This window comes from Rosa chinensis, chromosome 5 (genome assembly GCF_002994745.2).
Source record: "Rosa chinensis cultivar Old Blush chromosome 5, RchiOBHm-V2, whole genome shotgun sequence".
Taxonomy (NCBI): domain Eukaryota; kingdom Viridiplantae; phylum Streptophyta; class Magnoliopsida; order Rosales; family Rosaceae; genus Rosa; species Rosa chinensis.
In genome coordinates, this window is record NC_037092.1 from 18,062,853 (window position 1) to 18,201,004 (window position 138,152).

General features: G+C 37.4%; 12 protein-coding genes, 2 long non-coding RNA genes, 2 other non-coding genes and 2 pseudogenes across 17 annotated transcripts; 7 read left to right on the forward strand and 11 right to left on the reverse strand.

The window, feature by feature from the left end:
- Positions 1-26,512: 26,512 nt before the first annotated feature.
- On the reverse strand, positions 26,513-27,088 carry LOC112167542. The gene is made up of 2 exons (XR_002923830.2): positions 26,832-27,088; positions 26,513-26,745 (listed from the first exon to the last, which is right to left on the reverse strand). It is a non-coding gene; the product is annotated as an uncharacterized LOC112167542 (long non-coding RNA).
- Positions 27,089-28,803: 1,715 nt separating this feature from the next.
- On the forward strand, positions 28,804-31,421 carry LOC112167801 (luminal-binding protein 1). Its single transcript, XM_040507215.1, has 5 exons — positions 28,804-29,134; positions 29,796-30,120; positions 30,208-30,362; positions 30,469-30,551; positions 30,689-31,421. The coding sequence occupies exons 2-5, from the start codon at positions 29,919-29,921 to the stop codon at positions 31,134-31,136; spliced, it is 888 nt and encodes a 295-aa protein (XP_040363149.1). The 5' UTR covers positions 28,804-29,134; positions 29,796-29,918; the 3' UTR covers positions 31,137-31,421.
- Positions 31,422-36,783: 5,362 nt separating this feature from the next.
- On the reverse strand, positions 36,784-38,390 carry LOC112166602 (zinc transporter 1). Its single transcript, XM_024303480.2, has 3 exons — positions 37,706-38,390; positions 37,442-37,591; positions 36,784-37,221 (listed from the first exon to the last, which is right to left on the reverse strand). The coding sequence occupies exons 1-3, from the start codon at positions 38,336-38,338 to the stop codon at positions 36,916-36,918; spliced, it is 1,089 nt and encodes a 362-aa protein (XP_024159248.1). The 5' UTR covers positions 38,339-38,390; the 3' UTR covers positions 36,784-36,915.
- Positions 38,391-45,197: 6,807 nt separating this feature from the next.
- Positions 45,198-46,832, reverse strand: LOC112203319 (zinc transporter 1). The gene is made up of 3 exons (XM_024344306.2): positions 46,117-46,832; positions 45,856-46,005; positions 45,198-45,651 (listed from the first exon to the last, which is right to left on the reverse strand). Exons 1-3 carry the CDS (start codon positions 46,480-46,482, stop codon positions 45,346-45,348), a joined length of 822 nt encoding a protein of 273 aa, XP_024200074.2. The 5' UTR covers positions 46,483-46,832; the 3' UTR covers positions 45,198-45,345.
- A 3,055-nt stretch (positions 46,833-49,887) lies between these two features.
- Positions 49,888-55,089, forward strand: LOC112166603 (2-dehydro-3-deoxyphosphooctonate aldolase 1). The gene is made up of 15 exons (XM_024303481.2): positions 49,888-49,998; positions 50,286-50,334; positions 50,460-50,557; positions 50,949-51,045; positions 51,438-51,503; positions 51,612-51,671; positions 51,780-51,854; positions 51,990-52,074; positions 52,343-52,401; positions 53,010-53,054; positions 53,452-53,550; positions 53,849-53,896; positions 54,057-54,104; positions 54,204-54,281; positions 54,680-55,089. Exons 2-14 carry the CDS (start codon positions 50,299-50,301, stop codon positions 54,258-54,260), a joined length of 873 nt encoding a protein of 290 aa, XP_024159249.1. The 5' UTR covers positions 49,888-49,998; positions 50,286-50,298; the 3' UTR covers positions 54,261-54,281; positions 54,680-55,089.
- Positions 55,090-55,410: 321 nt separating this feature from the next.
- On the forward strand, positions 55,411-57,174 carry LOC112203320 (annotated as a pseudogene).
- A 1,595-nt stretch (positions 57,175-58,769) lies between these two features.
- Positions 58,770-59,880, reverse strand: LOC112203321. The gene is made up of 2 exons (XM_024344307.1): positions 59,454-59,880; positions 58,770-59,311 (listed from the first exon to the last, which is right to left on the reverse strand). Exons 1-2 carry the CDS (start codon positions 59,878-59,880, stop codon positions 58,770-58,772), a joined length of 969 nt encoding a protein of 322 aa, XP_024200075.1.
- A 2,732-nt stretch (positions 59,881-62,612) lies between these two features.
- Positions 62,613-63,239, forward strand: LOC112203322 (agamous-like MADS-box protein AGL62). The gene has a single exon (XM_024344308.1). The coding sequence runs from the start codon at positions 62,613-62,615 to the stop codon at positions 63,237-63,239; it is 627 nt and encodes a 208-aa protein (XP_024200076.1).
- Positions 63,240-65,651: 2,412 nt separating this feature from the next.
- LOC112166598 (putative cyclin-B3-1) lies at positions 65,652-72,295 on the forward strand. Of its 2 annotated transcripts, none has more exons than XM_024303477.2 (24): positions 65,652-65,758; positions 65,982-66,029; positions 66,155-66,209; positions 66,295-66,358; positions 66,463-66,517; positions 66,640-66,688; positions 66,793-66,886; positions 66,972-67,007; positions 67,195-67,252; positions 68,013-68,067; positions 68,146-68,236; positions 68,337-68,369; positions 68,471-68,522; positions 68,635-68,653; positions 68,730-68,826; positions 69,298-69,346; positions 69,677-69,937; positions 70,034-70,153; positions 70,450-70,539; positions 70,679-70,840; positions 70,955-71,014; positions 71,137-71,235; positions 71,603-71,781; positions 71,868-72,295. In XM_024303477.2, the coding sequence occupies exons 1-24, from the start codon at positions 65,744-65,746 to the stop codon at positions 72,001-72,003; spliced, it is 1,977 nt and encodes a 658-aa protein (XP_024159245.1). In that variant the 5' UTR covers positions 65,652-65,743; the 3' UTR covers positions 72,004-72,295. The 2 variants fall into 2 exon arrangements, with proteins under 2 accessions (XP_024159245.1, XP_024159246.1); XM_024303478.2 differs by having other exon boundaries at positions 65,653-65,758; positions 68,152-68,236.
- Positions 72,296-72,859: 564 nt separating this feature from the next.
- Positions 72,860-74,554, reverse strand: LOC112166604. The gene is made up of 2 exons (XM_024303482.2): positions 74,054-74,554; positions 72,860-73,614 (listed from the first exon to the last, which is right to left on the reverse strand). The coding sequence occupies exons 1-2, from the start codon at positions 74,350-74,352 to the stop codon at positions 73,134-73,136; spliced, it is 780 nt and encodes a 259-aa protein (XP_024159250.1). The 5' UTR covers positions 74,353-74,554; the 3' UTR covers positions 72,860-73,133.
- A 2,884-nt stretch (positions 74,555-77,438) lies between these two features.
- LOC112168564 lies at positions 77,439-77,523 on the reverse strand. The gene has a single exon (XR_002924325.1). It is a non-coding gene; the product is annotated as a small nucleolar RNA snoR116 (small nucleolar RNA).
- Positions 77,524-77,605: 82 nt separating this feature from the next.
- Positions 77,606-77,683, reverse strand: LOC112168565. Its single transcript, XR_002924326.1, has one exon. It is a non-coding gene; the product is annotated as a small nucleolar RNA snoR117 (small nucleolar RNA).
- An 864-nt stretch (positions 77,684-78,547) lies between these two features.
- Positions 78,548-82,066, reverse strand: LOC112166601 (metal tolerance protein 10). Its single transcript, XM_024303479.2, has 6 exons — positions 81,662-82,066; positions 80,761-80,873; positions 80,136-80,381; positions 79,744-79,824; positions 79,177-79,407; positions 78,548-79,053 (listed from the first exon to the last, which is right to left on the reverse strand). Exons 1-6 carry the CDS (start codon positions 81,852-81,854, stop codon positions 78,709-78,711), a joined length of 1,209 nt encoding a protein of 402 aa, XP_024159247.1. The 5' UTR covers positions 81,855-82,066; the 3' UTR covers positions 78,548-78,708.
- A 2,594-nt stretch (positions 82,067-84,660) lies between these two features.
- Positions 84,661-86,613, reverse strand: LOC112201643. Its single transcript, XR_002936836.2, has 3 exons — positions 86,478-86,613; positions 85,644-85,709; positions 84,661-84,968 (listed from the first exon to the last, which is right to left on the reverse strand). It is a non-coding gene; the product is annotated as an uncharacterized LOC112201643 (long non-coding RNA).
- Positions 86,614-93,594: 6,981 nt separating this feature from the next.
- LOC112201642 lies at positions 93,595-94,058 on the reverse strand (annotated as a pseudogene).
- Positions 94,059-97,219: 3,161 nt separating this feature from the next.
- On the forward strand, positions 97,220-101,610 carry LOC121049504. The gene is made up of 12 exons (XM_040507062.1): positions 97,220-97,726; positions 97,834-98,046; positions 98,150-98,242; positions 98,325-98,438; positions 98,562-99,176; positions 99,323-99,622; positions 99,767-100,038; positions 100,160-100,333; positions 100,446-100,553; positions 100,665-100,734; positions 100,812-100,910; positions 101,225-101,610. The coding sequence occupies exons 1-12, from the start codon at positions 97,232-97,234 to the stop codon at positions 101,309-101,311; spliced, it is 2,640 nt and encodes an 879-aa protein (XP_040362996.1). The 5' UTR covers positions 97,220-97,231; the 3' UTR covers positions 101,312-101,610.
- A 9,051-nt stretch (positions 101,611-110,661) lies between these two features.
- On the forward strand, positions 110,662-113,541 carry LOC121049157 (zinc finger BED domain-containing protein RICESLEEPER 2-like). Its single transcript, XM_040505745.1, has 4 exons — positions 110,662-110,730; positions 111,205-111,399; positions 111,894-113,322; positions 113,450-113,541. Exons 1-4 carry the CDS (start codon positions 110,662-110,664, stop codon positions 113,539-113,541), a joined length of 1,785 nt encoding a protein of 594 aa, XP_040361679.1.
- A 6,389-nt stretch (positions 113,542-119,930) lies between these two features.
- Positions 119,931-123,240, reverse strand: LOC112202567 (MDIS1-interacting receptor like kinase 2). The gene is made up of 2 exons (XM_024343571.2): positions 120,372-123,240; positions 119,931-120,285 (listed from the first exon to the last, which is right to left on the reverse strand). Exons 1-2 carry the CDS (start codon positions 123,238-123,240, stop codon positions 119,939-119,941), a joined length of 3,216 nt encoding a protein of 1,071 aa, XP_024199339.1. The 3' UTR covers positions 119,931-119,938.
- Between the last annotated feature and the right edge of the window lie 14,912 nt (positions 123,241-138,152).

The following is a 138,152-nucleotide window of genomic DNA, read 5'->3' on the forward strand; positions in this document are numbered from 1 at the left end:
CAAGGCATATGTAATACCCTGAAAATTCAAATTACTATCTGAGGACATTTTGGAATGATTTCGTGGTCATGGGAGGAAGTACGAAGCTTTGAGGAGTTGTGGAATTAGTTCGAACAATTTTTATTCGGAAACTGAACGTTGTAGAGGAGGTCAAAGAAGTTGACTTTTTATGCGTACCGAATTTGGGAAAATTTCCTTCATGAAAGTTGTAGTGCTCGTCGATACGATCGCGTGCATATGTGGAACTCAAAAATCGGAGTTCGTATGAAGAAGTTATGGGTGATTGAAAATTGAGAAAATTCTATAAATATGAGAAAAATTCCGGAAATTGCAAAGAAGGACAGAATTTTCAGAAAACCGAAACCGAGCCCTTTTCTCTCCCGAGCCCAGATTTCGGCCTCTCTCTTCCACCGGCCATATCTCCCTCCACAGACCTCCTATCGACTTGATTCCAAAAGAATTTTCATTCGCCTTGAAGTCAGTTAAAACTTCCTAGAAGATATCAAAGTGAGAAAAGAACCGTGGAAGGCTCTAGGAGGCCGAGAAGCTGCACAGCTCGAGCTGGAATTCCCCCGATGCTGCTGTTCCTTCACCGGCCGATATCTCTCTCATCCGACCTCGAATCGAGTTGATTCCAAAAGGGATTTTTCTGGGCTTGAGCTATATTACAACTTTACAGAAAACATTGAGGGGAAATAACCAACGTGGTAGCCGCTACAAGTCGAAGAACACGGTGCAGTCGAGCTTGAAATCACCTCCTTTCCCCACCATCGTTCTCCCTCCTCCGGCCACCTTTTACCTTGATTCTTGAGGGGATTCTGCACCTCAGACTTTTGTGTAGTTATGAAGGTTTCAATTCGAGTTAAGATGAAGAACTTTCATGTTGGGAGTTTTTTCTAATTTTGACTTTGGATGGACGGTGGTGCCGCCACTGTGATGGTGGTTTCCGGCGACCTCCGGCCACCCCAAGCACAGTTTCTGTCCATTTTTATGTTCTATGTGTCAATACAATCGTCTGCATATATAATTCATAATTTTTGGATATCGTATGATTTAGTTATGAATTTTACGGTTTCGATTAATTTCGATTGTTCGATTAATGATCTGTGAAGATCGGACCGTCCGATAGACTTGTAGTTTTGATATGTTGATCGTATGACTGTCCCGATGACTTTGCGTGGTCACGGGCGAAGATCCGACCTGTTGATCTTCGTATAATTGTGGATTAGTATTTTGGAAGGCGATTCGTGAGGATCCGACCGTTGGATCATCATATAATTTCGATCTGACCGTTGGATCGTTGTTTAATTTTTGTTTATGAGTTGTTGGCTAAGTTAAGATCATGTTTGATTAGGTGATTGACGGTCTTCCTTGGTGAGCGGTTTTGGTGTGTATTGTGAAATTGAAGACGCAACGGGATTAGAGGTGAGTAAACCTCTCGTGGTTCATATTACGAACCGAGTACTTTTAATTACTTTATTTTGTCGTAATTGTGTGAAAATATTTATGAAATAAATATTTTTTTTTAATCATATGGACTTGATCAACTACGGTCCATAGGTAAGTAAAATGATTTTAATTATACAAAATGAATTTAACTATTTTTATGCTTGAATTATAGTTGGTATTAGTGATTATCCCTGAGCGGATGATTACGTATATATATATATATATATATATTTACGTTGATATATATGGAATGGTGTGACATTGAGGTGTGTGTGGAATTACGATAATTTAGTTGAGATATGATATTGTCTTGGAAATTGCCATGATTATTTATAATAATGTTAACCGATAAATGTGTGTGATAATCATGTTGACCTTCTGAGTTGATTAGAGGGTAGAAATGTAGTGCTCTGAGGACAGGGAGTCCAAAGACCGCCGGTTAAATGATAACCGAGATGTAGTGCTCTGGGGACAGGGGAAAGTCTGAAGACCGCCGGTTAAATAATAACCGAGATGTAGTGCTCTGAGGACAGGGGGAAAGTCCGAAGACCGCCGGTTAAATAATAACCGAGATGTAGTGCTCTGAGGACAGGGGGAAAGTCCAAAGACCACCGGTTAAATAATAACCGAGATGTCGTGCTCTGAGGACAGGGAATCCGAAGACCGCCGGTTAAATAATAACCGAGATGTAGTGCTCTGAGGACAGGGGAAAAGTCCGAAGACCGCCGGTTAAATAATAACCGAGATATAGTTGGATCCAAACAGTTGGGATGGACCAAAGTAGTGATATTGTGGATTAGAGGATTGTGGAAATGTATTCGTTGTGGATTTTCCGTGTTTTGGTTTAATGTTTCTTTACAGATGTTGAGATTGTTGGTTGTTTACTTGAGTTAAAAGAAATATGATTTAAAATCAACATTTTCTTCTTGTTTACTCATACGGGCTGTCATGGCTTACCGGGTTTGGTGTTGTTGCAATCCCGGTACACTATTCAAATTGTGTAGCGGGTAGTCCTGCAGGTCAGGTGGATCATGGAGGAGATCGTGCTGATTAGAGTATTTGTTTTTAGTTTTACAGCCTTGTAAATTGTGAGGTGAGTGATGCTCAATTTGAGCTTTACAAATTTACTTTGTACAAGTGAGTTGTATTAATTAAACTGAGGTTTTCGAGATTTGAAATTTGAGTGGCTTGTGTTGTAGTTGTTTATTCATGTTTCGGATTTGAATTTATTATTCTAAATTCGGGGCGTGACAGTTTGGTATCAGAGCGTAAGGTGCATATTCGGTGATGTGTCAATACCTTCTAACTGATGGCCCGTCTACAGCGGATCCCCATCGTGTGCTCTTCGGTATTGGCTAAGTTATTGGGTATGCGTGAGTGTTGAGAGTTGTTTAGGCCGCTAAGTCGTTTTAGGAACGTGAATACCTTCCCTGTAGTATTGACTTGGTTAATATGGACTTGTATTTGACTTATACTTTGTTTTAAGTGTTCTACGTGTATTAGCCAAGCATACTATACTTCTTAGGTGATGGATATTCGAAGGAGTAGTACTTAGAACCGTAGAGTTGTCTTGTAGGTTCGTTTTAGAATAAGTTCACTTGCCGCGAGTTATAATCTTTAAGGAATGGAAACCTTCGGATTTAACTCTGATGAGTCAGTGAGAATTGTTTTATGGATGTGAGGTTCTTTTGGTTGTTGAAGTGTTTGGTTGAAGGCATGGTGTGGACCTATGCGCGTATCTAATGTGGAGTTGTGTGTAGTGTTGCTGTTAGGGAAAAGGTTATTGTGGTTAATTATTCCACGTGCTTGTAAGTTGTTGAGCAGGGTTTAAGGTGCGAGAACGGAGTTTGATCTCGTGTTTGAGTGATTGAGACGAACGACTATATATTTGAGGTTGTTTTGTATTTTAAGTTTAAGTAGGCGGGACACTTAAAGTTTTGAATTAGAGTTTGATTTTGGTTGATAGATAATGGGGAGAATTTGAATCAACTCTTTGTTAATGATCTTAGACGAAAGTGTGTTTCTGTGGTTATGGATTTTAGGTGAAATGGTTAAATACAATTTTGGGTATTGATGATAGTGACATGATTGGGTATCCATAGTGGTTCAAGTGAATTACTATGAGGTATGGAGTTGATTCGATGTAGGAATCGTGAAATCTTAGGGTTTGAATTGTAGTAAGTTTGATGGAGCATGTATTAGAGGGAGTGGTTGAGATTTTATAAGATTAGTATGTGTAACTCTAAGGATGTGGGTTTTCCTAGTTAACTCAGGAAGCGTTTAGTTTTATTAACTCCTTATTCTAGCGACTGAATTGTTGTGTTTGGTTTGACTCAAATGATGCTAGCTAGACCACTGTGTGACTAAATTGATTGTTGGGTTTTGAATGATTGTTTGTGATACATTATTATGAATGAGGCGTGCAGCATAGTTGACGAAGGTTTTGAAAGAGTAAGGAGTGACCAAGGTTCGACCCTTGGTGTCGTTGTTGGTTGTTTAAAGAAAAGACGACATGCATTCAATCTTATTGTTGTAGTTTACAAAAAAAAAAAAAAAAAAAGGGAAACTACATTATTCTAATACAAATCAGCAGCTCCGGATGGGTTGAGGCTAAGCTCAAGAGAAACAGGAGAGCCACTGTTGTAACCTCCTGAGCCACCGGAATAGTAACCAAATGCGCTACCTTCCTCGGGTGTAGTCTTCGGGTTACCAAGGACGTCCTCACCGTGCACGGGGAACAGAGGAAGAGTCTCGACCTCCTGGTGATCTCCTCCTTGTTGTTCCATGAATGATTGTCCTCCTGTTGTGCCAAATGAGGTAGTACTGGTATTAGCATTGAAGGGTGAGAAGGAGTTTGGGTCAACGCCATAGCCGACACGTGACCCAAGGGTTAGATCGATTGATCCATCATCACCAGTTGAACCAGTGGAACCAAAGTGTAGATCAATAGACCTACCATCATCAGTGGAACTTGTGGATCCAAAATTGAGATCGAGAGATCCACCAACCCGAACGTTCCGAAATTCCTTCAACTTCTGCCTTTCACGAGCCTTGAGGTTCTGGAACCAAAAGAAGACGTTCTTATCCTCGATCTGCCCATACGGTTTCAGATGAAGACAGATCTCTTGAATCTGCTCTGGAGTTGCGTACTTGTAACCCTTGTCATAGTAGAGCCCCTGAAGGATTCTTAGTTGAGCTGGTGTGGGAGCCCACCGGTTATTGGTCGGCCTAATAGGCATGTTGGCACTACTCCCGGCTGCTTGGTTGTTTCCTCCATCCTCGACTTGTTGCTGGGCTTGCAGTTCCATTTGTTGCTGGGTTTGAAGCTCCATTAGTTGCAGAGTTCGTGGTTCCATGGTGTTGGGTTGAGAGGAAGTGAAAAGTGAAGATCAACAGCGTGATTGAGTGTTTGTGGCAGATTGACCTTAGAAGGATTGAGGTTGATGAAGGGGTGTTGGAGATCTGAAGGTTCAGAGGAAAGAAGAGATTGAATCAACTAGATGGGAGAGAAGATCGGGAGGAAGAGGATTGAAATCGATGAAGAAAGGATTTGAGATTGAGAAGAGGAAAGCTGAAGAGTTGAGAGAGAAGGGCTGGAACTCGAGTGGAATTTTTCTTTTCATTTGGAGTGAACAGTTGCTCCCTCAGAATGTACCTATTTATAGAGCAAGGTGAGCAGATCTCCACAGTTGGATGAACGATCTCAGAGATTCAATCTACGCGTTGGATTAAAAGTTGCCCGAAAACACGAAAAAGCTGTTGGCGCGTGGAGAGCGTGTAGGGGGACAGGACGAATCTCGAGGCGCTGTGGCAGACAGTTTTAGCCGAAAGTAAATTTGACTGCCGTAAATCACGGAAGGGATAAGCCGTAGCAAGTGGGCCGTACCTGGGCTTGTCTCGGATCAATGCACTCACTGTAGTTGTGGGTGGAGGCCCGATGGGCTGAGTTTCTGAAATAGTTGGTGTAATTCATTGGGCCGGATTTCTGCAACAGTTTTGAGTGTTTTGCGCCGGATTGTTGAAACAGTTTGAAACAACTTGGTTTAAATAAAAGGAATGGTATGGATAATAACGTGAGCAGCTCGTGTTTGAGTGGTTGAGTGTGGAGTTCGTGTACAAGAGGTCTGAGGTTCGAACCTCGCCTCTCGTTTATTTTTATTATGTTCGTTTTTGACATAATAAGTATAAAATTTGTACACATTATATTAAGCACAGCTTGTGCTCCAGTGGTATATTAAGCACAGCTTGTGCTCCAGTGGTTGGGGGCAAGGCTTTTGCACAGCAGGTTAAGAGTTCGAACCTTCCATTTCCTTTTATTTATTTATGTCGCTTATGACATAATAAATATAACACATGAGCATATATTAACGAAAGCAGCTCTTGCTTCAGTGGTTGGGAGCAAAACCTTCGTGTTAGAGGTCGGGAGTTCGAGCCTTACCTCTTACATTATTTTTTTGAATCGTGTATACGCTCAGTATACGGACGTATTTTTATACGTCAAGTCGTATCCTTATAGTTTTCTACAGTTTATTCGGTATAAACTACAGAAAACTTTAATCGGGAGAAATGGACTCGCGATTAAATTTCGGGACGAAATTTCTTTAAGGAGGGTAGATTGTAATACCCCGAAAATTCAAATTATTTTCTGAGGACATTTTGGAATGATTTTGTGGTCATGGGAGGAAGTACGAAGCTTTGAGGAGTTGTGGAATTAGTTCGAACAATTTTTATTCGGAAACTGAACGTTGTAGGGGAGGTCAAAGAAGTTGACTTTTTATGCGTACAGAATTTGGGAAAATTTCTTTCATGAAAATTGTAGTGCTCGTCGATACAATCGCGTGCATATGTGGAACGCAAAAATCGGAGTTCGTATGAAGAAGTTATGGGTGATTGAAAATTGAGAAAATTCTATAAATATGAGAAAAATTCCGGAAATTGCAAAGAATGACAGAATTTTCAGAAAACCGAAACCGAGCCCTTTTCTCTCCCGAGCCCAGATTTCGGCCTCTCTCTTCCACCGGCCATATCTCCCTCCACAGACCTCCGATCGACTTGATTCCAAAATCATTTTCATTCGCCTTGAAGTCAGTTAAAACTTCCTAGAAGACATCAAAGTGAGAAAAGAACCGTGGAAGGCTCTAGGAGGCCGAGAAGCTGCACAGCTCGAGCTGGAATTCCCCCGATGCTGCTCTTCCTTCACCGGCCGATATCTCTCTCATCCGACCTCGAATCGAGTTGATTCCAAAAGGGATTTTGCTGGGCTTGAGCTATATTACAACTTTACAGAAGACATCGAGGGGAAATAACCAATGTGGTAGCCGCTACAAGTCGAAGAACACGGTGCAGTCGAGCTGGAAATCACCTCCTTTCCCCACCATCGTTCTCCCTCCTCCGGCTACCTTTTACCTTGATTCTTGAGGGGATTCTGCACTTCTGAGGATGTAGATCATTTCCCCTAAGGTGGATTGCATCGATTTCATCTGTGGAGATTGAATTGGAACGAATTCAAAACTAGGGTTCATCGGATCCGTCGGCTTCTAACGTAAAATTCGATCGATTGGTTCATAATCAGAGTTTTTTGTAGTTATGAAGGTTTCAATTCGAGTTAAGATGAAGAACTTTCTTGTTGGGAGTTTTGTCTAATTTTGACTTTGGATGGGCGGCGGTGCCGCCACTGTGACAGGTTTAACCCTGAAATATTAAAAAACTTTAAGAATAAATTAAATTACAAGGGTAAATAGGACAATTATAAAATAGATTTTTATTCAGAAAATTAAAAAGAAATGATTCCCCAACCTCCACTTTTCTCTCCCACTGTTTTCTCTCTGCAATAACTACCCACTGAATCTATTACTTCTGCAGATAACTTTTTTTTTTACAATTAAATTTTTCATACACATGCAGAACATGTGATTACATACTAGTATAAACTATTAGACTAATAAACTGAATAATCATTCTGATTATATACAATAAGTTATCCAATTAAAATAAAAGAAAAAAAGAATCAGACTTGCAATTCTGATACTCATTTAAGCTAGACAATGCATATTAGGTAGCGCCATGGCAATAACAGCTCACATATCTGATTTGAAACAAGGCATATGTAATACCCTGAAAATTCAAATTACTATCTGAGGACATTTTGGAATGATTTCGTGGTCATGGGAGGAAGTACGAAGCTTTGAGGAGTTGTGGAATTAGTTCGAACAATTTTTATTCGGAAACTGAACGTTGTAGAGGAGGTCAAAGAAGTTGACTTTTTATGCGTACCGAATTTGGGAAAATTTCCTTCATGAAAGTTGTAGTGCTCGTCGATACGATCGCGTGCATATGTGGAACTCAAAAATCGGAGTTCGTATGAAGAAGTTATGGGTGATTGAAAATTGAGAAAATTCTATAAATATGAGAAAAATTCCGGAAATTGCAAAGAAGGACAGAATTTTCAGAAAACCGAAACCGAGCCCTTTTCTCTCCCGAGCCCAGATTTCGGCCTCTCTCTTCCACCGGCCATATCTCCCTCCACAGACCTCCTATCGACTTGATTCCAAAAGAATTTTCATTCGCCTTGAAGTCAGTTAAAACTTCCTAGAAGATATCAAAGTGAGAAAAGAACCGTGGAAGGCTCTAGGAGGCCGAGAAGCTGCACAGCTCGAGCTGGAATTCCCCCGATGCTGCTGTTCCTTCACCGGCCGATATCTCTCTCATCCGACCTCGAATCGAGTTGATTCCAAAAGGGATTTTTCTGGGCTTGAGCTATATTACAACTTTACAGAAAACATTGAGGGGAAATAACCAACGTGGTAGCCGCTACAAGTCGAAGAACACGGTGCAGTCGAGCTTGAAATCACCTCCTTTCCCCACCATCGTTCTCCCTCCTCCGGCCACCTTTTACCTTGATTCTTGAGGGGATTCTGCACCTCAGACTTTTGTGTAGTTATGAAGGTTTCAATTCGAGTTAAGATGAAGAACTTTCATGTTGGGAGTTTTTTCTAATTTTGACTTTGGATGGACGGTGGTGCCGCCACTGTGATGGTGGTTTCCGGCGACCTCCGGCCACCCCAAGCACAGTTTCTGTCCATTTTTATGTTCTATGTGTCAATACAATCGTCTGCATATATAATTCATAATTTTTGGATATCGTATGATTTAGTTATGAATTTTACGGTTTCGATTAATTTCGATTGTTCGATTAATGATCTGTGAAGATCGGACCGTCCGATAGACTTGTAGTTTTGATATGTTGATCGTATGACTGTCCCGATGACTTTGCGTGGTCACGGGCGAAGATCCGACCTGTTGATCTTCGTATAATTGTGGATTAGTATTTTGGAAGGCGATTCGTGAGGATCCGACCGTTGGATCATCATATAATTTCGATCTGACCGTTGGATCGTTGTTTAATTTTTGTTTATGAGTTGTTGGCTAAGTTAAGATCATGTTTGATTAGGTGATTGACGGTCTTCCTTGGTGAGCGGTTTTGGTGTGTATTGTGAAATTGAAGACGCAACGGGATTAGAGGTGAGTAAACCTCTCGTGGTTCATATTACGAACCGAGTACTTTTAATTACTTTATTTTGTCGTAATTGTGTGAAAATATTTATGAAATAAATATTTTTTTTAATCATATGGACTTGATCAACTACGGTCCATAGGTAAGTAAAATGATTTTAATTATACAAAATGAATTTAACTATTTTTATGCTTGAATTATAGTTGGTATTAGTGATTATCCCTGAGCGGATGATTACGTATATATATATATATATATATTTACGTTGATATATATGGAATGGTGTGACATTGAGGTGTGTGTGGAATTACGATAATTTAGTTGAGATATGATATTGTCTTGGAAATTGCCATGATTATTTATAATAATGTTAACCGATAAATGTGTGTGATAATCATGTTGACCTTCTGAGTTGATTAGAGGGTAGAAATGTAGTGCTCTGAGGACAGGGAGTCCAAAGACCGCCGGTTAAATGATAACCGAGATGTAGTGCTCTGGGGACAGGGGAAAGTCTGAAGACCGCCGGTTAAATAATAACCGAGATGTAGTGCTCTGAGGACAGGGGGAAAGTCCGAAGACCGCCGGTTAAATAATAACCGAGATGTAGTGCTCTGAGGACAGGGGGAAAGTCCAAAGACCACCGGTTAAATAATAACCGAGATGTCGTGCTCTGAGGACAGGGAATCCGAAGACCGCCGGTTAAATAATAACCGAGATGTAGTGCTCTGAGGACAGGGGAAAAGTCCGAAGACCGCCGGTTAAATAATAACCGAGATATAGTTGGATCCAAACAGTTGGGATGGACCAAAGTAGTGATATTGTGGATTAGAGGATTGTGGAAATGTATTCGTTGTGGATTTTCCGTGTTTTGGTTTAATGTTTCTTTACAGATGTTGAGATTGTTGGTTGTTTACTTGAGTTAAAAGAAATATGATTTAAAATCAACATTTTCTTCTTGTTTACTCATACGGGCTGTCATGGCTTACCGGGTTTGGTGTTGTTGCAATCCCGGTACACTATTCAAATTGTGTAGCGGGTAGTCCTGCAGGTCAGGTGGATCATGGAGGAGATCGTGCTGATTAGAGTATTTGTTTTTAGTTTTACAGCCTTGTAAATTGTGAGGTGAGTGATGCTCAATTTGAGCTTTACAAATTTACTTTGTACAAGTGAGTTGTATTAATTAAACTGAGGTTTTCGAGATTTGAAATTTGAGTGGCTTGTGTTGTAGTTGTTTATTCATGTTTCGGATTTGAATTTATTATTCTAAATTCGGGGCGTGACAGTTTGGTATCAGAGCGTAAGGTGCATATTCGGTGATGTGTCAATACCTTCTAACTGATGGCCCGTCTACAGCGGATCCCCATCGTGTGCTCTTCGGTATTGGCTAAGTTATTGGGTATGCGTGAGTGTTGAGAGTTGTTTAGGCCGCTAAGTCGTTTTAGGAACGTGAATACCTTCCCTGTAGTATTGACTTGGTTAATATGGACTTGTATTTGACTTATACTTTGTTTTAAGTGTTCTACGTGTATTAGCCAAGCATACTATACTTCTTAGGTGATGGATATTCGAAGGAGTAGTACTTAGAACCGTAGAGTTGTCTTGTAGGTTCGTTTTAGAATAAGTTCACTTGCCGCGAGTTATAATCTTTAAGGAATGGAAACCTTCGGATTTAACTCTGATGAGTCAGTGAGAATTGTTTTATGGATGTGAGGTTCTTTTGGTTGTTGAAGTGTTTGGTTGAAGGCATGGTGTGGACCTATGCGCGTATCTAATGTGGAGTTGTGTGTAGTGTTGCTGTTAGGGAAAAGGTTATTGTGGTTAATTATTCCACGTGCTTGTAAGTTGTTGAGCAGGGTTTAAGGTGCGAGAACGGAGTTTGATCTCGTGTTTGAGTGATTGAGACGAACGACTATATATTTGAGGTTGTTTTGTATTTTAAGTTTAAGTAGGCGGGACACTTAAAGTTTTGAATTAGAGTTTGATTTTGGTTGATAGATAATGGGGAGAATTTGAATCAACTCTTTGTTAATGATCTTAGACGAAAGTGTGTTTCTGTGGTTATGGATTTTAGGTGAAATGGTTAAATACAATTTTGGGTATTGATGATAGTGACATGATTGGGTATCCATAGTGGTTCAAGTGAATTACTATGAGGTATGGAGTTGATTCGATGTAGGAATCGTGAAATCTTAGGGTTTGAATTGTAGTAAGTTTGATGGAGCATGTATTAGAGGGAGTGGTTGAGATTTTATAAGATTAGTATGTGTAACTCTAAGGATGTGGGTTTTCCTAGTTAACTCAGGAAGCGTTTAGTTTTATTAACTCCTTATTCTAGCGACTGAATTGTTGTGTTTGGTTTGACTCAAATGATGCTAGCTAGACCACTGTGTGACTAAATTGATTGTTGGGTTTTGAATGATTGTTTGTGATACATTATTATGAATGAGGCGTGCAGCATAGTTGACGAAGGTTTTGAAAGAGTAAGGAGTGACCAAGGTTCGACCCTTGGTGTCGTTGTTGGTTGTTTAAAGAAAAGACGACATGCATTCAATCTTATTGTTGTAGTTTACAAAAAAAAAAAAAAAAAAGGGAAACTACATTATTCTAATACAAATCAGCAGCTCCGGATGGGTTGAGGCTAAGCTCAAGAGAAACAGGAGAGCCACTGTTGTAACCTCCTGAGCCACCGGAATAGTAACCAAATGCGCTACCTTCCTCGGGTGTAGTCTTCGGGTTACCAAGGACGTCCTCACCGTGCACGGGGAACAGAGGAAGAGTCTCGACCTCCTGGTGATCTCCTCCTTGTTGTTCCATGAATGATTGTCCTCCTGTTGTGCCAAATGAGGTAGTACTGGTATTAGCATTGAAGGGTGAGAAGGAGTTTGGGTCAACGCCATAGCCGACACGTGACCCAAGGGTTAGATCGATTGATCCATCATCACCAGTTGAACCAGTGGAACCAAAGTGTAGATCAATAGACCTACCATCATCAGTGGAACTTGTGGATCCAAAATTGAGATCGAGAGATCCACCAACCCGAACGTTCCGAAATTCCTTCAACTTCTGCCTTTCACGAGCCTTGAGGTTCTGGAACCAAAAGAAGACGTTCTTATCCTCGATCTGCCCATACGGTTTCAGATGAAGACAGATCTCTTGAATCTGCTCTGGAGTTGCGTACTTGTAACCCTTGTCATAGTAGAGCCCCTGAAGGATTCTTAGTTGAGCTGGTGTGGGAGCCCACCGGTTATTGGTCGGCCTAATAGGCATGTTGGCACTACTCCCGGCTGCTTGGTTGTTTCCTCCATCCTCGACTTGTTGCTGGGCTTGCAGTTCCATTTGTTGCTGGGTTTGAAGCTCCATTAGTTGCAGAGTTCGTGGTTCCATGGTGTTGGGTTGAGAGGAAGTGAAAAGTGAAGATCAACAGCGTGATTGAGTGTTTGTGGCAGATTGACCTTAGAAGGATTGAGGTTGATGAAGGGGTGTTGGAGATCTGAAGGTTCAGAGGAAAGAAGAGATTGAATCAACTAGATGGGAGAGAAGATCGGGAGGAAGAGGATTGAAATCGATGAAGAAAGGATTTGAGATTGAGAAGAGGAAAGCTGAAGAGTTGAGAGAGAAGGGCTGGAACTCGAGTGGAATTTTTCTTTTCATTTGGAGTGAACAGTTGCTCCCTCAGAATGTACCTATTTATAGAGCAAGGTGAGCAGATCTCCACAGTTGGATGAACGATCTCAGAGATTCAATCTACGCGTTGGATTAAAAGTTGCCCGAAAACACGAAAAAGCTGTTGGCGCGTGGAGAGCGTGTAGGGGGACAGGACGAATCTCGAGGCGCTGTGGCAGACAGTTTTAGCCGAAAGTAAATTTGACTGCCGTAAATCACGGAAGGGATAAGCCGTAGCAAGTGGGCCGTACCTGGGCTTGTCTCGGATCAATGCACTCACTGTAGTTGTGGGTGGAGGCCCGATGGGCTGAGTTTCTGAAATAGTTGGTGTAATTCATTGGGCCGGATTTCTGCAACAGTTTTGAGTGTTTTGCGCCGGATTGTTGAAACAGTTTGAAACAACTTGGTTTAAATAAAAGGAATGGTATGGATAATAACGTGAGCAGCTCGTGTTTGAGTGGTTGAGTGTGGAGTTCGTGTACAAGAGGTCTGAGGTTCGAACCTCGCCTCTCGTTTATTTTTATTATGTTCGTTTTTGACATAATAAGTATAAAATTTGTACACATTATATTAAGCACAGCTTGTGCTCCAGTGGTATATTAAGCACAGCTTGTGCTCCAGTGGTTGGGGGCAAGGCTTTTGCACAGCAGGTTAAGAGTTCGAACCTTCCATTTCCTTTTATTTATTTATGTCGCTTATGACATAATAAATATAACACATGAGCATATATTAACGAAAGCAGCTCTTGCTTCAGTGGTTGGGAGCAAAACCTTCGTGTTAGAGGTCGGGAGTTCGAGCCTTACCTCTTACATTATTTTTTTGAATCGTGTATACGCTCAGTATACGGACGTATTTTTATACGTCAAGTCGTATCCTTATAGTTTTCTACAGTTTATTCGGTATAAACTACAGAAAACTTTAATCGGGAGAAATGGACTCGCGATTAAATTTCGGGACGAAATTTCTTTAAGGAGGGTAGATTGTAATACCCCGAAAATTCAAATTATTTTCTGAGGACATTTTGGAATGATTTTGTGGTCATGGGAGGAAGTACGAAGCTTTGAGGAGTTGTGGAATTAGTTCGAACAATTTTTATTCGGAAACTGAACGTTGTAGGGGAGGTCAAAGAAGTTGACTTTTTATGCGTACAGAATTTGGGAAAATTTCTTTCATGAAAATTGTAGTGCTCGTCGATACAATCGCGTGCATATGTGGAACGCAAAAATCGGAGTTCGTATGAAGAAGTTATGGGTGATTGAAAATTGAGAAAATTCTATAAATATGAGAAAAATTCCGGAAATTGCAAAGAATGACAGAATTTTCAGAAAACCGAAACCGAGCCCTTTTCTCTCCCGAGCCCAGATTTCGGCCTCTCTCTTCCACCGGCCATATCTCCCTCCACAGACCTCCGATCGACTTGATTCCAAAATCATTTTCATTCGCCTTGAAGTCAGTTAAAACTTCCTAGAAGACATCAAAGTGAGAAAAGAACCGTGGAAGGCTCTAGGAGGCCGAGAAGCTGCACAGCTCGAGCTGGAATTCCCCCGATGCTGCTCTTCCTTCACCGGCCGATATCTCTCTCATCCGACCTCGAATCGAGTTGATTCCAAAAGGGATTTTGCTGGGCTTGAGCTATATTACAACTTTACAGAAGACATCGAGGGGAAATAACCAATGTGGTAGCCGCTACAAGTCGAAGAACACGGTGCAGTCGAGCTGGAAATCACCTCCTTTCCCCACCATCGTTCTCCCTCCTCCGGCTACCTTTTACCTTGATTCTTGAGGGGATTCTGCACTTCTGAGGATGTAGATCATTTCCCCTAAGGTGGATTGCATCGATTTCATCTGTGGAGATTGAATTGGAACGAATTCAAAACTAGGGTTCATCGGATCCGTCGGCTTCTAACGTAAAATTCGATCGATTGGTTCATAATCAGAGTTTTTTGTAGTTATGAAGGTTTCAATTCGAGTTAAGATGAAGAACTTTCATGTTGGGAGTTTTGTCTAATTTTGACTTTGGATGGGCGGCGGTGCCGCCACTGTGATGGTGGTTTCCGGAGACCTCCGGCCACCCCAAGGACAGTTTCTGTCCATTTTTATGTTCTACGTGTCAATACGATTGTCTGCATATATAATTCATAATTTTTGGATATCGTATGATTTAGTTATGAATTTTACGGTTTCGATTAATTTCGATTGTTCGATTAATGATATGTGAAGATCGGACCGTCCGATAGACATGTAGTTTTGATATGTTGATCGTATGACTGTCCCGATGATTTTGTGTGGTCAGAGGCGAAGATCCGACCGGTGGATCTTCGTATAATTGTAGATTAGTATTTTGGAAGGCGATTCGTGAGGATCCGACCGTTGGATCATCATATAATTTCGATCTGACCGTTGGATCGTCGTTTAATTTTTGTTTATGAGTTGTTGGCTAAGTTAAGATCATGTTTGATTAGGTGATTGACGGTCTACCTTGGTGAGCGGTTTTGGTGTGTATTGTGAAATTGAAGACGCAGCGGGATTAGAGGTGAGTAAACCTCACGTGGTTCATATTACGAACCGAGTACTTTTAATTACTTTATTTTATCGTAATTGTGTGAAAATATTTATGAAATAAATATTTGTTTTTAATCATATGGATTTGATCAACTACGGTCCATTGGTAAGTAAAATGATTTTAATTATACAAAATGAATTTAACTATTTTTATGCTTGAATTATAGTTGGTATTAGTGATTATCCCTGAGCGGATGATTACGTATATATATATTTACGTGGATATATGGAATGGTGTGACATTGAGGTGTGTGTGGAATTACGATAATTTAGTTGAGATATGATATTGTCTTGGAAATTGCCATGATTATTTATAATAATGTTAACCGATAAATGTGTGTGATAATCATGTTGACCTTCTGAGTTGATTAGAGGGTAGAAATGTAGTGCTCTGAGGACAGGGAGTCCAAAGACCGCCGGTTAAATGATAACCGAGATGTAGTGCTCTGGGGACAGGGGAAAGTCTGAAGACCGCCGGTTAAATAATAACCGAGATGTAGTGCTCTGAGGACAGGGGGAAAGTCCGAAGACCGCCGGTTAAATAATAACCGAGATGTAGTGCTCTGAGGACAGGGGGAAAGTCCAAAGACCACCGGTTAAATAATAACCGAGATGTCGTGCTCTGAGGACAGGGAATCCGAAGACCGCCGGTTAAATAATAACCGAGATGTAGTGCTCTGAGGACAGGGGAAAAGTCCGAAGACCGCCGGTTAAATAATAACCGAGATATAGTTGGATCCAAACAGTTGGGATGGACCAAAGCAGTGATATTGTGGATTAGAGGATTGTGGAAATGTATTCGTTGTGGATTTTCCGTGTTTTGGTTTGATGTTTCCTTACAGATGTTGAGATTGTTGGTTGTTTACTTGAGTTAAAAGAAATATGATTTAAAATCAACATTTTCTTCTTGTTTACTCATACGGGCTGTCATGGCTTACCGGGTTTGGTGTTGTTGTAATCCCGGTACACTATTCAAATTGTGTAGCGGGTAGTCCTGCAGGTCAGGAGGATCATGGAGGAGATCGTGCTGATTAGAGTATTTGTTTTTAGTTTTACAGCCTTGTAAATTGTGAGGTGAGTGATGCTCAATTTGAGCTTTACAAATTTACTTTGTACAAGTGAGTTGTATTAATTAAACTGAGGTTTTCGAGATTTGAAATTTGAGTGGCGTGTGTTGTAGTTGTTTATTCATGTTTCGGATTTGAATTTATTATTCTAAATTCGGGGCGTGACAGCATACCTGCTCAATTCAAAAGAATAATTCCTAACATTTACAATCATTGCAATCTTTGATACCCATCAAATAATTGTTTATCAAACTTTGATATATCAAAGGCTTCGAGTAAATGTTAAGATTGGAATCTTTGCAATCTTAACACATGTTAACATTTACAATACCCACCTACAAATCTTAAAACTTTGATAAACAATTATTCGATTTCTACACTAAAAAGCACCATATAATCACTTAACCTTGACAAAGAGTTAAAGCTTACATCGATGGTTTGCTATTTGAGATGGGCGGCAAGGAGCTATTCCTGGGTCTGAGCAGTCATGGCCATATATGCACAATTGTAGAGTTAAAAAGAGAGAGCTAGTGAGAGATTGCGTCATCTTGCTGAAAACCCCAAAATCCCAAAAGTCTACTTTGCAGGGCCTAGATCAAAATGGAATGAACATAAATCTAAGCTCAACAATAACAATATCACATCGAAAACATCATATCAAAACACAAAAATCACAAATAAAATAGAATCGATCGATTCTGGTAATAGATCCATTGCCAAATTGAAATAAGGATTGATAATCGCATAGGGTTGGATTAAAGCCATTATAAAGTGGAATCTAAAGAACAAGTTGTGAGATAGATTCTGCTGAACACTACTAGAAAAACTAGCCATTCCACACAGATTTGTTTCACACAAATATTCACACACAGAGGATTTTGTATGTGAAACACTGCAAACACACAGATTTTTGTGTGCAAATCTATATTCACACAGTGTTCCGTGTGAAATAAAAAGTAAAAGTGGGACCACGAAAATTCACACAGATTTCCGTGTGAAATTCACACAGACATCCGTGGGAATTATAGTGATACACATATATCTGTGTGAACATTTATTTCATTTTAAAAAATATTATATTTGTGTCAGATATTCACACGGATTTCCGTATGAATTATAATTGATACACAAAAACATCCGTGTGAATCTTATTTCAAAATAAAATAAAAACAACTTAACTATTTAAAATATAATAAACGTATTTATATAAAACATGTTAATTCTAAAAATATTTTATTTCACACAGACATCCATGTGTAATTTTATTTCACACAGACATCCGTGTGTAATTTTTTTTAAATAGGTTAAATTCCAATATTCTCTTAATTATCCCATAAATACTTATCTCTCTCTCTCTCCTCTCTCTCTTGGAGAGTTCTCTCACAGATCAAGCTCTTCCTCAGGTAAGACATGGTTTGAATTTTCTTTCTTTTCCAATTCTTATAGATCCTAATCATGCTGATTCTAATAGGATGTTTCGACCTACTTTTATTCCAGTTTTTTTTTCAATTTGGATTCGAATCACAGCATGTCTTCCACCTTAAGCCATAACCCTTTGGATCCAACACTTCGAACTCGCAGTATCAGAGAAGAATTTCTGCGAACAAGTGTACTGGGAGGCATAATGGAGGACTTGTTGTCCATATCTTTAGTTCAGTCGATATGTATTGTTTTGCTATTTCCTTTAGTTTTCTGTAAATCACTTTTGCTTCTTCTTCTTTTTTTCTTTTTTTTTTCTGGGCTTTTTCTTTACAATTGATTCTTAGGAAAAGTACCTGTTCTTCCCCACGAAGTCGAATCATAAATTGGGTTTCTTGGAGCTGGGCTAATGGATCCAACAAGGAAACTATGGTACTAGAAGAATGGTATCCCTATTCTTTCCTTTATTGAAGCATGTTCTGGTTTTTGGTGAAGTTTTGAATTGACTTTCAATCAAGTTTGGGCTTCAGTTGAGGAAACTCAGATGGGGTAACTCCCCCACAAGATTGGTCGGTCCTGAAGATTGTAAGAGTTATAGATGAAGTACTTGGCACTCCAATTCCATGGTGAGAGTCCACAAATAGCAGATCTGGAATTCAAACGGGGATTTGATGGTATTGGGAATTCAGGGAACAAATAAATTGACTAATTGAGGAACCAATAACTAAATTAAATATGTAAATATTTAAATAATTAATAAAATTCAATAAAATGTGCACACGGATTTTTTTGGTGATGGGACGTCAATGGAGGATTTGTGATTTCAGTGGGATCCACCAAATATATTCACACGGACAAATAATTCCGTGTGTAATAGTATTAGCAACGCCAGTAATACGTACAGATATATAAATCCGTCGTTGTACCATGTGAACTGACGTATTCACACGGATTTCCGTGTGCAATACTATGATTTCACACGGATTCTCATCCGTGTGTGATGGGTACTTTTTCTAGTAGTGGAAGCTACCATTTATGCATTTCAGGTGAAAAATTAAGAGCTCTAATTTGAAAATTTGAGAAATTCAAAAAATCGAAACCCTAGGTTTTGGGAGCGGTGGAAATTGGAATGGTTTTAGGCGGGGGCTAGGCGTTGTGTTCTTTCACCGCTCTCTCTCACTTACCCACATCAACAAGGATCTGCATCTCTGGTAACAGCTTGCGGGGATTTGACATTGCAACGAGGAATGGGGTGAGTGCAAATGCGCGCTGGTTAGCAAGGAAGTTGGGGTACGCGGACCTAGGAGTGGAGGAGGCGGTGAGAGAAGGCTTGGCTAGTGACGACATCTTCCTGGAAAGGAAGGTGGCGAAGGTGTTAGGGAAAGGATAGAGTGAGAGATAATGGAGTATTGAGAGAGAGAGTTGGGGAAGACAGAGAAGTTTATTGAAACGTGGTCGTGGGTAAGCTAGTGATTTTTTTTTTTTTTTAAGTCTGTCAGACAACGTATGGTTAAGAATCTGTTGTGTGAATGTATATAGGTACAAATTTAGACAAACAAGGGGAGGGAAAATTGCCGCCTATGCCTACATATGTTTGATTTGAGTGAAACTTTGCCGCGCTCTGCAACCAAGTTCCATGATCAGACAATAGATCTTTAACAATCTGTTGTACAAATTTGTGCATCTTGCACAAGGTACACCTAGTAGGATTTTCGAACTTCATACAACATTCAATCACACAACGAATAAGAAAAAACTGTTGTGTGTAGAGTTCAAATTCCATATTGGTGAGCTTGTTCTGAAAGGGAATTATGAGCTCAGAATGGAGGGAAATCAGCTTCCCATTTACACAACAGAAACGTCTTAACTCAGTTGTGTGATATCTTCCTAATTTTTTTTTTTTTCAATTTGCTTACATTCACACAACAGAAACAGAATTGCACCGTTGTCTGACAGAGTTTGTGTTAACACACAACAGCGGATTTCTGTTCCGTTGTGTGATGAGTGTTGTGTGTTTCGATTTTTGTAGTAGTGAGTTGCTCCTACCTGATAAACCCATCTAATGCACACCTGCAACCAGAACAAGTACCACATCAAAGTCACAAACACTATGTTTTTAAAACTAATGGGTACCAATAAGTTTCTACAACAAAACTACAAATTCCACATGAAAATACCAAATGTCTAAACTGTAAAAATACCAAAGGTCTAAACAACCTTTTTCTAAACATTTGGTATTTTTACAGTTTTTTAAAGGGGCATAATGAGAAATAAATTTATGCAAAAATGTGGAGAAGTCTACATACAAAATATAGAGATATGAATAGAAGCACTCCACTTGAAAATAGAAAATTTTAGTTACTAACTTGGCTAGTCGTACGTAGACTGCTGGGTTATTGTTTTATGATCAAAGACTACTAGCAACAATTCCAAGCCCAGCAAGATAGCAAAAACAAGTCTAAAAGGTAACGCCAACGAAAGCATTACTAACAATTGACAATCTCACCTCACCAAATTAAGCATGTTCTCTAGCCGATTCCATGCAAACCAAAACAGCAAACCCGACAAGAGCTATAAACCTTAGCACGATCGCCATGAAACGAGCAACGCCGCGACAGAACTTACTAAGCATCGTCAAGATAGAACTCACTGTGCTCAACCAAAAAGATATTGCATAATAAGAGTCGGATCAAAAGTGACCTTGTCTACAACAATCCAATTGTGCATCATCACAGCACATCACTTGTTCAATAAACTTCACGTTAAACCCTAGAGAATCCGTATTTGACCAAGATGGCCAAGGCAGTTTGGGATATATAGAACAACAAACTTCTTCAACTAACCAAGATTATATAAGTTTAGTGAAACTAAATAAGAAATTCATAGAATATGCTTTAGGGAAAATGTTAGACTGAGGGAGAAGTAGGAAACAAGTTGTGCTACAAGGTTATATGTTTTGAATTACTTGCTTTTGTTGGTTGTAATTATACTTGCTATGCTTCAGTGATAAACTCATTCATTTTAGATATTTCTTACGAAATCATAAACATGCATATCTTACCTATTCCATAAGACACTTATGTAGCATCACATTTATAGATTTGTATACTTTATTTTTAATAATAGAAATATGGCATACAATGAATTGACAGAATGATCATGAAATGTTGACTATGTTACCTATAGAACTGTGATAAGAGACCTGATTTTAATTCTAAATTAAAATGTTGATCAACTACTAGCAAAACGGACACTCACACACATTTATTTCACACGGATTTTCAACACCCACGGATATCCGTGTGAAAGACAATTTCATACTGATACCCGTGTAAACTAAGTAGAATTGGGCCCACATGAGTTTGTGCAGTACCAATAACAATAAAAATCCGTGTGAAACAGCAATACACACAGATTTCAGTGTGCAACCTAAAATACTTTCTCATTTATTCACACGGTTGTCCATGTGTAAATAGGTTCACACAGACTTCAGTGTGAATAAAATATTTCATTATTCATAAATCAAATTTTTTTTTTGTTATACGTATTATATTACGACGATCTTCTGTAACTAATACATTTTGATACAAATATCAGTGTGAAATGAGTATCACACTATATATCGGTGTTCAATGGAACATACAAACATCCGTGTGAGAAGATAATTTCATACGAAAATCTGTGTAAAAGTTTAACTAACAATTGACATAAGATAAATACACACAGACATCAGTAAGAGCTGTAAATGCATTTCACACATATTTCAGTAGATATACTGCTGAAAACCAGTAGCCGTAAATGACTAGCAAAAATTTAAGAATTCCCGCTCAGTCGTTTTAGCTAAATTCTAATTTCCCACGAAACCTTTTACTTTGAAGACTTTCTTTTTCGAAAAGATGCCAAACCCAGATCTCTCAGTCTCCTTCACCTCTCATCCCATTTCCTCTTCTTCTCTTCATCCTCGCTCGATGCCATCCCATCGATGTAATGGCTGTAGCCAATAATCTAGTCATTAGGTGAGTAAATATGTCTCTCCCAAATTCAATTGAGGATTGTTTCTGATTTTTTTTTTTTAAATTCCTTTAAGATCTGAGGAAGAACCACTAGAGCGAAGAAGAAGAGAGCCAGACCTACACAAACCCCTTCTCTCTCTCTCTCTCTCTCTCGTTTGTATTTACCTGATCTACTTTTTCAATCAAAAGCTTCAACTTGGTGGTTTTGAGGGATTTCGGGGTTTTATCTCATCGCCCATTCATTATCTCTGTGTTTCAGTTTTTGGTTTATTTTTGTGGTATTTGTTTGGGTTTTAGGGGTAGAAGTAGTTTTTGCAGTAGAGAAAGCTGCGGTGGAGATATGACTACTGTAAGATCAGGCGTCTCTTTTTCGAGGACGCTCTTCTCTCCTCGTCCACCAGATCACTCACTCGATATGGTTCTCGATTCCATTTGCTTATTTGATCAACTTTAAAGGAAGGGTATTTGATTCTGTCACTGATTTTTGTGTTCTGGGTTAGTGGATATTTGATTGAATTGAGCTTGGGATGATGAGAATTTTGGGTTTTGAGGTGTTGGGTATTGGCGGGTGGTGTTAGAGTGGCTTGCGTTTTGTAATTAGTGAAATGTGTGTTCAGTTCATGATATAGTAATGGGTTTTGGTGATTTTGTGATGTGATTTCTATTGTTGCTTGAGGGTGTAGAAGTTCCAGTGTGCAGAATTTGACTGTGGGAGGTGATACATTTGTATTAAGGTATGTAGCTGTCGACTTTTCACTTCTGAAATTGAGTTCTTGTTACTTTGTTACCATGATAATTGTTCTTAGTTCTTACTGCATTTAGTTTTTATTTGAGGAATAGTGGTTTATCCTTTTCCAACCAGAGGAGGTTTATTTTTATTATCGTTGTCTCTACTACCATATAAGGAGTGTCGGGTTCGCACGTTAGCATCATTGATTAAAACTTCAAATCCTGGAATCAACAATGGCATCCTATATCCTTCCTTATTCGTCTAAACATACGCTATTTTTCTGTGTTTCTCGTGCACCCAAGTAATGCTTATTCAAGCTAGGTCTAGTTGGGTTGGATTATAGCTTGCTTCCATAGTACTTTTATCCTTTATGTTTGTGTGTGCTGGCATTTTACTGACAATGAAATGGATCAGGCCTGCATCTTTGTCCATGCTCACTAGAGTCCAGTATAAATTTTCATACCTCAAGGTTAGTGTTTGAAATGTATATTAGTATATATACATTAGCTTCTTAGGATCCTATTGCTTGAACATCCGTATACATATATTGTAGAGGTATTCAAGTTATAGTTTCTAGGTTCCACCATTTGCATATTCATGGTCATAAGAGAAAGAAACAAAGGGTATGGTGGCTCTCCTAGAGTTCAGAGTAGATGTCAAAAATGTTATATATATATATATATATATATATATATATATATATCTGTTAGGAAAATAACTAACTATATATCGCAAGTATGCAGGAGTACTTGCATTTTGTAGTTACTGTTGACACCTTTTGACTCTTCTTGGTAACAAGAGAAAATGTAAACAATTTCTGGTGTGGATATAGCCTTGACATGTAAGATTGTAAAAAAAAGTTAAAATGATTCAGTTGCTCACAAAATCTCTATTGCAGGTGCCGATACCACATAGCCTTGACATGTATGTACATCATAAACCCCATTTTTCATTTTCATTATCTTCTGGTTCTTTGAATGAGTTTCCTGAAAAGATGCCTCTGTGTACTTAGGAATAGCAATTGTACATCATGTGCCAAACAGTTGAAAAGCAATCGTAGAGATACAAATTTCAGTACTGCCTTATAGATATTGAGCCATTGACTAAAGGTAGTAGACCCGTGATCCCAACCCCAGCCATCAATGATGTATATCGCCCGGAAATGCCTGAAACTGTTCCAGAATAGCAGTTGAAGTGAGCTGGTAAGTTTCACCTTATGTAGATGTCATTTGCTGACTTTGATGGTTTTGTTTTTGTCCACTTTCAGTTAATCCTCAAAGCTCCATCAAACTATGTTCTTGGCCAAGGATTTTGTTGTTAAAAGGGGGAAATCTTAGTCATATTCCACCTTGAACAACACTGTATTCTAGAAAACATCCTTGTTTTTTGTATGCCAAGAATTTATTTAAGGTATGAAGTAGATGTCATTTTTGTATGCCAAGAAATGTAAAAAAAGATCTTGCTGGCGTGGCCAGTTTGTATATATTGGGCACTTTCTCATCGATATATAGCTGGATTAAAACAATAAAGAGAGATTGGGAATGTAAAGTTTACTTTATTATTAGTAATTGTGGATGAGTTTGAATTAATCTACTTTTGTTGGGAAAAATAAAATGCAATTGTATATATTTTTGTATTTGTTAATTAACAGCTTTTTTTTTTTAATGCTATTCACATTTTCACACAGATTTCAGTATGAGTCAATTTCATAACAAGTTTTGTTGAAATTTAATTGACCCAAAAATCTGTGAGCAAATTAATCAATTTACACAGACATTTGTGGGGGTTAAGAACATACTTCACACAAATATCTGTGTGTAAGAAGCTATTTCGCACAGATATCTGTGTGTGTTAAGAATGTATTTCACACTAATTAAGGTATTAAAATATTATTTTCATCTCACACGGATAACATAAAATTCAAGTATGCATATTGGAAGACAAGTGGGACCCACATGAAATTTCACATGGACTCCCAAAACTGTGTGAATATAGCATTAGCGCCCTCTCCAAGGCAACTGAAAAACATTCCGTGCTTGCATCATAGGTACAGCCTTTTACATACTACCATCCGTGTGAAAAAAGTAGTACTTCACACAGATTTAAATATGTGTGAGTTGCCCATTTTGCTATTAGTATGAAAGATCATCATCCACAATTTAAAAGTACTACCAGAAATTCACCAGAGGCGATATAACTTGTTACGACAATGAACATTCTTTTCAATTGCATAAGCCAACATAAACTTCTGACGAGTTTCAGCTATTTTATAGCAAAAGCTGCAAAACTGGTTTCAATCCGATTAACTTAAGAATCTGCATGGATATAGAAAACTAATGCATATAATAAACCTATCTTATCTGCATCTACTCCGCAAATCCAAAAGCTTTAAGGAAACTAATTAAACAACTAAATACATCCTCTAACCCTAAACATTAAAATCTGATTTTAACAGCCATTTTAAGTCCAAGATGATCTGGATTTATTCTCAAAAAAAAAGATAATGATTTATCTTCTTTAACTTCGCTATCATGAGGATTTTAGACAGACTGTCACCACCATCTATCGACTTACTAGCAAGCCACATGATCCAATGATATGGAGCATAAGGTTTCGGTGGCTCGTCCACTATTGGGTGCTGGCACGAGGGACACAAGTGACTTTTAGTTCGCCACCAGACAATGCAACTTAAATGGTAAAGGTGCGAGCAGTGCAACCGAGCTATCCTATTTGGATGATCTTCTCCTTCATCAAGTTCCTCATTACATATGAAACAGGGTGTCTGTCTAACAGCAGCTTCCAAACTATCCAACCTCACTAGCTTGAAATCCTGCTTGACTGCATCAATGTGTCTCCTAAAATCGTCGACCCTAAATGTTTCCATGAACTCCCATAGATGCCCATGAACATCAAGCATCTCTTGACGATTGGCCTCTACACAAGCTGTTAAACGGCGTAACGAGGGCTCATCCGGAGTAGTCACAGTCACGTCCACTATGCTCACAGTAATAGGCAACCCAGGGACAGCCACTTCAACCACCTTAAATATTTTTCCAATAATAGCAGGCTGCTCGGCTTCTGGGATACCCATCTTGGTAAGGTGCCTAGCCATGACCTTTGCGTATCCACGCTTAATTAGGTATGATAGTTTGACACGAGAGAGAGAAACCACCATTTGTGGTTCGGTTATGAGGTTTGGTGCATCATAAAGAATTATTCTTGGAGGAGTAGAAGAACCGATCAGCGTGAAGAGCCTTAATTTGATGGGAAGCATGTCGCTGCCAATTGGGATTACTGTGGGAGGAAAGGGTTCGCTTGTGTCTCTTTGAGATGCTCTGCTACGGAAAAACTGCTTCTTGAACATCATTCTTGAAGACGTGAAATCCATGGCAAATAGAGAGTATGAGTGAATGACTGATAACTTGGTGAGGGTGGGTTTATAATTTTATATAGATAATGCTAGAGACCAAAGCCTTCATCTACAAGAATTTGAAAAAAAATAGTGTTCTAATTTGGTTAGGAGCCTTTATTCATCCTACAACAATTTGGAAAAGGATTAGGAAAAGGCATATATCTGGGAATTATTTTCAATTAATAAAAAATTAATCAAATGTAACGTCTCAAGCATATTAGAACAGCATTAGTGAATCGAATCCTTTTTTATTTTTAAGGTGAATGATATATAAGACGGTAAGACCACTATTACTAACTTTATTATTCTCTATGCTAAGAAGGCCAGAGTGCACTACTAGTAAATTTGACTATACACACTGATTAGAATCAGTGGGTATAAGGTCTAACAGTTACTGATATCAGTATGGGAAGCCCAATAGCCACCCTACACTCACGGATTGAATTACGGTTGCATTTGAGCGGGTGGTCTTTGGTCTTTCCCCACTGATATAAAAGTCAGTGTGGATTTTTCTGTGGTACCCATACATACTCACACGAGATAAATAAAAATACGGTATAAAATCTATCTTTAAAAATCAGTGGGAACATTAATCACTAAACTAAAATCTGTATGAACTAGTGAACTACACAATAAAAATAAATTGATTTAAATAATGTTAAATGTTAACCAATAATAGTAATATTTGAAGAACAACCAATAACAGTAATTAATCAGTAAAATTCTCAACATATTCCAGAAATGATACAAGGAGGAAGAGGGGGATGAATGCCAATACCTCTCCCAATAAATATACAAACAAAAATGACATGATTGAACAAAGAAACACACTCCAGATTTATTATTTATTTCTGCATCTTCCCGTTCTCTTCATCTTCCCCTTTGTCTGCTGCATCTCCAGAAGACCAGAACCCCTTCTGTTTTTGTCAATTGAATAAATTGATGATCAATAACATCAACTAGAAAGGCATGAGTATAGGAAAAATCAACCAATAAATATTACCTTATGCCAAATGACACCTGAGATCAAGACCCAAGTATTTGCTATCTGGGTTCTTTTACTTCTTTATTTCTGTCTTCAAACACCTACAGAGTTTCTGTTGAGCTGCTATTGAAATAGAGATGACTATGGAGGAGTCGTGCTCTCTGATGAATCCTATACAGAGTACGCCGCGATTATGTGGTTGTAGGATTTTCCAACTTATTTCTAGATTTAACTAGTGTTAGAGAAAAGAAAGGAAAAACAATATTATTCAGATGACTATATCTGTGTGTGTAACACTTTTGTTATAGATGTATATGAGTATAAAATTAGTTAATAAATTATATTTTTGTTACTTCTCACAGATATCTGTGTGTACAAAACCTTGTTACAGATGTCTATGAGTATAAAATTATCTAATAAATTATATTTTTGTTATTACTCACAGATATCCATGTGAGTCAAACCTTGTTACAGATGTCTATGAGTATAAAATTAGTTAATAAATTATATTTTTGTTACTTCTCACAGATATCCGTGTGTACGAAACCTTGTTACAGATGTCAATGAGTATAAAATTATCTAATAAATTATATTTTTGTTATTACTCACAGATATCCGTGTGGGTCAAATCTTGTTACAGATGTCTATGAGTATAAAATTATTTAATAAATTATATTTTGTTATTACTCACAGATATCCGTATGTAAAAGTTTTCTCACACATGTCAGTATGAACTAAATATTTGGGATACACGGATATCTGTGAGAAACTTTATCTCACACTGATTTCAGTGAGTAATAGTGTAAACATGTGCTTATGTAGGGTCCAGTTCATTAGTTCACACAGATGTCTGTATTTATAAATCAAATCCCACAGATGTTTTATCCGTGTGAAAGTCAGTAAGTGTAAAATCAGTGTGGGTTGCTCATTTTGCTAGTAGTGGTGGGTCGTCCATTGGGCAACAAGAACAAACTTAGCGGAGAAAGTCTCCCAGAAATTCTCTTTGGAACCGAATAAGCCTAAGAAGAAGTTTTAATTTGAAACTTCATGCTGGAGTGCAGGACGCAGGTGGTCACCAAGCCTAACACACTGATGGAGCAAGAGTTAGTAGAGATGGTGGGGGAGACTCCCTCCTGTGTATGGCGTTTCTTTCTAGGTTATAGGTCGGCAAAATTTATAATGGATTCACACAACCCACTTTCAAAATAAAATAAAAAATAAAAAAAGCTTTGTTTTATAGGTATTTGGGGTGGTCTCTTATTGAGCTTCTCTATAACCTAATCTGGATACATTCACAAGGCCTTTGGGGACAATTTTATGTTTTAACTTATCTTTTATGGCTTGGTGAAATTTTTCAGAGGTCTTGAGTTTATGGGTTCTCTAATATTTATTTGAAGGGGACTCCAAATTATTAATTGATAGTATCAATTATGTAGTTCAGCCTCCATGGCGTATTCGACAGATACTGAAAGACATTAGGCTTCTTGCCCAGCAGGTCTCTGTAATTGATTTCCGACATGTTAAAAGAGAAGTAAACTTCCTAGCTGATGCTATTGCTAAAATTGGGCACCTTGGCCATGCTCAAAGATGGACTCGATCCATCCCTCCCTCGGCTTCTTCAGTGTTTTTGCTGGATAATTTAGGCTTAGGTTGTGTTCGTGATCCATACATATCAGAGTCTCTATTTTTTGAACTAATTGCGTTAGAGAATAATTAAAGCTATTTTTCTTTTATCTGGGTGAGGTAGCAAAGTTACTTTGATTATGTTAGCGAGTTAGTAATATACCTATCAAATCAGTATTCGGATCAAGATTCACAATATGATAAAACTAGACTAATCTATAGAATAACTAAAGCTATTTTGATATATATATATATATATATATATATATATATTTGTCTCCCGACCTAAAAAGAAAAAAGATCCAATATTTCTATAAGAAAAAAATAAAAAAAAATAAAAAAAAAATAAAAGAGAGAATGTCGATAGGTGTGGTAAGCTGCTACAAGCCTCCAAGCCTGTTCATTCTGAGTCGATACTCGATAGCCTATTCCCTGTCCCATTTCAATGGAAAACTTTTCCCGACCCTCCACAACCGTTCTCCTTCTTCTCCGATTCCGATGCGGAGGAGGAGTAACGCCTCCATTCGTTACCTACCGTTTCAATTTCTCTCCTCCTCCTCAGTCCGATAATTTGTTGCCCAAATCAACTTCGATTTCTCCGATGGCCGTCCACCCTGGGTGTCGTTTTCCCTCGTGCAAGAGCAGAGGAGAGAGATGGGTTGATTTGTACGACACGTCGTTGTTCGGCTAACAAAAAGGTAGAATTCTTTTTTCTTGTATAATAAAAAGTTTATATTTTTACTTAATGAAATTGTTTTCGGTTAGAGTTCTGTTAGTCACATTTCCCGCCAATTCTTTCTTTCTTTCTTTCTTGTTCTCTGTTCTCCCTCATTGCGTTTCCGCTCTGCACTCATCTCTCTCTCTCTCTCTCTCTCTCTCTCTCTCTCTCTGTTCTTGCCTCATCGAAATGGACGATGATCAAGATTGTCTTTGCCATGTGTTACTCAAAGCTGAAATTGCCATTTCTATAGGGGTAAGTAAGTCTCGCACTTCACATCTGCACATTGAAATATCAAGAATCTTAATTTTAGTTCTAGGGTTTTGCAATTGGGAAATTTGGTTTTTGAGTTATCATAATTGCTCTGTTTCTTTGAATAATTGTGATTCTTGAATGAGATTTTCGCTTGACATTTATATATTCCCTATTTAGAGTTCAGTTCTTCTGTTTTCTTGGATATATTCCATGCTTTGGGAATTGGGATTGTTAAATTCCATTCAAGGGTTCTCAATCCTGGCATTTTTATTGTTATTTTTCTGTTTCTTTAAGGAATTGCATTATTTTTTTCATTAATTGTTGAATCATGGCTGTGAGTGGTCTGCGATTAACAGTACTGATACCATGTATTATTTAAAATGTAGCTTCTAGATGAGATTGCAATACGGTTGAGAGACTCTGATGAGCAAGTGGCAGCTGTTTTAACAGATGATGGTTTTGATGAACAATATGAACATCATTTGGAACTTTTTAAGGATGAACTAGAGATGTTGGAAGATGAAATAGAGTTAGAAGAACTCGAAAAAATGGTGGAACTTGAACAAGAATTGAAAGAACTTGAACTGTTGGAGGTTGCAGGAGAAATGGAACAACTTGAAATGTTGGCTATTGAAGGTTCATATCCGTACTTAAACAATGGTGTGAACCCTGAGGCATTTGCTTATGATAAGGCTGGTGATGGAAACAAAGGTATATATGCATTTTTTATCTGCTCGATGAGGGTTAATTATATATGATTAGAATAACAGAGCACATATTATATTTTGTTAAATACAGATATCATTCTCTGGGATGTTGCACCTCTCACCCTTGGTATCGAAACTGCTGGTGGTATTATGACTAAATTGATTCCCAGAAACACTGTGATCCCAACCAAGAAATCCCAGGTTTTCACCACTTATCAGGATCAGCAGAGTACAGTCTACATTCAGGTATCACTCTTTGACTAATCCACTGTAATGAAATGCTCGTGCACTGTTGAAATGACCACGGCATGATGAATTTTTCCTAGACTTAATCGTGTTTTGCTTTTTCCAGGTCTATGAGGGTGAAGGGAGTCTAACAAGATATTGCAGGATCCTTGGAAAATTTGAACTTACTGGCATTCCCCCAGCCCCAAGGTTTGTTTCTGCTCCAAAGTGTATGAGGGTGAAATGAGTTTCACAAAGAATTGTGGAAATTTTAATCTTATCTTCTCTTTTAATTGGCTTTACCAGTTTATAGAGATTTAACTGTAACTCATTACTCCATTGGACAGGGGTATTCCTCGGATTGAAGTCACGTTTGAAGTGGATACCAATGGTTTCCTGAATGTCAAGGCAGAAGACAAGGGCACTGGCAAATCTGAGAAGATCACCATCACCAATGACAAGGGTTGCACAAGCCAAGAAGAAATTGAGTGCATAGTCAAAGAGGCAGAGGAGTTAGCTGATGAGGACCAGAAGGTGAAGGAGAGGATTGATGCCCATAATAGCCTGAAAACTTTTATCTACAACTTGAAGAACCAGATCAACGAAATGGACAAGCTTGAGTATGATGAGAAGGATAAGCTTGAGACCGCTGTGAAGAAGGCCCTGGAATGGATGAAGGACAACCAGACCGCTGAGAAGGAGGACTATGAGGAGAAGCTCAAGGAGGTTGAAGCAATCTGCAACGCTATCATCACAACTGTTTACCAGAGGTCAGGTGATACTCCTGTGGATTAATTCAACAGCTGAATGAAATTCATTTGATCCACTTCATGAGCTTTAGGCAAGCTTTTTGCAGGATATTGAGGCTATATAGGTCAAGGGTGAGAGTTTCTAATTGTATAAAAGTTAGGGGAGAGAATATCTACTCTTTTGAGTAATGGAGATAGAATATTGTCCCGTTTGTTGGTACTGAATATCATGTCTGATCTGTTTGTAGTTCTGCCTGTTAAGACAGACATGCATAATCTGTTTAGGAATACTTTAAAATACTGTTACCATCAGAGAACTCTTATTAGTATATTCAGGTTACATATTTGGAAGTTAGTAATCTCTGTCCATGAAAGTAGTAATTCAAAAACTTTCCTTCCTCATTCCTGTGGTCTTATATCAATGGGTGAGAACAGTTCAGCAGATCTCCATGATTTCTAACTCTTAAATCTGTGAGTTAATTAGAAATCTCGTATTTGTAAGACTTTAAAGTATGCTGTCTATTATCAAATTAAGCAGAGAATTCTTGCCAGTTCCTCATTTCCTCACATGTACAACAATCATTTCAAATTTTTGATAGGCCGAGCAGGCAAGTACTACAACATTCAGAGAAGTAACCTTGAATTTCATTCCAAGAAAAACTAAAAGATGAAAAGGGCTAGTTGCTTGACAGTAAGTGAAGCCCGGGGTTTATTATTTGTTTCTGCTGCCAACAGGCCTAATGTCATATCCAAAGTCGATACACAACCTCAGACCCAAAAATCAAGCATAAAATTCAAGCATACAGTATTAAAAAATTTTCCCACTGCTGCACTGAGATGGTGCATTTCTTTGCTGCTCACTGCATCTTATAAGTTGTATCAAATATCCTTCTTCAAAAGTTCCATATTAAACATATGCTCATAACAGATTTCAGCTATAGGAAAACTAATCTCATTCAGGTTAATTTTGCTTCATTTGAACATCTACAGAAAACTAATACAAATAATATTCTACTTTCCCACATTCAAAACTCAAAAGCTACAACCAAATGCAAATTTATAGCATAAACATAAACTAGTCATGGAGCTGTATCTTGAAGATCTGAACTCAAACAGCCATTTTAAGTGAAGGATGATCTGGTTTAATCTTCCTTCATTAATTAACTTCACTTTCCTGATCACATTCTCCAAACTTCCAAAGTGTCGCTGTGATCTCTGAACAACATTGTATAGCATAGGCCAATTCTGCAGCCCTTTTGGTGGCCGGCACACTATTGGGTATTGGCAAGTACAAGGAGGACACAAGTGACAGTCTTTCCACCATCAGAGAGTGAAATATCCATGGAGAAGGTGTGGGCAGCTTCTTTCAATGATCATTCCCTTCTACTTTATCACAGTTTCTTACAAATGAAACACCGCGACTGACTAGAATCCTGTCTCAACTGATCTAGCTTAATTTGGTGTTAATCTAGTGCAATATTCAAGCAATCTATCTTATTTTGCTGATTCATTATTTGTATTAATTCTCATGCCATTCTGAATCTAATGCATTATTCAAGACTTTCTTTTAAGCACACAGTGTGATAATGGAAACAATTTATGCCAAAAGGGAGTGATAATCCAAGCAGAAGAAAAGCTGTAAGGCAGTAGAATCCATTGATCTTAGAAAGTGAAAACAAGAAATCGGATACGCAAGAGCAACAAAACAATAACAATTGTGAGGAGAAGATGCACGGAGAGTTGCATAATAAACAAAACATGAACTATTAGAAGATCTGATTCATTCAACATCCCAGATATTTAAGGCTTTCTTCAATATTTAAGGCTTTCTTCGAAACTGAGACTATTACAATTTGCAACATGAAGAATCAGCATTTAAATTTCATTGATGTCTGTTCTAAGACTACAGGCACAACAATACAGATCCAGACAGTAAACAGTAGTGGGGTTGGATGCCAATTATGCACTTGGCATTAGAGAGTATCTACTGCTCACGAATATTGTACAAGGAAAACAACATCACAGTACTAGAGGACATAACCATGGATATATACCTGTTTTCAGATCCCATGAAAACAGTGTCAAATATGCATTCTGTGATTTCTCTGCTGTCAGTATGATACTCCCCATGAGTGTAGTTTCCAATCCTTATGGCATAATTGGACTTGTTTATCCCCATTTGCAATATCTGCATGCATGAGTGCAACACTAATAAATTATTGTATGTGACATTCACACTAAGGTAAGATAAGTTGTTGCACTCTAAGCCAATTGCTTATACAGATCCAAAGAAGAAATATGTAACAAAGGAAAAATATTTTTAGGAAATCTCCTGGGGAACCAAGATTATAAAATCAAGGCTTTTTCTTCAACCTTATAATTGAATCAGCGAATACTGACCCCAACTACTTAAATTGGTCCTTGCTAGAACTTCAAGTAACCTCAGTTGGACTTGCAATGGCCATTGTGCGTTAATAAAGTCAAGTAAGAAATTAGAATCATAAGAAATACACAAGAAACCTAATCAGTATACAATGTTTAAGTTTTACAAAATGAGTAACCAAGCATGTATATTTTTTGACAGAATTGTTTTTCTGATACAAATACGTTGAAATTCAAATTAGCGTCTAACAAACATGTAGAAAGTAATTCACTCCTGCACCGAAGAGTCAGTTGAAAAAAATAAGTGCACACCGCTTCCAAATCAATTTGGGCTATCACAACCTCCACATCCATCAAAGAAAACTGAGCCTTCAGTAACAAGATCTCCATTTACAACAGAAGCACATCCATCTGGAACAAATGACCATGGTTCAATGAAAAAAAAACACACATGAATCAGTACATAGAATTATGTTAAATACGGAAGGTATATATCCTTTCGAAAGTTTCTTCCAGAAGAGACGAAAATATCATCATGCAAGGAAATGGTATGGCGTTTTCATATTAGCATATGCAGCGCTGAAAGGTACACTGAGCAAAAATGCATAGCAACGCTAAACTCTAATCAATTGAGTGATCGTCACATACCATATTAAAGGTGACTACCATCACATCCTTTGTGATCTCTGTACATGTAAACCTCCACAAGTGAGCGTAGCACCTATAAAAGCAAGAAGACTAATATCTAGCTTTCTTAGTTGGCGTTGACTTGCATTCATAATTCAATGCAAGATCAAAGTGAGGAGGGATAGGAGAAAAGAGCTCTCAAACTTCAGCAGCTAAAGAGTCAGTAACTTAACATAGATAATTTTCTACCCTGCTACAAATTAAAGGCTCATATCTCCTGTAACACTTACGCAGGTGTTGCACCCATTTTCTTACTGTACGAAGACAGATTCTAGATTATCTGGGATAGTAGATCTCCTCCTGTTCAAAAAACCAGTGAAGAAGTGTTATTTTTTTTATGTGAACAACTGCAAAGCCCCAACATAAATGATTTTAAAACCATATATTTATGTCAGTGTCAATCCCCATATGATGAAATATCTGAAACGCAATTTTCAAAGAATCTGCGGCACTAATTTTCTCTAACAATTCAATCCAATCTCACCTAACCAACCAATCAACCATACCTTTCATTATATAGAACTAAGAATTAAGAAAGAAGGATTTGATACAAAATTTCTTAATCTGAATAATAGCACCAGGAATGGAGCTAACATTAGCACTTACCTGTCCAAATTGTATCCATAACATTAGGCACTGATTCCTGTCACAAAGCATTGCAAATTCTCCCCCGGCAGCTGAAGGTCTACAAGTTGGTCTTTCTGTTTCGATGCTGTGACCATCGAAGTTCCCAGCAATTTCCATCATTTGCAAGTCATATCTACTGGCGAATCATTATAATCATTCTGTTCATACAGAGAATTTGACAATTGTGACGCTCCGAGTCTCTGATGACCCTTTGATCACAGACATAAAAAGCTGTATAAATGCCATCAGTCCAATCCCCGAGTTATAGCACTTTCAAGCACTCCCATCTGCAAAAAGCTCATTTCTTAAGCACCACCATACTATTTACTACTAGGAAATAACTCAACATCTTCATATCAACAATCATAAAAATAACCTTCAGCACATGACAACGAAATGGTGTATCTACAATTTCAATAACACCAAGCAATGAAGTACCTGAAAATCTAAACATAGCACTAACTGACAAACTAATTAAGAAGCAATTTTATTATTCTCATTACTTTAGTTTAGCACCATAGCTCTAGCTAGCAAATAAACTTACGCGTGAGTAATTGAAATAGTCTTCACACTTCACAGCCATAACAAATAATCTCAAGCTTCCTTGGCCTCAGCTATTGACACCTTGATGTCTTCTCTTCACAATGCAATCTATATCCCTAGCCCTTTGACTCAAATTTCACGTTGCCTTATCTGCAACACTTGTTCTGCACCCAAAAAATGCTTCGTGACAAAAATCCAAATTTTACTATGAAGTTAGAAACTTGATCAAACTAGAAACAAATGCAAGCCAACTCTAAGTTTTATTACTCACCTGAGAAAATTATAGAGTTCTTAGAGAGTACGCTTCATCGATTTGAACAGGGATAGAGCACAGAGGTTTTTGGATAGGAATCTTGAAAAAATCAAAATTCCGTTTTGTGTAAGAGTTGAGCTCCTACACCGTCTACAGTCTACACGGATGAAGCTCTTGCAGGTGTACTAGGTTTGTATGACCCCCCAATCGTAATGTGCCACATGTAAATTAAATAAGTACAAATTAGGAAAGAATGATATTTTTGGGTTCTTGCGTCAGGACACTGTCCCTAACACAATCTTATTGGATCATGGTCTAACCTTAATGGTGTTAGGTGTCCACTAACACGTGTTAATGATGGTATTGATGCTCCGTATCTTAGTCGTAGTGCAAGCAATTAACTCATCCTCCTTGCCTTCATCTGCATATATATTCTACCTCTGAAGTCCTCTCATGAACGCAAACCGGAGTTTACATATGATCTCATTTATGGTGTACCCGTGAACTGTAATTTGTTGGTTATTTGAAATATCATGAAGGTCATAGAAATTTTTTATTGATAGAATTCAATATTCCATTGCCATATAGAATTACATAAATGATTACATGAAATGTAGTCCATGATCTTCAAGTTGAGAACGTCAAACAAGATTTGTTCAAAAAAAAAAAAGGAAAAAAAGATGTCAAGCCAAATAGTTGAAAACTAGATTTGGGAAGGTTTTGATTTGGCCCCCTTCCTTTCTTCTACATTTCTAATTTTGTTAATAAAATTTTAATAAAAGGACAAGTGGTGAGTTTCTGGTTGTGGCGGCGTCCTTTCGTTTGAGATTGTGAGTGAGTGCTTGATGCCCCAAATTGGTAGTCATAAAGAAGCTAATTAATATCGTCGAATTCTCTATATGTATTCTTATAAAGTACAAAAAGGTAGTTGAAAACTGGAAATTTTGAGATCTTTTGATGAAATGACTCAGGGCAAATAATGTTGGTGTTTGTGACAGAGTGCAACTTTAATATCTAAAAATAATTAACCAGATAGGCTCATGTTCTTCTTAATATAATTATATGATCGACCTAATCTACCAACTTGTTTCGTCAAATCTTTTTACAAAATAAAAGAAAATGTTGATACGTCAAGTTTTGAGCTAGAAAAATGATGTGTAGGTAAAATTTTGGGGTGACCGTGCTTGTAAGGGAAATCATTAATTCAATACACACACCAAAAATCAATTCATTAACAAAAAGAAAAAAGGAAATCAATACACAAACATTCAAATAAATGAAGGCTTGGAGAAGAAAAATTTCACAGCAACCTAATATGCTAGCTGCTAAAAATTCAAGCCCATTTCGCCAAGAGAGACATACAGCCAGTCCCTAGAAGAAGTGAGATATATGACCCCAATTGAATCCTCATATTTCCTTGCATTCTAGGGCTCATGAAATCTGCTGCAAGTAGGTCAACAAGAGCCATGTAAATTAAAATCCCAGCTGCAGCTGAATCCAAAGTCCCTTGAACAATTAGAGCAGTTGGGCTAGTCTCACTGTAAACGCTTGAAATTCCGGTACCAACTGCAATCCCAATGGGGGTTGTAAGGGAGAAAAATGCCGCCATTATGGCTGCAGACCGAACCTTAAACTTTGCCTGCAAGCAACATCAAAAGTTCTATGCTTGTAAATGTCACAGCACAGATGGACATGTTTCAATGTGGTACAACATTTTGAACACGTTCTCCAACTTTCAGCACCATACACATACATTGTACCAGAGAAAAATAAAATAGTCATGGTTTTCTTGTTAAAAAACAAACCACTCCAGCTTAGTCCATACATTGTACTACAGGCTGTAGTTAGTGTGATTATACCTGAGAGATGCAGCCACCAAGTCCGATGCCCTCAAAGAATTGATGGAAAGACAAAGCCACCAGGAGAGGCTTTATTGTATCTGGGTTTCGGGATGCACCCAATGTTATTCCAATTATAACTGAATGGACTAGAATCCCCAGCTCCAACACCTAGAACATGCCCAAAACAATTTCACAAGAATATGAGGAACTTATTATGTACCCAAAAAAAATATATTAGCGAAATATTGCCAAGTATTTAACACAACAAAAAATGAACCTTACTTGTGAAATGACTCTATGCCTGATTAATTCTGATGATGATCTCAATTCTTCAGAGCCATGAGCATTACTACCCTGTGTGGCACCATGTGTATGAACAGTATGATGTACATGACCTGCATGACCATGATCATGACCAGCTATGTTCTCTACATCCATTGTCACCTGGGTTGACTTCAAGCTTGACCTTTTGTAGTACCCAGTTGCCACTGTATCAACCATCAATGTTCCGATGGCAGACATCATACACACAAAGCCTGTGAAAGGGAATCTGCCCCATGGATTTTCTTTTAGGCATGGTGAAGTCAAGGTCTCAAAGGCTTCAGGTAGTATGTGAATGAAGGCAGTCGCTAGAATCACCCCAGCCGCAAAGGCCTTGACAAAGAAGAAGATATCGTTCTCGGGTCTTAGAGTTGGGATCTTCTTGCCTAGCAGCGGCAGACTTACCCCCAAAGCACCCGAAACAAGAATTGAAGCAATGGAGCCTAGCTTGTACTTTAGTGCTTCATCGTTGTTGTCCTGTATGTCTTCAGATTCACAGGTACACTCTCCAAATACTATTGCGGGGAATAGAAGAATTAGAATTGATGCCACTATCTTCAACATGTTCAAAGATGAAGCTTGAAGAATAAACATGATTTGAGAGAGGAGAGGGATGAGAGTAGCTTATAATAAAAGCTTTCTGGCTTTTGGGTCTTGTGTAGTTGCGGAGTTTATTCTTCTTATATATGGATTATGGGAAGAGGTAAATGTGCAGGAGAGTCACATTGGTTAGCGTAACAAGTGGAATCTACTACACATCATTGCACCATAACAAATGTAGAAATGGAAATTTTGGGTCTCAATCAGAATTTTGAATTTTCAAAAAAGAAACAAATTTTGTGCATGTGGCAATATAATATAGATTGGATGGCCTAAATTTCCAAAATGTCCAAAATGATTTGTTTAAATGAAAAGTAATTTACCATAGGTACATGACCTCATGCATTGTGAAGATAAATGTGGCTGATTGAGCTAGGCTCATATGGCGGATAGAAGGAAAACCGTACTCAATGATTCATTTTAAGTGTGTGGAATGGTACACGCGCGGGAAAATTTTAGTTCTCGTGTTATAAATTTTACATTTTATTTTTTATTAATATATTTTTCAAATTTCATTACAAAATGTGCTTGCTTATCACGTACAACTGTCACAGTAATATTTATTCCTCTACTACTATCTATTTCGTGTTTTATCTAAAGATTGGCCAAAGTCTCATCACATTATATATGGTCGGGTTGTTCCAATAATTCTACAATGAGGTAATCTAAAGAAGCATTTTTTAGGGGGAAACAAGAAGAATATATAATATGAGGGTTTGAAATAGATTTTTCCCTGAACAGAGCTTAGAAAAGGTCTCACATGCATTCAACCAAGTAAGTTGAAAGTGAAGACAGAATGTCGTCATGCAAACACAGTAACCAAGGGAGTTTAGCTTAGATTGTATCGATTTAGAGCTTAGTTAGTTTAACCTAGTCAACTCAAAATGTCGATTTTATGTCCTCATACCTAACTGGATTATTGTGTGCAGATGAGCACAAATCTTGTGTCAGCTGTAGCATATGCGTGTTTAATTGTTTAATACAACTGTTTATCCATTTCAGGACCTAGCTAGCTAAGAAAGGAGAAGTACTTAGAAATTTGATTAATATAAAAAGTGTGTTTAATGACTTATTAAGAGAAGTACTACTTATGAACTCTCTCTCTTTTTTGCAAAGACTTAAATACTCATCTAATATAAAAGCATGGTTCGAATAACGGACATTGAAAATCCGAATGTAAATATGATAGAGTAGTAGATTAAGCAAGTCATGCATGCGCATTTTCTTCATCACTGCATTGGAGCCCACAAGCTGTGATATTGGCACCACGTAATTAGTTAAAAATTGTGCATTTTTGTAGAATCGCTACCATATGGTTAAGACTTAAAACACGATGATAGTGGATAACTCGTACAAATGGACTTACATGTTATGAAACTTACATGTAAACTCAACCCCTTATAGTAAATGATTTAAAAATTTAGAAAGCAGCAGAGGAAAACTCGAAGAAAATCCTAGAGAAAAACTTTGAGAGAAAAAAAGTTGATCATGCCTGTCCGACTGCGTCTTGACACTAACAATGGCTTATGGCCTCGCCATTGTGTGTTGAATGCGGCCAAACGAGGTGATGGTGTAGGTGATCGGCAATTGGGGCTGAATGGGGTTCTTATGCAATTGTTTTCGGTTGACGATGGTGTCGACACAGGCAGATAGTGGAGACTGATCGGATTCATTCGGATCTCGCTGCAAGCACTAGTTGTGTGGCTGGGGTTCACACTTGTTCTGGTGGGTTGATCTGTGGTTGGATCCAATTAGATCTTGTTGTAAACCCGTTGGAGAGGGATTGTGGCATGGACGAGATTAGGTGCATAAAGTGGAGGACGGCGGAGAGCGGTTGCGGACTAAGTCTAAAACTCACAGCTCGTATTAGATACAGTCCAGATCAATTTTTTTTATTAATTGCGGTCCTATAACTCAGCTGTCACTTGAATTTATTTCCTTTTTTATCTTCCTGACTCAACACCTAAATTTTTCATTCCTAACATACCCTTATTTAATATATTTTGCATAATAAACAGTAAAAGCCAATATATTAATTATAATCCTAAATTATTGCAATATTGTTAATGTAAAATTAGCAAATTTAACGTGTTGACTCTAATTTATATTATTAGTTTCTTGATTGAATTCAAAAGATGAATCTATATATATTAAGACATCATTCTTCCTTGATCTTGTCTATCATGTATTGCCTTCTTCTTCTTCTTCTTCTTCTTCCTCCTTTTTTCTACTGAATCATCATTTTTTTCCTCTCCTTATTCCATGCATATCCTATTTCCAACACATACTTCTCATTTCTTTGTTTAAGTTGCTACCATTTTTTGGTAGGACGATGTGGGCTTGGTCCCGATCTATGCACCTTGTGTGCCTTGTCTGCTCCAAGTAAGCGCAAGTTCTTTGCTTGGTCAAATGGTCGCACCCTCCTAGTAACAAAGTGAAACTAAGTGTCGCTAGATTTATAATACTTCAGTAACAACATAGTGGGAAAACTGTGCTATTTGTAATGATGTTTCTCCATAATAGAGTTATCTTTTTAGTATGTCACCACAATTGTAAAGCTAATAGTGTCGGTAGTAGAGCACTATTCGCTAGTTAGTACTTGGTAGAATACATTATTTTAGTTTAGTCTTTTTTTTTTTTGAAAAGGGGTTTGAAACCCAACCTAACTGGGAGGCTCAGCCCCACGCCCGTTATTTATATTATTAAATAAGTTTAGTCTATTGTTATTATTTTAGAAAGTTTTCTTGATGCACATTGTAATTCGGATATAGGTACCTTGTCCCACATATGTATTCTGCGGCTTCATTAATCAAGACTTGAGAACAGTCGCACTGGCTCGTATCTAAAAAAAAAAAAAAAGGGTAATTACTCACTCCTTGCAAATTGCAATACCAAAGTCATCGCAAAATGATAAGGTAAAAAATAAAATAAAACTTGGGTTTGATGATAATAGACTTTTATGCAGTCTCGTTTGATTGCTTTTAGTAAGACGAGCTTATGCGCATTTAATGAATAGAGCTTCTACCAGGAGGTACGCTGAACATAGAAATAAATTAAAATGCTTGTCTGCAAGTTTAACTATTTTATATGACTCTTCATCAAATACATTTGGTGTGCGTGCTGGTAAAGCTATAATCTGTTGGTTGTTTGGATTATGGTCATAGAAACTTTCTAGTGATAGAATTCAAAACTTCATCAATTAATATTCCATTGCAATATAGTATTACAAAAGAAATTATATAAAATATTATAAAATAAGTCCATGATTTCCCAGTTGAGAATGTTGAACCAGATTTGTTCAAAAAAAAAAATGTCGAACCAGATAGTTGAAAACTAGATTTGGGAAGGTTTGATTTGGCCCCCTTCCCTTCTTCTATTTTTTTCTTATTCTTATGTTATTAATAAAATTTATATAAAGGAGAGGTGGTGGTTTCCTGGTTGTGGCGGCACCCTTTCCTTTAAGATTGTGGGTGCGCACTTAATGCCCTAAATCGGTCATCATGGAGAAGCTAATATCATCGAATCTATGTTTTTATAAAATAAACAAAAAGGTAGTTGAAAACTAGAAATATTGAAATCTTTAGATAAAATTGACTCGGTGCAAATGAGTAGTATTTGTAAGAGCAGATGCACCAATAAGCCAATTGGGTGACCAATTGGAGAGGAGGATCACTGTTGGCCATGCAGCGGGACAAAATTGGCCAGGCACTCACTGTGCAGCACATGGGGACCACTTGCCTAGGCAATTGGTTTGCTAATCGTCGGTCAGTGAATTGCCCGACCGTGGTGGTGGGCTCTACAAGCATATGGACCTACTGCCAACGACTTTTTTTTTTTTACCTATACTTTTCTGTAACGATTATTTAATCGTAGCTGTTGGATCTTTCGATCCAATGGTTGGGATTTTTTTTTCACCAAAAAAATGATCGGTAAGGTAAAATAAATTCTTAAAATTTATTTTCAAAAATTCTATAAATATCTATTTCCCACTTTAATTTCTCACACCAAAATTTTCAAAAATTTAAAATTTTACCTCTCCATCTTCTTCTTCCATCAATCTTCTCTTCATTTCTTTCAATTATCAATCTTCCCACAACAAAATATCCTTTTTTTTTTTTTATGATAACGATATCTATTTTTTTTTATTGGGAATGATATTTATACTTGATATACAATTTAATTTGTTTTTAAAAAAATTTCATTAATTTTTTTAAATTAATATTATATGATTAATCTAATTATTAATTATTTATCTAATTAAATTATAAGTTTAACATTAAGGGTGATGCTATTCACACACCTATTTTCTCTATTCATACACCCCCTCTATTTTTCTATTACTTTAATTTAATTTTCTTTTACAAATTACCCTAACTACCCTCCCTTGCAATTATGTTTTCTTTTCTTCTATTTGGCAAGTCAATCATGAATCAACCATCATTATACAATAAATCAATTTTTTTTGCTACTGAGATATTATGATACTAATATCTTCCAAGTAACACTAATTTTCAGCAGTAAATATGGTTTTGCTCTCCACATTGTTAGGTAAAAAGGTACCGGACCTAATTCAACATTGTGAAGAGAATGCCAATACAATAACTAGTTTGTTATTTAGAGTAGTAGTTATAGTTACTGAACTGAAATGTACAGATGACAAAAAGTTGGTATGTATATAAAAATGAAATGCATAAACCATGGTTGGGGCTACAAAACCAGAGAGTAAAAAGTTGCACATGAACTTACAGTAGCAAAGAGCAAGCTATCCTTATCTCAACACATTTAATTTCTTTCAACTAGAAGTAATGATAAAATTGTCAGCACAAATACTTCAATAATGTATATTGAAGCATGAATTACCCAAATAATTTGGTAGAAAATAACAAAAATCAATGTACCAGTCCACAACATTGCTTCATAAAAATAAAAGCTAATAAATAATAGTAACTAGAAGCATCAAAACCAATCAACCCTCAATAAAAACACAAACCCTTGCTGAAACCCACCCCTGCCCCCACAAGCAACCACTCCTTATCTCTGAAACCCCCCTCAACTCATATTTGTATAATTTTCCTATGGCAAAATCTTTCGTATTCTAGCATAATATAGTAGAACAAACCATGTCTATAATCATAAGGCTATCATAATTAGGCTGCTATAAAATTATATAGTTGCTCAATGGATTCAAATACACCAAATATTTTCAGTTAGAATCTTACCAGGAATGATGGATTCAAAGGGACTCGAATGATCACTGAACTCATATTTTTCTCACATGTCTCCATTGCCAATCAAGTGTAAAATTTTCTCCAAACAGGGGTCTAAAGTTGCTTGTTCTGCTTTGATTGAACTTCAAAGCATCACATTAGAGAGATAGAATGACTATGCTAGAGAAGTTTTGATGGGAAGAAAAAAAAAGGAATTGAAAAGAGTTTTGAAGTCCTCTGTGCCTGCGGGAAAATAAGGGTTTAGGATTTGGGAATGATTGAATTGCCAAATAGAAAAAGAAAAAAGAAAACTTAATTGCAAGAGATGGTAATTAGAGTAATTTGTAAAAAAAAATTGATTTAAAGTAATAGAAAAATAGAGGGGATGTGTGAATAGCACCACCCTATTTTGAATTAATGAATTATTCAAATTTGAATTGTGAATAGTGAATTGGCAGGCAAATTGCCTTTCATTGGTGCATTGTGTAAGCTGGAGGCAATTGCCAATTTGGGATGAATAGTGGATTGATAGTACCAATTTGGTTGACAAATCAGTAATTGCCCTTGGTTCATGGGTGCATTTGCTCTAACAAATCATGTCAATTGTAATAGCTAAAAATTATTAACTAGATTGGCTCATATTCTTCTTCATATAATAATATGATTGAATCTTCTAACTTGTTTGGGCTCCAAATCTTTTTAGGGCATCGCCAACCGCCTTAGTTAAAAGTCATACCATTTCAGAATTTTACACCTCTAGTGTCATTACTATTCATTTAGATTTTGCATGTCCAACCCTTTTAGTCAAAAGCCATACCCATTTCAAAATTTTAATTATCTTAGACAATAATTTAACTGCAATATGAATTTATGTATCATATATTATTATTGTATATAGTATATCGTCATAATAAAATATTTTTATGATTTTTTTAGAAAATTTTCTTTTATTTTTTCATGTTGTTTACGTTTAAAAATATGTTACTTTATCCTCAAGCTAGAGGAAAGTCCACAACCTAACCCCTAAAGGGAGAGAGAGGCCGGAGCTTATCTTTCTGTGATCGGCTTCATCTGCAAATTCGTGCTCGTCTGGTGGTGCACAATGTCGAGTGGGTCTCTCTTTCTGGTTTGTGATCAATATATTGGCTTTTTGCCTTGATTCAATATATATATATATATATATATAACTTTTTTATTAGCCGTTGAATTTAATCCATCGCATTTTTCTGGCCATTAGATTAGAAATTAAGTAATTTTATAGTTACCTTTTGTTTTCTATACCAATTAATCTAAGCCTATTGAACTAAATCAATGCGGAGTGATTCTCGGCCTTCTATTGTGTAGTTGCCATTTGGGCCCACTACGTGTCCACGTGTCCCATCGAGCCAATATGGCTTTTATCCTATGTTTTTTAGTTGAAATGACTCAAGTCTTTACTCGAGAGCCATTTTGACTCTACAATTCTATGTGTTGGAGCAACTGAAAAATAGCGGGTAGTCATTTTAGCTTTTGACTAAAGGGTTGGAGTTGCCCTTACAAAATAAAAGAAAATGTTGATATGAGTAAATCTATCTTGTGTTTGATTTTCGAGATTTGAGCTAGAAAAACAAAGATAAAAGATGTGTAGGTAGAATTTTTGGGGTGTCCATGCTTGTAAAGGAAATCAATACATGAAAAAATCAAATTCATTTACAAAGGTAAGGAAATCAATACACAAAGATTAAAAATAAATGAAGGCAATGCAATGGAGAAAAAAAATTTCACAGCAACCTAATATGCTAGCTGCTAAAAAATTCAAGCCCATTTTGCCAAGAGAGACATACAGCCAGTCCCTAGAAGAAGCGAAATATATGACCCCAATTGAATCCTCATATTTCCTTGCATTCTAGGGCTCATGAAATCTGCTGCAAGTAGGTCAACAAGAGCCATGTAAATTAAAATTCCAGCTGCAGCTGAATTCAAAGTCCCTTGAACAATTAGAGCAGTTGGGCTAGTCTCACTGTAAACATTTGATATTCCGATACCAATTGCAATTCCAATGGGGGTTGTAAGGGAGAAAAATGCCGCCATTATGGCTTCAGACAGAGACTTGAACTGCGCCTGCAAGCAACATCAGAAGTTCTATGCTCGTAAGTGTCACAGCACATACAAAATTTTAAACACATTCTCTGACTTTCAGCACTGGCCATACACATTGTACCAGAGAAAAATTAAAATAGCCATGGTTTTCTTGTTAAAAAACAAACCACTCCGGCCAGCTTAGTCCATATATTGTACTACAGGCTGTATCTATGGTGATTATACCTGAGAGATGCAGCCACCAAGACTAATGCCCTCAAAGAACTGGTGGAAAGACAAAGCCACCAGGAGAGGCTTTATTGTATATGTGTCCTGGGATGCACCCACTGATATTCCAATTATAACTGAATGGACTAGAATTCCCAGCTCCAACACCTAGAACATGCCTCAAACATTTCACAAGAATATGAGGGGAACTTATTATGTGCCCAAGACAATATTAGGGAAATATTGCCAACTATTTAACACAACAAAAAATGAACTTACTTGTGCAATGACCCTGTGCTTGAATAATTCTGATGTTGATCTCAATTCTTCAGAGTCATGAGCATTACTACCCTGTGTGGCACCATGACCAGCTCTGCTCTCTTCATCCATTCTCACCTGGGATGACTTCAAGCTTGACCTTTTGTAGTACCCAGTTGCCATTGCATCAACCATCAATGTTCCGATGGCAGACATCATGCAAAGAAAGCCTGTGAAAGGGAATCTGCCCCATGGATTTTCTTTTAGACATGGTGAAGTCAAGGTCGTAAAGGCCTCAGGTAGTACGTGAATGAAGGCAGTCGCTAGAATCACCCCGGCCGCAAAGGCCTTGACAATGAAGAAGATATCGTTCTCTGGTCTTAGCATGGGTGTCTTCTTGCCTAGCAGTGGTAGACTCACCCCCAAAGCACCAAAAACAAGAATTGAAGCAATGGAGCCTAGCTTGTACTTTAGTGCTTCATAGTTGGGTTCGTGTGTGTGTTCAAATTCACAGGCATGGCCGGTCCTGTGTGTGTGGCCTGCGAATATAAATTGATATAAGTGTCCAAATAATTTTTTTTGGTAATTAGTAGTACTTTATTCATATTCCTTTATTCTAAGGACTTTGAATAGATTATAAAGATGAAGAAAAGTTCAATGTAAAAAATATTCTAGCCTAGAAACTGAAACTGGGTTTTAAACCTTGGTTAGGTGAGGAAAACAACACAAAAGGTGCCCATATCCACTGGACCAATGTTTCTCTTCACAATTGTATTTTCAAAAAATAAAAATATAAAAATCTTTGAGTAAGTAGGATAAATCAAAGGCCTCCTGGAACGGGTCACATGGCAACCCTCGGGGCCGTTCCTGTCAGGTACATGCACTCACCAAATACTATAGTGGGGAATAGAAGAATTAGAATTAATGCCACTATCTTCAACATGTTCAAAGATGAAGCTTGAAGAATAAACATGATTTGAGAGAGGAAAGGTAAAAGAGTAGCTTATAGTAAAAGCTTTCTGGCTTTTTTTGGATCTTTGAGAAGTTGGGGAGATTATTCCTCTTATTTATGGGAAGAGGTAAATGTGCAGGAGAATCTAATACTCATCATTACACCAAAACAAATGCAGAAATGGAACTTTTGGGTCAATCAAAATTTTTTCAAAATATCCCAAATGACCGGTTATGAGGTCATCTGAAGAAGCAATTTTTAGGGGGAAACTGCAAGAAGAATATATATGTAAATAATATGAGGATTTGAAATAGGGTTTCTTCTGAACAGAACTTAGAAAAGGTCTCACATCATTCAAGCAACTATGTTGAAAGTGAAAATGTTGTCATGCAATGACAGTAAACAAGGGAGTTTAGCTTAGATTGCATCTAGTCAAATCAAACATGTCGATTTATGTCCTCATAACTAATTGCCTTATTATTCTCGTCGAAATAAAAACTAAATGGATTATTGTGTGGAGATGAGCACACATCTTGTGTCAGCTTATTGTAGCATAACCATATTAATTGTTTAATACAACATACTATTCATCCATTTTCAGGATCTGACTAGCTAAAATAGGAGAAGTACTTAGAAACTCGATTAATATAAAAAGTGTACTTAATGACTTAAGTGAAGTACACAGGAACTCCTCAAACTCATTTAATATAGAAGCGTGCTTCAAATAATGGACATTGAAAATCCCAACATATATAAAAAATGAGAAATCCTAGGTAGGACAAACGTACCAGCCACGTAGTACGCCCAGCCATGTTTAATTATAATGAAATACCCAAAATACCCCCTGCATAAACAATAATTGGCTGGGCGTATCGCCACATGACGTGCCAGCTCTACCTAAGAATCTCTCAGAAAAAATATGGTAAAGTAGTAGATTGAGCAAGTCATTTTCTTCATAACTGCATTGAAGCCCACAAATTGTGATCTTTGCCACCACTACTTGTACATTTTGTAGAATCGCTAGCATGGTTAAAACTTAATACTCTACAATACTTGGTAAGTCGTACAAATGTAGCTATGGTTGATTTAATGTTCTGCCAAGTTTCAATATGGTTGATTTAGGGTTTTAGCGTCCCCCAATCTGTCCATGTGGCTATGGCTCACTGCTTTTGTGGCTTTATTATGGTGCATTTGACATTTTTGAAATCGGGCTAAGTTGATGGTGTGCAGGCCAACATGAATAATGCTTGTAGGTTAATTAAAGGGCAAGTTAGTTCCTCCAATAGAATTGCTTCTGATTGCATTTACAATTTTGTTCAAGATCTTACTATTTTGAAGAAGTTTCTTGTCCCAATTGGTGGATGCGCTTGCTAATGTTGGTTTGTCATCGTTAGGCTTGGTTTGGTGGCGGAATGAGGCTCCTCCTTTTCTTCTGGATCTTTGTCGACAAGACTCACTTGGTCTTCCGAATTTCCGGATTATTTGAGTTGTAGTTTTCTTGTCGCTTTTAATCTGTTAGACTAGAGGTTAGAACCTCTTTAGTTTTTTTGTTTTTTGGCTAGGGGTATGGGCGTTGTCCTCCCTTCTTCTCTGTTTGTAACATCCAGCTCTTTTAATGAATTAGGTTGAGAGGCTCTGCTCTCTCCAATCATATTTTAGCCAAAAAAAAAAAAATTGGCATCCTCGACTTCTTGGTTGGGTAAAGATTAATACTGATGGTGCTTAGCGTAACTCTTCTGGACATGCGGGTTATGGTGACATCTTTAGAGATTTTAGAGGTGGTATTATGGGTGCCTTTTACTTTAATCTTAATATTCCGAGCTCTGTGGCAGTAGAGGTTATGGCAGTCATCAAGGCTATTGAGTTAGCTTGGGTCCGAGACTGGAAATATATGTTAGAAGTGGATTCGGCTCTTGTTCTTTCATTTCTTCATTCTTCTCACTTGGTACCTTGGCAGCTACGAATTGAGTGGCATAATTGTTTGCATCGTATCTCTCAGATGCATTTCCGTTCTTCACACATTGATCTATCGTGAAGGCAACCAAGCTGCAGATGCTTTTGCTAACATGAGTCTCTATTATGATGGTTTAACGTGGTGGGACATGCCCCCGGTTCTTATTCACTATTATTTTCGGAAGGACTACTTGGGGTTGCCTAATTTTCAATTTCATTAGTTTCACTTTCTTCTTGTATTTATCATTTGTTTTGTTTTCTGATTAATTTCTTTGGAGGAGTTTTGGTTTTATGTCCCCTCCTCATTCTTGTATTTTTTTTCTTTTATTTTCTTCATAATAAAATTCAATAAGGGATGAGCCGTCTAGGCTACTCCTCTGTTTGTTAAAAAAAAAAAGTCGTACAAATGTAGCTATATATTATGAAACTAAATGTATATGGAAAGTCAATTACTTATTCCTTGCATATTGCAATACCAAAGTCATCACAAAATGATAAGGTAAAAAGTAAAATAAGACTAAGACGAGCTCATGTGCATCTAATGAATAGAGCTCGAGATTAAACATAGAGATTAAATGCTATTTATAAATTATTTATCCCTGAGTGTAACTATTCTGATTTCTTCTATAAATTATGAAGCAAATACATCTTTACATATATAATTGAAAAAACAGAAAAAGAAAAAAAAAATTATCTACAATATATGAAACCGGATCGACCTGTATCGGTAATGGGCCGGTCCGGGTCGATAAAATAACGCGTAGGCTCGAGCATCGGGAGGAAGCCCTGAGCTCATTTTAAACGGACCGGGCAGGACACCTCGACCCACAAGTAACAATCTTTTGAAATTGGGCCTCCGTTTTCTTTCTCGGCCCATAATTTAGTTGCTCGTCGGTGGCAGAAACCCACAGAATCAGATAAAAGGAAGAAAGGTTGTTGTCTCGTCTGCGCTCTACTCTACTCGATCACTCACTCAAGCTATCACTGTGTCAATTCAGGTAAACTCATCTTCTTTACCCAATACTCGTAAGCTGATTCTACAAAAAAAGTTGATACCTTTTTATTATATATATGTGAAGATCTGTGAAATTCATCTGCATTTATTTTTCATTCACATTTCGTTTGCCTGCCCTGAAAATGTGTGCAAATTACAATACGTGCGTAATATTAACTATCAGAATCTGAAACAAACCATGGAATTATACAATCTTACCCAATATCTCAAATCTTACATTTGATCATGATTTACTTGGTATGCTCATACTGATCTTGACTTGTGTTTCAGCTCAGTGGCAGATATGGAATCATCAGCTTTGTTATACAATCAGCTCAAGGTAGAAAATTTAAAAAACTCGCTGTTTCAATGGTTTAAATTTTTAGCTCAAAGTGTTTTGGGTGGTTTATAAGTTTAATGGGTAGTTAACTGATTTTTTTTTTTTTTTTTGTTCGATCTCAACAGACAGCAGAGCCGTTTTTCTTATTAGCGGGTCCAAATGTGATTGAATCCGAGGAGCACATTTTCCGAATGGCCAAGCACATAAAGACTATTGCGACAAAGTATGCTTCTTTTCTTTGGAACTTTGAGACACTAGCTCAAGAAAATGAGTTTGGTTTATTTTTATTTTGGTGTAAAAGATGATGGGGTTGAAGAAAATAGGTTTCAATATATAGGTTCTATGGAGTAGAAGGTCATGTCTCTCTTATTTGTTTTATCTGGTTTCATACCAGTTGCATTTTCAGTTAGAGTGTTCTTTATAATCTTACTCTTAAGAGCAAGGAGAAGGTCAAACTCGGCCAATTATTCTAAGGGTCTGTCCTCTCCAGTTTTTTTATATTGAGAAAAGTAAAGAGATTACTATGTATCTTCTATGTGCTAAGATTAGAGTTTATTCATGATCTATCTTGATGGTTTTTGCTAAGATAGACAATCTGTTTTCCAATGTTATAGAGTTGGATTGCCACTGGTGTTCAAGTCAAGCTTTGACAAAGCTAACCGTACATCCTCAAAATCATTCCGGGGCCCTGGCATGGCTGAAGGGTTAAAGGTGATAAACTGCTAGGCAGCGTTTGCTGTCATTCATTTTAAGATACAACTAGCATTATTTGCTGTGCAAATAAACATAGAGAATATGCTAGATATCAGTAAATTCAGATAGATTATTAGCTACATTTGGATTTTGAATTCAGTTTCCATGACCAGTTTCCCATCATGTGTTCTTGCCCTTTAAAGTTCTCTCATAACATTTAGTGATACATTTGACCTTGTAATAGCTCAGCTGCAATACTGCCAAGACATACAAAAATCATGGCCAAATTTTTCTGAAGTAGATTTTCTCTTGTTACAGTAACTGGATACATTTAATTATCTACAGAGATCATTTATTATTTTATTTTTCTGGTGTGATCATTTCTCTTGATTTTACCCTTTTACTTTCAGATCCTTGAGAAGGTTAAAATAGCTTATGACCTCCCTATAGTCACAGATGTACACGAATCTATACAGGTGAGCTCGCATCCTTGTTCATCTTTTAGATTCCCATGTTCAGCAAGCAAAATTCGCACTGATCATAAGTTGTTTCTCACATTTATCAATGCTATTTTCTTTTCCTAGTGCGAAGAAGTTGGCAAAGTTGCAGATATCATTCAGATTCCTGCATTTTTATGCCGTCAGGTTAAGTTTATATTGAACCCTGTGCCTCTACCAGCAGATATTTTCATGAAGAAGACTTAATAGCATCTGTTAGTACCAATATATCTCAGTTGTGATTTATGATGACAGACAGATCTTCTAGTTGCAGCAGCCAAGACTGGAAAGATTGTCAATATTAAGAAGGGTCAATTCTGTGCTCCTTCTGTGAGTAATTTACTCTATCTCTCTCTAGTTTAGTTTTGAGTGATTAATTATGACCTAACTGATACCAATCTCATTTAAAACATATTGGCATGTATATGCATCTGGTATTTATTATTAAGTTTTCCACATCTGTAGGTCATGGTAAATTCTGCTGAGAAGATTAGACTGGCAGGAAATCCAAATGTGATGGTTTGTGAGAGGGGAACTATGTTCGGTTATAGTAAGTCATCCCCGTTTTCTTTATAGCTGCAATGATTATGTCCAATTAATCTGCCATTCTGAGCTTTCCTCAAGATTCCACTGCTTGCCACTTTCCTTGTCAAATGCTTATGTGCAGAGAGAATTTTCTGGTTGCATTAACCCTTTTTGGTTTTTGATATTCGTGCATTGGTTGTGCACCCATAGTGTTTAAGATTTAATATTGGCTTTATAATACTGCGGCACACTCATATATCATATGTCTTATACATCTCTACTTTGGTTTATAGATGATTTAATTGTTGATCCGCGTAATTTGGAGTGGATCAGAGAAGCTAATTGTCCTGTTGTAAGTTGTTTCTTTTCTTTTCCTTCCTGTACTTTTTGGTGGTGTTATCTGTATTTCTGTCTTAAAGTTTGCCTGTTTATATTCCATGAAAATAGAAATTACTTTATTGTGAATCATACTGGAAACACATGAAACACATTTCCCCATCTCTAGCCCAAAAATTTTCCCAACAGTGCTTCATATTGTTTGGCTGAATAGACAATGCTTTTGTGGTTATAGAAGTAACCATAGGACAATTTGTAGGAACCAATGCCTGGTGAATATGCAAACATTTGGTGCTCTAAAATTTCTGTTCTTATATCTTACATTAGCCTAAGTGGTATGGCCAATCAGTTGTTTGTATGTTGCTACATCTGAGTCCTCTGACTGTAATCTGACATTATGGAAAGAAAAGTTGGTTGGTAACTTGAAGTTTTTCTAGTTAAGTTGGGTCACCTTTAATGCAACTATCTTTTCCAGAATTTGTTCTTCTATGATAATTCTTTTGAAGTTTCTTATCAATGTGCACAAATTTTGCATTCTTTTTATCCCAAATTTTTAATCGTGACTCTATTACATGCTTTTCTTTTATAATCTTTAATGGAGACTGACTAATTGATTGACTATAGGTTGCTGATGTTACACATGCATTGCAACAGCCTGCTGGGAGAAAGGTGAGAAAAAGGCTTGCAAATGTTGTTATAAAGTAGATTGTTTGAGGGTCAGCACATCTGTCTTGTGTCGTTGAAATATCAATGTACGCTAAATACTGGTTCAGCTTGTCTTAAGGAAAACAAGTGAAATGCATATCAGGCACAAATCAGTATTTTTCCTCGTATTATTTGTTCTACGTCTACTTTTCAAAAAAAAAAAGTCGTATAACACTGATAATTGTTGCTTCAATGCTTAGATCACTTCTTTTTTAGACATTTGCCAATGCCCTTTTCTCTGTATTACTATGCGTAGTGTTGCAATATTTCTGCTGTTTTAATGGATATGCTTAATTTAATCTCAAGTTATTTGAATTTTTGTTTCTCATAACAAATAGCTGAACTCTACTTTCTCCTGTAGTTGGATGACGGAGGTGTTGCCAGTGGTGGTCTTCGTGAATTGATACCATGTATTGCAAGGACAGCAGTTGCTGTTGGGGTGGATGGAATTTTCATGGAGGTATAGTAATCAGCTGTAGCCAACATTCATGTTTCTTATTCTCAAAGTATTATGATTCTTGATGCTGAATGAAGAACATAACTTGAAACTCATTCTAGTTCACTTGGGTAGAGAATTGTTAATGAATCATCTTTTTGTCTATAAATTCGCACAAATCCAGAAGTGGACTATATGAATTTAAATTTAGCTTTTCATAGTATTGACCATCTGAAGCTGTGTTTTGAGTTGGTTCATACATACAAATGTGCATACAGACGTTTGTCTTTCTAAGATTTTCCATTGGCTACTTACTACTTAGGTACATGATGATCCTTCTAATGCGCCAGTTGATGGTCCAACCCAATGGGTGAGTCATGCTTGTTCATGTTCCTGTGCATTTTGTTTGGAAGTTGATTCCTGTTCTGGGATGATTGAGCTTAGATTAGAAAAAATAAAAATAAAGAAAAACTAAAAACTAAAATATAGAGTTAATCCGGTTCAATTACATTTTGTATACTTGGTTGTAGCCGTTGCGCCATTTGGAGGAACTACTGGTAGAGCTTATTGCAATTGCTGTAAGTCTCTTTTCCCATCCATAATATGAGCAGTTACAATTGATATTCATTTTGATGCTAGATATTGACTCGATACTCTGATCTATGTCATTTCTTAAGAGGGTAAGCAAGGGGAAGCAACACTTCAACATTGATCTCTCACCCTATCGTGATTAGAAGACTGATGCTACTTCGATGGTAAGAAGTCTGGTAAACGATATTATGTAATTGTTAGTTATTCTTGGGTTACCCATTCTTGTCAATAAATGGTTTGTTATAGCCATCATCATAGAATGGAGAGGACATACACCCCAAATCCCCAAAACAACGATTAATGAGGGTCAAGGTTTGTTCAAGAGGATGCACAGATTTAAGTGTTTTGTGCTGCTCTCAATCAAATACTATCCCCCTCCGGCATTATGAAAACTTCAAAACACTCGCATGCGAATTGGGATTAGAAAAGGGATTTGTTGTAAAACTGACTATCAACTAACACGCTTGATGGTTTGGACCTGAAAGTTGTTTTCCTCTCAACTGTTAGCTTGTGATGGGTCTCTTCCCACTGTACTTACATATTGTTATTCTTTTGTAATCAGGTGTTTTATCTGTGTCCGAGTGCTCTTTGTTAAAGATATGACTAGCTTTGTGAGAAAAATTACATTTTGCTAGCACTTCGAAGCATTCAGACAGGGATCATATAAATGTGAGATGGTTGCCAAAATTGGGCTTTCTGCTCATCTATTTATCATTGTATTCTTGAATTCGTTAGTAGAGCAACCATTACCTTGATCCAAAGAAATTGTTTATATTGGTTTACTATTCGTTCTTCATTTTTTATTGTATACTCAGTAACTATATGAGATCAAGACCTTGGGGTGCTGCCTCTATAGATTATAGAATTTGTTTTCTTGTATTAATCTGCGATGTTTGTATCGAATCATCAGTAATGATGGGGCTTGGACACTCCATAACATTGATATAGAAAGGATTGACGCAATTGTGGCAACACCATAGAATATGGCTATACAGCGTCTGGTTTTGTTCTTGATCACAATGGCAAGATCTAAAAAAGCATATGTTCGCGTTTTGATCAAGTTATAGCTCTTCGGTATAGCTTGCGATGTATCTCTCCTCAGCAATATACTCATTTTCTTATTGAGGGAGATTCGAAGCTCCTTATTGACAACATTACTGGAAAAACTATAGTCGTCTTTAGCATTAAAATCGTAATGGAACATATCACTCCTTTCATATTTTTCGAGAAGTCAATTTTTCAGCCGATGCTCTAATAAATATCGAACATAACATTCGTTGGAAACTTGTCGGAATGATTCTCTTCCTCAGTCAGTTACTCTTTATTTTGATCAGTCAGGACAAGGTTCTTGTAAAAATTTATGTTGAAAGTAGAATGCATAAACTTGCAAAATTATCGTGTGGTCCGGAATTACCACGTGTCTGTGATTCTGACCTCTACGATGCTGCCACGTGCATGTAGCCTCAAAAAAAGAAGAAAAAAGTAGATCAATCACCATCAAGACAATGCTATAGATCACAGACACGTCGTAATACAGAACTACCGAATAATTTCTCGAGACGATTTTGAAGATTATGAGCTAAATACCCACTCTACCCTTACCTTGCCCTAATTTAAGGACCCACCCCTAACTTCTTACACTACCCGTGGTGCTGCCCTTGCAAAAAAAAAACCCTTTGAAAGATGCATAAAAGATTTGAAGGATGGATTTGCAAGGGTAGGCTTGGAAGTGTCTAAGCCTTTTGTGTCTTTTAAAGAGACCATTTTGGGAGATGAATCCACACTTGAGAACTTAAAATCCTTTCTTGCCAGTTCAGAATATGTTGAGAAAGTGACACAAAATGGAAGGTGTGTTGTTCGGGTGAAGTAACTGAAGCTCCCACCTTCTCTAACCAAGGTGATTGATGAAAGTTATGATATTCTAGCAGATATCCTTGGAGGCAAGGCTGCCCAGACGGGAGAGACCAATAAAAGTTTGAACACACAGGTTGCAAGCGCTGTAGAGGATGCGAATCCAATTGAAACACTAAGGAAACGTATGATGGAAGCTGTGGAAAGTGATATTCTGTCTAGTGGTGAGACTGACAAAGATCGGGCTGAGAAATGTAAAGTCCAATGGCAAAAACTTCTTAAAAGGATCTGGGCACTTGGCCCTTGGCATATTGGCCCTAACATCCTACTTGCTCCAGAAATGAAAGGAAAGGGTACTGACTCCTCTGTGCTCATCCGCGGCTCCTCTCATGTTTCTGAGAAATTAGGATTGGTGGATGCTTCTGACAATGACAATGACAATGATAATGCAGCTGCTGACACATCTTCAGAAGTAACTGAAGCATTGTATGCTGAAGCAGAGCGCCTTCAGAGCAGCGTTTTATCTGGGTTTCAACTGGCAACAGCAGCTGGACCTTTATGTGACGAGCCTATGTGGGGTTTAGCATTTGTGGTTGAAGCTTACATTTCACCATTAGCTGCTCAGTTTGATGAGTTAGAAACCTCCCACCAGCAACCTGAGCAATATGGTATCTTCACAGGACAGGTAATGACAGCCGTTAAAGATGCTTGTAGAGCAGCTGTGCTTCAAAAGAAACCACGGCTTGTGGAAGCTATGTACTTCTGTGAGTTGATCACGCCAACTAAACAATTGGGTAATATGTATGCCGTGCTTGGACGAAGGCGGGCGAAAGTTTTAAAGGAGGAAATGCAGGAAGGCTCTGCATTGTTCACTGTACATGCCTATGTGCCGGTTTCTGAAAGCTTTGGTTTTGCGGATGAGCTTAGAAGGTGGACTGCTGGAGTTGCAAGTGCTCTTCTTGTGCTTAGCCATTGGGAAGCACTTGATAAGGATCCTTTCTTTGTACCAAAAACATATGAGGAAAAAGAGGAGTTTGGTGATGGTTCTAGTGTGCCTCCAAATACAGCAAGAAAACTGATAAATGCTGTAAGACGGCAGAAGGGTCTTCCAGTGGAGGAAAAAGTAGTGCAGCACGCAACAAAGCAGAGGACTTGATAAATGCTCGCAACAAAGCAGCAACACAACAAAGCACTTGATAAATGCTCGTAAAGTGTAGGTAGGCGTGGTAGTAGAGGTAGTTGATACTGTTGATGAGTCAAATGTAATGCAGAACATTTAGGGGACACTTCTTAGCTCCTTTTGTGGAAGTATAGAGGTTTTGATACTTGTAATATGCTCTAGTTACATATTAATATATTATTCTATAATGAATTTTTAATTTTGCTATCAAATGACTGAACTCTAGTTTCTGCTATGGTTGGATAATGGAAGTGTTCCTACTGCTCTGTGTTGACACCATGCATTGCCATAGCTACTTGTGTGGGTAGATTTTTAATGGAGGCAGGAAATCCAAATGTCATGGTTTGTGAGAGGGGAACTCTGTTTGGTTATAGTGAGATATACGCATTTTGTTTTATAGCTTCAATTGTTATGCCCAGTTAAGCTGCCTGTTTGAGCTTTCCTCAAGATTCCAGTGCTTGCCCACTTTATTTGTCAACCTTGCTTACTTCCAGTGAAAGAATTTTCTGATTGCTTCACCCCTTTTTGGTTTTTATTATTCGTGCATTGGCTTTATAATACTATAGGATCAAAGTTACTGGTGCATTCTCATATTTCATGCATCTTATACATATCTATCTTTGGTTTATAGATAATTTAATTGTTGATCCACGAAATTGGAGTGGATCAGATAAGCTAATTGTCCTGTTATAAGACGTTTCTTTTCTTTTCCTTCCTTTTCTTTTTGGTGGTATCTGTATTGCTGTCTTATAGTTTGCCTGATTATATTCCATGAAAGAGAAATTACTTTTATTGCAAAGCATACTGAAAACATATGAAACCCATTTTCCCCATCTCTAGCCAAATAATTTTCCCAACAGTGCTTCATAGTGTTTGGTTGAATAGACAATGTTTTTGTGGTTAGAGAAGTAACTATATGACATTTTGTAGGAAGCAGTGCTTGGTGAATATATAAACATCTGTTGCTCTAATAATTTCTCATCTTCTTATATCTTACATTAGCCTAAGTGTTTTTTTTTTAATTAAATAGAGGATTAGGCGATATTAGTTCCTCTGCGACAGCCGATTTGGGGTGACTGCCCACAATCTCGAAAGAAAGGGGGCCATCGCAACCGGGAACCCACCGCCCATCCCGCTATTTTATTTTATTAAAAAATGAAAAGAAAACACAAGAAGAGAGAGGGGGACAAGAACCAAAACCTCTCTGAAAACAAAATGAAATAAAGTACTCAAAGTGAGCACTGAGCTAAAATAGTTACAAACTAATGAATAGAGCAATCATGCAGCATAAACCACCGTTGCATGAAATCTATCAAGCACTTCCGAATTAGCTAATACGGAAATTCGGTAACCCTTGCAGATTGTGAACAAAGGCAGCTGATGCACAAGGAGGGCAAGAGTCCCACCAATAATGCCCCTCATGATCCACCCCATAGTTAGCTTAGCAATCAGCCACTTGATTCCCTTCTCGATAAATATGTGAAAACTGAATCTGCATAGAGGAGAGAGTGGTACAACAATTGACCCAATCAACACTTAAACGCCAAGGGACTGAGTAATTTTTATTGGCAAGAAAGTGAATTGCTACAACTGAATCACACTCAATCCAGAGAGAAGTCCATCATTTTCCTGATGCTATTGAAACTGCATGAATAATGGCTTGAAGCTCTGCTTCTAGGGCAGTAGCAATACCCAAGGAACCAGCAAAACAACCCATACAATTACCCAAGTGGTCACGAAAAATACCTCCATAGCCCGCGAGTCCTGGCGTCCCACGAGCAGCACCATCTGTATTAACCTTTAATTGAAAAGCACAAGGAGCATGCCAATTTACCTCACGAATTTGATGTGATCTTGAGGCTTGACCGCTGATTCTAAGAGCACTAAAAATACAAAGCTCATCTACTGAGTTACGCATAATTCCTAAACCCCAAGAATCAACCTCTCGAATTTGCTGCTTGATAGAGCAAATCAAATAATCAGTAGTTAAGCGACGCTCATCAAAACGGATAGAATTTCTAGCCTCCCAAAGAGAGTAGAAGCCAACTCCCATCATTCCCCACCATAACAATTGCAATTGAGTACCAAAACCATGTTGCAGTGGGTAAGAGAAGAAATCATATATATCCAGGAAATGAATACTGACTTGAAACCAAGATAAAACTGCAGACCATACCTTCATAGAGAAAGAGCACTCAAAAAAAAGGTGGTGGGCCGTCTCAATAGATGCATGACAGAGAGAGCACATAGAAGCAAAAGAAAAGCCTCGTTGAAGTAAGAGATCATCTGTTAATTAAAAGCTTACCATGAAGAAATTTCCATAAAGTAACAGAGTTTCGAGGACGAAAGCATTGACGCCAAACCCATCTATCCCAAAGAACAATTGCCTGTTTACTCCTCTTGAACTCATAGGCTATAGATAAAGATAAACTCCCATCAGAAGAATCCAACCACACCAGCTTATCCTCCATGTTTGAATAAGGAAGTCTAACAGCTGAAATTTCTGACCAAAGTGCAGAAAGATCAGCAATCAAATTTGTAGAGCAATACCAAGAGCCATCTCTGATGAAATCAGAAACTTTGGCACATAATAATTTGCCAAGCTGATGCACAATACCCAATCTATCAACAACTGAACCATTAAGCCAATTACCATGCCAAAAATCAATTGATCGACCATTGCCCACTAACCATTTAGAGTTGTAGAAAATATCCATAAACAAGGGTCGCATGCTAGGCCAAATAGATGATTTTTTATAGTAAGAACATGGCTGACCTGAACGTTGAAGAAATCGAGCAGAAAAAAAAAGCAGCGGCTGGTGTAGACTTAGTTAAGAAATCCCAAATTTTTTTTAGAAGGAAAGCCTTATTAAGAGCCATAATATTACGAACTCCAAGACCACCCTCTTTCAATGGAGCACAACACTTTTTCCAAGAGACTGGATAATAGGCTCTAGAAGACACATTGCCGGTCCAAATAAAATTCCTCATCCAATTTCGAACTTGTTGCAATACAGTCCTTGGCCAAGCATAAATTGTGAAACTATGGGAAAGCATACTAACCACCATAGAATTGACCAGAGTTACCGGTCCTGCCATGGAAAGAGAATGCTCTCTCCAATTAGACATAACATTACGAATTCAATCAGCCAAGACTTGGAAGTAAATTCGCTTTGGGCGGCCAACAAAAATTGGCACACCATGGTACATGAAAGGCAATTTACCCACTGAAACACCCAACCAGGAATATATTAGAGTACGACGATGAAGAGCTGACTTCCCCAAATAAACATGAGACTTGGTTTTGTTCACCAATTGACCCGAGTTGAGTCCGTACTCCTCAACTACATTAGCCTAAGTGGTATGGTCAATTAGTTGTTTGTATGTAGCTACATCTGAGTCCTCTGACTGTAATCTGATGTTTTGGAAAGAAAAGTTGGTTGATAATTTGATGTCTTTCTCAGTTAAGTTGAGTTGCCTTTAAATCAATTATGTTTTCCAAAACTGGTTCTTATATGATAATTCTTTTGAAGTTTCTTATCGATGTGCATAAATTTTGCCTTCTTTTCATCCCAGATTTTTAATCGTGACTCTATTACATGCTTTGCTTTAATAATCTTTAAAGGATACTGACTAATTAATTGACTATAGGTTGCTGATGTTATGCATCCATTGCAACAGCCTGCTGGGAGAAAGCTGAGAAAAAGGCTTGCAAATGTTGTTATAAATATAATTGTTAGAGGGTTGGCACATCTGTCTTATGTCGTTGAGATATCAATGTACACTAATTGCTGGTTCAGATTGTCTCAAGGCAAACAAGTGAAATTTAATATCAGGTATTTATCATTAGTTTTCCTCTTATTAATTGTGTTATGTTGCTTCAATGGATTACTTCTTGTTTTAGACATTTGCCAATTGCCTGCTTTTCTCCGTTTTACTATGCGTAATGTTGCAATACTCTCTTAATGGATATGCCTAATTAATTTGATCTCAACGTTATTTTTTTTTTTAGTATCGAGCTGTGTTTTAAATTGGTTTATGCATACAAATGTGCATACGTACTTTTGTGTTTCTAAGATTTTTCATTCTGTATTTAGGTACATGATGATCCTTCAAATGTGCCAGTTGATGGTCCAACCCAATGGGTGAGTCATGCTTGTTCATGTTCCTGTGCATTTTGTTTGGAAGTTGATTCCTGTTCTGGGATAATTGAGTTTATATTAATAAAGTTCGTCTCTTTACCTATCCATAATATGAGCAGTTACAGATGGTACTCATTTTGATGCTAGATATTGACTCAATACTCTGATCTGTGTTATTTCTTAAGAGGGGAAGCAAGGGGAAGCAACGCTTCAACATTGATCTCTCACCCTATCGTGATTAGAAGACTGATGCTACTTGATGGTAAGAAGTCTGGTAAACGATATTATGTAATTGTTGGTTATTCTTGGGTTGTCCATTCTTGTCAATAACCTGTTATAGCGATCATCATAGAATGGAGAGGACATATACCCCGAATCCCCAAAGCAACACTTTGAGGGTCAAGGTTGATTCTAGAGGATGTACAGATTTAAGTGTTTTGCGCTACTCTCAATCAAATACTTACCCCCTGCGGCATTATGAAAACTCCAAAACTCTCACATGCGAATTGAGATTAGAAAATGGATTTGTTGTAAAACTGACTGTCAACAGATATGCTGCCTGATAATAGTTGTAGAGTAACTAACATGCTTGATCTAGGAGTTAGGTTGCTCCAATTTGGTCCAAGGACAGGTGCCATTGATGCCCAAGACAAAAGATGATGTCGTTGAAAAATAGGTCGAAACGGTTACATGTAATCTTTTAGTGATTTAATTTCCAAATTTTAATCAAAACTTGGGAGCTAAGCCATAAATCTACACTACATAAATTCTACACCTTAAAACATCAAACCTAAATTCTTAATACTTGCCATATGCCAAGCGATAATTCACCGGTGAAAATTCTGATTCACAAGTCAATCAAATATATAAATTTTAGTATCGAAATTTTAAATTATTTACCCATGCTAGCTAGTCGCTACTAATTCTTGTTCTCTAAGTTTCCTAAATCTAAGAATATAATCTGGATTGCATTTCCTTAATTGTAACAAGAATCAAGGCCAAAAGATTTCTAAAGATTTCTACTATAGCTTTTTGTTTCTTTGGTCATAAATTTCTAATATAGTTAGTTTCCAATTATGAAACAATCACCTTTGTATCTATCCCATAATAGCTCCCATTGACGAAAGCGTATGTGTTTCCTAAGCCAACACATCTAATAAGGAAACCTAGAATTCATGGTCTCTGATTCTATATATATATCTATCAATGCCTCCTTCTCTATCATTTGGTATTTACACAACACTAGGCTACTTAATTGTTTCAGTCCACAAGGTGGAGAAGGAGAAGGAGAAGCATAAGCTTACATCCATTTGGTATAAATCATGGGACGAAGGAAGATTGAAATCAAGAAAATCGACAACAAAGCCTACCTAAAGGCCACCTTTTCGAAGCGGCGAAAGGGTTTGTTCCGAAAAGCTGCTGAGCTTTGTGATATGTGCGGTGCCGAGATCGCCATTCTTACCGTTTCACCGGGTGGCAAGTTCTACAATTTTGGTCACCCGAACGTTGATTCCATCATAGCTCGGTATTGTGGTGGTGAGACTTCATGTATACTTCATGAAAATCATGATTGTGTGAGTCATGAAGATGATGATGAAGATTTAGAAGGCGAGCAAGAGAAGGAAGAGGATATTACCGATGATGTCGATGAGGTTGAGCCTATCCATGAGGAGGAGCCTATCCACAAGGCCGGCGAGGAGAAGGAGCTTATTGACCTTATCAATAGAGAAGGAGATGGGACGATGCGCTTATCAATAGACTTCTCCCGCAAGTTTTGGTGGAATGAGGAGGAGCCTATTGATCCAGAACAACGTGAGATGTACATTCATAGCCTAATGGAATTGAGAAACAATGTGATTTGGGTGTTGAATGATAGGAACAGGAGAGAATCATACGTTAAGGACTATATGGGTGGGGATATAAGTTATGATATGGTAACCCTAAAATAGGGGGCATTATGCCCCCTAGTAGATTTTGCAGTTTTTGTTTTTGATCAATCAATGATGAAATTCATTCCTCTTTTTTGCAATTTTTATTGGAAGCCAGATATTTTGGCTTTTTGATGCTTTTCTTGTGTTAATTGGATTTACACTGTCATATAGATTTGATGATCTCTCTTGATGATGCAATTACAGCAAGCCATGTATTTGACATTCCAATAGTATTTTTGTGTCTCTCAGTTCACGTTCTTTAATTTTTGTTGTTAAATTGAGTTCACAATTGAAGTTAATATGCTTAATCTACCTTAGTATTCCTAATTGTTGTTGGTCGGGTAGTTTCTCATAGGCTGAGCTGACCTTAAATACCTAGGCCTAACATCTAAAATTCTAGAAGTATATGAATTTGAAGAATACTTGGAGAACGAGTACTCGACCCTCACTCTGAAACACTTTCTACACTTTCTATGATGATTATATTCAATTGCACGTTTACTTATTTGGAATTGAAAAAAATCATGAATCGGAGACAATTGGAATGAGAGAAGAAAAAAATCAGTCTTGATTCCGGAGGCTTTAATTCCTAAACTCATCTCTCTCTTCGTAATCAAATTCCTGAGTATTTAGAAATCGATTTCTGACAAGAAGAGGTGTAGGGTACACCCATTCAGATTCATTTATGTGTTAGTAAATGCATGAATATTTTTACCCCATAACCATATATTCCTTCCATTTTCATTCACATTCCAAGCAAGTAAACGTGCTCTTAATATTTATTGAAAGATTTCTAGCGCTGTCAATATTATTTTTAATATATATATATATATATATATATATATTTATATAAATGAAATCTCCTATGTTATTAATTGTACCCAATTGGACTTGTTTAGGGTTTCGTTTGCGAGCAAGCTCTCGTTGTCGTTCAGTAGCTGTCAGGCCGACATTGTTTCTACCCTCCCCCTCATTACACCCCATTCCCTCCTCTCATCTCTTCCTTCATTCATGGCGCTCCAAGGTGAGGGAGGCTAGGCAACGCTGAAACATGGTATGTTGGCAACGGCATTGTCACTTCAAGGGCCTCCATATGGTGGTTTTTCACAGATTCGGATATGTCAAGTACCTTTTCGAGGCTACTTAACCGCTTGATTGATTGACCTGGCAATGATGATGTGTTGGGCGGCAGCAAGGTAGGCGACAATGGTGCTGCTGACGGCAGGGTTTCTAATGGTTAAGGTGGTGTTGGCAACGGGCCTTCGACTAGTACTAGTGTCAGAGCCAAGATAAGTAGTAAAAGGAGTAGAAATGGATCTAGTAGTAGGTGATGAAGTGATTATCCCTAGAGCTAGTTCATTAGCGGTGATGCTCAAAACACCCAAACCTTGAGGGCAAATAGATGGCCGGAGAAGCTGAAATAATAGTATTTGCTGATTCAGAGGCTGGAAGATAGCCGAAATGCAGCGGGTTTTTCAGAGAGAGCATAGCAGGGTCAGATTCGGTCATAGAATTGACCCAGAGAGCCTGAAGCTGTTCTAATATCTGAGAGAAAAATTTGGCTTTTTGAGCATGAATCTCAGCGTTTTCGGAATGTATCAACTCTTGAGCAGCCTTAATTTCGTCGACCAAGGGTTACTTGATTCCATGGTGACTAGGGTGTCATGGGCCATGGGCTTTTGTTTGGGGTTTATTTGGCTATTGGCTATTGGAGCCTAGTAGTTAGTTTTGGTTAAGTTTGTTTTATTTTGTAATACGTATACGGTTCAATAGTGGGGGTTTTCTTATTTTGAGTATGGTCGTGTTCGGCGTTACCCTATTTTTGTTCTGTGTACGTGGATCTTGGGCGTTGGAGTGTTTGTTACAAGTTAGGGGCTTATTTCCAAATCGTAGTTGGCTGTTTTTTTTGTAACGTTTGCTTCTGATTATACTTATGTCAATGAATAAAACCGTTAACTTTCTCCTAAAAAAAAAACATATATAAAAATGACCTAAAAAATAAGATTGCATAGCACAGTAGATAAATGTATTCAAATTAAAAGCTTTTTCATGCATTTGAGAACCAAGATTGAATTATAAAATACCTAGTAATAGAAAATCAAATCAATAGGATACATATAAAACTAAATTACACTAGAGAAGAAAACTAGGCTTCTAATAATTCGACAGTTGTCTTTTGGCGACAAATAATTCGACGGCATAGATTGGTTTTTATTTTCTTTCTTCGATCCAACTCATACGTGTACTTTTTTTTCTTTTTCTTGGGAGACTAGACTAGAGCATCATCCAAAGCCAAAAGGCGGTGTGTGAAACTGTGAATCAAATTTGGAGAAGAGGGGTATTAACGTCAAATCCCATTCGTATTTCAAAAAACAAATCAAAGACCGCCGCTTCTTCATATTCACAGATTCAGACACCCATCTTTTGCAACGGTCAAGTAATTCCCCCCCCCCCCTTCCTTCCTCCCTTTCAAACTTTCACAAACCGAGCAAAGCAGAGACCTAGAGCACAGTTTTTCCAAAATGGCGTCGTTTAAGGTACGAACACAGTTTTTCCAATCCCTCCGATTCCTCAAAATCGAGTTCGAAATTCTTGATGATTCGATTAGGGCTTTTCTTTTTCTTCTTGTTTCCCCGTCTCCGAATCTTTGCTCCGTTTCCAGTAAAAACTAGGGTTTCGTATCAGGAACTTTCGATCTTTCTTGTCAATTTTAGCTTGAATTGAAGTTTTTTTTTTCTGTCTCTGTGTGAATTGGATCAGCGACGGAGCTCTGCCACAAAAGACACCAACAAACTCGGGGCTTTCAAGGTCGGCAAAACCCTAAAAATCAAATCTTGTTTACTTCCCTGTCTCTCTTTCTGTGCTTTTCTATTTTTCGTGAAGAGCAATTCTGACGTTGTATGAAACTCTGGTTGGGTTTTCTGAACTTTCAGTCAAACGTAAGCATGGTCCTGAATCGATTGGGCAAAGAGAATCAGACACACACAGGTGGTTCAAAGACTCAATTTGTGGTTCTTCTTTTCGGGTTTTCGGTGATCTAGCGACTGATTTAATGTTTTTAATTTTGAAACAGTTGGTGCTAAAAATTTAAAGGTGTATACTGAAAAAGGAACTGCTAAACCTGATGTTGATAGCAGGTAATTGTAGTGTGCCTGATATTTGACCATTACTGTAAATTTTGGCAATTATCGAGATGCTATGGGTATGTAAGTTTTCGTTGTTCTTGTGCTTTGAATTGCAGGAGTTCTGTGCCATTGAAGAAACCAGCTATTCTTGACAATAAAAGTGTTGTAAAGGTAACTGATACCTCCTCAGTCCTTTTCTAGTAGTTCTTCTAACAAGCCATTGGTCCTTTAGTTATATATTTACTTGTTCTGTATGTAATTTTATTTCTTTTCCTTTAATTGTACATATCTAGGCGGGTTTGTTCAGTATGGAGAAGAGCAAAGCCACACTTGGTAGTGTTGGTAAGGCTTTAATCTGGCTTTAATAGGGTTTCAAAATTGATTTTTTTTTTTTTTTTCAGTGTTGGAGTAATTCACATTTCAATTCTCTGTTGTCCTTTTATTAGCAACTGGAAATGTTGGAAGAAGAGCATTAGCCGATGTTAGCAATGTCAAAGGCAATTCTTCTAGAGTTGTAGGTGGAGATGCCTCTAAACCAATGTTGGTACCTTCTCATTTGCCTAAATAGTACCTAGATTTTGGCTTGTGAGCTAGAAGTTCTAAATTCTGGGTATGTTTAATGCAGGGTTGGTAAAACTGAGAGAAAGAAGTCTCTGCAACGGTATGCATTTTTTGACATCTTAACCACTTTTATTATTATCTTACGTATATGTGTTTGTGAATGCAATCTTTTTTTTGTATGCATAAACACAGATGAAATAGATAAACATACTAGAGAAAATGTCAGTAGGTTTGAGTTCCAATGCTTAATTTTGAATGTAGCATTGTTTCTGTTTGCATCTTTTTAGGCCTTCAGTGGGTACAGGCACCAGGAATGTGAATGTCACATCAAGGAGATCCCTCCTGGTAAGAACCTTTTTAGTCCTACATTACCGTTTTCTTAAAGTTCCCTTGATTACATATCCTGTAGTGTGCTTTCTGATTTCAGTACAGATCATTTTGTAGTTTCATTAGGCAATTCTAAAGGAAGTGAGAATCTGGGAAAATAAAAATAAAAAGGAGATCCCCCTATGAATGGTTCATATGTGAACTACCTCACTACTTTTATGATTTATGATTAGTTACAATATCTAAAGCATGGCAGTTGAAGTTAGTATTCATATGTTTTACTCCTGATCTGGAAAGCTGCTGCAAAATGGAAATGCTTTGTCTTAATTACAATAGCAGGAAAATTTTGTTATAAAATTGACCACATAGATTAAGATTCAAGTACTAGTTGCTTTAGTAAAAAAGGAGTAACAAGCAAACAAATATGAGGTAGAATTTGGATTTGCAGGCTTAGAGGTGCCGTTTTGGTTCAAGTTCTCAAATATAAATAATTTTTTTGCTCCGAATCTTATTAGAAATTCAAACCACATGGGGTCTAGAAATTGAAATTCCATATACCAATGCATAACTGTCCGAAGTTTAAAAAATTGAAAGTAGCTTCTGAGAAATCCAGTTTGCCTTCAAGAGATCAACTCAGATTGCTACTGTCCCTATCTATGGTTGGCTTTATGACAATTTGTTGCCTCAAAAAACTTAGCAACTATCAAAGCCAATCTTTCTTTCATATTGTTTTTTTTGTTTTCTTATAATTGTGAAGTATTCTTGATTGTCCAATCAGGGAAAAGAGCGGGAAAGCAGTCAAGGTGTTTCTGTGTTGCAGACTACAAAGAGAGGTGGCTTTTATACTTCAGAACTGCTATTGTAGTTTCATGGTTGAGCATTGCCATTCTGTATTTATCCATTTTGGCTAGTTGTAGGTATTAAAGATTTGAAGGCCCCTTCAGAAAATCAAAAGACCAAAGCTATGGGTTTAAGCAATGAATCTAGGGCTGCAGATAGCAGGTCTGTGAACTCCTCAATGAATTTATGGGTCTAAGCAACGAATCTATGTATATAGCTAGAAATGTTTGAAAGGCCTTACTTAAATTTTTCTATATGTCAGGAGGACTTTGAGGAATTCACTTAAGCTGACAAGGTCTCTGATCTGAAAAGATTATTTTTCTCAGTCTTATTTTGTTGAATAAGACGTGTATCTTTCATTGATGTAATTTGTTATTTTCTGTTTCCATCGTACAGGTTGTCTTTACCAGAAGTGAAGGTCAACCAAGAAGAAGCAAGTATTTCAAAGGTTGTTGTGATAGCATACTTATGTGTCTGTGTGTGTATTTGTTTGGTTGAGTTCTTTCAACAGAATTGTGGTCTATATTGGAAACTCATCTTTTCTGCTTTTCTACCTGTAGGAAAATGCTGGAAGTCCTGGTAAGATGCAGTCATTTATTTAAGATTTCACAAGTGATAAGACAGGATCTGACCAAGATGACACTTTGGAATACAGGTAAGGCTAAAGTTGGCAAGAAACTAGTCTCCAGAGTGAGCAATGATATTAGGAGCTATGTATCAAGGAATCGAGTGAGTGATGGCTTTCTGATTAGGTAAGTGAGAGTGATCCTTACAACTAACATCCTTTTCTCTCCCACTTAAAAGACAGTTTATATGGTTTTGCTGATGTTGCTGCTTATTCCTAAACTTCATTTCACTTCTGAATGAATGAAATGGCAGCATTACATTTTATGAACTATTGATTGTTTGTTATCCCATAGACAATCCTATGTGTCAACGTCAGAAACCAGAGCATATAATGACAGATGCACTTAGTAGGAATATTCTATTTTGTTGTTCACACCCACTGATTCTCGTGATTTCACCCAGTTATATAAGCCTTTACGGTTTCAGAGACTAGAGGTCTCCTATATTTTTCTTTGGTTACAATTATCATGTTAATAACTACCTACATTAGTTTCTTCAATGTATTTTACATTGATTTATCATACAAATTGATCTCTTTTTTAAACAAGACTAAGATTTACATCTATTAATTGTTCGCATCTGATATGATATTCCAGGGGTCAAAAGAATTCAAATGTTCGTGTGATGCCAAGAAAATCTACCAAAGTAAGTATAATATTATATAAAACTCATGCCCCCTCTCACCCACCAAATTGTTGAGTTGTGTTTCTGTTATAGTATCTGGAGTTCATATAGATCAGACAGTAAAATAACTTCAATTATTTGACGATGTCTTTTTATATATGCATATACTGTATATTACTCATTTTCCAGATGTGTTGTTGTATATGTATACCAGATATTCATAAGATAGAATACTCATCCTGGCTTTTTTTCTTGAAATTTTATGTATATTAGATATTTATAAGAGAGAATATCATGTCATATGTTTTAATTAACGTAATAAATCTAAGCTCTTGTTTTACAATTTTGAAGTCCACCCTGAAGGTTCCCAAGTCCGGAGGGATGCAACCTAAGTACACATCTGGTCCAAATAAGTTGGCTTCTGTTACTGCAACTAAATCTAAAACCCAAAAAGCTGTTGAATTTGTAATTGCTGAGGATGTTAAGCAAGAAACGACTCAGGGAGAGGTACCATCTGATGGCAACTGCAGCAAAACTGCTTCAGATATCATCTCCAGGAGAAACTCAAGTCGGAGGAGATCTTATACGTCTCTGCTGATGACTGGATCAAAGGTTGGGGCTTACTGTATTCTAATTAATGCCTTTATTCAGTTTAGGCTTACTTTATTCAGTTTCTGTGAATTAATCACACTTGATCCAAACCTGCAGTTACTAGAGGAACGTGTCGAAGCTATGAAGGAAGAGCTGCCAAGTATTGATAATCATTGCAATCAACTGGAAGTTTCTGATTATGTTGATGAGATCTATCAGTACTATTGGATTTATGAGGTGATTATTTTAATGCCACTCTTTGATACCATTATTTGCATCTTACTCTGGTTTGGGTAACAGGCTTAAAAAAATTTATCATCTTGTGGAGTGTACTAATGCTAGTGATATATGTCTCTCTCATGTTAAATTGGATTTGAGGCAGAGTGTCAGTGTAATTATCGTGCGGTCTTCTTAATTTTCTTCATTTGTGCTCATGTTCCTTTATTTTATATGCAATATTTTTTTATGCATTCCAAGACAGTTACTCTAGTTTGAATTCCTGTTCCCTGAGTTGAATTGGCTTTTGATTGCAGGCACAGAATCCACCTCGGGCAAATTTCCTGTTGATTCAGGCAGACATTACTCCTCATATGCGCGGCATATTGGTCAATTGGTTAATTGAAGTACTTACTCTACATTGATGCTTCCCTATATTTTCTTTTCTTTTCGTCTTGCTTGGTTTTTTTTTTTGCTTGCACTTCTGTTCAGTAGATGGCTATAACCTTTCTCTTGCAATGCTAATATATGCTGATCTGGGAATAGGTACACTTCAAATTTGATCTGATGCAAGAAACACTTTATCTCATGGTGACATTGTTAGACCAATATCTTTCTCAAGTCCCAATTAAGAAGAATGAAATGCAATTAGTTGGTCTTACTGCACTTTTGTTGGCATCAAAGTATGAGGACTTTTGGCATCCAAGGGTATATATCAGTTTCTCAACTTGCATGAAATTTTTTTATATTTATTTGTTTCATATGTCAGCTTGTTTCCAGAATATGATCTGATTTGGTTTGTTTTGCTCTACAAAAATACAGGTCAAAGAGTTGATTAGCATCTCAGCTGAGTCATACACTAGAGACCAGGTGCTTGAAATGGTATGTGTCTGTACTATTAAGGGATTCTCATTTCTATGATTAATAAATAGTCAATACCATCTCTTCTCCACATTTTAGAGTTTTCCTCCCACCATTTCTGACACTAAATCTTTGCATTTCAGGAGAGGCTCATTCTTAAAAAGTTGAAGTTTCGTCTTAACACACCTACTCCATATGTCTTTATGTTGAGATTTCTCAAGGCTGCTCAGTCAGATAAAAAGGTATTTGGTAGTTATCATTTCCAAGGCTAATAAATGAAAATTTGATTGATAATTTGCTCCAGAACTATAAGGTTGATTATAGTATACGAAAGAAAAGGTGTAAATAACAAAGAAAAAGAGAGAAATTTTGTAGTCATAGGGTATTGACATTAGCTTTAGATATGGATTGGTTGACAATAGTAATATGTGAATGAAACTTCAAATTATCTGACAGTCTGTTACTTTGTAAATAACAAAGAAAAAGAGAGAAATTTTGTAGTCATAGGGTCTTGACATTAGCTTTAGATATGGATTGGTTGACAATAGTAATATGTGAATGAAACTTCAAATTATCTGACAGTCTGTTACTTTGTGGACATTGCTGCAGCTTGAACATTTGGCCTTCTACCTCATCGAATTGTGTCTGGTTGAGTATGAACCTATAATGGTCAAGCCCTCATTGCTATGTGCAGCAGCCATCTATGTTGCAAGGTGCACTCTGCAGATTACTCCAGCTTGGACCCCCCTGCTTTGCAAACATGCTCGTTACGAAGTGTCTCAAATCAGGCACTGCTTCTTTACAACTAAGCTCATTTCCTTGCGTAGCTCTTGCTTTGTAATGAATTTTGACGAAGGATCTTTTACATATGCAGAGACTGTGCAGAGATGATCTTAAGATTTCAAAAAGCTGCTGGAGTAGGAAAGTTGAAGGTCACATACGAGAAATACATGAGGACTGATCTCAGTCGTGTTGCAGCAATTGAACCCTTGGAGAGGCTTCCCCTCTGATTCATCTGAAGCAGAATCATTCAAATCTTTGCTCGAAACTGTTGGAGCCTGGCAGTATACTTGTATATGATGTCACCGTAATTCACATGCTGGTTTACCACACTAAAGTTAGAGGGCATTCATTGTCAAGTTTTTGTTGAAGGGCATGTTGTAAAGAAGTCTTGTTTTCTACTGCCTTGTGATGTTAGGGATGTGTTGATTGTAAGATCATGTTTTGAACACACTATGAACCTAAAACTGTAACAACTGTTGTTGTAACAACTAGCTATGAATGCGTAACTTCTTGTTGGTACATATGCAATGATCAATCAACTTTCTCAGATTGAGTATTATATATTCCAGCAATGGTCATAAGCATTGGTCTGCTAACCATTGTTCCGCCAAGAAGGGCTTGTCAAACAAAGGTCTAAGCAGTAGGTATATAAACCAGAAATTTGTTAACGTGCAAAAGGTTTAAACTATATGAACACATTCTTCTGATTTTAGGTTGGTGTAAGCGGCACTTGGGGGGTGTTGGTAGATGCGTGGCAAGTTGTGCTAAGGCATGACATGAGGAGATTTGAGACTTTTCGACACTGTAATGGATTCCAGAAGGAGGACCTACTTGCAGAGAAGAATAAAGGAAAGAAGTTCAGGTAACCATGGATTTAACCACAAGCAAAATCTGTGATGTATCCCTGGCTTTGGGGGAGAACATGTTTACAGAGGTAATGACAACAAAAACCAAAATGGGAATGCTGGTGGGATCAAAACAGATAAAGAAAGCAGAACAGAATCATGTAAGTACAGTCTATTTACAACTCAGCAACGATAGAAGAATGCAGAAGTTGTTGGCAAATTCAAGTGTTAAAGCAACTGAATCAATGAAAAGTCGAATTTATTTAAATGAAACAAGATTCCGTATATATATATTATCCCGACCTGTATAAGCTCAAAACATAGTGCACTAGCTTCTGACTTCACCAACACAAGAAGTAAATCGAACCCTCCAGGATCAACCTATGTATATACAACCTTGTTCTTCAACAAAAACCATTATCTGCTATCTACCAATATATAATACAAAATGTAATGCTAGTATACATATAAGGTACAAAACCTATGTATAAATTCATCTATAAAGTAGCTCCTCAGCTAGCCAAACCATCTTGTGGAAGCAAGAGAGTTTCTCGATCCAAAGTCCCCCGGACTGCTCGATAGAACTCCAACCACGAAGATGAGTAAGCATCCGCAGGACCCCACAAAAATGTCAAGTTAGGGCTAGCTGGGCATGCTGCTACTAAATCCAACACTGATGATGCTGGTTTGAGCTGTTGTGGGAAGTTAAACGCCAAGTTATCAACCTTATGTTCATAAATCTTGCCTTTCCGATCCAATTTATACCGCGAAGTGCCCTGAAACTGGCCCTTTGCTTCCCACGGAACCCTTGGAACACCCTTCATATTCCACCTAATCAATATGACATTCTCCGAAGGCTGCCAAATCCTATAAACCTCAAGGGAAATGTCACGGAACAGAATTTTGCCATGAAATCTCAATGCCCAGAAGATCAACTTGTAGTTTTCAATGCCAGTGAATGTGTTCAAAGGATCCATAAATGTTATATCATCCCTGAGAATCATCAAAACCCACAAAAAAGATTTCATCAGATGTACTCTATAATGTTGTCAAGAAGTTTGCAACTGTAATCTGATTGTTCTTCTTATCCTTAACTTGTATATGCATCATTGAATTCTAGGTTCTAGGATTATCATTAGCTAGTTTGTTTCCTCTTACATTTCATTGCAACTTGTATTTGTAGCACACAATCCAATCAATGAGAGCAACTATTCAGTTTCTACCAAAAATTACATGCTAAAAGCTAAAACCCATCAAATTTCAAACAAGAATCCTATCAAATTTGCAATCTTACTGTTCTGGGTAATCATTTTAACTGTGAATAGGATCATAACTTTCCTAAAAATATCAACTTTCTCAATAAAGTTAGAAACTTTCTGAGAAACCAGACACCGATTATATAAAACCAAAGTTACCCAGATGAGAAAATCACCTGTAAATGTCATAATTAAGATCTTCAGCGAAAATCAAAGGCATATCTTCACGAAGGGTTCGAACAGCCACGCCAAGATTGACATAAAAATCATCTCTTTGCTGCTTATCCTGCGCACCCTTGGAGGTGTTAACCTGCGCATCCTCTGACAAAGTTGGGGTCTGAACACTGGCCAGGTGAGAGACAGGAGGGAGAGAGTGGTTGGGTTTCATCTGAGAAAGTGTGTGGTGAATTGGTTTTTCCTTAAACTTGGGTTGGAGTGGTAAAGTGGGAGAAAAATTTGGTAGAAGAAAAGCCATTGCCTTTTTTTGTTGCTGTTGTTGTTCTTCTTCAATTCTCAGGTGGATTCAGATTTTCATGTAGAGAGAAGGAGAAGGTGTTTGAGGGAGAGATATTTGAGGTTTATTTTCTGGGTTTCGTGGTTGGTTGGAACAGAATGAGCATCTGATTTTGGTATTTGATATATATGAGTGGTTTTGAAGATGGCCATGAATATGCTTGAGTTCTGATTGGAAGTGCTTCGTGGTGGACCAAGTAGATACAAATCATTTTTGGCTCTTGCACTTTTTTCCCTAGACTCTGGGGTTATTCTTTGACATCTGTCCATCAGTACATGCACAAATCTTCTTGCTGTTAAGCCCTTTTATTCTCTAAACTCTAATAACAAATTTGTATTGAAAAAAAAAAAGGGAAAACGAGAATGAAATTGACACCATTTTTCCAAATCACATCATTCTCTATCATAAATTCACAAGTTACAACACCCGGTACACACCAAATAACTATTAATGAGATTTCTTTCTAATATATTAATTAAGATTTTAAGTATGAATGATTTCTTATGAAAAAAAAAATCATAAAATTGATATCGTTCATCTCTTAAAAGATGTTTGAACAACCACCGTAAGATAAGGCTTTATGTTTGTGCTAGTTAGAGAAAATATTAATATTATTTTAGAGTGAGAAGAATACTAGGAGAAAATATTGCAAAATATCAATTGTTCACACTAGGTTTGAGAGTAGATTGAGAAGAATTAAAAAAGACATTAGAGTTGTGAGAAGAATTTTTCATACTCCTGAACCAAATACCAAGAAAAGAAATCAAAACAACATTCTTATTTTAATTTGCTCCTTTTACAAGCAAACTAAAGCATCTTATTTTAATTTGCTCCTTTTACAAGCAAACTAAAGCATGCTTTTCAAAGTATTCTCAATATCTAAACCCCATTTTTTGTTGGAGACCAGGAAGATTAGGTTATCCAAGAAGATGAAAACTTATTGGAAGACCAAATCCAAGTTTGAAATGTACAGTTGAACGGTTGCCTATCAAGTGGGCTCATGCCTAATTGTCTCTGCCGTGGTCTGATTGATTGTAATATGTACATGGAATAGTACAAGTATGAATAGTACAAGCATTAGGATAAGGCTGCTTTTTCCTAAGAGTGACAAAACAATGGAAACAAGTATATTCGTTTAAAGCCCTTCTTCCCTCCCAAAGGATCTTCAAACTTTGAGAAGGCACATTCCTCTTGGGATATACCCATTCAGTAACCTCCAAAACAGTTCAGAATTTAGCACCTAGAGCTTTGATCCGAAAACTTGTGTGAGAAAGGCTTTGACACAGCAGAAATTTCAACCCCGACAAAAAAAACCAATTTAATCAAATGAGATTCTCGATATTCAAGTGATATAAGAGATTGATGTTAGCTTATAGAGGTTAATTCTACTTATTATGATGACGAGGATTGGAAAGAATCGTATCAATTCTCCATGTTTGGCCTTGCAATGTTAAGGTTATCAATTTGCACTCTTTATTTGATTGATAAGTTATATTAGGTTTCGTCCTCTTCCCTGTAATCAAACAACAACAAAAAATCGATTTTCCTTTCAGACATGAGTTTCCGTATATCATTGGGCCAGAAGGGCTATGTGCCCAATGGACTCAAATCGAACGAGTGCAGAGTCTAAACATCCTCTACTCTTTTTTCCTGTCTATCTTCCCAAATGTCTTGTCCAAACCTACATCGCCTTTACTCTCCTTGACGGTCAGATTCTGCCACAGTTAACTACATCATCTTCGATAATGGGATTCCGATGAAGGATGTATGACAATAGCGATTTTGAAATACTACATTTTGTTCATGGTTGACCTTGCCAGAAAGGGGCAACCTCAAATCCATTTTGATTCATTCTCTTAATGCTCAGAATAGGTGCAACCTCAAATCCATCTGATCAATTCCCTATTGATGAACGGTCCTCATTCATTTTGTGATTCAAGGGTCAATCGTCAATTAGGATTCATGACTAATAAACTTTAGACTTTCAATTTTCTACTTTAACTTAACTTAGTCCAGATGTTGATTAAACTTCAGTTCATGATGACATAATGAACAGGTGCTCAAATTTATTTTTACAGCCCACTTTTTTTGGTCAAACCTTGGATACTTGTTACCCCTAGGCCCCAGCTTTTCAGAGGGGTTGTTACTGCTTAATGCTCAGATTATCAGTGTACTTGTTAATCTAGAAGACCCAGTTTTGCCCCTTTAGACCAAACATAATTTGAATGTGGGAATATCTGAATGCCTAAACCTTACTCAAATAAGGCAAAGGCCAGAATCTCAATCCCCAAATTCTTATTGGCAACGTACAGCACTGATAGCCCTATTGCAGTAAGAGCATCAGAGACTCTAATTTGTTGCCTTCAATACCAAATCCAGTAACTCAGAAAAAGTAACCAGAGCTAATTTTTTAAGACCAAAAAAGTACAAATTCCTGCAAGTAAAAACAAACTGAGTAAACCTGAATTAAAATGTGGGAAAATCTGAATGCATAAACCTTAAAGAAAAGGGCTTACGCCAGAATCTCAATTCCCAAGAAATTACTCTTGGCAACGTACAGCACTGAAAACCCTATAGAAAAAGAGCATCAGAGACTCTAATTTGTTGCCTTTATCATCAAATCACAATTACACTAAAATACAACACTCACCAAGACAAACCAATAAAACACATCATACATTGAGAACATGTAAATAGATCATACCCAACCACAACGCTTATACTAAAGTAAATTCAATGCTCTAATTCTATCCCTATTAACCATATCAATCTAGAGTAAGAAAGTGAATCTTCCACAATTATGAATGTGGGAACATCTGAATGCATAAACCTTAAATAATTAGAAGGTAAATGTCAGAATCTCAGCTCCCAAATCCCTATTGGCAACGTACAGCACTAAAACGCTATAGTAATTAAGCGCATCAGAGACTCTAATTTGTTGCCTTTCCACACCAACATCCAACAACTACAGTGCTTCTCTATTCAGCTAAACTCCATTCCCATCTAGATCTTAAGACTACAACTTTGTTGAAAGAACAAAAAACACAAGGCTCAGAAAATAGTGTTGGCATCAACAAGCTCCAATCTGGGGCTTTCAAAGTTTGATGGTATATAATACATTCATCAAGGCCTCACCAAGAAAACAACTTTGCAATAACCTATGAACCAGAAACTAGAACAAGTAGAAAAAAAAAAAAAAAAAAAGCTTAGTACGAGGCCTCAGAAGCTAGAGGTTAATGCATCAGAGATTTCTCTCAGATGGTACGGACAATACATCTAAACATCACCGGCCACAATAACACAGAAAACAAGCATAAGAATTTGAGGGCTGAAAACGTAGGAGGGAGGAGGAGGTTGCATATAACAGTGTGATGCGTTTGAAGGATTAAGGTTACGGGGTTTATATAGTAGTTGCCAAGAGAAACAAACCCTAGTGGTGGCAAATTACTAGCATGTCCTTACCTTTGGTGGGAGTATTGGACCATAAATCAATTAAGGGCTTGGACTCATTAGCCCATTTGAGAAAACTAAGGCCCAAATATGGTCAGTTACTACAGGTTTTAAGGCCCATTTTCTGAAGGTTTTCTTTTAGGCCCTTGATTTTTGTCGACTCCTTTCTATGTTATCCTCGTCTTTGTTCTCATAAACATGTCACAACCCGCTGATAGAATATGTTCACGGTGGAAACACAATTGCTTTCTCTTAATACGTAGAAACTTTATATTTTGGTCCATAATTTTAGCCCTTTAGATGCTCATTGACTCGATCATTTATCGAAAGAGTAGGCGGACTCTTTCCTTCTCGCATTCTTTCAGTTTTTCCACAATTTTTCAACAAACAAGATTTTAGCCTTGCCACTAGTTAACCCTGCCTTCTCAATATTGTTATCTTCTTCAAGGTTCAATATCGTTCACTATGAATCTATGATACCTAATTTTAGCCATTTAGATGCTCATTGACTCGATCACTTATCGAATAGTATGTGGACTCTTTTCTTCTCGCCTTCTTTCGGTTTTTCCATAATTTTTCAACCAAGATTTTAGCCCAGCCACTAGTTCACCCTGCCTTGTCAATACTGTTATCTTCAAGGTTCAAATGTTCAATACCATTGACTATGATAATAAAAAGAACACTATGCTAGCAATTTAACCACAACTGGAGGAACTAAATCCGTAACAAGGTACTAATACCATTAAACATCCAGCTCGTAGTACAAATGAGGAGATTACAAGATGAAAACAAAAACATCAGCTTATTAAAAAACTTCTGTGCTCCGGAAAGCTGAGTTTCTGCTCCTAGCTACTACAATTCTCACCATCATACGCTAGTTTTGTGTTCCGGCCGGTGACTAAACTCAAAATCGATATGCACAAAGGCCCGTTCGACTTCAGCAAGTTGCTCGAGCTTCTCTTGGAGTGTCTCGCCAATGTTATGTGCTTTGTTCAGAAGCATGTCTTCTGGCAAGACTATGTCGACCTCCACAAAGTAACAGTTACCAAATGTGTATGCTCTCACTGTATCAATGTGCTTGATCTCCTCATGGTGGTTCCATATCAGATAGGTTAACTTGGCCAAAAACTCAGGTGGAGCTGTTCTTCCGATTAGCGAACGCACATTCTCCAAGACTGTCCTCGCCCATGTATTGATGGTGTAAAGTGCAATCTTGCATCATTTGTTCAAAAATAAAATCAGCATTGTTGGATAAACATGGTATAACTCTTGAAATTTGAGAAAATTTCCATGTGGTGAGCAAGCAAAACTAGTTTTTATTACGAACGAACTTACGACAATAGCACCAGTAGGATCAATCCACCATTTATACCGGTGGGCTAGGACTGCTGCTGCTAGACCAACTGAATTAGTAATGACATCAAAGAAGTGGTCTTGTGCATAGGCCTGTACAATTTCATTTTTAAATCTACGACAGTAGACCATGAGCAGAAACTTCACTACTGTGACCGAGACCATGATGGCAATCATCCACTTCTCCTGTCCATCATCCATTTCTGCTGGGGACTGCAGCCAATGAAGGACACAGGAAGTAAGATAAGTTTGACATTACTACTGACTAAATAGATTGACAGAACTTGGCAGACGAACATATGTACAACAACAAATAACTTCCCAGTACAATCATGATTAAAGATCTAACTGTAATGTAAAAAAGGAAAGAAAAAAAAAAGACCACCAAATTCAGTTTGTGATTTTCATGATTCGCTAATTTAGGTGATTCAATAACCGTGAAAATCTACAGATATGCATCTACAGAAATATTTACAATATGATTGGAACCTCTAACCAGATCAGGTCCAAGTTTCAGGTTGGAGTGGGGAAAACAAATGAATCGCTTACCTTTGAGACGAGTTCCCGAGCAGACTCGAGCAATATTTGCAGTCCAAGAGTTGCCATAACAGATGCAAAGACAATGATACCCTGCATGAGCAAGCATAATTAGTAGAGAATCTAGAGATGTACAAAGAACAGAAACAAAGATTCATCATGCACAATGTGGACACAACTTTGCATGTCCGACACATTATACTGATTACTGCAGGTCAATGGTATTCATTCCTAGTTACTCAAAACTTTTACTCAAAATGTTAAGATGTCATATCGCTAACTTCTAGTACTAAAATTGGCATCTAGGAACCGAACTAACACATAGTCTTCGCTCAACCAATGCTATCTCTCTATTAACTCATCAATAGTTGTCAGTCTTGGTAGCAAGATTGATGATGCCTTACCACTGGTTGCATACGTTTCTTTCCAATAGGATAATGAAAGCGGTTTGGCTTTCTCATGGCATTGGCAGTGAACCACAAAATAAAGCCAGACAAGAGATCCAAGAGGGAATCCAAGGTAGAGGCAATAACTGCCAGTGATCTGCTCATGATTGAAGCATAAACTTTTGCAGCAAAGAGCAGCAAATTAGCTACATTTGATATATGAACTGCCATCCTCTCACTCTTAGCTAGCTGCTTCATTTCATCCTGAAATTTATTCAAAACAGAGGAGAATTAAAAACAATAAAATTTTGCAGAAAGGAACATATGAATTTTAATTGAGAAATTAAAACTCCCAGATGTTCCATGTTACGAGAAACAATGGCAGCACAGACCGTTCAGTAACCAGGCTCATAACCTTAGATTTGGTGTACAGAATAAAAATCAATGATAATGACATTGAAATTCTCATTCATTGCATTGCCCGGTCAAACTTAACAGTTTATTTCTTTTCACTAAATGCTGGCAGATTGGAACCCTGCCAGCAATTCTGCCAAATGCAACTAAATTGCATTTAATTCACTGAACTTAATTAGAATAGAGGAATATGAAAACCAATCTCATAGCCTAGACAATTTGAACTAACCTCTGTGAGACTTCCTGGCAACCAACCCTCTTCAGCCATGGTCTCCATCTCACTGTACCCTTCAAGAAGCCTTCCTTGTTGCTTGTAATATTGCTCAACTCTGAACTTTTTCCCTAAGGTCAAAACACAGGAATGTTAAGCCCATGAAGCCCATCAAAATCATGGAGTAGGAGAAAGAGTGAAAAGCTCGAAAGCAAATCGAAGTGTCCTAATGTTACATATCATTCTTGATCCATTCCTACTCGACAGATATTTACACGAAAAGGTACACATATTCAGAAAACTGTAAATAATAACGAACATCTATAGTTCAACAGAGCACTCCAATTAGAAAAACTTCCACACTTCTATGACAGAAGCATAACATAACAGAAACAAAGACTGCAGACAAACACCAGGGATAACAATTTAAAAAGCCAATGGCTGTCAGCAACAACCCCTGCCTTTCAAGTTCTTAAAAACTTTAATTCAAAATTTCAAACCCAATTCTTCCAAAAGTTTCAGAACTTTCCAACAACCCAAAAATCCCCTTCTCATCTTTAACCTATTTCCCAACAGAGAATCACTCTGTTAACACCAAAAACCAAACCTTTACAACTATTCATTAACATGAACTACGGCATGTCAATACAAAACAGGGCTTTCAACAACAAAGCCCTGTCTTTTTCACTTCATAAACAAATCAATCCAAACCCAATTCAAAGTTCTCAACTTCCCCACAGACCCAAGATTTCCTTTCGCATTCTTCAACTTATTTTCCAAGAACGAACCACAAAACGTTCCAAAAACCACACAGAAAAACTCCAAAGGCTCCAAAGATCAAACCTTTACACCTATTCCACAAACATCAACACGTAAAATCTTAATGTACTTCAACAAAAGACTTAAAAAACAGACTTACTGGGTGTGCATAGACGACGGATATTACTGAAGGGTCGACACCCTTTTTCACCTTCACCCTCGTTCTGTTCCGGAATGCGAAACTCATTGATGTTAAGCCTCCAAGACCTGCTTGAAGCGACGCCGTCCTCCGACTCGAGAAGCGGTTCCCTCCGGCAGTCTCCACCGGAATTCGAGTGCGGACTCTTCTCCATTGTTTGGTACAATCACAGAGTTTGGTGCTGTGTGTGAATATGAAAATAGTGAATGAAATTTTGTTGCTTTGGTTTGGTTTCTCTTTCCTTTCTTGCCAACATTAAAAGTTTTGTAACCACCTGTGCCCGGAATACGTGGAGACTACTATGAATTTATGTGTTCTAGACTTCTAGTGCAACGAGGAAATAAAATATACCATACAGGGTAAAATAAGATTTTAAATTCGAAAAGATGTTGGGGATTTTGTAGAATTTACACCTACGTATTTATGTCATTGTCCATATGTGACCAGACCGACTTCAATGCTTTCGGCTGTGTGCTATTTTGAGTACTCACTAACGAAGCTTCGTGCATGTCCTGGTGTGGATTCAAAGTTGTAAAAGACATGGAATAATATTTTGGGGTGAATCGTGAATGATGAATCAACCACCCACAAAAGTAATGGCAAAGTTTCGTTCCATCTCGTGAGACGCGTAGATGCGGCTCTAGCAATGGATAGGTGGTGACTACTCATCTTTAGATGAGATGTTTTTGTGCAAAGCAAGGAAGCAAGTCCATAAACAAATAAATGGAAATATTATGCAGATTACAAGAGTACCCAATTTGAGCCATCGGTGGTGGAGACCTTAAATTCTGGTTGTAGTCGTGGTTTTAGATTGTAGTTTGTTTTTTCCTTCCAAAAAAAAAAAAAAAAATTGGGCCATCGGTGGTGCCTTTGATGTAGGCCGCAAGTGAGAGAGGTACAGGTGTGGTGTTTTGTGATTATATGACAACGTTCCTTAATAGTTGTAATTTACGTGTGGAGTATGTGATTGATGTCGAGCATGCTGAGGTTTTTGGTGATCGTCATGGTTGTGTCAGATCGAGGTTTGGATCCGGTTTGCTTTCGATTAAACACCAATTCCATTATACTATTGGTGAGTGACCCATTGTGGCTTTATATATATTAGGATGCTAATTAAATGGTTCATAGTTGCTAAATGAGCCCTCAATGATTACTTTGATGTTGCTCCGCTTATGTTATTAATCTCTTCGTGGAGAATTGTTTTTGTTTGTCGTGATCAAAGAAAGGGATTAACTTTCAACAGATGTGGTGATGAAAGTAACTGAATTTTAAGTACGTAAGATTTAATTAGGACATCTATAATGCATATCATCACATTCTTTAGAACAAAACCTAAAATTCTTGGCCGTATGCTGTTCGCTGCAATTAATTTTACTACAAGATAAGTTGATGCTATTGGATCCAAGATTCTTTTAGAGATGCAAGGTGATGTGAAGCCTGACCTCAAATTCTGATTGGATGAAGTTTGGTACCACATTGCAAATTGACACTCAAATGCCTTGGAACATATATTCGCTAGCTACAAACAATGAAACGTACACCAATATATTTTATATTGCATTGTTTTTTGTCAGTACCATAACATTCTGGAAACCCAAATTTATATTCTAGTTTTGACATTGATATCTCAAATTTCAAGGCAATCTAGCTTTGATTATCCAGTCAGTATGTGAAAATTTTGTCCATAACACTAAAAATCCCTAACAATACATATAACAAACAACATATAAAAAAAATAAAAAAAACACTCTAACAAGATTAGCTTTTACTGTTCTTGACTTCATCTCAACAAATTCATAAAATACAAAAACATATACATGGGCGACAATGATGGCATATACTTATTTGGATTTCATTCTAGACTTACTAGGAGTCAAGTAATTGGGCGGCTTTGATATACTCATGCACACTCTAGGAAACCATTGTTAACTATAATATAGATGTGTTAGGCAGATTGGCCCCTTCGATTACTATAGCGTTGTAGTTGATATCTAGAGAAAAATTAAACCATATATTAAATCGAATAATCGTTTATAACATATATGGGTATTGCTCGAGAGCAGTAGTGGGATAATCAAGTGAATTAAGAATTCATATAAAATGACAATTCAGGAGGATTTAGTGGAAAAAGTTGTGATGATCTAAGATTCATAGTTAAACAAATGAAACACGATTCACTTTGGATTCATTTTGGAAAAAAAAAAAAAAAAACTATAATTAGATAAACTCTCGTTTCTTCTTTCGATAGATGATAAGATGATGGAGTGATGGTAGGTAAGCTTCATGTCACTTACACGCATATTTCATTATTTTGAGTGGGCAAAGTAGGCCAATCCTTTCAAGAAAGATTGAATTATAGAAGACACCGTTATGAGTGAGTGTCATACTTTCTCGAGTGTCTGTATGCATATGCAAATTGCAACACGTCTCATCATGCATTCCACTCGATAAAACATATAGAGTTGCTAGTCATAAAGAAACACTATGCCAATATCCTTATCAGACGACAGAAGAAAACTGTTGTGTGATTTGGAGTGCCACCGTTGTAGAGCGAGCCGTTGTCTGTTGAAAATTCAGACAACGGTGGAACACAGTTGTCTGAGAAAAATTCAGACAATGGGTATGTGTTATAACTGTTGTGTGATAGCTCGGCAGATGACTCGGCAGATGTCAGGCGCAGCTGCGCAGCAGTTGAGGTGCTGCCTTGAGACAACAGAATTTGTTTAAATCTGTTGTTTGTTAAGCTTGTCAGACAACGAAGTTCCAGTGTTTTCTGTTGTGTGAGAGTCGATTAGAAAACTTATTTTCTGAACAAACCATTGTCTGATATATGAGAGATCTGTTGTATGATCATTTAAACATCCATTTTACCTAATGAAAAGTAGTGATCAAATGGAAATAAAATTTGATGCAAACAATCAAATGAACTAATAGTACTCCAACCCATATTTTAAACTTCAAAATACATTAGACCCACTAAGATACAATTCGTATTAGTCATTGTTCCACAAAATCATGAATCAGTGACAATTATTTGTTTAACATTGCATCAGGGGACAAAAACATTAGTGTGCTACAATATGGGTTGCTATGTTTAACATTGCATCAAAGCATATTCCTTAGCGTTCCATTCCAAGTGTCGATACATTATTTGCTATGTAGTCATCAACAAATTTTGCTCCACCTCCAAGATCTGTATCATCTTCGAATTTGATGTCTCCAACGGTGGTTGCTCTCACACCACAGTTTATATGCAATGAGTACTAAACTGTTTGGTAACAGCAAATAAACAAAAAATCAGGTACGAGAAAATATAGGAGTAGATAAATGAAATCAAAATATAGTACTAGGCCATTTATTCTGAGGTCACATGCAAACTTAAGTTATCAACTGAATTCTCTTTATAAAATTTTTACAAAGTTATATAAGTAAACAAGTTGGAAAACTAAAGCGTATATATGTAAATCATAGAAATGATTTCTAAGAGATATATAGTTACCTTCTGTACATGGAAATTTGTCCAAGCACGCTCTGGCTAATCTAGATTATGTGAAAATCAACTTATTTATTAAGTGCATAAAGTGGAAAGAAAACAAATGGCTACATCATTGAAGACTATTTAGTAGAAGCTTTCGTGTTGTTTGGTATAGCAGAGCTTTTAAAGACATCCCACTACATTAAAAATTTAATCTAACATATAATTCTAATAGAATGATCTACTAAACACCGCAAAATTACATATCTGGTACTCATTCCAGCAATTCATTACAGATGAATAAATCTTGTAAAAGAAATTTACTTTAACTGACAAATTCTTGATATATGTCTTCATGAGTGTAAAACAGTAAGTTGATATAAATTATAGAATGATATACTTCTGCAAGATTCAGTAAAAATAAAAACAAAAATCGAAACCAAATCTGATGTAGGATAGAAAACATACTAGCGGTTATCTCTGTTCTTAATCCATTCTGGAATAGAGTCATTGAGCAAGTTGCTTGTCAAATACCTATTCCGAAAGAAAGATGGGTTTTGAGAAGAAGAATGATTGTCTAAACATGTTACAGAAAACAAAGGAGCTCAAGTAGCTCCCTCAACACCTAACAGAACATAAATACACCTTGAATTAGGTTTCATAATTCAAGTTATGTTTCAAGAAGAAAGAACAAAAATAGACATAATAACAAAAATTGCAATCTCCACTCGATAAGAAAATCAACTTGAATGACAATAAAGCAAACACTTAGTGTTGCATACTAACAAAGAAAATAGACGCATATGAATGATGTGAATAACAGAACGAAGAAAGAACAAAAATAGACATAATAACAAAAATTGCAATCTCCACTCGATAAGAAAATCAACTTGAATGACAATAAAGCAAACACTTAGTGTTGCATACTAACAAAGAAAATAGACGCATATGAATGATGTGAATAACAGAACGAAGAAAGAGAGAGACTTTTGAGAAGTTAACACCAAAGTTATTCAAAACGTTCAGTACCCAAACCAATAATAGTTACTCGTGAAGAAATTTGGGAAAACAAAGGGGAGAAGAGAACAAAGCGAGCTGTAGATAAATTATAAGTTTCAAGAGCAAAATATGATAGAAAATAAGAACTAATTTCTCAAACACCTCCAGATTATGTTGAAAAGTACCTAAGGACAGAAACTCAGAAGCTAAACTAATTGAACTCAAAGTTAAAACTGAGATGTCAACTCAGTTTTCAATCCTCCCAAAAGAAGAAGAGAAAGTAACCAAAGAAAATCACTTGACCTTGGAAAAAAATGGAGAAAAGTCAATTTCTTCCTCCTGTCGATATTCTTCCAGACCCCTCCCCCTTCCCCCTTCTCTCTTTCTTTCTAGATTGGAACCCAGCCAAAACCAAAAGGAATAGAGAAGTAGCCCAAATAAAATAACAAGACCAGGAGGTGTTTTAGCAAGCAGTAGCACGTAGGTCTTAACCATGCTTACTAATCACATCAAAGTATTTTTTTTTAAACTAATAGATGAAACAAAACATAAACAAACTAAGAGTATAATAAGGTAAGATCAAATTACCAATCCAGGTAACAAAGACTCACCCAAAAAAAAAACTCTTCAAAATGAAATTTCTCATATATTTTTTTTACTTTTGTAGTAGCTCTAAGAGTCAAAGATTTACCTGTAAAATCCTAAAAGCTACCAATATCTGGTAGAAGCCTCTATTTGGGTGGGAACGTGAATACATATACATAAGATCAAAGGTAGGAAATAATCCAGACCTCTGCATTATAGGAGTGCATCGGGTTAGAGGACAAGAAAAGTGTAGTGATGCTAAATGAGAAAACAAGATCTAGAAGTGGATGCATCTAAAAAGTAAAAGTCTAATGAGTGTTCTGTGAAAATTTCAATTGCTTTTTGCATCATAACATAATCACCTCAAGAGTCATAGATGGTGATTTCAGTGATAAATGAAGAAGAGGCAGATCAGCTGCATCTAAACAAGTCACTTCACCAACACGAAACCTTGATTCATACCGCCCGCCAGCTATTCCTAAAATAAAAACTAGTAAGTCTATTGATAAATACAGAACATACTATTTCAACCTAAGGAAATAAAGGTTATGAATATACAATAAGGTAGTACGTGGAAGCTACACACTTGTCTTTATAAAAAACAAGAACACATATATGCACAACAGATGCATCACAAACATACATAACCATGCAACCTATAACTTTACAACTTCATATTTAGGTATCCTTTTTCTATGGCAGATAAGAGATATGAAGTACCAAGTAAGGACACATTTGCTTAAAAAAGAAAGAGAAAAAGAAACTCCTCAACCTTAAGCATACAAATGAAAAGAGAGTCTTGAAACTGAAAACTCCAAATTTTATATGGCAGCACACTAGCACAATTAGAGGAAATAGAAGACAGAATTGAAGAAATTATTACAGAGGCAAGGACATAGGGCTTAAAATAACATGAAGTTTCGTCTTCGCGTACAACAATCTCTATTGAATTACATGCCTATGTACAATCATAATGCAGATCCGTTACAATACAAAAGCAAATTAAATTTATAAAAAAAAATCACCACACAGATTAACCACAAAATTGTTGCTCATAGTGGCAAAAACAAAAGGCTCTACCCAATTCGCAACTGATAACAGCACAATTCAACCATTCTACTCACAAAATCATGAACCTTTACCTATATATGCTAGAATTACAAGACCCGTTTCAGAGAAGAACTAGAAGGATCGAAATAAGTTGTGCAAGACTTTTAATACCCAAAAGATCGAGTTAAGCTAATTATTCCATACACTTCAGAACAAAGAGAAACCAAAGCACTGACCCAACTAACCAATAAAAAAAACACCCTACTTTGTTGCTTCAAATAAATACTTCAATTCCAAAAGTTCAGAATGTAGACCCAATCTCACAAAAATGATAACGATGAAAACATAGTTCATGTAACTATCCCAAACCCAATACCAGTCCCAATCTCAGTCCTAATCCCAAAGACCAAACCAATGGATGCCCAAAAAATCCAACAGTGAATTAAAGCATATGAGCATTAAATAGAGGGAAAGGAATGAACTTGGTGATAAAGTTAGTGTCCAATGCGGAGAGGAAGCCAGCATAGACTTTGTTGATCGCGTTGATGAAGGCTTCTGCAATCAGCCACACCAAAACTTAACAATCATTCAAACTAAAATTCCAAATAGGGTAGCTAGTTCACTTAGATTAACAAGCACTCAACAGAATTCCAAATTGGGTAGCAAACAAATTACCTTATAACTGATTCCTCTCTGGCTCTAAGACTATTAAGATCAAGGTAAAAGTTCTTAATGTCAAGCGAGTCTTCGGCTTAACCCAGATTGCTCAACTTCTTGAAATAGTTGGCCTTCAATAGCCTGATGTTCCGCATAGGCCATTCTTTCGAACCTCTCATAATCCCAAAAGTTAAGGATGAAATCAATGCAAATCACATTTTACATTTCTAGGGTTAGCAGAGAAATCAAATCGAAAAGAAAAAATTAGTGAAGGATATGAAGGATGAGGATGAGGATGTTAGAGGATATGGATAATCTAGCGTTAGAAGTCGTCGCCCAAGGTGGTCTTGATGGAGACGAAGCACCTATCTAGCCTTACGGTGAAAGCGTATGGCACTACTTGAGCCCAACTACATCCATAGCAACACTTCACCCTACTGTACTTAACAAGAAATCAAATCAAGCAACCTATTCTCTTAAGCACCTCAAATGCTCCCGCACAGCCTCCATTTTCAGATCTCTGATCTCTCTCTTTAGTGCGTCCTCCTGAATCACAAAAACATCAATTCAGGTCATTAATTACAGAAACAGATCAGATATCGGAGAAAGCGATTTGAGTGAGTTACAGTACGGTAGCAGAGTCGCGGTGGTCGGTGGTGGTCGGTGGTGGTCGGTGGTGGTGCAATCGGCTGACGAAGGCTTGAGTCGAGAGAGAAGAACAACGACTTTGATCGAACAAATTGGATTTCTTGATTGCAGTAGGGTCAAGTATTATTATGAATCCCAACCCAGTCATTTTGGGTTCAATTCTTGAAGAGAAGAAGATGGGTTCAATTTTTTAAGAGAAGAAGACGGGTTCTGCTTTTGAGAAGAAGAAGATAGGTTTTGCTTTTGCTGTTTTTCTCGAAGACTATCTAAGTGCTAAAAATGACCAAGTGGGAGACAATATGTATTAGGTCTAGTTTTTTATCTTGTGTAATCAATTCAGACAACACATAAATAATTTTGGTTGTCTGATAGTCTACACTTGAAATTTCAACTTATGGACCCAGCAAGCAGATTTCCCGCCTAGTGCGAATCACAAACTCATTTCTCCCGCCTAGACACATTCACACAACAAAAATAGGTCATTCCGTTGTAGGTTCTTGCAATCATGTACCTACATTTCACCCAAAAATTGGCTGTTTTGGCACTCAAGACTCTCATTTTGGAAACATCTAGTTTTCTTCCAAAGTTGCACAACACAAACAAAAAATGTGTTGTATGATATTTTGCTCATACAACATAAACAACTATACTGTTGTACAAAGTGAGTCAAAATTTCGACCCAAATTTGAGCAAGGTGGGAGGGAAATTTTTTTTCATTCAGACAACAGAAAATTGCTTAAAACTGTTGTACAATAATCTTGCACCAAAAAAATTCTGATTTCGAACGTCCTTATACAACCGAATCTCACTAAACCTGTTGTATGAAGCAGTTTCAATCAACACACAACAGAATTTTTTTTTTCGTTGTCTAAAAAGTGTAGTCTGATGCAGATTTTGGCATAGTGAAAAGATATATAAATATATATATACTGAGCTTCTCCACTGCGGACATCCGCAGTTTTTCATAGGTAAGGATTTCCAGTTTTTACTCACTTTTTGATCATATTTTCACATTCTAACCGTTCAGTTTTTAGGTTCTGATGTATATATCATCTCTACAAATTTTCAGCCAAATTGATGATCGTTAAGGCATTCAAAACTGCAATTTACCATTATAAACACGAATGGTTCCTGCTCGACAGATTTCATTCGTTCGCGTAAATTGCAGTTTTGAATGTCTTAACGATCATCAATTTGGCTGAAAATTTGTAGAAATGATCTATACATTAGGACCTAAAAACTGAACGGTTAAGATGTGAAAATATGATCGAAAAGTGAGTCAAATATGGAAATCCGTACCTTTTTGCTTAGGTGCGGATATCCGCACCTGAGCAAGGTTATATATATATATATATATATATATATATATATATTTCAATAAATATCATATCGATATATCATTAACTCAAGTCAGAAATAATCATTACATATCCTTCCTCTATTGACATGGGGTAGATAAAAAGTTCGCAATAATACCACAACGATACATAGATTATATTCAATCATTTGATGATTCTAATGCTCACTTATTCAAGAAAGCCTATAAACTATGTAACAAAGACACAATAAATAGACACATACAAAAGTGCATAGCCCTCTAAAATTATTTAGAAAGAAAAGACTAACTAATTAGGAGTCCAAAAGAGCCCCAAGAGAAGAAGTCCAGATCCAAGTCCAACAAGACAGATCAGGCTCAGGCCCAGTCTCCATCCCTTCACCCACTGATCGCATGCACAGAGTCGAGTTCGCATGTCCCATTCAGGCACGACCTGCGTCGCCTCGATCCACGTCGTTCACGACTTGCGCCGCCCAACCAACACTGTCTCGCCGCCACAGCCAGCATCGCCACGAGCAATTTCTCAAAAAAAAAAACAATAATAATAATAATAATAATAGTATTAATAATAAATAATAATACTTTTTCTCAACAAAACAAAATAATAATACTGGATATTTACAAATTATGGTTCAGTATGGTTCATAAAAATGTCATCATTCATGTGGTGGCCAAATTGTTTGGCAATGGTACATTGGGGAAGTTGGGATTCTTATGCTCCTTGCTAGAGCAGTAGCACCTGGAACGAAATCGATCGATCATATCGACTAGCACTTACCTCTCAAAAAAAAAAAATGTCGACTAGCACTTCAAATGAATAATATTATAATTTCACATAACTTCCAAACATTCTTCCAACCAAAGATGGCAACTTAAAAAGAAAAGAAAAAAAAATGTTACTCTAGACAATGGAACATGTTTATTGCTAACATCAAAGGGACTTCTATTGCCAGCAGTCGCCCATTATTTGGGCAACTCGTAGGAGCCTCATTCTCATATTTTCATCTCCTTCTTTCAAAACATCATATTTAATATTCGGTGTTTGATGAGTAATTATTTCATGGTTCTAAATGTCGCGTGTCATATTTAAACCTTAATCAGTATACTCTAAACAAGTGATCTAACATATTAAGATGAAAAATGCGTGGGTTTTTCAAGGTGTTTGCCAAGCTGGGCAAGCCTGATGTCCAATGATGATGAGTGCTGGGTTGATTGCGGTGGCCCAATTTCGGTCTTCGACCGTGCTGGGTGGTGGTCGATGATGGCTGTGGTAGCACGCTCGCTGAGTGGCTCGATCAACCTGGTTATAGGCAGTGCCTGGGATGGATGCCGGTGGTTACAGGTGTCCGTTGCGTCTCTTTGTCTGGTGGTGTCGACTGCTAGAGGCATGGAGCCATGGAGGACCCCTGTGGTTGGATCGGGTACCCAGGAGGCTGGGTGGCCTTAGCATTTTCAGTTGGGCTTGCATCCCTACTAAGCTTTCATCTACTAGGGTTTCCCACCTTTGGGCCTCATGGTTGCTTGTTTGGGTCTGGGCTTGGATTTATTGGGCTTGATCTTGTTGGGTTTTTATTTTGCCTTTAATTATTTTGATGTAAGAAATCCTCCTCCTATGGGGGAAGAGTTTGTAGGTTCTCTTAGGCCATCTCCAATAAGGAGGGCTATAGGTAACCTTTGGCCCTTTTTGCTAAAAAATGAACTCCAACAAGGGAAGGTCCAAAGGGCTAGAGGTGGAGAGGTGGGTGGAGAGAGCTACATTTAGCCCTATGGTTGGCCCTTTAGCCCTTGGTGGGACCCACGGAAAATCAGCCAAATCTTCCTCTTCTTCATGCAATACTTAAATCCAATGGCTCATAATTATGCAATCAATTAAATCCAATGGCTCACAATTAATGAGTATAATTATACATATTCACAACTAGCCGTTGGCTTCATAATTGTTTTTTTTGTATCATGTTATAATTATAATGGTGAAAGTAATTTATTTATGAAAATTTTTAATTGCATTTCAAGTGCATTTTTTTTAATTGCTTTCAAGTGCATTTTTTTTAATTTATTCATTTTATATCATGTTAATGAAGTTTATGTAATATTTTATTTATGAAATAAATGGTGAAAGTAAAGTAGAATTAAAGTACACTTTTATTCATTACAATTGAAACCAAAAAGCCACACAATAAAAGTTAAAGCAAATAAAAACAAGTCACCCATTAATAAAAAAATAAAACAAACTAAGACCCGAGCATTATGACATGACAATGAAGTGGCACGTGGCACTTAAAAAACTTATCAGAAAATGTTATTAAAATATTAGTCTAAATTAATTTTAGTCTAAATTAAACTATTATTAAAATAAAATAAAATCATAAAAATTAAAAAACATAATGTAAAATCATAAAATACTCGATAGGGCTAAAATTTAGCCCTCCCTTACTGGAGATGGTTCACTTGTTCATGAATAAAGAATAATATTTTTGAGGGCTAAATTATAGCCCTGGCCCCAATATAGCCCTCCCTTACTGGAGATAGCCTTATAGGTCGCCAAGAATGGCCATCACATCTATGTCCTTGATTTCCGGAGATGTTTAAGTGTAGTTTTTAGTTAAGCTTCATGATCTTTAAAAATGTTAAATTACTTAGGTAGTGACTCTTTTAACCATCCTACAGAGATATGTTGTTATGTGTAATTTCTTTGATCAATGTAATGAGTTGACATGTTTCTTAACAAAACAAAACAAAAAAGGTATACTCTAAGTCTCTAAACAACAAATGATATCTTTAAAAATCAACCACTAGAATAATTAATCAGAAATGAATTCTCATCCATAGATACGTATTTGATGAATTTATAGTAGTAATGGTTCAACTAATGACCGCTAGAAGAAGAAACAACTTTTGAGACTAGATAAAAGGGAAAAGAAAAAAAAACAACAACTATTGAGACATCACTAATCTCATTGAGAAAACACAAGTACATGACACGAGAACTCGGACGTTGGACTATTTTTTAAATATTTAGATCACACCACTACATTTGGAAATAAGTTTTTCGAATTAAAAAAAAACCGGAGAATGCTATGAAAATGATCACAAGAAATCATATTCCTACTCTCGGAAAGTAAAGAGTATAAAGCCCCAAATATATCAAATCTCGGAGCACTTGCTCTTATCTTGTTTAGGAGATGCAAACTGCTCGCAGAGCTTGAATCTTTCCCAAGGATCCAAGGGAACTCTTGGTGGTGGTGGTTGAGGGGCCGGGGGTTTTGATTGTTAATTTGAGCTCATTGTCTCTGTCAACGAACTCAATATAGGCCATTGATGCAGCATCACCAACTCGTCTATGTGTCTGAAGCAGCCTTGTGTATCCACCTACTCAATCTTTGTATCGATAGGCCAGTTCTGTGAACAGCTTGTGAATTACAGCGTCCCCACGAGCAAAAGCATCAGAGAGTGAACCGTCTTTTCCAAGCTGCACCATTCTATCCAACCTCTTTTGCCTTGGCAACCGTGGTTTCAATGCGTTCGATCTTCACCAACTGCGACACCTGTGTCGTCAGCATGGACAGGTGATGAGCCATAGTTCGGTTTAGTTTCCTCAACTTCATCATATTCTGACACATACAAGCACACAAACTGTGAGACAGTCAAGCTTCAAAATAACGGGCGACCTATGCCATCCACTCTATTAGCCTGTTGTAATCACTTTATTACGAAGCAGCTAGCTAAGAAGATAAAAATCTGACCAACAGAATAGATCTCCTGCTAAACATATAATGCATCTGCTTAACCTCCAAATCAGAAGTGTATGGAATGGCAGCAACCTAAATAAAATAGAAATACATATGTATACATAGCCCAATAGCCTATAACACAACTAAAATCGCCCAAACTCCACTTATATAATGGCTTAACGTACATTTGGTAAAATCATATAAAGGAAGTAGTTGAAACCAAACCAAAGCACTCTCAACTTGTGAGGGAGAGAGAGAGAGAGAGAGAGATCTTCAAGAATGGTATTCTCAGATTATTCTGTCTAGCTAGCACATTTTCGTCTTCATACATGAAGATACAACTAATTACGTTGTAAGCAACACTATTCAACAAGCAATGTATACATCAATAACGTAGAAAAGAAAATTAAACTTGGCATATTCTTCATAACAAATGTATAATCAAAGCACTAAACATACTCTTAAGTCTCAATGCTTTTATTGAGTCACAGGACTAAAACAGTTCAAGACTTGGGAAGTAAGAACCCTCAAGTCTCAAAGCTTCATATAATCCACAGAAGAAAGTGGATAAGATATATTAGAAATAGATTTGGCCTAAGAAATAATTAAAGGCAAAACCCTAAAAGATGCTTTAGCCTTTGGGCTTATTGATGTTGATGCATGGGTGCGAAATAGGATCGGTAAGAAGAAATGGATTACACACTTCCACCTATAAGCTGAGTTAATATGAACAAACTTGTTATGCTTGGTAAAGAAAACCAAGCTGCGATAAGCACAGTAAGAAGAAATGGTTACACACTTTCAAGTTTCAATTAGTAATTCAATCAATGCATCATTCTGATACAGCAATCATATTTCACATTTTACCGGAATTTGATTTAGTCACTATGCCAAAAAATGCTTCATACCATACCCCTCAGACGACAGAAGACCTTTTTTCTGTTGTCTGATTTTTTTGAACGTCTTCAGACAACAGATTTAACTATTTATGTCGTCTAAATGGTATCAAAATCAACACCAATTCAACTTTTTCAAGTTTGTTATAATTTAGAGAATTCAGACAACAGATTCTGTTGTCTGAGTAAAGGGAAAAGTTTATCGGGACAAAATTTTTTTTGGTTGAACGTACTAAAACTTAATGTGAACTATTTGCAAAAAAAAAAAAAAAAAAAAAAAAAACAGCCGATGCCTAGCCTATACCCGAGTTTTCTCAACACTTAGTCAAAAAAACATGAAGTTTCTTTCTCAACCCTAACCACACGACAGCCGACCTCCTCTTCATCACCCTCATCCTCCGCCTCCGCTCCCATCCTCCTTCTCCGGCTCTGACGCCGGAGCTCCGCGGAACTCCACACTCCCGATCCAGCTTCTCTCTCTCCTTGGAACTTCCAACCCGTCTCGGCGTGAGGCATCTCTGCCTCTCCGGTCTTTCAAGCCCCACCCAGCCCACACCGCCGAGCTCCTTGCCCAGCAACCTGCAACTAGCAAACCAGTCTCCCGGTCTCCGGTCTCCGATCTCCACCTCCAGCCCTCCAGACTCCCTATCCAGCTTCTCTCCTTTCAACTCTGCAACTAGCAAACCCGTCTCCGGTCTCCGATCTCCGAGGTATCTCTCTCTCCCTCTCCGTCTTCTTCTCCTCCTGGACAGTCCACTCCTCCTCAGCTCCTCTTCTTCTCTTCTTCTTGACTTCTTATTAATCTGAGCTTCTGATTCTGATTGGTTTCGTGATATGTAAATTGTGTTCGATTTGTCATTTGTGGCTTTCGATTTGATATTGTATTCTTGTTGGTTTTGAACTAAGGTAATGGTATGGACGGATGGACTGTATGGTCAATTTGTTGAAAATTGAAATGGTTGAAAATTTGAAATGGGTTCGATACTTCAATTTCCTTTTGAGTTTTGACTCAGGGGTGGATTACAAATGGGTTTGAGAGTGTTTGACACTGACTGTTTGATAACTTGATTAGTTGATTTCCATTTTAATGATTTAATTAAGATAACTTCTTCTTGAATTGCAGACTTGCAGTTTGTAACTCGGTCACTGTCTCACTGAGGTTAGTGGTTAGTGAGGAGAAGCTCTCAGAAGCAGAAGCCACAAGCCCACAACTTCATTGAGAAACGATGAAAAAAAAAAAGGTAAATACTTCATTAAATATTTAAATTTTGCTATTTTGATAATTGTATCGGCATTATTCTCATAATTGTAATTTTAGGTGTTACATATATGTGAATTATAATTGTATTGGCATAAATCATAATAGATTAATGGCATTCCAAGACAGCAGCTTTAGTCCATTTTTTGTAAGTGAGAAACCTGGGTAGTCTATGACATCAAATATGTACACATGGTTGTTTATTTTCCTAAACCAATTTGATTGAGATCTGTAGTAGCATGATCGATGTTTTTGGACTTCAAATGGTTGAAGGTCTGTTGTAGAGATTTTTAAAGTTTCTTTGAAGGGGGAATGTAATGTTTGTCTTACTCTTAACATGGATCATACTTATATGTGAGCAGGGAAGATTATACTAGTTTGATGAGTTTTTAACTTTTGATTAGTTGTTAATCTTGGTTTCTGTTTTGATCACTGCTGTTCTGCTGCAGATTTTGAAAATTAACAAGCACTCTGCTGCACTCCTCAATGGAAGACAAAGTCAGTTTGGTCGGGTTATTGGATCTCATGTTAAGGACGAATTGAAGAACTCAAATTGGTTTTGAACAGCAAACTAAATAGAAAAGGTAATTGGGAAATCCATATTTAGAGTTATGTGTTGTTGGTTAATTGTCCAGATTGTGATTTTGTTAATGATTTTGTGTTGTAAATTGCATATTGATACTTGGTCGTACTCAAAATCACATAATTGGTGTAGTTGAGGAGTTGACAATGCTCTGCTGACAATGCTCTTCTTGCAGGTTTGGATTCAAGCTGAATTGGTTTAGTGCTGATTGTTTTTTCTGGCTCAAGAGACAGGTATCATCGATCGTTTTTCTTTGCCTAAGGATGCAGGGCCGTCAACCACACCTAAAGCTTTGAGGATGAAAGCTGTGCAAATGAAAAGAACTAGCTCTAAGGATGCAGGGCCGTCAACCACACCTAAAGCTTTGTCTCCAAAGAAGAGGGTTGTGTCTGCTAAGAAGAAGGAGGTGTCCCCGAAGAAGAAGGTTGTCCAAACTAAGAAGAAGACTAGATCTCCGAAGAAGAAGACAAAGGCTGTATCAAAGAAATCTGTATCAAAGACCAAGTCTGGAAATAGTTCTAAGTCTAATAAGATAGAGGATGGTGATGATGAGGAAGATCCTGATGCAACTGGTGGTTTGAAGCTGTTAAGGCGAGGGATGGTGACAATGAATCGCATTACAAGGCGACTCATCAGAGGGAGAAAGCTAACCATACAGATTAATGATAAGGGGGAACCTTATGGTAAGGCTGCAAAAGAAATGCAGTCTTACATTGGGGTCTTAGCACGTACAAAGATCTCGATTGTCACTGGTGATTGGAGAGAGGTGGACCCTGAGGAAAAACAGAAAATCTGGGAATCTATTGTGGTATTTAAACTAAATCTTACAACATATTGCAATCCTTATCACTTTCAGTCACACTTTCAGTCACACTTGTTTCTGATGTAAACTAATCTTCTTTTTCTTATACGTAGGATGCATATGTGATCCCTAAAGAATGTAAGAAGCTGGTGATTACCTCTGCTGCAAATAAATGGAGGGAATTTAAGAGCAAATTGACCAACAAGTACATTATCCCTTATATGGATACCCCTGAATTGCTTGAAAATCCACCGGATAATTATCGATGTGTTAAGAAGGCTGATTGGGATATCTTTGTCGCTGACAGGATTTCAGAAAAATTTCAGGTTTGTTAGCTGTTGGAAACTTAGTTCATATGTTGGTTTCATTTTATCGGTGGTTTGTATAAGTTCAATGCAATGTAGTGCCTAAGTATGCTTTGGTTTGTAGGAACTGCGTGATGCACAAATAGAAAAAAGAAAGGAAAATCGGTACCCTCATCGTATGGCACGTAAAGGATATGCTAACTTAGAAGCCGAACTGGTTAGTTTTTGGATGATACTTATTGAACTTTGTGAATAGAGCTTGTGGTTACCAATTCTAATATATTTTTCATTTGTTATAGTCCGAGTCAATCCCCTTAGAGAAACTGGATCGTGCGACGATGTGGGTGAAGGCACGGCAAGATAAGAATGGCTGCTTCAAAGAACCTGAGGTGGAGAAGACGGCAGAAAGAATTGTAAGTCTTTATCTGAAACTTCGCTGGCTGATTTGGTGTGTGTGTGTATATATACACACACATATTTGTCCTTCATATATGAATTACTTAATAAGTAAGCTTACATACATATATTTGTACCAGGAAAGGTTAAAGAAAAAGGAGTCTGACGGAGAGCTTACAACAGATGGTTCAGATGATGTGCTCACCTTAGCATTGGGGAAGCCAGAGCATCCTGGGAGGGTACGAGGCGTTGGTGGTTTCACCAAACCAGCTTCATACTTTAACCTCCCAAAAAGCAGAAAGAAAAGTGTGGAAGAGACTGTGAGGAAGAGTGTGAAGTTGATTTTGGAGGAGGAGAAGGAAAGTATACTCGCTAAGGAAAGAGTTGCATGGGAACAAGAGAGAGATAGACAAGTTGCTGAGGAAAGAGCATATTGGACAGCCAAGATTGCGAGGTTGGAAGCAAAAATTGATGGGAAGGAGGTGCCACTAGAATCACCAGAGTCACCAAAACAATTGACGCCACTTCATGAACATGGTTCAGGCCAAGGGAGCTGTTCCCGACCAGCTGAGAAGATTTTGATTGACATTGTGGAAGGTGATGGCAAAACAGTGAAGAAGAAGTTGGTTTTAGCTGAGGAGAAGATATTTGTTCAAGAGGACGAGCAAGTGGCTACAGATCAACCAAAGCAGAAACTAACTTCTATAATTGAAGAGGAGGTTAGAGTCCACATATCTTCGAAAAATTCTGACAATGTAAGCACCTTTCTTGCCTTAATTTATCTCTGTTCTCCTTAAATTCATTTTGCTTTGACTGTCTTTATCTGAAACTACAATAACATTGCTAAATGTGGAATTAATATAGTGAATGATTAACTGCTCATTGTTTGACATAGGAGCTGGTTGATGGGAACGACTGCGGACTGGCAATAGACAGGGTCGAAAATATTGTTGCTTATGGTACTGTCATTCAAGTTAATGTTGAGGAAGGCAATCAGAAGATCCATGGGGTTCCATTGGGAGAAGACAATGTGCGTGTCTCAGTCATTGGAACCATTGTGCATGATGCCTTGCTACCATTTCCAGTGAAGGATGCTGACATAGTCACTGTCGGAGACGCCATTGGGACTTGTGTTGCTTGGCCAAGAAAGCTAGTTGTTATCCCTGCACCAGTGGCACCCCCTAAACCCATTGAGCAGAAAGTAACTCATTCTTAATTCATTTATAGTCCATCTTCTTCTTTTATTTATTCATGTTCAATTAATATGCAAATTTGTTTCATATATATAGTATATGTTAATATTGGAAAGGGTTGATAACATGTAGTCTTATCGTTACAAAATTAGAAAACAAAGCGTGCTAATCCGAAGAAGAGAATCAGAGATTCATTTGATGATGACAATGAAGACCTGGAAAACTTGCCGACGAATCTGCCATTACCAGTAAAGGACTTGTGTATGTGGGCCAAGACTGAATTGATGGATGGCGCTACAATCCACACAACATTTGGTGGGGAAATTTTCGGCCATTCTAGGAAAGCCGTCATCTTTAGAAGGGATATCTATAACATGGCTAACATGCTGGAAGTATCTGGAGGAGTCATTGTTTTTTACATGAGGTACATATCAGTTTTCAATTACCTTATTCTTATCTTCAGTAATTGACTATACTCTGCTTGATCTTCATAATCAGAAGCCTTTTTTTTATTTAGCCCTTTAATATTGCAATATTATTTGTAGCTACATTTATGGAGTCCTGAAGAAGTCTAAGATGCTTGATATGGTTGGCTTTATCGACCCTGCACACACCGGTATAATTGGGTGTGGAAATCCCACTGAACGGGCACGGTCTATGTCAAATCGGTACATGTTAGGGAAACCGGGGCAAATATTTTTGGTTCCATATAACTCAGGGTATGTAATCAGTATTACTACAATGTTAGGCATGTTATATTGCTTGTTGATAGCTTCTATGTATAGATTTAATGGACTTATCAAAAAATAATTTTTACATCTTTTTCTATAGTGCTCATTGGATGTTGTCGGTGGTGAACCCGGATGAAGAAGTCGTGCATTTCATGGATCCGCTAAAAAGGCGACTTTGTGCTGGTGAATGGAAAAGTATTGTCGACAAGTAAGTCTGCTTCCCAAAGATTTTTTTACCATATTGATCAGTTGATGTTGTTTCTTCATGTACTGAACTTGCTGCTTGCTAATTATAATTTTTGTGATCATCATTTTCAAGCTCTATTAAAATCTTCAATGCCCAAAAGGCTAGGAAAGGAAGGAAAATAATCCAATGGAAGAATCTTGCTGTAAGTTGGTTGGAATTTTTATAGTCTCCATTAAGTCGTACTTCCTCATATGGTTAATCTTAATTTATTATTTTCAGGGTATTCCGGAGCAAACTGATTCTAAGACTTGTGGTTATTTCGTCATGCGTTATATGAAAGAAATTGTGGAGGACAAGAACTTGGAGTATGCTACCAAGGTAAGAATGATCAACTGCATATAGGCATATTTCAGTTACTGAAAGTTACTGAACCTTATTATGTCCAGTAAATTTGAGAAGCAAATGCAGCAAGTCCAGTATAGGCATAATAAGGTTGATTTACTGGACTTGCTGCAAGTAACTTTGAGAAGCAAATGCAACATAATAAGGTACTGGACTTGCTGCAAGTAACTTTGAGAAGCAAATGCAACATGATAAGGTTCATATTATAGGCATATTTCAGGTTTGCTACCAAGTTATAATGGAGTTGCTGCATTTGCATCATAATAACTTGCTGCATTTGCTTGTTTCAGTGGGAAAGGAAATCAAATCTTGCTTACACACAGAAGGATATTGATGTGGTTCGAGCTGAATGGGCAAATCATGTTATGAAGTTCTAACTTTGGTTCTGTTTAAGGTAGATGAGTAGCACCAGGAATTGCTTTTGTGCATTTATATATAATTGATGGAAAGTGTTGATGAACCTAAATTATGCATGCAGTTGCTTTGCCTAGCTACTCTTTCTTTACCTTATAGGTTTTTGACTTAGTGCAATATTAGGTAAATGATCGAGATCGATGAGATGGTTTTTTGGTTCTCTTGATCATTATGTAACTGTTGGCTAGGTTTAGAGTTGGAACTATGGATTGTATTTTGGATGATGTTGATGCAATTAATGAAACGTAGCCATCATTTTCAATGCAGATTTTAGTCCAATTTTATGGTTTTGATGATTGTAAATGACTGATGTTGAAATGGTTGAAAGCCAACAGATATATGCAAGTTTATGTTGTATCAAGAAAATAGAAACAACAGAAACAAATGATCATCTGTTGTTTCTATCAAGTTCAAACAACAGAAAAGTAGAGTTTAAAGAGCTCTCAGACAACAGAAGTAGGTGATTGATATGTTGTTTCTATCACGTTCAAACAACAGAAAAGTAGAGTTCAAATAGCTCTCAGACAACAGAAGTAGGTGTTGATATGTTGTTTCTAGCACGTTCAAACAACAGAAAAGTAGAGTTCAAATAGCTCTCAGACAACAGAAGTAGGTGTTGATATGTTGTTTCTAGCACGTTCAAACAACAGAAAAGTAGAGGTCAAATAGCTCTCAGACAACAGAAGTAGGTGTTGATATGTTGTTTCTACCAACTTCAAACAACAGAACATAACTAAAACAATGGTTGAAAGTGCAAACAAACAACAGAAAAATGAGATTGAATACTACTTCAGACAACAGAAATTTGAGTAAGACTATACTCTAAGTGACATTCAAACAACATAAAAAAACTAAAACTGTAGTTGGAAACCAAATCTAACCACAAGAATCAAAATTATCTGTAGTCCAAACAAATCTCAAACAACATAACTCATGGTATAAATGTTGTTGCATACGAAATCAGTCAACATATAACTGTCGTTGTTCTTCAAATCAGACGACAGAAGCATCAACTAAGCTTAATATTGGTTCAATCAAACGACAGAAACAACAAAATCTCAGTCATCTTACATTAACTACATCGACAGTTATTTTTTGAATCCGTTGATGAAGTGAATTTCCAACAACATTAATATGTAGTTGTATGGTGTTTCAGACGACAGATAGACTCCGATTCTTCAATATTAGGTACTTCAGACGACAGATTACTGTCGTCTGAGTGCATTATCAACGACGGAGAATATCTGTCGTCTGAATGGCTTAGAGACGGCAGCCACCTAGACAACAGATTTTTACTTCATCAGACGACAGATCTGATCTGTCGTCTGAAGCATTTTTTGGCATAGTGAGTTTCCGGTAAGTATATGAGTCTAAAAGATCTGATCTTTTAAGAAAAAAGAGATTACTGACCTTGAGTTTCCGATTAACCAAGATGGAGAGATGAGAGAATTAAGGGCAGGAGACGGTGGAGTAGAGATGCTCAATTAGGCCTCATCATTTAGCTCGCCTGGCCCGTAGGGCCGAAGCCCTACCCTGCCCTTGCAGTAGGGCGAGCCGGCCCTACCCTTTCTCAAATAGGGTAGGGTAAGGGTCATGCAAATGAAGCCCGGCCCTACCCTACGGCCCGGCCCTTTAAGCCCGCCCAATTAAGCCCTAATAATTTTCTATTTTTTCTATTTTTTAAATATGTTTCTCTTTAGTCTATAACATACAACTTATCTCTTTTTTGTAATTGATTTCCTATTCTTTAATTTTTGTTTCCTTTGTTAAACAACAATTAATTTTGGGAGATTTAGAGAGATAGTTAATTGAATATAACCATCTTAACTAAATTGAGAAAATTTAAAATAATATTTGATGACTAACCATCAAATTTAGATTTATTGTTCTTTATTGTAATATATTTTACTTAAATTTCTCAGATTCTCTTCCAATTGAAAATGAATGTAATAAAAAGAATTAAAGATTAGAGATTAGAGATTAGAAAAATTATATTAAATTTTCATAAGTCAAGATTTAACAAACAAGTCGAGCTTTAACAAGCTTAAGCTACTCATGAAAAATACGAGCTACTTACGAACTAGATGAGTCGAATATATCCTTGTTCAAGTTTGGCTTGTTTTTTTTTTCAAGTTCAATATTGAGTTCAGCTCGGCTCATTTATCTTACGAACACGAGCCGAACGAGCTACAATTGAGCCGAATACGAGTTGTATTGAGCCTATTTACAGCCCTAACTTTTGAACAAGTGTGCAACCAAGTTTGTAATGAATCTTATTTGCTAAGGATTTTCTCCCTGTTTAGGTAGAACATGCATGGTAATTTGTTGCTTCGGGGGTCTAAGCTTTAGTGTAAGCAATTTTCTTGTGACGACTCAATGAAGTCACTACTACAATTATGGGCTATAAGGACATAAAATAAGAACACATAATTTTTGTAGTGTCCTTGAAGGTTTTTAAGGACACACATCATTTAATTGAAATTTTTAAGGGGAGGAAGAGTGTTTCAATGACACATGGACATCTTTAATGCTGTGTCCTTAAATTCATTCGGCCCCAATTCGCTTTTTCCCTCCCAAAATTTCACTTCCCTCCTCTCCCAATTTTCAACTTCCCTCTTCAATTGAAACCCACTGGAAGAAAACAGATTTTGTTTCATTTATTCTATTTCCATTTTTTAGTTGTATTGAATACTGCACGGAGACTTCTTCTTCGATCTCCTTTCGATGAGCTCTGCAAAGCCTCTGCCACTCGCCCTAATCTCATGCACACCTCACTTCTGTTCCCTCCGCCGCGACTTCATTGGATGCCTTCACAGCCTCCTCCCCCTTGCCGTCGGCCTCAGGCTGCTCAGGTAGAACCAAATCCTCTCCGGCGCCGGCGGACGACAGCATCCACTGTCATGGTTCTTGATTAAGGCGTCTCTCGATTCTCACTGGATTCTGGTGTTCGTCGCAGTGGTGACGTTCTCGGCGGTGTCCGTGGTGTACTTCAATCAGTCGTTGAAGCCGAAGAAGCTGAATCAAAGAGAGTTTAGTGGTGAAGTTCTAGTCGAAGATCAGAGTATTGATTTGTTGCTTTGAAGGATGAGATTAGAGATCTATTGAAGTTATCATCTTTGTTATAAAGTACCTTTAATTGTTTGTTGAAATCTATTGATAGTTTGTTATAAACTCATCCCCAAATTTCAGTTACGTGATTTGAAGGAAGCGAAAGAAGAGGTTGCTAAGTACAAGGTCAGGATACTCGATTGTTTTTAATTTTTTCCCACTAATGTTTTTTTATTTTATTTTATATAATTTGTTTGATATGTTCAGTGTGTATTGACCTTAGATTGTGTTACGATTATGGATATGAATCTTGTTTTGGTTTTGTGGTTTGCAGATTGATGAGAATGTTCAGAGGGAAACCATAAATCACAGATCCTTGAGGCATCCAAATATTGTCAGGTTCAAAGAGGTAATCAGCTAGTATTGAGATAATTGTGTGCGTACAGGCACTTTGGAGTATGTATGGTGTGTTTTGAGTGTTCCAGCTTGTTATTGTGGTGTTTTGGCAACTACATTACACTAATCTTTTGTAAAGATAACTCCAAGATGATAATTATCAAACTCAAAGTGAGCACCAAGGAGCTAATATAAGGCAGTCTTGAGATGAATGCTTAAAGTATACTTGTTTTGCTGCAGGTCTTGTTGACTCCAAGTCATTTAGCTATTGTCATGGAATATGTAGATGGTGGTGAGTTATTTGAGAGGATATATAGTGCTGGTAGATTTAGTGAAGCTGAGGTTAGTTCCTCGGTCTACATATTAGATAGAATCATTACGTTTTTCTGCATATAGGAATTAGTTATTTAGAAGTTGTTGATTCATGAGTATCTGTTGACTGCAATTCTTCCACACCCAGGTGTTGATTTTTCTTCCAGCAACTGATATGTGGAGTCAGATACTGTCAGTCCATGGTAAATTATATTTGATGCAGATACATTATGAAATGGTTTCCTTGTTTAAAATAATATTGCTTCTTTTCTCATGTTAACCTCTTATACATTACAATTACTTTATAGTCTGTTGCTCTCTTACTTAATGTTAAAAAATTACACTTTGAGGCTGTGGTTATATCTAAGCGGGGATTTTAAGTTCAGGTATGTAATACTGCCTATTTGGATATTGTCTATTTAGCACAAGATAAATCAGTACTGACTGCTGCATTCCATTGGTATGCAACATATCTCCCATTTTCCTTTCTAGGAGCAAATGATTATATATGGTTTACATGCTCTATACAAATTTTTAGGCTTTCAAATTTGCTGGACTTGGTTTTTCTGTAGGCATCATTTGTTAGAATTTCTTAAATTACTTGTAAAATATTAATTAGTTGTAAACGTGACTAGTGATTGAAATCTCATTTATAATGCTAGGCCTCATCCAAATGAATGTTCTGGAAGTGATCTTGATGGAGATATTTACTTTGTTTGCTGGGACTCCGAGTTGGTTTCTCGCAATCAAATCCAACCTATGGATTATACCCCAGCACCAACTATAGAGATGGATCATGATGTCACAATTGAGGTATTACTTTGACTAATCATATGTTGTGTTAAACTGGGAATTTCTTCAACTATAAGTTGGATTTTTATTTTTTATTATTTGGTCTTCCAATTAAGATATTTAAGTGCCAATTAATGATTACTCGTCTTTCCCTCCCTCCCTCCCTTCACTTTTCTGGAGTGCCAGTATATACTAAAATGGTGCTATATGGAATTTTTGCTGACAGAGAGCATGGTAAAGCAATGAGCCCTCCATGCATAAAGCTCGCTAAGCTATTTTCAATTGTTGACAGAGTACTTTTCCCAGGTGCTTTTGACCATTAAATTTAAGAGTCTTACCCTTTGCTTTCGCTCTTTATTCTTGATTATATCAGAATTGATAGTAGAAAGTCTTTGACAGCAAACATGGAAGATAAGCAAGGGGGAGATCAATTGGAGCAAGCTGCTGAGGCCCATGATACTGCAAAAGCCACCTAATAAGCTTGAGGTAGGGGAAAAAAATGTTTTTAAGCTATTGGGATTATGTTTCTCTTAAAGAAAATTCATTTGGTGATTTTGTTAAACTCAGTACTTTCATTGTTTGAATGCATTGATCACTTGGTATTGCACAATTTCTCTTTTTCGATATTGAGTGAAAAAAAGGGCTACTTTATATTGTGATTTATGCTTGTAGTGCCCAGTTTACTTCTTTGTTAATCGGATGCAATTGCATGCTCTGTTTTCATACTCCAAAGTTGCATCAAAGTACCCTTCAAGGTTTCTCACAAAGTAATTTTTACCAAAATAAACCAACTTTTAAATTTAAAACCTCATATTGAGATTAAAAACAGCTTTGCTAAATTTCTGAGGAAGCTACTGATCTGTTAACTTCGAGCTCTGTGTAACCCTACTTACTGATCTCCAAATGTCCTGAATTTTTCACATGTTCTTGTCCTGTTAGCTAACAATTGATCTGGAAACTTTCATGTTATTTGGACACTCAGTATATTTGGTGAATTTTCTAAATCAACTATGGAGCTGCGTTTGTTTTTAAGAAACCTGATAGTTCAATCAGTTTGCATCCATCTTTTACCTTACTTCTCAAACTTCGATTAGCTTGAAATTTTAGTATGTTGTACCTTGAGATGTCTGCCTTCATTCTGGAAAATTTCAACTTCATTGTTGCATAAATGAATTTTTAGTAAGTCCCCAAAGCTGAACTTCATTGGACTTATTGTCTTTGCAGGTAGTACTTGTTTTGGATGGTATGAATTGAGTTCTATATGTAGCAGCAACAACAACAGTAGAAGCAGCAGCTTTGAATTAGGTAGTTAGCTTCAAATCAGTTGTAGTAGTACATTTGATCTGGTGTCGGACTTGTGGTTTTTGCAGGCTACTTCTTTTGGATCTTAGATATGTATTGATGGATGTTCTATATATATATGGACTTGTTTGATGTGTACTCGATGTTATGCGCGCAATTTTTATAATATGAGATCGTATTCCCTTGTGGATTTAATGACTCAATTTTCAGAACTTTGAGAACACAATTTAGGTGTCTTAGGCCCAGTTTGGGATTGATTATGGACCTGCTTCTGAACCTGCTTCTGCTTTTGAGTTTATGTTATGCTGTTTGGTAAATTGTCTAGGAAGTGCTTTTGGTCCAATTTGCTTCTCCTAGAATCTGAAATTGAGAAGCACCCAAGTACCAGCTTTGGGAAGCTGCTTCTGTCAAAACACGGAGTGAACAGTATTGATTAAATGAAAGTTTCTCCTTTTTCCTATTATGTCCTCATCTTTTCTATAGGGTTTCGTTTCTTCCTTCTCTCTTCCCAGATCTCTCTTCCCAGCCTCCTCAAAACCATCGATCGATTTCGTTAAGAGCATCTCTCTTCCCAGCCTCTTCCTCAAAACCATCGGTTTCCATAGAAATCGATCTCTCAAGAGGATTCAAAACCCAATTCGGTCGCTCCTCCGCCACACGCCCCAAACCCAAAGCAAACCATCGATCGATCTATCAAGAGGATTCAAAACCCAACTCCGTCGCTCCTCTGCCACACGCCCCAAACCCAAAGTTGCAAATCACATGAACAGCAAGTTCAACAACCCAATACTCATAATACCCAGATCTAACCATACACCACTAGAATCACTTCTGAAGAAAAATCAACGACGTTTGGTGGTTGGTGGGTGTTGGTCTTCGATCTCGAGGCGGCCATTGGTGCCGATTTCCTTGCGGTTCCAAGCCAAACTCTCAGTCAAAACACTGAATTTGTCCATATTGGAAAGAGATTGCAACTGGGTGCGATTGGTTTCTGAAATTGGCAGGAATTTAGTATTGATGAAAGAAGAAAAAGATGTGACCTTGGATTGTATTCCAGGAATTTGGATGAAGCTTGGATCATTTTCGGGGTTCTGTGTTAACTTCTCCTTGTTCCAGTTTTTGAGAAGAACCACGACATATTCAAGGAAAAGCAATAAAATCTGGGTCTTCGTTTTTTATTTACAGTAATTAGGTTTTGTTATTTTATTTTTTAATTTTTTAGAAGATAATTAGGTGTTGTATTAATTCTTTGTTAGTGAGAATCTATGTCAATATTCTGTTGCAAAATACAAGATAAGTAAATTAGTTGAAAGAAAAAAAAATTGAAATATGAATTATAGCTAAAAAAATATCTGAAGAAGGGGAAGAATTAGATGAACAAATTTTATCAGATAATTTATTGGTATTTCAACATGATGTCTCTTTTGGTAACTACAAACAGTCACAGCACTTTCAGAAATAGTTTACCAAACACTTTGAAATAGCTTTTTGTTCTCACAGCACTTTCAAAAATAGTTTACCAAACACTCGGCTGATTTCTGTCACAGCAAAATCAAAAGTGCTTCCTTTCACAGCAAAGTCAGAAGTGCTTCCTCTCACAGCACAGCAATCCCAAACTAAGCCTTAGTATAGAAAACATGACACATGAGAATGCATTTTTGTCTCTACTTATGAATTTAAGGACTATTTACAGGTATTTGAGGACACAATTTGTGTCCTTGTATCGAAAAGAGGACACACTTGATAGTGTACTTTTTGTGTCTTCTTATAGGTTTAAAGACTCTGTTTTCAGAGGTTTTAGGACACAAATTATGTGTTCTTGTATAAAATAGAGGACACATTTGAGTGTGTTGCTTTTGTGTCCTCTAATAGATTTAAGGACTCCATTTTTAGAGCTTATAGGACACAATTTGTGTGTCCTCATATAGAAAAGAGGACACTTATTTGATAATACAAGTAGGGGTGGGCTCGCGAGACCGAAAACTGAAAAAAACAGCACCGATAACCGAACTGAAGCCGGAAAAAACCGCACCGAACAAAACCGCACCGAAAAGCGAAAAACCGCACCGCACCGAATCTGGTCGGTTTGGTTTTCGATTTTAGCCCGGCCGAAACTGAACCGAACCGAAAACCAAATATCCTTAAAACGACATCGTTTTGTATATGTATTAAGTATTATGCGAAAACCCTAAAAACCTAAAAGCCTCAATCCGCCTCTCTCAGTCCCAAAGTATCGACCCCTCCCTCTCTCTCAGTCTCTCTGTCCCGAACGCGTTTCGAACTCAGCCCCGACCCCCGACCTCTCCCTCTCCCTCTCTCTCTGACCCCTGTTAGGCTAACAGCCTCTCTCTCTCGTCACTCGCTGAGTCGCTGCCCGACATTTCCCTTCTCTCGTTTCAAGCCGCACAATCTCTGCACTTTGGGGCTCGCCGCTGCCTCCTGCCAGAACCCTAAGCCACTGTCCGCCGTCGCTACTCAGTTTCGAAGACTCAAAGCCTCACGTACTCATCCGCTTTCCTTCTTTCAGTCTCTGAAAGGTAAGATCGGATCCAGAGTTCTAGGTTCCAGCTCCGTCTGTAATTTGATTTACAACGATCTGAGCTGATGTTAAAAATCTTTGTGTGTGTGTAGCTGCTGGAGCTCCAACCGTCTTCCGCCAATCAATTTCGAAGCAAAGCTCTGACCTTTCTCTCGATCTGAGCTTGACAGCCTAGTAATCAAATCAACACATCTGGACGATCTCGTCATCTCCCTCGCACTTCGCCGGAATTCTTCGGCTCTTGCTGGTAAGTAGGTATTATGAGATCACAATTTCGAAACTAAAGATGCTTCTTCAGTCCCTAATTGATTTTTTCCTTCAGCAAAACCTCTCAAATCGAAGTCAAGTTTCGTAAGTGGTGCAGCTAGTCTGAAGACTAAATCAAGTTCATTCTCAGGTAATTCCCTTTTTTCGTTTCATGAAGAATGAGGGTTGGGAGTTTCTGTCCTTTTGAGTTGTTTTTCTATGTAGTTTTGATGTTTTTCTTTTTATTTGCCAAGCAACTGAAGCAAGTTAAAGCAAATCATGGACTTATATAATTAGTTAGCTGTAGAATCAATTCAAGTTAAGTGTAACAGTGGGTTACAGGTAGGTTGACCACTGATTACTGTTTTTGTCAATTCCATTATCATTTACAGAAAGAATTGCAAAGTTTAGCCAAATTTATTAACTTAAAACATTGTGCTATTTTGATACAAATCCTAGGATGATTACTATCGAGTCTATTTTGAATGTTTACTATTGTGGAATTTGATAACTGTTATGAACGAACTTGCTGGTTGCTGCCCAGAATGATATTTTGAATATGTTTGTTGTTTTGGAATGATATTTTGAATGTCTTGGACTGGTTTGTTGTGCTTTTCTTCCTCTATAATCATGTTTCTGTTTACTGATTTGAATAGGAGTAATTTGCATAGCTAGAAAATGAAGAGGCAATCTAAATCAGCTGCTACCAGTTCGGGTACTCATCCGAAATCGACTTCATCATCTCAGGTATGTGCTTCTATCCTAAAGGGCTGCTGGTAATCTACTAATCTAGTATATATGTGCTAAATGATTTGTTGTCTTGTTGCCAGTATAATCTGTTTCTGCAATATGCAAGCAGTTTATGCGTTATGTGAATTGTTTCTGCATTGTGTGAATCGTTTCTGCATTGTGTAAATAGTTTCTGCAATATGCAAGCAGTTTCTGCATTATGCTTTTGGTTTCTGTTTTTTGTTTCTTATTGCAGTTTCTGCTTTTTGTTTATGTTTGCAGTTTCTGTTTTGCACTTAAAAACTGCAGTTTCTGTTTTTTGTTGATTATTCCAGTTTCTGCTTTTTGTTTATGTTTGCAATTTCTGTTTTGCACTTAAAAACTGCAGTTTCTGTTTTCTGTTGATTATTCCAGTTTTGGGGTATTTTAAGGAATTTGTTATTGCAGTTTCTGTTTTTTGTTTCTTATTGCAGTTTCTGTTCCGTTTTGCAGATCAGCACTAGTGTTGGTGAATCTACAACACCAATACCTCCCCATGAAGGAACTTCTACTGCAACTCCGGAAGTTCAAGGAACTCAAGGAAGTCAAGCAACCGAGCTTGAAGATGATGGAAGTGTGGAAAGCATCCTTGAGGTGTTGAAACAGAAAGAAAGTTCAGATATTTGGAATCATTTTGAGAGGGATATGGTGGATGGTAGAATTAAGGGTAAATGTAATTATTGTGGAAAAATTTACTATGCCGATCCTAGGAAGAATGGTACAACCTCCCTTAATAACATATGGACAAGTGTCCAAAGTATCCCCCTAATATTGAGATGATGAAAGATAAAAGGCAAAAGATTTTCTCTTTTAGAAAACCAACTACTGAGTTATGTACTGTAGAATGCACTCTAGAAGAGCTATTTATGTTATGTGTGGAGTACATTATATTAGATGAGCTACCATTTTCTCATGTGGAGGGAGAGGGGTTTAGGCGTTTTATAGGTAGAGCTCTTCTTTATTGGAGAATTCCTTCCCGTAAGACAATAGCAAAGGATGTCCTTAAGCTTTATTTGGGGGAAAAGGAAAAATTGATGGATCAATTGAGTAGATATAAGTTGTCTCTTACAACCGATACTTGGACTTCTATTCAAAACATTAATTATATGGTCCTCACTGCACATTTTATTGATGATAATTAGGTGTTGCATAAGAGAATTTTAAATTTTTGTGTGATTCCTAGTCATAAGGGAGAGGCTATAGCTAAGCTATTGGAGGATTGTTTGTTGGAATGGGGTATAGAGAAGATTCTCACAGTCACCGTTAATAATGCTTCGTCAAATGATGTTGCATTGAAGGAGTTGAGTAGGAGGATAGGTGATTGGGGTGTCCTTAATGCACTTTTGCATAAAGGGAAGAATTTGCAAATGAGGTGTGTCACCCATATTCTTAACTTGATTGTCAATGATGGGTTGAGTGTGATGAAGATATTCATTGGTGCCATTCAGAATGCGGTGAGGTATGTTAGATCCTCCTCACAAAGGCTTGATTTTTTTAAGGAATATGTTGAAAGGGTGAAACTAAAGTGCAAAGGGCTTGTGATTTTGGATGTCCCTACTAGGTGGAATTCCACATTCTTGATGTTGGAACGGGCTTTGAAATTCCAAAAAACTTTTGATAGAATGGTGGAAGAAGATGAGGGTAATTTTTGGGCATGGCTCCAAGGTGAAAAGGGTGAAAAGCCAAAAGAAGGGCCACCGGCAAGTGTTGATTGGCAATATGGGGAGCAATTTGTGGATTTCTTGAGACCATTTTATGAAATCACTTTGAAGGTATGTTGTTCTAATTCTCCTACCGTTCATAGTACTTTTGGTGATATACTCTTTATTTATGGTCTCTTGCAAGAACAAAAGAACCCATGTTTATCTGAGATTGCATCACCTATGCAAGACAAGTTTCTCAAGTATTGGGGTAGCTTTGATAAGTTGAATCACTATCTATTCATTGCTATTGTTCTTGATCCACGTCATAAACTTGAGAAAGTTGTTGACTATTTTGAGATTCTTGATGATGGGGATATGAATGAAAATGTGGAAGCTAACAAAAAGACTGTGAAGGATCTCTTGTATGACCTTTACAAAGTATATGAGGAAGAGGGAAGGGAAAGTGGTGTTGGTGAGGTTGTTGGTTCTCAAGTATCAAGTGAGGGGATACCTAGTTCAAGTAAGGGTCTAACGGAGTTAGAAAAGAGATTGAAAGAGAATGAGCAAAGGAGAAGAGCAATGAAAGCCGGGATCGTAAACAATGATGTGGATAGATATCTTAGAGATCCTATTGAAGGAGATGGTGAAGGCTTTGACTTGTTGAATTGGTGGAGGGTGAATGGAGTCTGTAAATATCCTATATTGGCCCGCATTGCAAGGGATGTTCTAGCTATTCCGGTGTCAACCATAGCTTCGGAATCTTCTTTTAGCACGAGTGGGAGGATTATTGATCCATACCGTAGCTCCCTAAGTCCTAGAATGGTGGAGACCTTGATATGTACACAAAATTGGCTTAGGAGTGAAAATGTGTATCTACATCATACGCCTACTATTGAGGAGATGGAGTTGTGTGAAGAAGCGGAAAGAGGTAATTGTTTCTATTTTCTTAGTTAAAGTTTTTTGGGTTAATGAAGTTGTAATATTTATGTTATATATGATTGTATGTATTTCTTTTCTAATGTTGTTCTTTTTATTTTTTATTTATACTAATGTAGAGATGCTTAAGATGCCATGTGGAGCTGCAATGGGGAGTAGTCGGAGCGGAATGTTACCTCCAAAGTCGAAGACTTCATCTTTCCAAGCTTGAGATCATGCCATTGCCCTCATTCATATGTTGATGTTGGTTCATTATTTTTGTGATGTTTAATCTTTTAGTGAACTTATACATTTTTAATTTGTGAGGTTAGTGTTGATGTAATGATGGACTTTTATAAACTTTGGACTCTATACTTTTTGACCATTTCATATGTTGATGCTAAATTTGATGGACTATATCAATTGAATTATATGGAATATGGAGTATCGAATTATAGATTATTGTCTAGTGAAGTACAAAGCATGCATTAGTAAACTTGTAAACTTCTTGCTATAAATTATTATTATAGGTTTGAATAAATGGAAAAACCGCATCGAACAGCTCCGATTCTAATTTCGGTTTGGTTTTCGGTTTAGGCTTGGAACCGAACCCACCCTAAATACAAGGATGCAATTTAGGTGTCCTCTTATAGATTTAAGGACACCAAGTCCACAACTATTAGGACACATAAACTGTGTCCTTGTATAGATAAGAGGACACATTTCCAGTGTCCTTATTTCGGACTTATGATGACACCCGGATAGAGGACTCTTTTAGAGTCCTTGTATGTATTTAAGGACACAATTTCAGTGTCCTTAAATCATGTTATTGTAGTAGTGAGTCGGTGAATATATTCACTCCCCTAGGTCAAGGGAAGGATGGACCTAATTGCCACGACCAATTACCAATATACACGAATCAATTTTGATTAGAACCAGATCTAAAGGTTGTTGCATAACCATAACACAACTACACAAGCTTTGGCCTCCCCATGTTTTGCTTTTGCCGCGAAACAATACCTCAACGCCAACGGTTCGAGATGCTTTCAAAGGCACAGTCATGTGTGCCTTTACCCAACCTAATAGACGTTGAGTCGATCAGGACTGACCTTTACAACTTAGATTTTACATCTGCCATCCACTTGTGAGAATAAGTTTTCTGAAATCAAAAGAAAACAGAGGCTTCACGTACATGAAAATAATTACAGAAAATCGGTACTCTCAGAAAATTATGAGAATAAAATCTCAAAAGGCTGTTACTAAATCTCAGAGCTTAAACCTTGAACTACATATTGTAAGCAAGGATTAAAATATTTGTATTTACATATATATCGAAACTTTAAAAAAAGGAGATATCAAAAATATCGGGGATATCCAGAAAAATATATCTTTTTTAAAAGAGTCAATTTATTGGAATTACATATAAATACATATGAATGTCAACTTCATCTACATCCAAAAAGAGACTCTAGGTGGTCGAAAAGCATCTCGCTGGTCTACGAAAGTAAAATAATCAAACCAAGACATATGACCCATATAGTACGAATTATAGTGATAAGTATGATAATTATAGATCTCTTTAGAGCTGCTGACTGTTTCTCCTATAAGAAAATAATAAGGATGAATCCAATTGGATGACTGATTATCTATACTTCTCCATATTGATTATATCCATAAGCGCCATAGCCAACTTGATTGTTGCCTTAAAGAGATTCATTTGAGGTCTCACTGTGCTCTGTGCCTAAACTGATAGAGTCAAAACTTAAAGCAATTGAAGAAACACAAGATGAGGTACTTTGATCATCAATTGCACCTCTAGTCCTCCTCCCATAAATAGTATTCTCTTGAGCACCTTGACCAGGTGTTCTAGTTCTGTGGTCTTCATCTTGGGTGGCATGATCAAACTTACCTTCACAGGTAAATTGGTTCAATCCTCCGCCCATAAAAGATTGTCCATATTCATATATTTCACTTACACCATCTTCATCTTCATCATCATTAGAACTATCCGGAATTGATGTACCACCTCATGCATCATTACTATCTGAATTCTCCTCACTCGGATTTTCCTCGAAGGGAATACTCCTCACTTAGATTTGCTTTGATGAGATTTCTCCTCAATCATATTCGCCTTGAGGAGACCTCTTCTGTAATACCCCGAAAAATCTAAATTAAATTCCGTGGATTTTTAGAATTGATTTCGTGGTAATAGGAGCAAGTACGAAGCTTGGAGAAGTTGTGGAAGTAGTTCGAATGATTTTATTTTCGAAAACGAACGTTATTTAGGGGCACGCGAAAGTTGACTTTTTATACGTACCGAATTTGGGAAAACTTCCTTCATGAAAGTTGTAGAGCTCGTCGATACGATCGCGTGCATATGCGGAATGCGAAAATCGGAGTTCGTATGCCAAAGTTATGGGTATTTTCGTGTGAGGGGTATTTTGGTCATTTCATCACAACTTAATTATAAGGGGCTGATCAGCCCCATTCCCAGCCATTCTGGCAGAAACCAGAAAGAAAGAAAGAGAAAGAGAGAGGAGAAAGAAAGAAAGAGAGAAAGAGAAAGAAAGAAGGAAAGAAAGAAAGGGAGATCCGTCCAAACCGTCGACATTTTGGAGAAACCTCAAGGTATAAAGTTGTTCTTTACCTCATGATCTTTGTTTTAAGTATAACTTTGCATATATATTGGAGGATTTTAGAGGTTGCAAATCCGGCACTATTTACAATTTGGGGTTTACAGTTTTCTGAATTGTTGAGGTAGTTCTAGTTGTTTTCTGAACTTGGTGTAGTTGAGAAAAATGCTAGAAGGGTTGAGATGAAGCTGCTGTCAAAATTTGGTGACCATCGGAGGTGGTTGACCGGCGTTGACCGCCGTCTGACCTCCGCTTGTGGCGGCGCGTCGGACTTTTTTTTTAGTTTTCATTATCTAGGCGATGATCTACGCATCCATACGAGCGTTTTGATATATTACAAGGTTATTTTAGGAAAAGTGGATAAATAGTGGATTTACGTTTTGACGTTACTATTTAACGTTTTTACGTTTTATCTTCGGTTTACGATCTGTGAAGATCAGACCATCGTTTTACTTCAAATTTTAATATGTTGATCGTATGACTGTCCCGATGACTTTGTGAGGTCACGGGCGAAGATCCGACCGTTGGATCTTCGTATAATTGTGAAACAGTGATTCAGAAGGCGATTCGTGAGAATCTGACCGTCGGATTTTCGTATAATTTTGAGGAGATGTTTGTAAGGACAATTCAGGAAGATCTGACCGTTGGATCTTCGTGATAATTTTGGAGGATGATCCTAAGGGCGATCCGTGAGGATCCAACCGTTGGATCATCATATAATTTCGATCCGACCGTTGGATCATCTTTATTTTAGAATCCGACCGTTGGATCGTCTTTATTTTATAATCTAACCATTGGATCGTCGTTTAAGTTTATTTCGTGTTTCGTTTACTAAGCAAAGACCATACTTGATTAGGTACTTGACGGTTTGAGTTGACGAGCGTTTGGAATATTGTTATATTTGACTTTTTAGAAGACGCAGCTGGATTAGAGGTGAGTAAACCTCACGTGGTTCATATTACGAACCGAGTACCTTTAATTACTTTATTTTCTGTGGTAATTGTGTGAAAATATTTATGGAATAAATATTTGTTTTAAATCATATGGACTTAATCAACTACGGTCCATAGGTAAGTAAAATGATTTTATTATACAAATGAATTTCACGGTTTTTATACTTGAACTATAGTTGGTATTAGTAGTCATTCCTGAGCGGATGATTACGTATATATATATTTACGTGAAATATATATGTTGATTGGCGTGTGATTGGTATGATGAAATGATTGAGAATTGATTGGATATTATTCAAGCTATTAATCTCCCATTTAATTGTTGAATAATGAAATGTTGATCATGTGGTGTGAAAGCTATTTTATATGCCCAATTGTGAATATGTGGAAATTATTTTAAGAAGTAAAGATTTGTCTTGAAATAATATGTCTCTTTATATGGGTGTACATATACATTTTTACAATCTAAAATTTATAAAGATTGTATGTTGTGAAATTGATTATGTCTGAAAAGTACAATTATGAAGCCGGGTGATTTCAACAACCCCGTGCTTAAGTGAATTACTGGTAAATGTGCTTCGTGGTTATGCTTCGTGGTGCTTCGTGGTTATGCTTCGTGGTTGTGCTTTGTGGTTGTTAAGTTGTGGGCTCTAGTCCCTTCAGATAGTGCATTATTATACTCTTAGGAAGGGTGCTTACTTTGAGTATACATGCCTTGGCAGTGGCCTTGGTATGCTGCGGCTTACCCGTGCTTTGGTATTATGGACCCTAGCACGTGGATTTATGATCTGTTACCAGTTAATCTGAAAATTCACTAAAAAGAGAAGTATACTTATGTTATTTTGATCAAATATCTATCTATGATATATTTTGAATATGTGAAGGTGTTAGTAAAATGAAAATCAAGCATGTGTTGCAATATTTGTTGGTAGTGATCAAGCATGTATTACTTTAATGTTATTTCACATATTAATGTTTGCAATATTTGTTGATTGTTTACTTGAGTTATAAGAATTGTAATTTGATCAATCAATAGTTCTTTCTTGTTTACTCACGAGCTGTCAAAAGCTTACCGGGTTTTGTGTTGTTGCAATTCCCAGTACACTATTCAAATTGTGTAGCGGGTAATCTCACAGGTCAGGAGAATCAGGGCAGTGATCGTGCGGTTTAGAGTATTAGTATTAGATTTACAGCATTTGTTTTTGTGAGGAGAATTATGCTCATTTGAGCTTTACAATTTGATTTGGTGAGAGTGTGCTGTAATAAGTAGCTTGAGGATTTGATTTATGTAATATTAAGAGGTGTAAGGTGTGGTTGTTTCTGAGAGAAAAATTCAGAACGTTATTTGTATTGTTATTAGTCATGTTCCAGATTTGAATCATTATTTCAGAATTCGGGGTGTGACATCTTCTCACACAGATTTGCATTTAGAGAATTACTTTTCACCTAGAATCGCCTTGAGAGTATTTTTCCTCACCCAGATTTGCCTTGAAGGGATTTCTCTTCACCTAGATTCGCCTTGAGGAGATCTCTCCTCAAACATATTTGCATTTAAAGAATTACTTCTCACCCAGAATTGCCTTGAGGGGATTTCACTTCACTCAAATCTGCCTTAGGAGGTTTCTCTTCGAGGTATTTTTCCCAAACAGATTAATTTGCCTGTCTATTGGATCATATCATGACTTAAAACCGTTGTTAAAATTTTACACCCTAGTATAACCTTCATATTCCATAATGTATTTTCTCTATGAATAACTGAGTTTTTTTTTTTTCTACTTTTTATTTATTTTTCAGATTTTATAGATATTTCTTCATTTTATCGGGAATATATCCCAAATATCTAATATATCAGAGATATTTGACGGTATCGGAGAAATTTAGTAGAAACGGTGGAAGATAGGATATTTTTCCCCTATGATATATCAATCCCTCCAAAAAGGGAGATATCGGAGAATATGTCGGAAATATCACAGATATTTCAATCCTTGCTTGGTAGTGCCACATGATATACTAAAAAATAATTACAAGTGACTTAGACCTACATACTTGAAAGATGCCAAGTGTAGTTGGATATTTTATTGGTTCAGATTTTATTGTGACTTGGACAACATATTTAAAAAGTATAGTTAGATATTTCAATCGGGTGAAGTTTTATTTTGACATGGACTATATACTTAAAAAATGTAAAATATAGTTAATATATTGGAGAAATTACTAAGTAATTCTGAATTACAACATATCTATAGTTTGGAACAACCTAATTGGTCAATATGACTTATTATTTTTAAATTTTTCTATCTTATATATGGATGTGTCAACGCCATAGTGATTGAGAACACGGACACATTGTGGTCGTGAACCACAAATAATCACTTACCTTTTGTTTTAAGTTTTTTTTTTTTTTTTTGAGAATGTTTGTTTATTAAGTCTCGGTACACCGAGAGAGACTAAAAGAGAACCAGAGAAATGAAGGGGAAAAAAGAAACAAAAAGAGAGCGAGGATAAACTAGAAAAAGAGAAGGAAAAAGAGATGTGATCGAGCAGGGGATAGCTGTTTGCCGTCGATGGGTAGTATCACACCAGTTATGTATCCATCAAATGTAATGATAATACAACAACTTCCCACCAGCGATGTGTCCAGGTCCATGGCAGAAAGCAGAGGTCGATTACGATGACCAAGTCCCCCCTGTTTATCTCTCATACAACTCAACTAGAGGTAAAACTCTCTGTTTTTTTCTTCTTCTTGGAATTAATTGCAAATATTCTTTTATCTTTGTTAATGTTGATAATTAAGTTACACAAAAACAAGTGCCAGATTTTTGGGTGAGGTTACTTCAAAGGATGGCAAAAGAACTTTCCCCAATTTGAAAGACAGTCTAAGCAAATTGAGACGAAGAAAGTCTCTATTATTAAGTGGGTGCAAATTCTTACTAGAAAACTCAAGTTCAAACGATATGAAATGATCAAACTAATCAGTACATGATTGTGCTCAAACAAGAGCATCTTATTTATGCCATACTCATAGGCCACACAATTCAGATAATTAACTAATGAGTTGCGCAAGTGTAATCTCTGGTTGTCCTGAGGAACTTGCAGGGTGAGATGATAAGACCTGAGAAATTCTGTGCATTGTTGGCCTGGATTGTGGATGGGGATGTTTGCATGCTATTGCTAGCCTTGCAATGGTTACCAATTCATCATGAACATGAGGTGTGGGGGCGGGGAGGCGTTGGTCCAATACATCCTTCAGCAATTTGCCTTCATTGGCGGATGAAGAAAAAAAAGAGTAGTTGACTCCACCCAGCTGCTTCCCCATTATCACTTCCAGTGCTAGCACCCCAAAACTATAAACATCGCATTTCTCAGTTACCTTCATTGTGTAAGCCAGCTCTGCCAAACACATAATGTACGTCCATATATAAGAGTATATATAGGCTAAAGTATAAAATTTAGGAAACATGTGTTAACTAGTTTACCTGGTGCTATATATCCATATGTGCCTGCACGGGTAGTCCAATTAGATGAGTCTGCATTTAAAAGCTTAGCGGTGCCGAAGTCTGAAACATAAGGCTCATATTCGTAATTGAGCAAAATGTTGTTGCTTGATATGTCTCGATGCACAATAGGTGGTGAGCAATCATGATGCATATAAGAAAGGGCATGAGCTACACCTCTTACAATCCTCACCCTTGTGCTCCAGTCCAGCTTTTGAGCTTCACATTCTTTGCTCAAGATTGAAGCCAAGCTACCTTTTTCTAGGTAGTCATAGACCAAAAATGAGTGATGGGCGTGTGAACAGAAACCAAGAAGTTTCACAATGTTCCGGTGCCGTATTTCTACTAGTGCCCTTATTTCATTAAGGAATTCCTTCCGAGACGACTCCTCACCATCAAGTATTGGGTGAAGTTTCTTCACTGCAACTATGCTACCTGATAGCAGCTCTGCCTTGTAGACACTTCCCGATCCTCCATTTCCGATGCAATATAGAACATCAAAATCATTGGTTGCCTTGATGATTTCATCATACATTCTTCTTCCATCAAATTCCGATATGGAAAAAACTTCTTTGTGGTCCACATCGCTCTGCTCTGTATCCTGCTTCTTGATTCTTTTTTTTCTAACCAAGAAAATTCCAAGGAAGGCAAGTAAAAGTAACATTGTCCCCATAACAGGGAAAACAATTATAAACATGAGTCTTCGATTCTTTTTTGTGGCATGCTTATTTTCCATGGAAGGGCAGGGTTGAAGTCCTGTAATATTGCCACACAATCCTTCATTGCCTTCCAAAGGAGCATCTTGAAATGCTTTGTTGTTGGGGACGGGACCCTGCAGCTGGTTGTAGGACATGTCAATTTGAACCAAGCTATGCATTTGTTCAAAAATTTTGGGTATGGAACCAGAAATTTTATTGTGGGAAAGATTCAGAATCTCCAAGCTTTGCATTTGGCACATTTCTGATGGTATCTGATCCTCAAGTGAATTATGACTCAAGTCTAGCACGAACAGGTGGACTAAATTACCCAACTGAAATGGAATTTGTTGGCTGAATTTGTTGTTGCTCAAATTCAAGTGGTGTATTTTGGAAAAGTCGCCTAAAATGCTTGGAATTGACTCATTGAATTTGTTCGTTGACAGGTCAAGATATTCAAGATCCTTCAATGATCTAAATTCTGAAGGTATCCGACCCCAAAGTTGATTACCATTCAAAATCAGATTCACCAAAGAAGTTAATCTCCCAATCTCATTTGGAACCACACCAACTAAACCATTTGAAGAAAGATCGAGTACATGAATTTGGGTTGCATTGCCAATCTCAGGTGGAATGCTACCAGTCAGGTTGTTGCTCGCAACTCGGAGAGTTCCTAATCGCGAACATTTCCCCCAGACAGGTGAGATATCACCGTAGAAATTGTTGTGGCTTAGGTCTATATATTGAAGATTTGGATAGGCACCAAATTCTTCAGATATATTTCCCGTCAGATGGTTCCCATGAAGTTGGAATCTAACTAAGCTCTTGCATGTTTTCAAGCTTTTGGGGAGGGGACCTATCAAATGGTTGTTGGATACTGTGAAGTTTTCTAGTAATCCACCCCTACATATATTTTGGGGCAAATAACCAGAAAATTGGTTACTATTCAATTCTAGCATATTCAATTTCATGAGATTCCCAATCTGCTCAGGAATGGATCCAGATAGTTGGTTTTCACGAAGGAATAAGGTTTCTAAGTTTCTCAACTCACCAAATGATGTAGGAATGGAGCCACTAAGTTGATTTGTGTTCAACTGTAAATCTACCATAGATTTCAAGTTACCTATCTCTATTGGAATAGTGCCAGAAAGTTGATTTCCATAAAGATAGAGAATCTCAAGGTTTCTCAGATCACCTAAAGATGTTGGGATTGAACCAGAAAGATTATTCAAGTTCAAGTACAACCGTGTTAGGTTTCTTAAGCTTCCAAAGTTTGGAGGGATTGGACCTGTTAAATGGTTTTCACCCATTTCTATTTCAACTAAATTTGAAAGGTTTCCTATCTCGAGAGGAATGGAACTAGAAAGTTGATTGCCGTAGAGACCCAAATATGTCAGGTTTTTTAAGCTTCCAAAACTTGGAGGGATCAGACCTGTTATATGGTTTTTAGCCATTTCCATTTCAACCAAACTTGAGAGGTTTCCCATCTCTGGAGGAATGGAACCAGAAAGTTGATTGTCAAAGAGATACAAATATGCCAAGTTGCTCAAGCTACCTAGAGAAGAAGGAATTGGACCTTCTAGATAGTTGTGGTAAAGAGTAAGCTCGTAAAGAAACTTAAGCTGACCTATCTCTTGAGGAATGGAACCATTTAACTGGTTTTCATGTAGGTGCAAGAACTTAAGATTTGTGAGAAGACCAATTTCTGGTGGAATTTTCCCTGACAACTTATTATAAGATAGATCAAAAAAGATGAGTTTGGAGAGGGAACTAATCTGAGGTGGGATGCCGTCAAAGAATTCATTCCAACTGAGGTCAATATTTTCAAGATTGGGTAAGGACAGGAATGGAAATTCATGCAGCGTACCTTGTATACTAGAACTGGTGAGGTTTATCTTGTTGACACTTCCAGCAGTGTTGCATGAAATGCCAGTCCAAACGTTGCATGGGCTTCCTTTTGCTTTTGGATTGGTGGAATTGCTGGGAAAGTAAGTCCAGGAGGTCAGATTATTATTTTGGGTTTGGTTTAAAAAGCTGGCTTTCCATTTGAAGAGAGCTTCTGATTCACTAGAACTGTAACTAGCAGAAACAAAAGCATTGGTTGGTGATGAAATGAGCTGAACATACAAAAAAAGGTAAGCTAGAAATGATCTCATGGTTGTGTATGTGTTTGCTGTATGATATGATAAAGCACTTCAGTCTTAGCTTTATTTATAGTGCGCATGGCTGCCTTAGCTAGTATTCTGCGTGCACTGTATAGTTCAAACTTTTTTTTTTGTTGTAACTGTATAGTTCAGACTTGAAAAAGGGATGTTTCATTTTCTTTCTTTCTTAATCATGATGGTTGTGCTTAGTTTATTTGTTATTCATTTTCTTTGTCTCGAAACTTTATTTGCAGACTTGGAAAGTTATTTGTCCACTTGGGTCCAAGTCTCTAAAGTAAAAATTGGAACTTTTGCATTTTACTTTGAATCTTGAGTCTTGGCGTAGATGTTAATCAAGAGAAATTTTGACGTAGATGTACTTGAGAGTAGTGCTATCGTGACACTTTGTGAAGGAAATGCCGAGAGGGGCGAGCCTTGGGACAGGGAGAAGCCAAGAGGGGCAAGCCTTGGAAGCCCAAGGGCGAGCTTGAAGCTAAACTGAGGACGAGTGGTATTGTCGTAATTAAGTAGAAGTTCGGGTTCGAGGTACTTCGGCTCTGAATTTGGGAAAACTCAAAACGCAAGAAATGTCCGGGACGTCGAAACTAGTTCAACGCACTTGACGGCATGTCATTTGGATTTTATGTGAATTAGTTATGGACAATTAGTCTCCTCAGCTCTTTTGATGTTTCCTCCTACCATGTTCATGTAAGCAAGATATGCTCTATAGGGGGAGGCATGGTGTCAAGCTCTCCACCACCCCCGGTGCTGGCCTTCATGGGGCACTAAGTGAGCTTCTCTCAGGCACCCGTGGGGGCCTAAGGGACCGGGCATGTGTCTTCAGAAAGGGGCGGCATATGTTTCCACGAGTCAGGAAGTCTCGTGGACGGTATTGGCCGAAAGGCTGATATTGCGGGTTGACGTCGGGGACGAAGTTCATATGAGGGTGATCCTTATGCCATTGGTGTTAGACAAACATGTGGGCTTACGGAAGATATGTCGGGACCCCGTGGTGCTCATTGGCCATGGAGCAAGCGACGTGGGCATGTGTTAGGGTTCGACCTTGCCCAAAGCAAAGTGATGCCAGCAAGCACGGGAGGGGCGACCCTGTGCTAGACTGAAGGAAGCTTAAGAAGGGCATTGAGGATGAGTTGCTCACTTGAGCAGCGTGCCAACAAGCAAGACGGCATGCCCGCTTGCGGATTGGCCTACGAGCTAGAATATGCCTTGGAGCCATGACAGTCATCAAGAAGAGAACATGGTAGCCTCGTTAGAGGGGAAAGGCCATAAGGCCTAGATGGCTTGTTAGAATGGCACTCAAGGTTTAAGTATGCAGACAAGTGTTGCCTATTAGCCGAGTGAGTTGTATAAATAATGCCCATGAGGGGAAGTATGCCTTGAGCAGAGTGGGTTGTGCAAGGGATGCCCACGAGGCGACTGAGGTGTGCACGCTACAAAGGAATGACCCCAAAAAGGAATGCGAAGGCCAACTTGGTCTCAGTACACGGTCATGCTAATTGCTATCGACGTGCAGGATGCACATGGATCAGTAATGGGCTGGCTCAAGCTGGGATGACATGAAAGCCTATTGGTTGGGCGAGTGTCTTGGAAGACAACCATGACATAAGGAAGCGATTGGTTAGCCATAAGATGTGAGACTCATGTGTGAGTAGCTTTCGTTGGTAAACCTCAATAAATAAGGTGTCGAAAAGGGTCAAGTTGACAAGAGAAGCACACAGAAAGAAAAAGAAAAAATGGAGTATCAAGGAAGTAAGGAAGTAGGCTGGCCTCGCTTCAAAGAAACCTTGGCTCCTCACTAGCTAATTCCGCTGCGTATAAAGTCGGCCCGTGACACATGGGCTTCCTTTTGCTTTTGGATTGGTGGAATTGCTGGGAAAGTAAGTCCAGGAGGTCAGATTATTATTTTGGGTTTGGTTTAAAAAGCTGGCTTTCCATTTGAAGAGAGCTTATGATTCACTAGAACTAGAACTAGCAGAAACAAAAGCATTGTTTGGTGATGAAACGAGCTGAACATACAAAAGAAGGTAAGCTAGAAATGATCTCATGGTTGTGTATGTGTTTACTGTATGATATGATAAGGCACTTCAGTCTTAGCTTTATTTATAGTGCGCATGGCTGCCTTAGCTAGTATTCTGCAGGGGTGGGTTCGGTTCGGTACCAAACATTCAAGTCCAATACCATCTACCGTACCAGACATTCTTGGTACAGAAAATAGGCTACCATTACCGGCCACAGAAGTCGGTATACCAACTTCTCGGTATACCGAGATAGTCGGTTGGTATCGGTTGGTTGGGCCTCCAACCGAGTTTAAGATTGGGCCATCTTTCAGCTATGGCCCAATTGAAATTGTAAAACCTTAAACCTATCAGCAATTGAAAAAACTACAATAATCATATGAATTTAAAGGCCCAACCATAAGCAAATGAAAAATAAGCAAAAAAACTATCATACATCAACTTCAGTTCATCAGCTCAGTTCATCTTAATGATCTCATCATCACTTCATAGTTCATACAAATTCTAATTCAATACTTCAAAGTTCACAGTTCACAGTTCACACAAATGATACAATAACAAAGTGGACAATAGTTGAAAACAAAGTGTTCAAGGACTCAAAGTCATCATCACTTCATATTTGCTTGCTGCCTTGCCTTACTATGCTCCCTCAAAGACTCAGTTTCTGCAAATTCAGTTGAGTACCTATAGCTGCAAAAAAGAAGAAGATAGAAACGAAACATACAAACATCAAACATATATATAACAGTTCACAAAAACATTTTCATCATATAACATATAACATTTTCATCATCTAAATTTGCAAAAAGACTGACCTCTTCCTCCAAACCGACCAACTATTGTTCTTCTAAATTACTCCAGGTTTAAGCCTCCCTTAATTAGCAGATTCCTTGAATTGTTGAGATTGGAGCAACACCTGAAAATTATAGTAAGAAACCACGAAAATTAGCACCTGAAAATTAGCACAAAAGGGAAACCATGAAAACCCAGATTGAATTGGTAAAGAAAGAGAAACTGATGAAACTAATTCGATTCATGACTTAATCTAGAATCCAAGTGCTTCTAACTAAAATAAAACCAAAAATTAAATAAAGAGAAAACTCACCGCCGTAGGACATGAATCGAATGAATTGATACGGGATTTTCTGGGTTTGATTCGAATTGAACTTCAAAGGAGAGGTCGAGAGGAAGGAGAGGCAGAGATTTCTGGGTTTGAATCGAAACGAGAGGTAGAGAGAGGGCGGAGAGGCGGAGATTTATGGGTTCGAGCCTTCGAGGCCTCGAGGGGCAGGGGGCTAAGGGAAAGAGTGGCTAAGTGGGAATTGGATTACTCTGTAGTCGTATTACCCCTTTAGGGTTTGGAGAGTTCAAGTCTAATCAACAGTTATAATTTAATATGAAATAAAACTATTAATGATCAACGGTTCAGATCGATAGATATAAAATATATTTAAATAAATAAATAATATATACAATATATGGTTCGGTACGGTATACCCTATTTATCTGAAAATCAGTACCATTATCTGGAAATCGGTTCGGCACTACCGTACCAACTATGTCGGTTAGGTACCAATATCTCGGTAACCAACATAGTTGGTTACCAACATTTTCGGTTCGGGTGGTAATCGGTTGGTTGGTTTGTCTCGGCTGAAAATGCCAGCCCTAGTATTCTGCGTGCACTGTATAATTCAGACTTTTTTTTTTGATGTAACTGTATAGTTCAGACTTGAAAAATGGATGTTTCATTTTCTTTCTTTCTTTCTTAATCATGATGGTTGTGCTTAGTTTATTTGTTATTCATTTTCTTTGTCTCGAAACTTTATTTACGGAGACTTGGAAAGTTATTTGTCCACTTGGGTCCAAGTCTCTAAAGTAAAAATTGGAACTTTTGCATTTTACTTTGAATCTTGAGATGTTAATCAAGAGATTTTTGACGTAGATGTACTTGAGTCTTGGCATAGATGTTAGTCAAGAGAAATTTGAAGAATGATCATATTTTGGGTTTTAAATTGACTTTTGACTTTCTTTTTTAAAACAGCTGAAAAACAACCATTTGTAAAGATAAAATGTCATGATTACCCTTATTAAATGATAAAATGTCATGATTACCCTTATTAAATATCATTGGTTCGCAGTTCTTAATTAGTTCTCACGCAAGCTAGGTGTTCTTCTCTTCGACAAATGAAATGACTTATTTGATATGTCTACAATTTTCTAAATTCAACAAAAGGAAAAATTCAAAATCATTAATATTAGCTCATATATAGATTTTGGATGATTATATAGGGTCTAGGTTTATGTTGATTTTCTGTTGGTTTTAGATTTGGAGATGTTTCTTTTATATAGTATGAGTTCATTGATTATGGATTAGGGTTTGATAGTTTCCATGATTTCATGTTCAGGTTTAGGGTATGATAGTTTCCAATTAATGTTCTTTACTGGGTTTCATACAGTGAGGGAAATTTTCTAATGGAAGAAGAAAATAAACTAAGAGCTGGTCGAATCTGATTTATAAATAAACAAATGAATTATGATGATCATGAACTCTTCATATATTTTGTTTGTCTTTGTTTTTCAAAAATAACCTAGACAATTGTAAAGTGTTGGAGAATCATTTTGGAATGTTGGAATCTAAGGTTTTGATATCCCACTTAGATTAGTTGTTAGGTAATGGGGATATAGTTAACTACCTTTATTGGTGTTCCCTCGACCATCAACTATCTCCACCATACTTTCCATCACACATGCACAGGCCAAATGCAACATCATGCCCTTATCCCAGCAAGTGATACTTTTTTTACAGAAGTATTCTATGATCGATGCATCATCCTATGTTGCTCATAAGACAAAGTATGAGAATTGAAGAGATGAGAAGGAGGGAAAGGAAAAGAATAAGATAAAGAAGAAAATGGCATGGAGAGGATTTGTACGTCATGACGTACGGTTATGTATTGGGAAAGAAGAATAGCGGGAAGGTGAGGTCGTTTAGCTTATTCTGAGAACAATTAAGACTTTTTACTCTATTAAATGGTCATTTTTTCAAATTTTTGGAAACACAGTTATAAATCAATTTAAAGGTTTAAGAGCATCTTTAGCAGACTCTCTATTTTGGTTCCTTAATTATTTTAGAGAGCATGTTTAGTTTTTTATCTTTTTTAGCAGCTGCACCAGACTCCTAAGTGACTCTCTATTATAACTTTTAGCTATCTCTAAATATAAAGAGCGAGATGAGACTCTCTATAATTTAAAACATTCCTTTAAAGTTACTTTCTGTAATTTATAAATACATTTAAACTATTTAATATTCCTTTAAAAAATAATATAAATTCAAAACTAGCTAAAATAGAGAGCACTGATGCAGACGTATTTCTAAAGTGGCTAGCCAAAATGACTTTTTAGCTATTTTTGCTAAAATTTGACTAAAAAATAGCTAGCATTGCTAAAGATGCTCTAAAAGGGGTTATTTTCAACATTTCTCATCCACCACTAAGAGCAACTCCAACAACTTTCCTATAGTGCGTGTTTCTGTATTATAGGGAAGCAAAAGTCAAAGTTTTAGCCTCTTTTTATTCTTCAACTCCAACAGATTCCATTTGCTTCAAAAAAAAAAACTCCAATAGATTTCATATTTTACAGCAATCTCTAAAATCTCTATAATTCTTCCTTAAAATTTTAGAGATTATTGTAAATTTAGGGGGGTGTATTGTATATGGAATTAGTGGAACTTTTAAAGAAATCTATGGAATTTAAAAGTCTGGGTGTATTCAATATAGACTTTTAACAGTCCATGAAAGTTTTGAGGTATTCAATTAGGATTTTAAAGACTTCATGAATTCCACCAAAATCTAGGGGTATTCAATTAGGACTTTTAAAAATGAATAAAAGTACAGAGGTATTCAAAATATTATTCATACTTATGGAATTAGAAAATCATGGATAATCATGGACTTTGTAGTGTTAACTATACATACCAAACTCCAATAATTTTCCAACCTCCAGACCAAAGATTTCAAAAAGTCTATCAAAGTTTCCTCTTCAACAAAAAAAAAAATCTATCAAAGTTATTCTCTCTACGCTCGAAGAAGTTTGTCTTTCATCATCTCTCTTTCTTAATTTTTTGTCTTTTCTCTAATTTTTTATGATATCAACTTTTTTTGATACCAAATATGTTCATTGTAGTTGTTGAATGTGATTTTTGTTTTGTTTTGTTTTTTTTTTTTTTTTTTTCAATTGTGATACTTCAAACCCTAATAGCAATAAAAATTATTTATGAAACCCTAAAACTCAAATATTGTTGTCTAACCCTAAGACCTTGAACCATACTAAATTTTATCTTATTAATTAATTATTCTCATTAATTTGAATTTATATTATGGTTCAAAAAAAGGCTGAACTGATTATAGATCAAGACATTGACCAATATTGCTACAATATATGTTAATCGGCGAAAACAAAATTGATGAGAATAATTAATCATAAACATCAAGTGATCTATATTGTATATTTATGTTGTTGGGAGATTAGGAATGAGAACAAACTCGCTAAACAGACTAACAATCATTTATTTGAGTAAATTTCTATTAGAAGATACTGGAGTATTGAAGAGACAACAAGTTATTATTTTGTTTTGTGTTTGGGCTGCATTTGTTTTATTTGTTTTGTTTTTTATATATTTTGTACATCCTAGGAAATCTGTAAAAGTCATTCATAATAAAGTATATAGATTTTCATGAATCAATAAAAGTCTGTTACTAAAATCAATGGTTTTAAGAAATCCATAACAGTCTATCAACTTTTTAAAGAGTCTGTGGACTTTTCAAAAAGTCTGTCATTTAAAAAAAGTCTGCACAAATCCAAATACAATACACCCCCCTTAGAGAATTTTGTTATCTCTTTCCTCATTATCCCTAAAATGGAGATACTTAAACGGAATCTGTTGGAGCAAAAAAGACTCATTTTTTCCTAAAATAGAGAAAAATTAAAATATGGAGAAACTGTTGAAATTGCTCTAAGAGATCTCTTTCTTTGTTTATTTTAAGGGATTATTTGTGGAACCCACTTTTCGATCACATGTCGTCATTTCGACCGTTCAGTTCTTAGTACTCCATGAATAGAGCATTTATGTAAATTTTCAGCCAAATTGATGATTGTTAAGATATCAAATTAGATTAAATCAATGGACGAACTAAACTGACCGATCTGAACTGTTCATGTTTATCCCAGCAATTGTGGAGGGTTTTTAATTGAGAGAAAAAAGCCGAGGTTGACTGTGCCTGTCCGGCTGCCTGTCGTCGTTGGTGTTGGCTTCTGGCCTCGCCGGCGTGCGTCGAGTGCGGCCGGACGGGAGTTTGGTGTTTCCGGTGATTGGAGAGGGGGCTTGAGAGACTCCCATTGTCCTAACTTTCAGTTACAGGTGGTTTCTGCACAGATCGGGGCTTGGCAGCTGACGGTGGTGGCCGGATTTGTGGCTGTGATGCGAATCCGATCCGGGTTCTGGATGTGTGATTGGATCCGTTCGGATCTTGTTGCAGATCCACTGGTGGTTGGTTGCTGTGTGATTCCGAACCTTGTCCTAGGTGGCTCGACGGCGGCGTTGGCTAGGATTTTCCTCGGGCGGGCGGCGGTGCGATTGGGGACGGCGACGGAGGGAGTGGTGTCGATCTCCTTTCTGGAAGGGTGCTCACGAGGTGTGGGATGTTGGTGGTGAGTGTGGTGGTGAGGAAGGATCTCTGCCAGTTCCTTGTCAGCGATGATGTCGGGGTCCGAGATAGGCAACGGAGTGGCGGGCATGGTGGTCTGATGGTGGTGGCCGGCCTCCCTGTGCAAGGGCTATCTTGGGCTGGGGTCAGGGCTTGGGCACTTCGGGCCTTGGTCTTGTGGGCCTGTTCTTGGCCTGGCTGTCCTTGGGCCTGGGGCTTCACCCTAGGTCCATTAGGTTTTATTTCATTTACTGTTGTTTTTTATTTATACTATTTAGTTTGTTTGCGCTATTTGCGAGCAATAAGTCCCTACAATTATTGTGTAGGGCTAGTCGGGCTTTGTGTCTGTGTGTGCACTCTAAGTGCCTTGTCTGCTCTAGGTAGGCGGCGAATTCCTTGCTTCGTCAAATGGTCGCTACCGCCTAGTGGTAGGGTGAGACTAAGTGTCGCCGGGTCTCTCCGGCGGCAACATAGTAGGAAAGCTGTGCTAAAGCTGGCAATTATGCTACATTGTAATCGTGTTACATATCGAGTTATCTTTCCGTTATGTCACCGCTATGTCAAAGCAAATCGAGTAGCCAGTAGAGCACTCTTTGCTAGTTGGTGCTTCTTTGAATACATGTATTATGTAGAGATTCCTGATATCATTTCGGGACATACTCTAGATGCTTATTGTAATCAGGGGTTTAGGCTTAATGTCCCCCCCCGTGTATTCGACAGTTTCATTAATTAAGGCGTGAGGGCAGCCGCACCAGCCCTTCATTCAAAAAAAAAAAATAATAATAATAATTATATATCGCAGTTATGAATGCCTTAATAATTATTAATTTGGCTGAAATCTGAACAGTTGAGATGCCTATATGTGATCGAAAAATTGGTCTAATTAGCTATCTCTTAAATTGGCCATGATTATAAATAACCTTCTATCTAGCATAAACCCTAAAAAACATAATAAACAAATCACAAATACCTATTTAGCGAGAATTAATGTACACTAAATTAGATATACATAACTATTTAGATGCCTAGAATTTGGGTATCTACCTGACAATTGGGGATTACAAATAACCTTCTATCAGAGCATTGATTCATACTTCTTAAATCAAGGGTCTAATTATGTTATGAGAGATGTCTCTAGGCATTGTAGATAATTAGGGCTTGTGGCATCTTTCGTAATTTCTTTACAAAAACAAGTTTTATTATTTATTCTAGTTATAAGTTTTTTATTTTGAGATGAACCTCATTAATAGGTTTAAGTGTATTTAAAAGAATCTCCACCCTATAAGGAATGCACTTGTACGCGCCCTAAAGCTAGCCAGAGTCTGGTATCTGTGCAATTGCGGTCGTCTGGTGGCGCACAATGTCAAGAAGGGCCACCAGCTTTTCCCTCGTTATGTGGTCTGCTACTGAACGGGTGATTTCATCAAAGGGCTCAGGGACAGTTTCCTTGGATGTTTGCTGCTTGAAGTTTGCCAGGATGGGCTTTGACGGCAGTTCTGGTGCAACACCTTTGAAGAATGGTGGTTGGGCTGTTCAGTTACTAGGGATGTCAATGGCGAATTGGGAAGGACTGGACTTTGTTCTGCTTTGTTTCCAAGCAGCGACGCAGCGTCTGGTGGACTACATCGATTTGGAATTTGGGTGGACATAAACCAATTTGTGTTCAAGTTTGCTTGGGTTTCAGCGTTTGGGGCTCATGGGTGGTCGAGGTTGCTTTGTCGGCTGGATCTGGGATCGGAGACGACATGGTCATGGTGGACCTGGATTGGCATTGACGTGGTTCTGGTTATAACCATTGTGCGAAAGAGATGGAGACTTGGGCAGGGTTTGAGCCGTTTTGCTAGGGTTTGAGCGGGACTATCCTTTAGGCTGGTGTCATTTGGGCCTAAGTGAATTGGGTTTGGGGTGAGCCCTACCATTAGGACTCCTATTTAGTTGGTTTTTTCTTTCTAAATAATTTCCCTATTTTTTAGAGAGCTATGCACTCTTGTGTTAGTATGATGCCAATTTATACTGTTTCTATTTACATAATTATAAACTTTCTTAAATAAGTGAGCATGAGATCCGTCAAATGAGTAGACCTAATCCTTGTATCGCTGTGGTACTACCACAAACTTTTTATCTACCCAAAGTCGGTAGAGGGAGGATATATAATGGCCTATTATGGCTTGAGTTTATATATAATATTGACATGATATTCATTAACCAAAAAAAAAAAAAAATCTTTTGAGTAGGTTTAATTTATTATGTGATTAGGAAATTCGGTGTATATAAAACGTTTTTGTCCATTTACCCCATTTTTAGAGATTTTTTTCCCACTTACCCCATTAAGTTTTTTTAATTCTCTCTTATCCAAAATACTCTAAGAAGGTATTTTCCCTAATACCCATTAAGATTTTTTTTTGTTTTTTATTTTTTTTAATACCATTTTACCCTCACCCCTTTGTTACTTAGAGAGAGAGAGGGAAAAAAATGGAAGAGAGAGAAACCATAGGAGACTTCGCCAGAGTCCGATCACCGGCCGCCGGAATCCTGCCAACTTTAGCCGGATTCCGATAATCGACCACCGACCACCGCCCACCAGACTTTTCTAAAAACCTCACTGGAAAGGTTTGTTGCCCCCCCCAATAGACAACTATTGCCCCAATAGTCTATTGCCCCCCCAATAGACGTTTATCAGCCATGTATTACCCCCCAATAGATGTCTATTGCTCCCCATTACAACTTTCAGTCTCCGAAATGGGAACTAACCTCTCTAAATTTAGACAAATAAAACTCTGATTAAAGAAAACAAATGAAAAGATTATATCAATTCAAAACGTCTATTGCCCCCAATAGATGTCTGTTAAAGTGTCTATTGGGGCAATAAGTATCTATTGGGCCTCTAAAATATGGATATTAATACTCGATTTCTATGCTGTACACTCAATTATTTTTTTGTTCTTCTAAAAAAATGACTTTTTTGTTGAAATATCAAACCTGAAATATTTGAAAAAAAAAAAAATTTGATCAGGGCACCCAGAAAATGCTCTGGGCACCCATATCTTCCCACATGGCAGTCACCGATGGAGAACCTCTTCTGCACAACTGAGGTCAGCTCCCTAATCCTCCTTCCCTTCTCTCTGAGCACGTTTTGAGTCCGAGTAGCCCTAATTATGATCTCAGTGCGCATCGGCGTAACCCTAACCTCAGCGCCGGAGTAGCTGTCCTCGGCGAGCTCCCTCATCAGAAGCTCGGCGAAGAAAATACCTTCAGCGACGAACTGAGAAACACAGAAACAAAATTAAGATGAAATTTTTTGGATCGGTTTGGAGGCACCTGCTTCTTCCTCAAGAATGACTGCACCATGTTTGGCTGCACCTGTTTCTTCCTCAAGAATGATAGCAACCAGAGCAAGCTGGGCTCAGGCGACATGGCGAAAGCTGGGGCCGAATTCGTGCCATGGATTTCTAGCGTTTCCTCCACCGTCGACGGAACAGAGGTGATATGAGAGAGAGAGAGAGAGAGAGAGAGAGAGAGAGAGAGAGAGAGAGAGAGAGAGAGAGAGAGAGAGAGAGAGAGAGAGAGAGAGAGAGAGAGAGAGATAAGAGATGAGTGGCATAAATTGTAATATATTAATTAGGCTGAGAGTAAACTTATCTTTTTACATTAAATTGAGTAGTTGGAAATAAAAATCTGTTGCTGGGGTAAGTGGGATAATTTTGTCCAATTTTTGGGCTTTGGGTCAAGGACCCTATATAAAATTTTCCAAAGAAATGGTCTGTCTCCTCTCTTTTTGATCCCCTTAATTGGCTCCAATTAGTAGTGATTTTTGTGGAAAGAAGCCCATTATTGCTAAGGAAAGGAGTGAAACATGTTCTTGAGAAATTTGATTATAATTGGTAATAAATTCTTGTGGAAGATGAAGTAATGATGGTGAAAGGAGTGAAACCGTGTTCCACACACTCGAGAAATTGGTATTTTGCATTAGGGCTGGCCGTGGTACGGTTGCGGGAGTTTTTGACGTCAGCCGAATACCGACCGAAACTCTTCGGTTTCGCCAAATGTGTTGCCGTAGCCGTAGCCGTGCCGGAGCTTTCGGTTACCGGAGCTTGCGGTCATCAGTTTCAACAGTCGGTTTTGGCCGGTATTTGAAAATTCTGATCGTCGGAATTTTGAGGACTACAGAGATAAAATCCGGCGAAGGAGATGAGGATTGCAGTATGAGGAGGAAGAAGAAACAGAAAGAAGGAAGGGTACATAGGTGGAAGAATAGAGAAAAGAAGAAAATGATGAGTAAATGGAGGAAGAAGAACAAGAATATGAGAAGAACAAAAGTCAGAAATGGAGAGAGAGAGAGAGAGAGAGAGAGAGAGAGAGAGAGAGAGAGAGAGAGAGAGAGTGCAGAAAGAGAGAGAGAGAGAGTGCAGAAAGAAAGAAAACAGAGGAGGAAGAGACTGAGAAAGAACGAAGAAGGAGAAACGTCTCGAAATAGAAGACAAGAAAGAGTTTTTAATTTTCGTGATTTATGATTCAAGTATATTTGTTTAGTTATGCGCAACTAATAACAAGCAAGCTTGTGGCCTAGTGGTAAGTGGCTCGAGTTTGTAGCGAGAATGGCAAGAGTTCGAACCTTGGCAGACACAAGAGGGGAGTATTTTTTGGAATTAAATCCAGAAACATCTATCTCGGCTGGTTCGGTGTTACCGAACCTCTGCGATTGGCTGTACCACTACCGAGCCGAAAAAGTTGGCGCCGACAATACATCTGCCAAATGTATACTATAATAATAAAATAAAGAAACTTATCAAAATAAATAAATAAAGAAAGAAAAGAAAATTTGCAGGTTAAACCAATTTTATTCACGCAACGGGCTCCGCGGGCTTGACTTCGGTTTTCCACTTTTCCCCCAAACACATATAATGCTATTCCCATTCTGGTCATCATTTGCAAAGACCTTGACTATTTTTGCCAAAAAAAGAAGAAAAGACCTTGACTATTATCATCTCCCATAACAATAATAAAAGGGGGCCAAAAGATAAGTTTGTTGTACTTTCCGTGTTCTGTCTTGTGCAATTATATGATAAAAAGAAAGGAAACGAAGAAGAATTAGTTCCTGACACTGATAGATGGCACATGATCATACAATGGTTCACAAGAAAGCCTGCAGCGGTGTCTACTTAATTCCCTTCATATTCCTAATGCTATTATTGTGTTCATCACAAATAGCATTTGCCAGAGTTTCCAATTCGATAATAGGTTAGTTCCTTTCCCACAAATAATTTTTTATTTTGTTGTTGAGTTAACATGCCCTGGCCTGGTTAGTTATATTATTAATCAACTGTTGTAATACCAATGCAGAAGAAGAGATCACTGACATAAAGGAAACACGCAGCGGAAAGCCTCCTCATCATTGTAATATCCGTGTTTGTGGAGCGCGTCATTTTATTGCTGTCCCCCCGATGGACACTAACCCCCCCCCCCCCCCCCCCCCCCCCCCCCCCTAAGTAGGGATCATTTGTAGTGGAATAGCTATTTTTTTCCCTATTAAATAAACACCTCATATACAACAACTACGGTTTTGTGAGTCAAACTCAGGACCTCCTACATATAAAGAAGAGACTTATGCCTGTTTGGACAAAATGGTACTTGACTCATCTTCCTAATTAGATACATTTTATATGTTTACATATTCAACAAAACAAAATCAAAATATTTTGTTGTCGGCCTTTTCTAGATACATGTAAACCTTCTATATCTATATATCGGTATTAATTAAGGTTAAATTTTTAAGATCAAAATAATTGCCTTTCTATAATCAAATTCTAAAAATAAACAATTTAAAAGTGAAGGATATGATGGTAAATCTTTAAATATTAAAATTAAAAGGATAAAAAAAATATATATATATATATATATTATCATAAACTGTACCGAAACTTATCTTCTATCTTATCTCATGCCTGTTTGAAAAGCGTTGACATAGTTATAAACATTATGTTTAATTGTCTTCCAAAGGATTGAAAAAATAAGGCATGAAAAGTATGAGGATCAGGAGCTTTAAGAGGTCATATTTTTAACCACCACAGGTGGTCGAGTTGGTAAGAGCCTCCAAGTGTGGAACTCCCACACCCGGGTTCGAATCCCGCCGACGCTTATTGGAGTTAAATCCCAATATATTCTTGGTGGCCAGGGGGGAGGAAGCGTTCTGACAAGATCCCCCGAGAACGGATTAGTTTTTGGGCCTAGGAAGCTTTTGAGAACACCGTGTGATTGACAAATCAAAAAAAAAAAAAAAAAAGAGGTCATATTTGAGCAACGGTTCTATTAATTTTCTCAGTAGAGAATGGTTGTAATAAACGTTGATTATCAGTCGGTAATAGCATGAGGAATATTATGCATAAGGTTATTAATTTGGGACAATAAGAAGTATGATCCATGGAGAATTGACAGTGATATTGACGCTTACCTTCACTAAATCATCTAAGACTCTAGACTCACGTCTGCGTTAACGAGATTAGACTACCTCTGAATCTTGAGCATTAACATTGGCATTTTCTGTGGAGACCTTGAGCTAAAGGTCAATCACTCATTACTACCATGACGAACGGCAATGAGAAAGGTGTGGTCAATCACTCAAAACAACCCGTCAATCCTCTAGCGCCCATAGCGCGCACACTAGAGTTCTAAACACCGCTTAACGCTGACAATCAGCATTAAGCCATAACCCTAGACATCACTCTACTCCACTATGCAGTGGAAGACAACCCAGGCAGCAACCGCCAGGCGCTAGGACAAGACCTTGCGGCCAAGCTAGAATTGACATTGGCAGACCTACGTCGCACCAATAGAGAACGTAAGCAGGAGTGGAAAGAGAAGGCAGCTGAAGTAAATATGCACCTTTTACCCAGAACCTTGTCTCTCTTTATAGGCTTATGACTGTGCAAACAATAATAGGATGATGATGCTAAATATCACAGCAGAAAACCACAGCACACGAACACAGAATTTTATAGAGGTTCGACAAAAACTTTGCCTACGTCCTCTGTGTGATCTCTCTTGAGAATCACTAACACTATGGAGAATAACAACTTGATTACAAGTACTTATTGAAATCCCTATGCTAATCCCCAACCTCTTTGCTATATCTCTCTATCACCCTTGGCTCTCCCTGCCCCCGTGTTTGTATGTTAATTGAGAACTCTCT

Excerpts from the sequence above, each read along its gene's own strand:
- LOC112167801 (XM_040507215.1), top strand. The coding sequence starts at position 29,919 with ATGTTGGAAGATGAAATAGAGTTAGAAGAACTCGAAAAAATGGTGGAA. Across the intron at positions 30,121-30,207 it reads GGCTGGTGATGGAAACAAAG|ATATCATTCTCTGGGATGTT; the intron begins GTATATATGCAT and ends TGTTAAATACAG. Across the intron at positions 30,363-30,468 it reads AGAGTACAGTCTACATTCAG|GTCTATGAGGGTGAAGGGAG; the intron begins GTATCACTCTTT and ends TGCTTTTTCCAG.
- LOC112203321 (XM_024344307.1), bottom strand. The coding sequence starts at position 59,880 with ATGCGACCCTTGTTTATGGATATTTTCTACAACTCTAAATGGTTAGTG. Across the intron at positions 59,312-59,453 it reads TTTATGGAAATTTCTTCATG|TTTTATCTTGGTTTCAAGTC; the intron begins GTAAGCTTTTAA and ends TATGGTCTGCAG.
- LOC112166598 (XM_024303477.2), top strand. Across the intron at positions 67,008-67,194 it reads AGAAAGAAGTCTCTGCAACG|GCCTTCAGTGGGTACAGGCA; the intron begins GTATGCATTTTT and ends GCATCTTTTTAG. Across the intron at positions 70,154-70,449 it reads AGTACTATTGGATTTATGAG|GCACAGAATCCACCTCGGGC; the intron begins GTGATTATTTTA and ends TTTTGATTGCAG.
- LOC112202567 (XM_024343571.2), bottom strand. The coding sequence starts at position 123,240 with ATGAGATCATTTCTAGCTTACCTTTTTTTGTATGTTCAGCTCATTTCA. Across the intron at positions 120,286-120,371 it reads ATATGGATATATAGCACCAG|AGCTGGCTTACACAATGAAG; the intron begins GTAAACTAGTTA and ends TGTGTTTGGCAG.
- LOC112203322 (XM_024344308.1), top strand. The coding sequence starts at position 62,613 with ATGGGACGAAGGAAGATTGAAATCAAGAAAATCGACAACAAAGCCTAC.
- LOC121049157 (XM_040505745.1), top strand. The coding sequence starts at position 110,662 with ATGAAGAGGCAATCTAAATCAGCTGCTACCAGTTCGGGTACTCATCCG. Across the intron at positions 110,731-111,204 it reads AATCGACTTCATCATCTCAG|ATCAGCACTAGTGTTGGTGA; the intron begins GTATGTGCTTCT and ends TCCGTTTTGCAG. Across the intron at positions 113,323-113,449 it reads GTGTGAAGAAGCGGAAAGAG|AGATGCTTAAGATGCCATGT; the intron begins GTAATTGTTTCT and ends ATACTAATGTAG.
- LOC112166602 (XM_024303480.2), bottom strand. The coding sequence starts at position 38,338 with ATGTTTATTCTTCAAGCTTCATCTTTGAACATGTTGAAGATAGTGGCA. Across the intron at positions 37,592-37,705 it reads GGCATAGAGTCATTTCACAA|GTGTTGGAGCTGGGGATTCT; the intron begins GTAAGGTTCATT and ends GGCATGTTCTAG. Across the intron at positions 37,222-37,441 it reads TTGGTGGCTGCATCTCTCAG|GCAAAGTTTAAGGTTCGGTC; the intron begins GTATAATCACAC and ends TGTTGCTTGCAG.
- LOC121049504 (XM_040507062.1), top strand. The coding sequence starts at position 97,232 with ATGAAAAGAACTAGCTCTAAGGATGCAGGGCCGTCAACCACACCTAAA. Across the intron at positions 99,623-99,766 it reads CTAAACCCATTGAGCAGAAA|AAAACAAAGCGTGCTAATCC; the intron begins GTAACTCATTCT and ends TTACAAAATTAG. Across the intron at positions 100,334-100,445 it reads TTGGTTCCATATAACTCAGG|TGCTCATTGGATGTTGTCGG; the intron begins GTATGTAATCAG and ends CTTTTTCTATAG.
- LOC112166604 (XM_024303482.2), bottom strand. The coding sequence starts at position 74,352 with ATGGCTTTTCTTCTACCAAATTTTTCTCCCACTTTACCACTCCAACCC. Across the intron at positions 73,615-74,053 it reads CTTAATTATGACATTTACAG|GGATGATATAACATTTATGG; the intron begins GTGATTTTCTCA and ends GATGATTCTCAG.
- LOC112166601 (XM_024303479.2), bottom strand. The coding sequence starts at position 81,854 with ATGGAGAAGAGTCCGCACTCGAATTCCGGTGGAGACTGCCGGAGGGAA. Across the intron at positions 80,382-80,760 it reads TGCCAGGAAGTCTCACAGAG|GATGAAATGAAGCAGCTAGC; the intron begins GTTAGTTCAAAT and ends AATAAATTTCAG. Across the intron at positions 79,825-80,135 it reads AGAAACGTATGCAACCAGTG|GGTATCATTGTCTTTGCATC; the intron begins GTAAGGCATCAT and ends TTGCTCATGCAG.
- LOC112203319 (XM_024344306.2), bottom strand. The coding sequence starts at position 46,482 with ATGCTAAGACCAGAGAACGATATCTTCTTCATTGTCAAGGCCTTTGCG. Across the intron at positions 46,006-46,116 it reads AGCACAGGGTCATTGCACAA|GTGTTGGAGCTGGGAATTCT; the intron begins GTAAGTTCATTT and ends GGCATGTTCTAG. Across the intron at positions 45,652-45,855 it reads TTGGTGGCTGCATCTCTCAG|GCGCAGTTCAAGTCTCTGTC; the intron begins GTATAATCACCA and ends TGTTGCTTGCAG.
- LOC112166603 (XM_024303481.2), top strand. The coding sequence starts at position 50,299 with ATGGAATCATCAGCTTTGTTATACAATCAGCTCAAG. Across the intron at positions 51,046-51,437 it reads GCATGGCTGAAGGGTTAAAG|ATCCTTGAGAAGGTTAAAAT; the intron begins GTGATAAACTGC and ends TTTTACTTTCAG. Across the intron at positions 51,855-51,989 it reads GTCAATTCTGTGCTCCTTCT|GTCATGGTAAATTCTGCTGA; the intron begins GTGAGTAATTTA and ends CCACATCTGTAG.